Source organism: Stenella coeruleoalba, assembly GCF_951394435.1.
Source record: "Stenella coeruleoalba genome assembly, chromosome: 4".
Lineage (NCBI taxonomy): Eukaryota > Metazoa > Chordata > Mammalia > Artiodactyla > Delphinidae > Stenella > Stenella coeruleoalba.
Genome location: NC_137149.1, coordinates 50,806,079 through 50,950,257, shown reverse-complemented (window position 1 = coordinate 50,950,257; position 144,179 = coordinate 50,806,079). Strand labels below are relative to the sequence as shown.

The 144,179-nt window shown below is 40.0% G+C and overlaps 1 protein-coding gene and 1 long non-coding RNA gene across 2 annotated transcripts; one reads left to right on the top strand and one right to left on the bottom strand.

Annotated features, from left to right (window-relative positions):
- Window positions 1-28,977: 28,977 nt before the first annotated feature.
- On the bottom strand, window positions 28,978-83,994 carry LOC307185201. The gene is made up of 4 exons (XR_013827906.1): window positions 83,559-83,994; window positions 70,524-70,677; window positions 40,030-40,148; window positions 28,978-29,386 (listed from the first exon to the last, which is right to left on the bottom strand). It is a non-coding gene; the product is annotated as an uncharacterized lncRNA (long non-coding RNA).
- A 32-nt stretch (window positions 83,995-84,026) lies between these two features.
- DHX15 (DEAH-box helicase 15) lies at window positions 84,027-142,822 on the top strand. The gene is made up of 14 exons (XM_079919080.1): window positions 84,027-84,240; window positions 90,079-90,514; window positions 93,686-93,879; window positions 109,280-109,439; window positions 111,000-111,218; window positions 115,327-115,494; window positions 123,463-123,549; window positions 124,562-124,711; window positions 125,118-125,226; window positions 125,739-125,930; window positions 128,819-128,941; window positions 133,192-133,382; window positions 134,920-135,089; window positions 136,298-142,822. The coding sequence occupies exons 1-14, from the start codon at window positions 84,170-84,172 to the stop codon at window positions 136,413-136,415; spliced, it is 2,388 nt and encodes a 795-aa protein (XP_079775206.1). The 5' UTR covers window positions 84,027-84,169; the 3' UTR covers window positions 136,416-142,822.
- Window positions 142,823-144,179: the final 1,357 nt, after the last annotated feature.

Sequence of the window (144,179 nt, the reverse complement as noted above, 5' to 3'; positions counted from 1 at the left end):
AAATTGAGTTATATTTTACATTTAGTTCTGTACTGTTTCTTTTACTTAATATGATATTATGGGTATTTTCCATGCCATTAAAAATATTTTTTAAACAATGTAGTTTGTAACTGTTATTATATAGCAGCTACAAATTATATTGTATAGTACTATACATATACGAACATCCCATACGATATATACATATATAAAATCATAGTTAGGATGCCATTAGTTAAGCACTCATAGTGATCAGGTACTACATAAGGGCTTTACTCATGTTGTCTCATTTCATCCTTCCAAAAGACCCATGGGGTAATGTATCATCCCCGTTTTATAGATGAGGAAGCAGAAGCTCAGCTGGGTTACAGCTAGAACTGACCCACGGTGCCAAAGCTAGTGAGTGGCTAAGCCAGGTCTCAAACTCACATCTATTGTCTTAACTACTATGTTAAACAGCATCTACCACAATTTTTTAACCAATTTCCTATTGCTGGACATAGGATTGCTTTAAAATTTTTACTGTGTTGTATAATCTAGTGATGAATATCCTTGTGCATGCTGCTTTGGCCACATCTCAGAAGTCCTTGCTTAGGCTAAATGCTTCAAAGTGGAATTACCAGGCCACAACGAGAACATCTTTCAGCTTCTTTCAACATATTCCCAGACCCTTTCACATGCTTACTTTGGAGCTGTAGGCAAACCCTTCCAAAAGAAAAGGGTAACTCTGCAGGAACTAAGACCTGCAGCAATCACGGCCCTCCTGGGTTGAGGGCTGAGCTGGAGCCCGCTGACATTGTCTTCTAAATGATGGCACTCAAGTCACACCTGGTGCCTGGAGAGGTGTATTGAATTTCCCTGCAATGCCATTATGCTCCATAAACAGCGAGTCAGGCCCCTATTACAGCAGGTAAGCGCACATCTTGCTACACGCCTCCTCACAAGTTTCTATTATTTCAAATGTCAAATGCACTTTGCCTCAAGCTTTTTCAGCCTTTGATTTTTGAAATCCACGTGCATTTAATTTATTTGTTGGATTTCTATAAGACTTGAGGGGAAATTTAATTCATATACTTCTGGTTCATCTTAACTCATTTGATGGCTTGAAATCTTTGTTGGCTCTATTAAATAAGAACTTGTGTGTGTGTGTGTGTGCAGCTTCTTTCCAGAGACAGGATGCTGAGGAGGGGGGATTCTCATTGAAAAGATCGGTACAAAGCTAGGAAGGTGATCGACTTGGGGAAGGGCAGGTCCCCGGCCATTCTTTTTGTTTGTTTGTTTTTTGCGGTACGCGGGCCTCTCACTGTTGTGGTCCCTCCCGTCGTGGAGCACAGGCTCCGGACGCGCAGGCCCAGCGGCCATGGCTCACGGGCCCAGCCGCTCCGCGGCATGTGGGATCTTCCCGGACCGGGGCACGAACCCATGTCTCCTGAATCGGCAGGCGGACTCTCAACCACTGCGCTACCAGGGAAGCCCTGGAGACATTTTTGATTGTCACAACTGGGGCAAAGATGCCTCTACCTACTGGTACCTAAAGGGCAGAGGCCAGGAAAATTGCTGAGCATCCTATATTCATAAGATACACCCCACAACAAATGGCTCAAAATGTCAATACAATAACAGATCATAGAGAACAACAGATGAGGGGATTTTTCCCCAAGGAGTTTAATTCTGGTCTAATCAAGAAAGCTGGCAGGATTGTATAATCTATGGACTACGGACCAATGACTCCCATTCCGTGCTTTTCTGAATGGGACTGCTTGTTTCCTTGTCCCATCCCTGTTCCATCATAGCACATGGGGTACATGGAGGGTGGCGATAGATAACTTGTCTTTTTAGTTTAAAGATCAGTGGGCATGAAATATTGCATCTGGACTTTGTGGAGATGTTATATATCATCTGGAGACTCAGAACACTGAGCCGGACACAGTAACTGGACTGGACTTTCAATTGTCTCCTTTATGGAGGGAGTCAGTGTATTTTCTGCATGGGAAAAAGTGTATGAAGGCTATTTGGTGATCAGAAGAGCAGATTGCAGCAGAGGTCCTCAAATCCTAGGCAAGATGACATTCCTCAGTCTCCCTTGTGGTTTGGTGTGGCTGTGGACTAACCACTAACCCATAGAGTGGGAGCACATGTCATGCTCAGTACTTCCAGATCTGGCCCCTAAAACCCTCCTGCCAAGCCCTCTCGCCACTCCCACCCCCACCAGGTTGATGCAGAGGAACGTAGGGAACTTGGAAAACAAATGTTGAAGATGGCAGAGCCACAATGTGGGAGGAACCTGGGTCCCTGAAACGCTGTTTGGCAGAGAGTTGTCTACTAATCTGAAATACCTGTTCAGGGATTTATGTGAGCAAGAAATAAACTTCTCTCGTGTTAATCACTGATCTGTTTATCTGTTACAGTCGTTAGCATTACCTTAACTAATACACCTACAGAAGGGAATCTGGTTTAAATGAAGCCTGGAACACAGTCCAATTTTCCTAGTACAGCCAATCCCATCCTATCACACAGACACTGTGTGATCAGAGCTCAGAGTAACCCTCAGCACACTTATACTTGCTTGTTCAATGTCTATCTCCCCTAGTAGACTATAAACTTCATTGCAAATGTGTCTGCTGTATCCCTCAAGCCTGACAGAGCGCCTGGCACACTAGCCAGTCAATAACTATATCTTGACTGAATGAATAAAGTATTTCCGTATTCTCTTAAACGCCATCTGAGGAAGATTCTAAACCACTCATAATAACAATAGCTAGCATTAATGATGTGCATATGCAGTCAATGTGCTAAGCACTTTGAGTGGATTGTTTCATTTTATTCAATATCCAACCAATGTTTGCTGAGTGCCTAATATATGCCCTTTACTGTTCCAGGCTCTGGGGATTTACCACGTGTACAAAAGGATAAAAATTCCTGTCCTCAAGTTGTTTATATTCTGAAGGATTTAAACACTCACAGCTTTTCCCTTTTATACATGAAAAGCTACATACCTTGTCTGAGGACTAACAGTGGGGAGGGGGGAAGGGCGTGGGACTCCAGAGCCCAGGTATTAACAGGAAGAATGACTAATAGGCAACATCGATGCCTCTCCTGGGGAGATTTGTAAAAGAGAACAAGGTGCTGTCTGTCTGTGTTACTTTGTTACAATGAATCCTATGGCCTCACTTGGGTTCCTATGGTATTAGGAGGTGGTATGTTTGGGAGGTGATTAAGTCAAGAGGGAGAAGTCCTCATGAATGGGATTAGTGCCCTTATAAAAGAGACAGAACCAGGAAGTGGGCCCTCACCAGGCACTGGATTTGCTGGTGCCTTGATTTTGGACTTCCCTGCTTCTAGAACTGTGAGAAATAAATTTCTGTTGTTTATGAGCCACTTAGTCCATGGTCATTTGTTACAGCAGCCTGAAAAGACTAAGACGGAGAGGCAGCTCTGCACTGGCTCAGTTGCACATGTCTTCAAGTAAACCTGGGGAGCCTGGGCAATCGATAGAGCCTCAGTGGTCAGAGGGCAACTCCAAAGTATGGGCTCTTTAAGAAAAATATGGGGCTGCCTTAAAAAGAGGGGAGCCTGGGCTTCCCTGGTGGCTCAGTGGTTGAGAGTCCGCCTGCCAATGCAGGGGACACGGGTTTGTGCCCCAGTCCAGGAAGATCCCACATGCCACGGAGCAGCTGGGCCCGTGAGCCCTGGCCACTGAGCCTGCGCGTCCGGAGCCTGTGCTCCGCAACAGGAGAGGCCACAACAGTGAGAGGCCCGCATACCGCAAAAAAAAAAAAAAAGAGGGGGGCCTGCTGTTCAAAACCAGTCCCATGGGCCTCTACAAGCCCCTCTGATGGTGCCAGCCTGCTCCCCGGCACTTGACTGTCCCTCCACCAGCTCAGACCCACATCCACATCCCCTGGCTGCCCAGGCTCTGCACTCCTGCTGTGCACTGGAACGGCTGGGCATTTCACCACCACATACACCATAGTCAGGTTACCTCTGAACCAGACGTCCCAGGAGATCAGTTCTGCTTAGAACAGGGAGTGGGGTTGGGTCTGAGAGGTTAAGAGCCTCCGTTGGGAAAGGACTGGAAATCCTCTTCAGGTGAGGATGCCCAACAGGGTCTGGAGAGTGTGGCCAAATCACTGAGACCTCTGGCCAAATCACTGAGACCTCCACTCCCCAGGAGCCCTCCAGCCCAGAGGTGACCAGCCACGGTCAGACCTGGCTGAAGCACAGCCCCACTCACTCTAAGTGGGAGTCCTGCTGGGTTGGGGCTGGCAGCTTGACCATGGCTCAGGCTGGGGAAGGCTGGGGAAAGGAGGTGGCTGGCCCAGTGAGGGGGATTACATCATCTTCCAGGGCACCAGAGCTCCCAGAACCCCTTTCTGGCAAAGCATCCGTTATCCTCACAGAATATTCGATTTGGAAGGAACCACAGAGACTAAGCCAACCCCACTGCAACAGCCTCCCCTACAGACTCAATGTCTAATTCACCCTTGGCCATGAGGGGCCTTGGGCTGCAAGACACCATAAGACTTAGGTGGTGCACATTTGAAGAAAAAGAGTACTAACTCAAACACTTTGCATCTTGAAAAGCTTATATCAGTAAAATAACTCCGTGCTTTTCCAAGACTCTGAGCTCTTTGAGTACAGGGAGTGTATTTTACCCTCCTCTGCATCTTCTGGGGAACAGACACCTGCCCTGTACGCAGTGAGTGCTCAATATGCTTGTTGAATTGAATCTAATTGTCCTAAGTAGAGGAAGATGGAGGTTTGGGAGGTGGAAAGATTTTTCATTGTAAGGATTTCTCCCTCCCCAAAATGTGTTTTCCAAATATTATAATATGCTTTTTTTCTCACTACACTTTTTTATTTTTTTACTACTTTTTTCTGGATATTGCTGGGGCTTTGGACTTTGAAGACCTCCACACTGCTCTTACTACCTTAGGCCGGATAACATGTACGGTCCCTGGTCTGCAATTTCAACCTCCATAAAAGGAAGCCATAAACAGGTGCCAGTTGTGACCTTACTGATATGTTGTCAGATGAAACGGGCCGCTATTTGTGAAAGCATCTTGTATACACTGTAAAGCCCTCTATAAAAAGTCTTCTTCTCCTACTTCTATTTCTCTTCTCCCTAACATTAATTGGACATTATTTTGTGACAGAAACTGTGCTTGGCACCTTACAACCATCTTCTCATTTAATTTCATGAAAATCCCACGTTACCTCCATTTTACAAGTCAGGAAACCCAAGCTTAGACAGGCCCAGGGTCATGCCAGGAACACACAGCTAGGAAATGACAAAGCTGGGATTGAAACCAAAGTCTAGCTGCTCCTCTCCCTTATCCTCCTCCCTGCTTTTCTCTTTCCTCCTCTTTTTTTCTACTCTTCCTTCCCTCCTCTTTCCCAACCCCAAGGTAGGGGTGGGAGGGTGGTTAGGAAAGAGATGCTATTGGTAGTCCAACAGTCATGTCCCCATCCCTCTTCTTTGAATTCAGACCCTGATTTTTTTTCAGGTATGGGGTTTCTGCACCTCAGGGGAGGCAGGGTCTCTCCCCAGCTCCAGGGTAAATCTGGATTGTTGGGTTCTAAGCCAATGACAATAATTTTATTTCCTTGCTAATGATTGGTTTTAAGCATGGGCATGTGATTCATTTCTGGCCAATGTGACTTTAAAGGAAGTATTTGAGGAGGTGTCCTTATTGGAAAATAAAAGGTATGCACAAGAGGAACATTGATGTGTAAAGACATGATACCTGAAGCCATGGCAGCCATTTTGTTACAATGAGGAGAATTGCCTTGATACAAAGTGGGAAAAATGAAAGAGATGTGGGTCTTTAATGACATCAGTGAGTTGATGATTTATCCATTCCTGAAGCTGCTGGTATTACACTGGGATTCTCTTCACATTTGTTAAATCATCCTCTTATTGTTTAGGTTGGTTTGATTTGCTTTTCTCTTATTTGTGACCAAAAGTCTAACTCACATATGATTTCCCCTCTTCTTTTCCTCTTTCATGCCTGCCTTCTTGTGTTCTTAAGTGTTAAGAAGTATTGATCGGGGAACTTGATCACATGAGTTTGACACTTTCTCCACTGTTGAAACTGTGCCAGAAATGACAGAGAAAAAGGCAAGGGGGCCTCTGTTCCAAGCTTGCATGGGATCCATAGATGCCTCAAGGTCCACCTTACACTCGGACCAGGCTTCCCACCCACCTGCTTAAGGTGGCTCTACGGAAGAACCAAGGTTATTCCCACACCTAGACATGAGGCCAAGAGGTTGCCGCCCATTGTCTGAAGCAAAAACAACGTTAAAGGAGAAAACGGGAGAGATTCCCCTTTCCTGCCTCATGGGGGATCAAAGATAATGAATATTGTTAATGCCGCAGGAGACCTAAGACATCCAAATTCATTCCCATTATCTTACAGATAAGGACATGAGGCGTGAAGAGAGGAAATGATTGTCCAAGCTCGCACAGTTGGTTAATGTCAGAGGCAGGCCTGCTTTAGGAACTCAGGTTCCTAACTGAGGGCTTCTTCATGACTCCAAGTGCCACTATCCACTGAGATACCTGGTCCCAGATTGCTAAGCATTTCCCACATTGTCCCTGAGTGTGTAAAGGAAATCTTTTTCATTTGGATAAGGTTCAAATTAAGAAGAAGGAAATGAAATCAGGGGTGGGGGAGGGGAGAGAAGGAGCGCGCGCGCGCGCATGTGCGTGCGTGTGTGTGTGTGTGTGTGTGTGTGTGTGTGTGTGTGTGTGCGCGTGTGTGTGTGTTGCAAAGAGGAAGAGGTGTGAGTGCTCAGGAGAGCTGCAACCACACGACTTGCCTTCGGCGCTCCCACTACTGGGCTTGCTGGTCACACCAGCTGCGTTTCCCAAAGCCCATCCCTTCCCGGCCTGCCACCGACAAATTGCATTGATTTACGAAACAGACAACTCTGCAATTGCCTGAGTACATTTAATCTTTTCAAATTAAGCCAGCTTCACATTCAGCATACCATATGGAATTCTTTAGGGTGTTTATAAACACGGTTACACTTAAGCCCTCGTCCACTCTGCTTAAACTAGAGCAGAAATAGACCAGAGAGCAAAAAACATACAGATTGAAGGGACAATCTGTCACCAGGCCAACTCCTCTCAGAGTGGAAAAGACTTCAGACATCTGGTCCAGAGGCTGCACCCTGGAGGTCCATGGGCTGATTTCGGCACACAGATGTGTTGAGTTTGGCTCGCTTTCTGTTTCTGAACATTTTTGTGCCAACATTTAAGAGTTGGAAACTTTCACATAAAAATCCAGACTTTCTACATCTTTTGGAAAAAACTGGAAATGTGGCCACACTGAGCCCTCATCCCCACACAACGATCAGCTGAAGACGAATCGTAGTTTCTTCCTGTGCCTGGGGGACCCTTTCTTGTTGGTCATCATTGTCACCACTGCCGATTGTCTTACACCAAATACCTGCATCATTCGCTCTCCATACTTGCCTGACCCTCGTAGGCGTTTGTCTGCCCTCCTTCTCTAAATGAAAACACTCACTTACAGGAGAGGAAACCGAACCTCAGAATCCAGATGTGACTTGCCTAAAATTTCCGGACACTCCAGAGAGAGGTTTGGACTTCCTCAGCCCATAAAGTCGGATGTGGGGAGGTTGGAGGAAGGCAAGCCAATGTTACCTATATTTTGAGAGCATCAGAGCCCACAGATGACTCAGGATTAGATGAGAAGGTGAGATATTGGAGATATTTGATTCATAGCCTGTGGCCGATTGCAGATGTTCATTTATTCATTGCAACAAACATTCATTGCTTTCACAATCTACTTTAGGCTCTGGGGAGACAAAGATACTAAATCTTGATTCCAGTTCTCAAGGAGCTTTCAGACAAGCGGAGAAAAATAGACATGTTAGCACAGGATTCCAACAGTCCTCCTCCCAGCCTCTTTTAGGCAGATCTGCAGGTGGAAGGCAGTACAGCACAGTTGTTAAGTGTGAGATATTAGAAAATGTGTATTGGTCTCTGCCCCTGGTTGCTGGCACAGAGCTCCTGAAACCCTTGTACTTTCCTAAGTGAGAAGAGCATTAGGAGCACCTTTTGTTCTAACATTTGTCTTTGACCGAAGTTCCTGCAACAGTGCTCTTTAAACCCTTGTGATCTGCTGGGTGATAAGAGTGTCTTTTGTTGGAATGAGGTGACTCTGAGTCAGCTCCTGGATGAAGGTTGGGCACCAGTAACAACAAGGCATGATTAGAAGCTTGGAATTTTCAGCCCCTTCCTCCATTCTCTTGAGAAGAGAAAAGGGCTGAAAATGGAGTCAATGATCAGTCATGTGTATGCGATGAATCCTCCATAAAATTCCAGTTGTATGGGGTTCTGAGAGCTTCTATGTTGTTGAACAGGTGGAGATGCGGGGAGAGTGGTGCACCGGAGAGGTCATGGAAGCCGCTCTGCCGCCCCTCCCAACATGCCTTGCCCTACGCATCTCTTCCACCTGGCTGTTCATCTGTATCCTTTATCATATCCTTTTGGAATAAACTGGTAAGCCTAAGTAAATGTTTCCCTGAGTCCTGTAAGCCACTCGAGCAAATTAATCACATCCAAGGGGAAAGAAGTCGTGGGAACATCTGATTTGTAGCCAACCAGGACGGAAGTTGTAAGTAACCTAGGGACCTGCTACTTGCAGTTGGCATCTGAAGTGGGGGTCAGTCTCATGGGGCTGAGCCCTGAGCCTGTGGGATCTGACACTGTCTCCAGATAGACAGTGTCAGCATTGAATTAAATTATAGGACACCCAGCTGGTGTCAGAGAATTGCTTGGTGGGGGAAAAACTCACACACGTGTGGTGACCAGAAGTGTCAGAAGTGAAGCGTTTTGGGTGAGTGGTAAAGGAGAAAGACACACAAGAGGTGGACAAGACTGGGTTGTTTTGTTTTGTGGGAGGTTTTGGGTTTTGTTTGGTTTTTTAAACATATTATGGTAACAGGCTGACTTGCAAACTTGGATTCCAATACTGGTCCTGTTCCTTCTTAACTTGGACTAGAAGGTTCCCATCTAAGCCTCAGTTTTCACATCCATGTAAAGTAATTAAATGCCTATGACATGGAGTTCTTGTGCGAAACATTTGGAAATCTCCTCGCGCAGAGTAAGCATTTAGTAATTGGCGAATTCAAGAACTCTTCTTCTAGAATGCTTTTATTCCCCTCCTCTGCTACTCATTCTTCTTTTCTTTTTTTTCCCCTTTCATCTCTCCCTTTCACTCTAGTTTGTTCTGGACATTGCTTTAAATTTTAAGATTTCCAAATGTTTTCTGGCATCACAAGTCACTATGTGATGGGCAGGACTTCTAATGAGAAGTACCAGTACTTATTAAAATGAACCCATGTGGCCTTGATGTTCAGAAGCAGTGCATTGTTTGTGTTACTTCTTTGAAGGACAGAGAATTACTAAGGAGTGAATCCTTAACTATCTGGTCTCTTATTTGCATGGAGTGTCTCGGTTGATGGTCCTGCTCTGGGGTTCTCACACACAAAACATTTTTCTGGGCCTTGAGCATCCCAGGTTCAAAAGAGAAACAAAGGACCAAGAGCTAGAAAATCTTACATTTTAATCCCAGGACAGATGCTGTTTCACTTGTTGGCCATGGGCAGATTGCCTCCCCCCATCACTTTCCCCATCAGCAGCGCAGAAATCAATTATTTCCTTGCCTCACTTGAGGGCTGAGAGACTTAATTAAGCTTTTGGAAGATGGTTGTTAGTTAACCTAATTCTCTCTGTAAACTGACAACCTTTTGCTTTCCTAATCATACCTCCCAAACTTTCCATAAATTAGTCCCCTTTTCCTAAAGTCAGAATGTAGGATGACTGTTCTTTTTACTGATTCGCTTCTATAAACGGTTTTTAGTGATGTTATTATCCCTTTCCCATAAGCAGGCCCAGGGTAGGAAAATGCTCATGAAGAGAGATCATCTCAGGGGTGACCAAGACCAGAGGTGCTGGGGAGAAAACTGTCTTCTCCAGAAGGGAAGTGTTCCCTTTGCCCTTGAAAATAAAAGTCTTGGGCCCTCTGGTCCTTGTGGGCCATACAGAGAATTGCGGACTAGATTAAACTTGCTTCTTGTGCACTGGCTTGGATAAAGAGTCCTTCCTGGCATAAGCAAGAGTCCCTGAGGGTTTGGGAGGTACGATTAGGAAAGCAAAGGTTCAGACACAGGTTCACATCTTCGCTCCACTACCTCCTAGCTGAGAGCGCCTGAGCATTTATTTTCTTAATTCATAATCTCTCTGTTTGTAAATGACAAGGATAAAGTCTCCTTCACAGGCTTGTCAAGGGGAAGAAGTGAAGCCACGTGAATTTCCCTTGTAGAGATATGTACATCTGTCCAATTTTTACAGCTAGATTATAAAAAAACCCTTGAGGACAGAGATTGCTCAAGTGTATCTAGCCTTTCTCAACAGGGGTTCCACAAGAGAAACAGAAAATTGTGTGGGTGACTATTTTCTCAATTCTCCTAAGAATAGTACATCACTAGTACCATTTTAGATGCACAGGAGAGAAGTTAATTCATTCCCTACAATGGATGCCTTAGGCCATTAGGTCTTAATTCTTTCCTACAACCTGGTTAAGAAGCACTAGTAATACTAATCATTGTAAAAGATAAACTCCAAACTTTCAGTGGTTTAATGTCATAGAAGTGTATGTCTAATGGGTGTTCCAAATTGGCAGAAATAAAATAATTCAGAGCTTCCAAGCTCGCCGTGCTCATCTACATTAAAGGAAAAGAGCAGGGAGGAGAGAGGTTTTCTAGTCACATTCAATTAGCTAGACCGCAGGTGCAGGGCACAATGGAGGCTGGGAAACGTAGTCTACCTGTGGAGCCAGGGAAAAGAAGAGAATGCTAGCAGGTCTCTGCCGTCTACAAGTATTATCCCCCTGTGTTTAGGCTTTCATATAGTATCATACAGTAGGTGACAGTGTTCAGTAAAAGGCTGTGAAATTTATGCTTGAATGAGTGAATCAGTCATTCATTCATTCAGTTAGTCAATCCTCACACACTTTCTCTATTTATCCTATGTCCTGCTTTCCCTGAACCCTTTCTCCCAGCCAGCTGCCGCAGCAAGACCCAAATAAATTGATCTGTAGCATTAAACAGTATTTGGAAGGAGCACTTGGACTCAACTTCCAAAGCCTTGGATTTCTGTCTCAGTTGGATCAATTACCAGCAGGGTAACCTGGGGTCAGTGGCTGTTTACCTATCATTACAGATAAATATTACATGCTGCTTTGTCTATAGTGGAAACAATGGTTTGTGGCCCAACTCATGGTTTGGGGGAAGACCACGGGCTTAATATAAGCTAAGGTACAGTACTTTGGGAAATGCCATATAAATGTAAACGCTAACGATATTCATCCATGCTAAGTTATTAGCTGGAAACACTCAAGGCGTTTCTCCTAAAAGGGCATCTGTATTGTAGGAGAAAGCTCTGAACAGATTTCTAGTGGTGAAATATCAGATGCTTCCTTGCAAAACCGTGCTTTCCGCTCAATGTTCCTGTGTCCTACTAGAGGCCTCATAATTTCCATAAATGCCATCCCAGGGGGACCAGAGTACAGGGCTATTGTTTGGATCTGTACTGATGGTGGACTCCAGGATAAGGAAAGATGCGCAAACCTGAGATAGTTAAATTCAAACCAATATGGGACAGGGGAGGAAGGAGAAGAGAGGAAGGGAGGAGACAGGGTGCCACGCCAACCAGTGTTGTGTGTCTCTAGCAACGCAAGTGAACATCAGTTGGCTCAACTGGATTATTTCTTCCACAGGAAAGGGTTATAGAGAATCAGGGAGAAATTCAAGGTTTGTAGAATCTTGCAAATGGGGCAAAAGAAAAAGCCTTTGTCGTTTGCATGGAAACTAATCTAGGTAAATTCTAAATTAAACTATTCACCACCTGTGGAACAAGAGTTTGAGGGCAACCTGCTGTCTGTCACAAACCTCCTACTTCTAAGGAAGGGAGGGGATACGGTGTTTGAGTAAAGACACTGATTATAGAGCCTAGTAGAGCTGGGTTCCGATTTTTGCTCTACCACTATTTCTAGTATGATTTGGGGAAAACCTCTCTGAATTTTGGAGATAGTCACTCCTATGTCAAAGGTTTGTCATAAAGACTAGCTACAACGAAAGACCTGTTAGCCTGCCTAGCATGTAGTAGGTTTTCAATAAGTGAAGGTTGTTATTATTATTAAAATAGACCAAAGCATCCACTCCCCAGTGATGTAATGATTGACATACTCATTTCTGGATAACAAAGAAGCTGCAAGGGGCTTAAACAGCACTGCCTCTTGGGGGAGAGGGGTCTTTCCTGACCATCCTACCCGGAGTAAACTCTCCCAGTGACTTCGTATTTGGACGTATATTTGTGTACTTGGGTTTTGTCTCTCTTTTCATCCAAAAGTGAGCTCCAAGAGGGCAGAGAGCTTGTCTATCTTGTCCATGGCGGTTCAATGTGGGACACAGCCTAGAATGCCATGTGCTCAAAAAAAGGCTTCCGGAAGGAAGGAGAGAGAAGGAAGCAAGGCTGCCTGAATGATTAGTAAACATTTTAATACTGACAACCCTTGCATCCCACAGAGAGAGCTACATCCTGAAATGCAGATACCCCTGGGAAAGGCAGCCGTTGACTGAAATGTGTTCTGACGTTTAAAGGACTCCTAGGAGATCCCTGCCTGGGAAAGAGTCTCCAGAGAAGGTGGGATGGGAGATGGGGGCAGGGAAAGAGCTTGTCTGGCTGTCACCTGGGCACCTGAATCCAGGTGTGCATGTGGATTAGGAAGAAGCCCTCCCCACCCCAGCCTGCCCATGCAGAACCCAATTTGCATGCATCACCCACGCCCTCAGTGTAGCATCCATCTTCCTTTTCATCAGTGCTTGTGGGGCAGGGGAGGAAAATACCTTTCAAGACCAGACATGAATCTTGCAGTAAACAAGCTTTACTCTGCCCTGTTGTGTGGGTTTTAACCTTTCATAATACCCAAAGGGTGGACTGAAATTCTAAAGTAACGCACTGTAAAGCTTCCATGCTAGGCTGGGGAAACTCTAGCCATGAAAACAAACAAAAAAGCATGAAAGATACCATGAGACTTTTCTCCTATAGCCCCCTTCCCTGTTCTCTTAATCCCTCCTTCCCTCCTGTCTCCCCTCTCTCCCTCTCTCCCTCTCTCCCTCTCTCCTTCCTCCTTCCCTCCTTCTTCCTCCTTCTTCTCTTCTTTCTCCTTCTTCTTCCTCTCTCTCTCTCTGTGAATGATAATTTCATATTAGGTGGGGATGAGGAAGGAAAGGACTTGACATTTACAAAGCACCTGCTATGTGCCGGGCACTCCGCTGGCAACACCTACATGTGTTATTCCGTTGAACCATCCTCACAGCCACAGGGTGGTCATTCTCTCCGCTGTGTGACTCTCAGTAGCTAACTTGTCTGAGATCACACAGCTACTCAGACATCTGTCAGACCTCATCAGCTTTACTTCTTAAATATTTTGAATTTCATTCAAACTGAGGACTCTTTTCTCATACATGTATATGCTATGCTCTTTCATCCATTAATATCATTTCCTGTGGAAATAATCGAAGATGTACAGAGAGATGCAAGGAGACCATTGATTACAACATTGTTTTTGGTGGAAAAAAATAACCTAAATGTCCAATAGTAGGGATTGGCCAACTAAATTACGGGATACCCATGCAGTGGAAGACCTCATAGATATTGTGATTATTTATTGCCACAGAAACGTGTTGCTGATTTATTATTTTGTTTTTGTTTTGTTTTTGTTTTTTGGGGGGGTGGTTTTTTTGCGGTACGCGGGCCTCTCACTGTTGTGGCCTCTCCCGTTGCGGAGCACAGGCTCCAGACGCGCAGGCTCAGCGGCCATGGCTCACGGGCCCAGCCGCTCCGCGGCACGTGGGATATTCCCGGACCGGGGCACGAACCCGCGTCCCCTGCATCGGCAGGCGGACTCTCAACCACTGTGCCACCAGGGAAGCTGATTTATTATTAAGAGGAGGGGGGAAAACAGGTTTCAAACAATATGTAAAATACAGTTGGGCAAATAAATACACAAGTAAATATATGCATATAAAAATACAAAAAGAATGTAAAAAAGTAGCACTTTATCTCTGAATAGTAAGATTATAGGTAATTTTTATTTTCTTTTGCTTCTGTGTAGTTTTAAATGCTTTTCTATGATGAGCCGGCATCTCCTGAGCAGTTAATTTGTTTTCGTTTTTTCTTCTTAAGAGTAGTTTTTAGAATGATTAGAAAGCTGCTTTCTAAAACATTTTGCTGGAGGACCCAGAATCTGGGAACGACTATTCTTTTGTACCTACTACTAAAAGGAGAAATAAAAATCTTAGCCAAATACTGGCATTTGGCCAGCATTGTTTCTTTTTTAAATTACATTGTCAGCCGCTGATTAAAATGTAAGCTCCTGAAAACAGAAAACATGTTCTTTTCTCCTCTTTAATCCATGTCCCTTTGCGGTGTTCAGTGACTATTCATGGTTATTTGATTTCTTCCCTTTACTCCTTTTGTTTTAGGTTTGGGTTTTGTTTGTTTGTTTGTTTCCTATTTTACACCAGAAGCTTATTCATTTGGACGCTTTTTAATTCTAGTTTGTAAAAAATTGGAAAAGAGAAAAGACTGAAACTTACTTTTTTTCTTTGAATAAAATTTGGGTTCCTTGAGTGAAATGCCCCTGTAAGCAAACGAGGTGGGAGGGGTATATTTAACTTCCTTGGGAAAACACTTCTGAACTCTTTACGACCTCCTTTCGTGCCCTGTTAACTGAAGGACTGATTACAAATGATTATAATCCCCTGGGTCGATTTTGCAGACCTTCTCCTGGCTGCACAGCGTCTCCTCATGGTTTGTGTTACTGGTCAGTATTGAAAGTGACACATCTACTTTGCCTTACAGATAGCGTGGATATTCACTAATTCAGAACCTGTTCAATAATCTGAGTGGGTCTTTCGTATTCTTCTAATTTTCAGATTTTACTGTGTTTTGGAACTGAGTTGATCCCTCTTTAAAATAAAACTGTGCTTTTAAAAATAGAAAAGTTTTTCTTTCACTAAAAAATATAGCTGTACAATTCAGGGTATACATGGAAGTTTTTTTTTACTTTTTTAAAATTTTTATTTATTTATTTTTAATTTTATTTATTTTTTTGGTTGTGTTGGGTCTTCGTTGCTGCGCATGGGCTTTCTCTAGTTGCGGCGAGTGGGGCTACTCTTCGTTGTGGAGCACAGGCTCTAAGCGTGCAGGCTTCAGTAGTTGTGGCGCACGGACTTCAGTAGTTGTGGCTCACGGGCTCTAGAGCGTGGGCTTCAGTAGTTGTGGCGCATGGGCTTAGTTGCTCCACGGCATGTGGGATCTTCCCGGACCAGGGCTCGAACCCGTGTCGCCTGTATTGGTAGGCAGATTCTTAACCACTGCGCTACCAGGGAAATCCTGAGGTGCTTCTTTTTTAAGCGCCTGATGAAGGTTCTGAAACCGAAGATTCGGCCTGCTTTGGGAGGAGATTCTCCCTTGCTCAGAATGAAGAGAGCTTACAACAGAAACCAAGGTCAGGGTGGGAGCAACCTCAGGCCAATTTAGAGAAAGCATAGGGATTCAGATGCAGAGCAATTTGAGGTTCTGTTTTGCAGTTTTCCTGAGCAAGAATCTACCCTGGAGATCTCATTCTCATTTCAAGTCACTCCTGAGAAACAGGTCTTACATTGGGTACAATCCAGTAGGAGATTGAGCTCCATGGAGACTCCTGTGGCAGCAGGACCCCAGGCAGGGAGGCTGTGTCGGAGGCATTTCAGCCCCTCACTCCCAATTTCCCAGTACTAGGGTCTGGCTGGAGGACCACCCCAGCCTGGACATGCTGCTTCCTAAGCACCTTTGGAGTGCATCCGCTTCTTTTGCTGCTGTCACCATGTGAGTTCAGGTGACAATAATCTCTTGCCCAGGTTATTGATCCGTTAAAAAAAATCCAATTGTGTCATTGTACTGCTTCAGACCCTTCAAAATGGTTCCCCATGGACCCCAGAATAAAGCCTAGAATCCCTCCCCTGCACCTGCCTAATTCCACAGTTCACCTGCCTCCATCCCTCCCCTTCTCTCACACTTGGGGATCCAGCCAACTGGACTTCGTTTACTCCACAAATACCTCATTCTCGAGAGAGACTTTCTCCTGGCTTTCATACACACCGTTCCTCTGCCTAGAACATTCTCCCCAACTCCATTCCTCTTAGACATTATTTTCTCTGATATATTCCCTGCTGCTCCTTTGGGCTCCTATATTACCCCACATGTCCTCCATCCTAATACTTTTCACACTCCATTGTATTTTCTTGTTTAGTTCTTCACCGATCTCACTATGTGCCTGAGGCATAGTAAAGTTTCAGTAAATACTGTTTGAATGAATAGATGAAATGAACAAATAAAAGATGAAAGTAAAGATCCATGTTCCAGAGGATTGAAAGGTCTTTAAACTATGTAGCCAGTTATGGACTTGAGAGAACTTTAGCTCTGCTCTGAGAAAGATATACAGTGTCTGAGTCCAATGGCACGTATATATCTGTGTGGATCGAAAACCCCATGGAAGCCTCACCACCCATATGTCAGGGGTGGATTCCCAAAAGCCCAGCCTATAGCAGTGTAAGTTAGAATTCACTCTTCATCCTACAATTTTAATACCATTCAACTGCAGCAGGTCTAAGTCCCATCAAAAACTCCGTACAGGGTTTCCCTGGTGGCGCAGTGGTTGAGAGTCCGCCTGCCGATGCAGGGGACATGGGTTTGTGCCCCGGTCCGGGAAGATCCCACATGCCGTGGAGCCACTGGGCCCGTGAGCCATGGCTGCTGAGCCTGCACGTCCGGAGCCTGTGCTCCGCAACGGGAGAGGCCACAGCGGTGAGAGGCCCGCGTACTGCAAAAAAAGAAACCAAAAAAAAAAAAAAAGCTGTACAACTTCTTTTTTATTTTATTTTTTAAAAATAAATGTATTTATTTTAGGCTGCATTTGGTCTTCATTGCTGCACGTGGGCTTTCTCTAGTTGTGGCAAGTGGGGGCTTCTCATTGCAATGGCTTCTCTTGTTGCAGAGCACGGGCTCCAGGCACATGGGCTTCAGTAGTTGTGGCACATGGGCTCAGTAGATGTGGCTCATGGGCTCTGGAGTACAGGCTCAGTAGTTGTGGCGCACAGGCTTAGTCACTCCGCGGCATGTGGGACCTTCCCAGACCAGGGCTGGGACCTGTGTCCCCTGCATTGGCAGGCAGATTCTTAACAACTGAGCCACCAGGGAAGCCCCCAACTTCTTTTTTGGATTCCACATATAAGCGGTGTCATATGATATGTGTCTTTCTCTGTCTGCCTTACTTCACTGAGTATGACAATCTCTAGGTCCATCCATGTTGCTGCAAATGGCAACATGGATGCAAATTATTTCAGTCTTTTTTATGGCTGAGTAATATTCTATCATATAAATATACCACATCTTCTTATTCATTCATCTGTCAATGGACATTTAGGTTGCTTCCATGCTTCCATAAAAAAAAAAAGAAATGATAAAAATGAACTTATATACAAAACAGAAGTAAAAAAACCCACAGACATAGGAAACAAACTTATGGTTATCAAAGGCAAAAGGGAAGGAAGGGCTAAATTAGGAATTTGGGGTTAACATAAACACACTACTGTATATAAATTAGATAACCAACAAGGACCTGCTGTATAGTACAGGGAAATATACTCAATATTTTGTAAGAACCTATAAAGGAAAAGAATCTGAAAAAATATATATATGTATAACTGAATCACTTTGCTGTACACCTGAAACTAACACAACTTTATAAATCAACTATACCTCTATTTAAAAAAATAATTAAAAAAACAAAGTACCACCAAAACAAAGTCATACAACTTCTTGATTTGTTTTTATTACTCACCTCAAACATGATGAAAGCAAGTTTTTCCCAGACTTAAATAGACAAGAGACCTCAATTTCTTGGCTGCCTGAATTAACACTGGATGGGGGAGCAGGCTTTTCAAGGACAGTTTTGCCTTAACAATATCACTGCTGCTGTCTCCTCAAGGACAGAGGCCAGGGTCACCTGTAAACCCTACAGAGACCAGTGCTGCCACCCTGCAGAGACGAGGCGACAAGAAGCATTTGTTGCCCACACTGAAGGATCTGGATGTTGGCATTTTTAAAGCAAGACTGCTAAACTATGGTTGAAAATATTTATTTATGCCTTAGAGATGACAACAGTGCTTTTAAAACCTATATTTAATATATAAACTAAATCCAGGAAATAAAGTTGCATTATATAAAAGTTCACAAAAGTAGGGTTTATGAGGAAAGCTTCTTACCGCCTAAAGATACGATGACTATCGTTTTGTTGAGCCAAAAGAGAGCATTTCAACATGAAGACATCCCGTTAAAGATCCCAGAATAATCCTGCTGATCTCATCCGTTAGCCTTGATGTCATAGAATGTGAGTCAATGTGAGTGAGACTGGGTCCCAACTACTAACTGTCGAGAGAAGATAATAAACTTACAGCATGCATATGTTCATATTTGGCCTGTTCCACGGAGCTTACAGAGGCTATCAGAAATACATCAATTAAAATAGTAAGACATAAATAAATGCTAAAACATAAGAATCAGGGAAACTATACGTTAGAATGGGATATCAAGTTTGGGGGTAGGGGGATGAAGAAAATAGTTTTGCAGCTCCAAATTTCCATGCATTATTATAGATGAGGTGCAAATTTAGCTTTGCGTTTTCTAGTGCTCAAAATGAAGAAGGAAATTAATGAGCAACGTTCAACATAGTACTGCGAGTTGTCTTGCAACTGCACGTCGTAGGGGTAGACCTTGCTCAGGAGTGCCTCCATTGCCCAGGAATCTAGAGAGATTCCAGATACTAGAGAAACAGGTAGAGTGGAGTTTTATTTTACCTTAGGTGAACTGATCTCTTCTTGTACCTCTACATCACACTGTAAAGGTGACAGCCCATTCTGTCCCTTGTAGGTCTGTCCTGAGGCTCTAGGTGGGTTCATCCATTCAACAGACATTTCCTGATGGCTCAGCCTGTGCCAGGCACTGTCCTGGTGTGATGGGGACTGTGATGTGATGCCCACGACTCCTTTAGGCATGAAGGGCTCTCCTTCGGTTCTGAGAGTGCTATTGGCATCCAGCCCTCAGCTGTCAGCTCATTTCAGGAACCACCTGAGCAGAAGGGAGCCCCCTCACCTGCAGTGACCCACATCTAATGACTGGCCAATGTGGGGATATAAAGGCTTGGTTCCCTTATCTCAGTCTGGGACAATCTGAAGGCACACCCTGGTTTCAGAATGTCCCATAGAGTTGTCTGGGGGCTCTGTGGAGGCATCACAGCTCAACTTCCCCCTCTGCCTTTCCCGTTTACAGGTTCCAATCCCAAGACTCCTTCTTAATAAACCACAGGTACACTATCTCCATCTCAGAGGAGCTTCCATCTCAGGAAGCAGAGGAGCTACACCTGGTTAGCAGTTACACTGCTGCTTCCTCTCCAGGAAGTCACCACAGAGGAGAGGAGGAAGGAAGGATGCTTCAGGAGCCAGAGTGGTCCAGCTTCCACTCACCTTCACCTTTCTCCCCCATTTTCCTCCCTGCTGGGATCCCAGGGTGCTTGGCTCACACCCTATTCTCTCTCTCTCATTATCAAAACCTAATCTTGGCAACCAAAAAGTTTTTATATTAAGAGTTGGCTTAACAGTGTCTGGCAGAGAGAAATAAAGACAAAATATAACAACAAAACAAAACAAAACAAAAAAACTAATCTTGGGCTAAGTTTTCTTACACTTAAAATGAGGGAAATGAACGAAAGGATTCGTAAGCTCTATAATTATGATTCTTTGAACATTTAAAGATATATCATGTTCTTTTAAATCTCAACCACTTATTTCAGAGAGTGCCAATTTATGCAAACGCAAACTAAAGGACATCACAATATACTATTTATTTTTTCAATACACTATATTTTAGTAAATACATTTGCGTCACCATCGTTGAAGAGCATTCAACGAGCGCCTGCCAGATGCATCGTATAGCACTTGAAAAATCAGCAATTGTTGAGATGTTGACATATTTAAATTTGGCTCATATTACATGAGAGTGCGTAACTCAGATTGGGAATTACATTCATGCTCCATGGCTGCTGTTTCTTCTTTCTCTTCTGCTCTTTCTTCTTCTTTCAAGCTGCCAGATGGTGTGGATCAAATTATTCTAGAAGGCAGAGAGCCTGGATTTCTGCAGATAAGCATAGCAGTCAGTGCTGACTTCTGCCTCCATCACGGCCACTCACTGTGGTGGGATCTGTTCCTAGTCATCCAGGCTGCTCAGGTATGACGGTGGTTCCAGCCACACTTTTAAGAGCAGTTTGAGAATTTCTGGAATAAAACTTCTGCTTTATCTCTTTCACTTATTTTCTTAAAATCTTGGACATATACATTTTATTTTTATTTAAAAGAAAATGAACTGGACTACTAGGATACAGTCAAATGCAGTGATGAAAATTCCATCTTGAAGAGTCAGATTGACAAAGGTGATATCCAAACTTTATTGAGCATTTTCTATCTGTTAACTGATCTACTCCTCACAACAATGTCTGCATTTCACAGAGGAAGAAACTGAGACACGGAGAGGAAGGGCAACTTGCCTACGGTTACCCGCCTAAAAAGAGGGAGAGTCAGGATTTTAATCCGGGCAGTCTGGATTACAGAGACCATGCTTTGAACTGCTTCCCTCCACTGATATGTGGTCAATCAGTATCTCTGTGACTCAGTCTCCCCATTAAAAAAAAAAAAACAAGGATAAGAACATCATCATCAACACAGGTTGTGAAGTGGTAAGAGGACACAGGAAGACATTTGGCTCTCTGCCAGGCACATAGTAAGTGCTCCAAACGCATTGTCTTCATTACATTTCAAGGGGGTGCTGTCACATGAAATGCATATATCCTCTCAGTATCTCATCATTGAATCTGTCTTGGAAACCTCACTTTTGTGGAGTTCAGAACCTTCTTCCTCAACGACACTTAACCAACAAGGATTCTAACTAACTGGATGGGCATGGGAGTTATGCTGTGTGTGTGTGTGTGTGTGTGTGTGTGTGTGTGTGTGTGCACGTGCGCGCACAGCTTCAAGTGCACTGTCTGTGTGCCTCCGGGCTGCATTCATTCATCTGTAATTCCACAGCCTGGGGGTTCCATGGTCATGTCCACCTCCAACATACAGAAGAGAGAAAAATGCTTTGAGCAGTGACCAAAGCATGGACAAGGGGAGCAGAAATATTTGGTTCCATCTTTTCAGCACTGAGTTCCTACTCTTACACTTTGCTGATGAGAAGATATATATTGGTATAGGTTTTATGGGAAAAAATTTGCCAATGTCTATCAAAATTTTTAAATGCACATGCCACATGGCCCAGCAGTTCCACTGTAAGAAATTATATCAAATATATGATAGTCACTTCAGTAACATTTATAAACACAGAAGATTGAAAACTATCCAGATGTCCATACATTATGGAATATCTGTACAATGAAATACAAATGCTGCCAATAAAATAATAATAAATAAAAGAAAAAGATAACTCTCTATGCTGATAAGGAACAATTAACAAGATGTATAATTAAGTGAAAAAGCAAGATGAAGAATATTATCATCCATGTAAAAAATAGATATATACACATATTCATATGTGTGTATATATATGTATACGTGTATGTATACATATGTACATACATACATACAGTCTTGGTCTATTCAGACTGCTATAATAAACATTACTATAGACTGTGTGGCTTACAAACAACAGAAATTTATTTCTCACAGCTCTAGAGCCTGCAAGTCCGAGATCAGGGTGCCAGCAGGATCGGGTTCTGGTGAGGGCCTTCTTCTCGATTGCTGACTTCTTGTATCCTCGTGTGGTAGAAAGAGGCTGAGAGAACTCTCTAGGGTCTCTTTTATAAGGGCACTAATACCATTCATGTGGGCTCCACCCTCATGACCTAATCACCTCCCAAAGACCACACCTCCTAATACTATCACATTGGGGACTGGGTTTCAACATATGAGTTTTAGGGGGACACAAACATTCAATATGTATAATGTAATATATACATGTCATATATATGTCTATACACACATATAGCACATGTATGTAATAAATGTAATATATAATATATGTGTATACAATATGTAATGTAATACACATGTGTGGTATATTATATACATATATGTAATGCACACCAAAGGTAATAAATAATACATGTATTACATATATGTATATATTACATTGCACACATACATATTACATTATATGTGTATATTACATATATGTTTATATATTTATAGCTGTCTGAATTTGTATTCCTCCAGAATCAAACTTTAAGAGAAGAATATAAGTGTATGTCATTTTTTGTGACCACAGGAAACTCCAATAGGAAGTGGAGAAGTAAGGCAAGGGATGTCTAGGTAGGCAGGGAAGGAAAGAGAGTCAGTTAAGGGCATTATCAAGAGTTACCACTGAAGGCAGGAGTGCAAATCTGCTGGGGGAGTCTGGAAAAGGGCGTGAACTTCACCTCACTACTACCTCACCTGCGGGGTCAGGGGACTGTGCTGTTTATCCGTCATCTTTCCATCTGTCTTTGGTTGTGAGCTACTTCCAAGACATTCACTCTCTCGAGTCATTCCTGCTTGCCAAAGCTGCTCCCAGGACCAGAGCAAATAGCCCCAGGAGGGAAATCTCAGGGTTCACAGAGAGCAGCCTTTGGGGTGTTGAAGGGAGGGGAGGGAGGACATTAGTGGAGCACTGACAGGGTCTGTTCAAACATGCCCAGAGGCTGTCTGGAGGGAACAGCATAAGGAACCAGGGTTAGTGGTGGGGAGGAGAGGGGGCGCCGGGAGGCTGGAGAGGCACACACTCTCCCTATGGACCCTACTGCACTTTCTGAATTTTGTGATGTGCATACACCACCCCTTCTCAAGGTAAACAAAATGATACCTAGAAATTAAATCAAGCCTTTGCAGAGATGACTGGGAGGCCAACAAGCACGTCTCTAGAGTACCTGGCACTAGTGACATTCCAGGCTGGATAATTCTGTCCTATGCATTGCAGGGTGTTTCGCTGCATCCCTGGCCTGTACAAGTTAGAAGCCAGTAGCACCCCCTCCCTAAGCTGTGACCATCAAAAATGCCTCCAGATGTTGCCAAGTGCCCCCTGGAGGCACAATCACCCCTGTCCCCTTTGAGAACCTCTGCTTTAAAGAACTGGCAAGGGTGGATTCTCTCAGGTAGCACATCCATCTCTCTGCATGAAGCCCGTGTTTGGGGAGGGACGTCAAAACTGGAATGGGATAAAAGCTCTTCCCTCAGAAAGGAGCTGGGATACCTTCCCACCGACTCCTCCCCAACTTCTGCCAGTTGCCTCCTGGAAGCTAGAGCTGGATCACAATTTGCAGGGTGTAACATCATCAAAGGGTGATGACAGCTCTAAAACGAAATGATTTTAGATGAGTTCGGATGGCTTCATGCCCCATTTTCCAGGTCTGTGTACCATGTGCCAGCGTTGCAAACAGGCAACGGGAACAAAAGGAGTCCTTGTTTCATGACAACGAAGGCAGCTTCTCCTGAGGCTGTGTAGTAAAATCGCCATTGTTTGAATTGTCGCTGAGCAATACTTACTCCCCCTCCCACCGTGGGCCCAGTCTGTGTCCCTGCTCTGTCAATGTTATGCTTGGCTTCAAAACTGTTTTTGGCCAATGGAACGCTAGCCACAACAAGGCTAGAGGCTTTACATGCGCCAGCCCGTTTGGCTTAGTTCTTAACTCTGGTGTCCCCCCTGTGTGGCCATTGCCCTTAACCTGGCCCCCGGGATGAATATACATAGAGTCAACCCGAACCTGAGTCCCAGCCTGGAGCCAGTCCCACAGAACCCACAGCCTGAAGCAGAGTTAGTCACTGAGGCCCAAACCACAGTCAACCCACAGACCTGGAAGCATGAGAATAAATGCTGATTGTAAGCCATCGAGTGTGGGGCTGTTTGTTAAGCAGCGTTACTGTGGTAAGAGATGATTGATTCCATAATAATTAGCCATGCCTGCTCCAAAGACAGGCACTTTCCCTACCAGCCCTATGGCCTTGGGCAAGTTAACCTCTGAGCCTCAGTTTCCTCACTTATAAAACAGAAGAAATAATAGCATTCCTTTCAACATTGTTGTAAGGATTAAATGAAATAATCTATTGATACATAGAGTGTTTGGCATCATACCTGGCCCAGAGTAAACATTCTATAAATCAGAGGTCACAAAAATTGGAAGTGTGTTTTCAAATAATTCAATTAATTATCTCTATTGGGCTCAATTCCCAACTGCCAACTGGGAAATTACATGTAAAAAAGTAATCTAGACTTACATCTTCTCTTGAAAAATCAGATCTGGCAACACTGGGCCATCATTTCTACATGGCAACAATGGATAGAGCTAGGGGGCAGTATATCACTGTGTAAATAATAGAAAATCTGACCACCAGGGTTTAAACAAGGGATTAGTTTTTCTCATGCAGCAAGATGAGATGTCCAGGATTCAGAAGTCTGAGGCTGGCACTGAGGCTGAGCAATGCCATCAGGAACCTAGGCTCCTCTGGCTGGCTGCTCTGCCATCTTTAGCATGTGGTGTTTTGTCCTCATGATCTCAAGATGGCTGCTGCACATCCAGCTAGAGCATATGTGTTTCAGACAAGAAAAGAGGGTGGAGGACGGAGAGGGGCAAAGGACAAAATCTCTTCAGGCAAAGCTGTCCTTGCATATGAGAAAGGAAGACGCTCCAGGGACTTCCACTAACATCTTAAAGGTTGGAAGTGAGTCGTATCAGCCACACCTTGCTGCAAGTGTGGCTGGGAAATGGAACATGCATTACTGCCTCTACTATCAAGAAGGAAGGCAGTTGAAAATGTGTTGTAGAACTCAAGCTAGAGTATCTCAGCTCAGAATACACCCTTCCCAGTCTGGTTTATCATTTACCTGCCCTCCATGGCCCCCGTATCTGTATTTGCGTCTGCAACGCCTGCCATATATGTTATTCTCAGCCGAGTCAGGGCATAGGTTTTGGAGTATGTTCTGGCCTTAGCCTTTCTAGGCTCACGGCAGAACTGAACATCCAAGGCCCCACCCTCCTCAGATACTTTGCCCCATGCTTCATCTTCAGTTTCTCCTCTGGGGCAGGGTGATATACAATATGCTCAAAGAAGCAAGGGAAAGTTTTTGGCTGACCTCTTCAAAGTAGCTCTGACCGTACTGACCATATTCTTGCTGTGGCCTTGGCTGCAACTGAGAAAATATTATTTCCCCTCTACTCCATTTGTCCTATTTTTCCTTTTGATGGACTTTGATAGTTTCATACCATTTTTCAAGGCAGGCTATTGAAGTTCCAGGAGGTGACCTCTATTTACTACAATAAAATTAATGATTTATAGAAAGTCAAAATTCCACAATCCCCCAAACTCTCCTTTTATCCCTAACTACTATGTCAACAAACCACCCAGCATCCAGCATGGTTCAAAGGTCTGAATTGTGTAGCAAAATAAATCATTTTTTAAATCCCAATAGTAATGTATGGTGGGAGCATTCTTAACTTGAATTGAGTAAGGGGGAACAGAGCAGATGCAGCCAACCTTGGCTGTAGTATATTACTCAAGTTGATGTGGGCCTGAGGAGATTGGATATTTAATGTCAATGATACCATGGTGGGGGGGGGGTGAAAAAATTCGAAGTTCCACTAGAAAATAAGAAGGTAAAATTTAGGTCCCATAAGCTCTGGCCTATTTTTTCTTTCCTTCCCCTCCCCTGCTGTCATTCCCCCTGGTTTATCTTTTTTTTTTTTTTTTTTTTTTTTTTTTGCGGTACGCGGGCCTCTCACTGCTGTGGTCTCTCCCGTTGCGGAGCACAGGCTCCGCGGCCATGGCTCTCGGGCCCAGTCGCTCCGCGGCATGTGGGATCTTCCCGGACCGGGGAACGAACCCGTGTCCCCTGCATCGGCAGGCAGACTCTCAACCACTGGGCCACCAGGGAAGCCCCGCCCTGGTTTCTTACCATCCTCCTCCTCACTCTCTCTCCCTTCCTGCCCGCTGGTCTATTTCTATGTCCTCTCTTAAATGTCTAGCGAGTTTTTCACTAGGGCCCTAATTTGGGTCCAGTGTTGACATTCCAATATATGCGGGACTCTGGTCCCAACCTTGCTTATTCCGAGGTACTTGATGCCGTGCTTTACATCACAATGTTCCAACCTAGATCTCTGGAGTGTGCAGAGCTGCCCAGAGCCCGTGCAGAGTTTGCTTCGTTTGGGCAAATCCGCACACTCAAGGTGGCGTCCACTCCAGGAGGCTCAGGAATCGTGGAGAGAAAAGGTGTGTCTGTAGGTAGTGGAGTAGCCTGAGGCGTCTGGCTGCCCAGTAACATCCACTCACTACAGTTCAACAGGTTTGTTTTGAGCTCCTACTATATTCAAACACAGCGCGAAGTGCTGGGGATACAAAAATCCAAAAGACGTGATCCTGCTCTCAAGAAGCCCACCGTCTAGAGGAGGTAGCTGACCCCAAGAGAAATAACTTACTACACTAGAAAAGCTCTGAATTCCCCTAGTGCATTGCTTTTCACACTTTAACGTGCACGCGGATCCCCTGTGGTTCTTGTGAAAATGTCGATATGAATTCAGTGGACTTGGGAGGGACCTGGGATTCTGCCTGTCTAACAGGCTGAGGCCCACCCTGTTGTTGCTAGCAAGGTCCTAGGGCTGGGTGTTAGCCGTGAAGAGGAAGCCTAGAGGGGCCCTGGCTGCGAAAGGCCCCAGGGAGCAACTAGAGGCTGCTTCTTCCACACTTCAGGAGCGTGTGGCTTCCGCTCAGGAAGTATAAACAGCAGCATAAACAGAGCTTTTCCAGGCTTAGCCCATCCAACTAAGGCCATGTATCACTAGGTTGCCACAAACCAACGGGACATTTTTCGACCACGGGCTGAGTGATGGGGTAGTTTCAGGAGGTAAATATTTGAAAGGGAAGCAGCAAACAATTGTTTAGCACTCGTGTTCTTTTTTTTTTTTTTTTTGCAGTACTTGGGCCTCTCACTGCCGCGGCCTCTCCCGCTGCGGAGCACAGGCTCCGGACGTGCAGACTCAGCGGCCATGGCTCACGCCTGTGGGATCCTGCCGGACCGGGGCACGAACCCACGTCCCCTGCCTCGGCAGGCGGACTCTCAACCACTGCGCCACCAGGGAAGCCCACTCATGTTCTTCTTGCGACAGCCTTCATTTCTCTTTTCTGTCTTCACTGGGAAAAGGAGTTTCTCAGTGCACTGCAAATGCTGCAGCTCCCATAGCCCCTCCCCACATACAGGTGACTGTACTTGTCAGAATTCCTATGACACGCCACACACAGTACCTGTGCTCCGTACCTGCTTTAACAATCTTGAGCTGAAAACAATGGAAGTTGTATTCTGGTTTTGCTTTTTAAAGCCTGAAGCCAGATGCTAGGATCTATTCTGTACTTCCGAATCTCTACTTAGAAAACTTTTCCTTCTCCTTTCTTATAAAGGATTGCGTCAAGAATACACTATGTGGAAAACAAGCACTATTACAATAGCCAGGACCATAGAAGCATCGACAGATGAATGGATAAAGAAGATGTGGCACATGTATACAATGGAATATTACTCAGCCATAAAAGGAGACGAAATTGAGTTATTTGTAGTGAGGTGGATGGACCTAGAGTCTGTCATACAGAGTGAAGTAAGTCAGAAAGAGAAAAACAAATACCGTATGCTAACGCATATATATGGAATCTAAAAAAAAATAGTACTGATGAACCTAGTGGCAGGGCAAGAATAAATACGCAGACATAGAGAATGGACTTGAGGACATGGGGAGCGGGAGGGGGAAGCTGGGGCGAAGTGAGAGAGTGGCATGGACATATATATACTACCATATGTAAAATAGCTAGTGGGAAGCAGCCGCATAGCACAGGGAGATCAGCTCCGTGATTTGTGACCACCTAGAGGGGTGGGATAGGGAGGGTGGGAGGGAAGTGCAAGAGGGAGGAGATATGGGGATATATGTATGTATATGGCTGATTCACTTTGTTGTACAACAGAAACTAACACAGTACTGTGAAGCAATTATACTCCAATAAAGATCTATTAAAAAATAATAATAGGGCTTCCCTGGTGGCGCAGTGGTTGAGAGTCTGCCTGCCAATGCAGGGGACACGGGTTCGTGCCCCAGTCTGGGAAGATCCCACGTGCTGCAGAGCGGCTGGGCCTGTGAGCCATGGCCGCTGAGCCTGCGCGTCCGGAGCCTGTGCTCCGCAACGAAGAGGTCACAGCAGTGAGAGGCCTGCGTACCGAAAAAGAAAAATAATAATAATAATAGTATCTGCCCCTCATTTAAAAAAAAAAGAAAAAAGAAAAAAGAAATCAGTGCATTTCCAGGCCATGAGACTCCAGATGTGTGCTACTGTATCAGCTTTCTATTACCATGGCTACTGCTGTGTAACAAAAAACCACAAGCCCTCATACGCAATATACTTATTGTTCATGCATCTGGAGGTCAGCTAGTTGTCCTGACTGGGCAGCTAGGGTGACTGGGCTCTGCTCTGTGTGTCCTATCTCCCAACAGGCTCTCCCAGGCCTGTTTTCACCACAGTGGTGGAAGGTGCAAGAATGCAAGCAGAGAGATACAGTGACTTTTTTCAAGCCAATGTCTGCATTATGTCTGCTAAAATCCCTCTGTCAAAGAAAGTCACATGGCTGGGCCAGAATCAGAGTGGAAGGGGGCTCTGCAGGGTTACATGGGGAGGGCATGGTTACAGGGAAGGGAGAAAAACAGGGGCTATGAATGCAATCCATCTAGCACAGTCTTCACATGTAACAGTAACTTTCCAGTTCATAGTTACGCTGATCCAACCATCTACTCTTCTCTGCTCTAGGAAAGACAGAACAGCTGCAGAAAGTCCAGGGAAAACAAAGGCATCTGAGAGGAGGGAGAGCAACCAAGTATTTACTGACAATGCTCTATTCATAATCCACATTTAATTCACATTCAAAAGGATGTATTGACAATCTGCCAGGTTTTAATAGCTCCACCTTTAAGTGGCATCTCTGCAGCAGTAGAAATATCAGGCTTCCTGCCTCCTTGAGAAGCAAGGGCCTGGGCTCGCAAGGTAAACAAAGGGTAATGAAACAGCAAATGGCAGGGTGTCAAGTTGTTGGAAGGTGTCTAGCAGGATGCCACGGAAACACGGTTTCATTCTGGTCTCACTTAACGTCTTCATTAATGATCTGGAAGAGGGAGTAAACAGCACATTAATTATAATCACAAGTGATACTAAATTGGGATTTGTTGCCTCCACCAAAGGAAGGGACTCTGAAAGACCAGGCAGGAGATGGATCCAGCTTGGAAAAGGTGAACAGCATCTAGGAAAACATCACTGCACGTGGCAGGGGACGGAACAAGTCATTTGGAAGCAATGAGGTTAAAAGCCAAGGAAGCTGCCTGAAATCTTTTCTGGGACAACCTAGGGTAGTCACACATAAACCAAAGACGTGGCGTCAAGAAATTAGAGACAAGCAAGCTGGAGCAGGAGAGGGGAGAAAGACAACACAATTTGAATGATGAACTAGGGAGCTTGAAAATTTCCCCTTCACAGCTTCCTTCTCCTACTGGCATAGTAGCTCCCAAGGGCAGGGATTTGTGTTGATTTGTTTTCTGCTATATCTCCAGCACCTGGAATTATGCCTGGGACATACAAGCCACTTAATAAACATATGTTGAATGAATGAATGAGGAATGGAGTGTAACTCCTGAAGAAAGAATCAAAAGAGGCTTTCTCTCCATAAGGCACAAACCAGTCAAAGATGGGTTTAAAAGAAAAACAAACAAACAGAACAAACACCGGGGATTGGGAGGAAATGAACAAAGTGGAAATAAATAAAGGTCCCCAGAGAACTGAGACCCTCTTGGCTTTATCATACAGTGCTAATAGTAGTCGCAGTAGTAATAGCTGTAATAGTGGTGATAAGTATCTTCACTGTTCTAAGCGCTTTGCATGAATTATCTTGTTGAATCATCACAAAACACGGAGGCATGTTCTCATTGCCCCCATTTTATACATGAGGTATAGAAAGACTAAGTAACTTTTCCAAGGTCCACAGTGAGAGTGGTGGGATTTAAGTTGATGCAACCATATCCCGTGTTTTTTACTACTATATTACATTGCCTACCACACTGGCTTAAGGGAAAGGGGAGAGGTGGGAGGGAGAGAGGGAGGGCTAAAGGGAAGGGGAAGGAGAGGAAGAAAACCAAAAGGAAAAGTAAACAGAGTCAAAATAGGGCAGATGATTCTTCCCCACCTCCCATCAGGGAACCAAGCTCAGTGTGAGCATGAGACTGAAAACTTAATGCAGCTCTTCTCCCTGTAAGTGTTTCATGGTCTCTGCCCTAAATATCATCTAGTATTTAAAGACACATTTTTTTTTTGGTACAAAATACCCCTTAATTCTAAACTGAGTACTTGATCTGGTGCTCAATTGAAGAAACCATCTGTAGTTTTCCTTTATTTTCTTCTTTATTCTTCCATTTCTCAGCTCTCTTCAAGAAAGTAAAAAGTCTGGAAGTTTATGTTTTACACATGTACTCATTATTTTTCTGTACATTATTCCTTATTTTCTTCACATTACTGCATGCCTCTGTCATTTGTACATATCAAGAGTTGAGGATGTAAAACCATATATACTGTACTTTATAGGTGATTTAAGGGACTTTCAAGGGTCATTATTTACAGGAATTGGTTTTTGTCCTACACTTTGACCTTAAAACAAAACCCCTTTGTCCTGTCCTCCTTTGAAACCACTCTACATTGCTTAATGTTTTTGCTCATGGCTCTAATTTTTAAATGATTGTCTTTGTTTTGTCTGATGTTTATTATGTGAATACTTGCAGGTCATAAATTTGTCTTCTGTAATCACCAGCATCTATAGAGGCAACATGGTCTGAGGTGGGACAGGTTGACGCTAAGGCAGAGACAAACCGTGATTGGAGATGGAATCCTGAAACAGCAAGAAACTGGGTCCAGCCCTCAAGGGACTCAAAGGTGTTCTAGTTCCTGAATTTTGTCCTCTGCTTCTAGAATTTTATTCCCTAAATTTCTTCCTTCCTTCCTTCCTCTCTTCCTTCCTTCCTTCCTTCCCTTTTTTGGTTGTTCAATTTGAGTTTCTGTCTCTTACAAACAATTCCTTAATAATGCAATGACCTGGGCTTCCCTGGTGGCACAGTGGTTAAGAATCCACCTGCCAATGCAGGAGACATGGGTTCAAGCCCTGGTCCGCGAAAATCCCACATGCTGCGGAGCAACTAAGCCTGTGTGCCACAACTACTAAGCCTGCACCCTAAAGCCCGCGAGCCACAACTACTGAAGCCCGAACGCCTAGAGCCCACACTCCGCAACAAGAGAAGCCACTGCAATGAGAAGCCTGCACACCGCAGCGAAGAGTAGCCCCCCTTCACCACAACTAGAGAAAAGCCCACTCGAAGACCCAATGCAGCCATAAATAAATAAATAAATAAAAATAATGCAATGACCTTAGGGTCTGTCTAATTTTAAAAGCCTGTACTTTGATTTTGGGATTCTAATATTAACATTGATTGGAGGGGTCAATTTAGTGCTCTAAATTGTGCTCTGGGGGACAATGGGAAACCGTTGTTCCAGATAATTCTCATGCTGTGTTCATCTAGAGAGAACTAAGAATTCACTCTAAGTTTGATGCCCAAGTAGTGATAAATATTCCAGCAAGAAGAATTCCTAAGGCTGATCAAAGGTGGTATAAAATGTTGCTCTCTCAAAATAAAGATGACAATAGAAAAGCATTTTCCAAAGTGTGTTTCTGTTAGAATAGGGTGACCATATAATTTACTCTCCAAACTGGTACACTTTGGGGAATTAAAGTAGATGCCTTTAGCAATTATGCAAGGACAGCAGGTGTAAAATATGACTGGTCACCCTATGTAAAATATGTCTCAACAAAGGGGGTTCCTTGACCTTAAAATTTTGGGAAGTCTGCATACTATATAGTTTCTTCTTGAGAATCACAACACCCATACTATTAAAAGCTCTGAGTCCTATAGTAAAGAAACCCACTAAATGTCATCTAAACCAGCATTTCCCAACTGACTTGATTATGAAATCTTTATTTTCAATAATACCTTCTACCATCCTAGGGACTCAGTGTTCCATAGAGCATACTTCAGAATATGTTGACCTTGAACATGTCTTATTCAATTATAGTGTAACCTGCTATCTCCTGAATCTAGAGGACACCAAAACAAAAATACCTTCCCACCAAGCTCCTATTTGCCTGAAATTTCTACCATTATTTCCTCCTTTAAGGACCTTTTAAAGGATATGCACATTGTAATGGGGTTAGGCATTATGTCATCTGGAGAGAATAACTCATTAGCTAGCTAAACATTAGTGATAATTAGGTTATCTGAATAGCCACTTACCACCCATAGATTCTGAGCGAACGGGTCCCCCAGGAATTGTCTTCAAGGGAGGAATGGGAAAAAAAGGGTCTGGATCGGAGGACACTGGCCTGTGCAGTATTTTAGTGGAGGGTTTGGTATTAATATGGTTCCCAACCTTTACTCCACCAAAGCTCACTTCTCTTTACTGGCTCCCCCATATCCCTAGTTTTAAAAGATGTTGCCTCCCAAATAAACTGAACTTACTCAACTGTAGAATTTGTAACTTTATTGTCATGTTTCCCCTGCCCTTTACTTTCTTACTTCTGAGAAAGCTCCTTCCCAACTTCAACCATGAAGTTCTAGAAAGGGCTTCTCTGGTCTTTTAAAATCCCACCTCTCTGGAACTACTGACTAGTCTAGGGTGAGCCTCCTGGCCAAGCTGGGCCAATCAGGGAGCTTTCCTGGGATTGTTGACATTTGGATCAGAAGGGACAAGTCTCAGTCCCCCTTGGGCTATCAAAGCTGTTGGATGTAGGTGTGGGAGAAGCCAGTTTCCAACCATACGGAGGAAGCCGGTCTTAGACCAGGGTTTCCCAACAACTATTGACAGTTTGAGTCAGATAATCCTTGGTTTTAGGGGGGCTATTCTGTGCATTGTAGAATGTATAGCAGCATCTTGGCCTCTACCCACTAGATGCCAGTAGCATCTCCCCCCAGATATTGCCAAATGTCCCCTGGAGGGTAAAGTCACCCTCCACCATTGGTCGAACCGATCTAGAGAATGAAGCCCGTATTCAGAGAAGAGCACAGGTGAGAGCTAGGAAAATTTGAGAATGTCCTGGTGACATTTAAGGCACTGGTCCCAGTGGTTCCTGAGGCTCAGCACACCCCAGTTCTTCCTGTGGATTGATTTCATGAGCTAATTAATTCCACTTTTTTTCCCCCTAAGCTGGCTCAAGTTGAATTTCTCTAGTTGCACACAAGGGTGCTGTGTTCATCTATAATTTCCATTTGGATTTTTGACAAACTGAAAATAGCTCACTTCCTTGCTCTCTTCCTCCTGTCTCCCCCCACACCAGGTTCACGATTACATTCAAAGACCCCAAGAGTCAGGGTTCCCCTAACCCTGTCTTAGACTGAGAGCTTTGATGCATGAATGAGGACAGAGGTAGTAAAAGTGAACCCTAAGCTGGATCTAATATGCATCAAAAGAAACTAAAACAGTTTCTTTTCCTTTCTTTCAGCAGCGAGCAGCAGAACTGGGTTTGCCTAAAGATAATTTTTTTAGGGGGATGAGGGCTGTGGGGGAAGGGAAGTTTTGTGTTTTTTTTTCTTCAATAGTGGGAATATGCAAGGCAAAAAATAGAATAGAAAGCTGATGTCTTAGTGTCATAGCAAGCCTTTCTCTGGAGCTGTTATAAGCCGCAGGGAATTTGGCACCAGAGCCAGTGACCATATGCCTGCTGGGTCTGAGGAAAAGATGTGCCCTGTCCTGCCAGCTCAGAGCTACACAGACATTGCCTTTTGAACCACCAGGCCCTGGGCCTCTTCAGAACGACCCCAACCCCTGCTCTAGGACTGAGCCCCCTGACAGCTCCCCCCAACCAAAGTGCACAGGCCAGTGCAAGGTAGAGCTTTCATAGGCCCAGCTTCACCCCAGGTTTGCAGCTGGGAGCAGAGTACCTAGAAAGGGGCAGGGGCTGGTACTCAGGCAGGACACATCAGGATAGCCATAAGGTTGTTAAACTATTGGAATGTTTCCACATTGGTGGGTAAATTGATGCTCTCCTGAGCCAACTGGGCAAACCTTTCCCAAACTTGATGCTCCGGGAACTAAAGGGTTAATCCCACACAGCATGTGGCCCAGGACTCAGCTTCTGAGCAAGCTTGCTTCTCTTCTGATTGGTTGATGCTGGTGCCCTCCTGGTTGTTATATATTTTAATATTAACACTGAAAGGGAAAACCGAATCCTGGGGGAAAGGGATGGGAGGGTGGCAAAGATTTCATTTATTTCCACATTCTGCTTTGGAATGATCCCGCATTGTTGCTTATTCTTTATGGATGCATTTATTCTGAAAGCATTTTGGACTTGCACTTGAAGATGAAGCAGGCTTGGCTCCTGCTGAAGACATTCACGGTCCAGCAGGGGAGAGAAGACATGCACAGTAGGTAGAGAGCGCACAGGTGATGCAGAAGGTGCTCTAGCTGGAAGGCTGCTGGGACTCAGCTGACAATACCTTCATTTCTTCTGGAGGTTGTGAGCTTTCTGTGGTTTCCTGGGAGTTGGGATGATTGGCAGTGTGCACCTGCACTCTCTTTTGGTCCTTCCTGATGGGTGCTGGTAGGAATTTGGCTTACCTCCTACCACGGAAGAAGCACACCATCATCCAGGCCATATCCAGGCTTTGCTGCTACCCACTGAGCCACCAAAGCCACATGTTTGCCACAGGACTGATGCCGTTAAACAGAGCTAAATTTAAACTGGAGGGGGCTTCTGTTGTAGCTATTTCCTTGGATTACTTTTACTCTTTCTAATTTAGGCATGACAAAGGAGAGAAGCTCCAGCATCCCTCCTTAATTCAACTTAGTCTCAGGTCAAGGGGAAAGAAACCAACCATTTAAAAATGTCTCCTCTTGAGAAGGCAAAGGAAAAGGCTATGGAAAATGGTGACCTGAGTTCATTCTGGTCAAAATATAAGAAAGACCCCAAAATGACCCCTTCAATAAATATTCTCTCCCCTTCTTCCTATATCTATTTGTCCTTCCACAATATCACCCCATCCCTCTGCCATCCTGGCCCCATTAAAGCAGGATCCTATGCTCATGCAACAGTCAACTATTAACTGATAAGGCTTAACAACTCCCAGTAGGTATTTGCATTTTAATAGAGAATTATTGAAGACCAAAAAACTTTCAGAGTCCGAAAGAACAAAGCACCGAGTTAGAGACTGTGAGGTAGATATTTGGGAGAGCAGAAAATTGTCCAGATTACTCTCAAGCTTAACATGTTTATTTTGTCCCCTTCACAAGGGACATTTGTCAAACCCCCTTCATGTGTCCTCCCCTCTGATCCCCACTCCCATCCCATCTCTACAAACACATCAGCTATGGGGTACCTGAGAGAGAGAGCCGTCTTTTATTTAGTGAAAATTCTGATAAACCATTCTGGTTATGGAAGGCTAGCACTCAGGGTGGGGGGGGTGAATTGGTTGGCTTAGGAAGATATAAAGAGAGGGTGGCTGGGTTGGAGGCTATCCTCTAAAATGGAGGAAATAAGAAAAAAGAGATGTAAAAAAGAAACGAATGGAGAATATGGGGATAGATCATGTCTTCATATGGAAGACTGGCCAGTAAGAAGTTCATGGTACAAGAAAGACCAATGGACTTAATAGGGATATTTAACGTTTAATTTTAAGTTGGGGTGTGTATGTATGCATATGCACTTGCATGTGCTACACTGAGTTAAAAGCAGCCCCCATACCCTCAAAATTTCAGTAAAAGTTTGCTATGCCTGTGTCAACATGCAATTTTAGGGAAGTGCATGTGCTTGAGTAAGCAGTACTGGCTGCAATCCCAGATAAACACCGAAACAAATGAACCTGAACACAACACGTCTTCATTTCTCACCCTGGCCACAATGAGGACACGGCATTTGAAACACATGGCCTCCAAGGTCAAGGACCTGCATGATGTTAAGAATGACACCGATCGCGCAATGTGGAAAAGGAACAGCATAGAGGACGTAGAATGGAGATTGAGAATCAAACGGAAGCAGGAAACTGAAGCCAGAGGTGACTGGGAGGAACTTAAAAGTCACAGAGAATAGTATGGTTTGTTGGGAGGGATGCTGATTTCTGGCAAAAGTGAGATAGGAATTTGAGTTGATCTTTAAATCTTTAAAGACAAGGTGATTGCAGGCTGAGAGAATTGGGGACATCTAGATCGCTGACATTTAGTCACTCTGAGATAGGGGTACCTGCCCTTCCCCCAGTGGTATTTCCAATATGTGCCTGTTTCAATCTTCTGGCCATCTTTAGCATGGACATGGAAAGAATAAATTAATTTTCCAGGAAAAATGGGAAGTCAACTGTTTCCACTCTTAGACAAAAGACCATGAAAAGGCACAGGCTAACAAGCCGTTGGGCCTGAAATGACAAAAGCAGCAGCATCCTTGAGTAGGGTTGTTCTCAGTAATGGGACACAGGATGGGCCACAGCACCACCCAATGGGGAACTCTGTTTTCAGGCCAGGTCCCAAGTAAAAAGAGACTCTTCCCACCAAAGGGGTGCAAAATCCTGCTCACACGTTTACAGATAGTGTTTGGGAAACAGCAACTAGACCACAGAGAGGGAGAGAAGTGCATGGTTAGCACCCTCAAAGGTGCAGCCACAATATAAATGCTAATGTGAAAACTATGCAGGACTTCAAAGGGATCTGCCTGGCTGCAGAAACCACGGCTGACACAGGTCAGCTTGAGAGAACTCATGGCCAACAGAGAGAGGGCTCAGAATAGAGACAGAGTCACAGGCCCAAGAACCTAGACCAAAAATGTACAAAAAGGACAGGAGAGAGGCCAAGCCTCCCTAGACAATATACATAGAGGGGATTTTGAACATTGTGGATGCCAATGCCAAGAACTTTCTGCAAATAGCAATGAGGGCACAGGAGTGGCTGCCCTAAGATCTATTCTTCATTCTCCTCCTGCTCTGCTCTATATCCCACAAGGTGTCTGTGTTAAGAGGGTGAGAGATGGGCTGACCCTGCAGCTGCATTTCCCAGGCTGCCCTGGGCTCAGCCACGGGGAGGCAGTCGTGGGAGACTGGAGCTGGAGGAGGGAGAAGCAGGGACTTCCTCTAGCAAGGGCTGTGTCTGAGCTGCCAGCTCCTGCCAGCTAGGCCTGTGGCGGTTCCTGTGTCTCCAGGTGACCCCGGCCCCTGGGCTCCAGCAATGCTGCCTTCCCCCTTTGTCCCTCCAGCTCAGAGGCGGCAGTGGCCTTCTGCTGTTGCAAATCTCTGGGCCGCCTCGATCTCCCATTTGTCTTCTTAACATTTCCATCACCCATGTAACCAATTCCCCACATTAAGCTCCCTCTGTTTTAAATATCCAGAAGGTTTCCGCCGTCCTGGTTAGAACCTGGCCAATACAGCCCTGAAATAGGAAATATCATCATGCAGAACAATAGGGGGATGAGACGTTGTGGGCATAACCATGAAGAAGTGGAACACAGGCCGAGGACCTACACCCCATTGGTTAAGGACCCCACCCCAACCTAGAGAGAGGGTACTGGAAGATAACACTGGAAGAAGGCTGGTTATGCTTAAGCAAACACTTAGTGAAGTGTTTGAACACAGTTTTCATTCCAGTGTGTGGATTCAGTGATTCTCCCCCAATCTTTTTGTAATGTTAATGAATGTGGGCTCTATGAGATCAAAATTTTTGATATGGAAATAATTTTACTCACAGAAAAGTGGCAAACATAAGAATAGGACAAAGGACACCCATGAGCCCTATCCCCAGATTGACATACTGCTGGCATTTTATTCATGTGCATAATAATGTACTCCCTCTCATATATAAAACTTACGTGATTATTTTAATTGCACAACCATACTATATAATTACATAATACTTTTCTGAACATTTGAGAGTAGGTTGCCTACATCATGGCCTGTTACCCCTAATTACTTCAGTGTGTATTTCCTAAGAATTGGGATATTCTAAATCACCATAACACAGTTATCAACTTCAGTGAATTTAACTCTTATCTAACGTGTTTAGGGTATTCCAACTGATAATTGACCCAATGATGTCAATTGACCTAATACTGTTTATAGCACTTTTTTCCCAGCTCAGCCTTTCTTTGTATTTTATGACACTGACACTTTTGAAGACTATAATGCTTCTCTCTCTCCCTCTCTCTCTTTCAATAGAACTTTCCTCATTTGGGATTGGTCTGATATTTCCTCATAGTTATATTCAGGTTAGGCATTCCCGACCAGAATACATCATTGATGTGTCCTTCTCAATGAATGACATTTGAAAGCACACACCATCCCTCTGCCCCTCATGGGTGATATCAATCTTTATCATCTGGTCGAGATGTTGTGCGATTTCTGCACTGAATAGTTACTGTTCTTTCCTTTGCAAATGGTGACCAGTCTCTAGAGAGACACTTAAGGCCATGCAGATCTCCTGCTCCTTGTGAAAATTACCTCCTACATTTACTCTATTGGTGATTCTTGCCTAAGCCAATCTTTATTATGATAGTAATAAAATGGTAATTTCCCACTTCAGCACTCCCTGTCCATTGACTGGTGAGAATTTGGCATTTTACTATAAGCAAGAGCCTTCCCTTCTCCCTTGTGTGTTTGTTTATCTACCTATTATTACAATGGATTCATCAATTTCTAATTTTTCAATAGTTTATAATTCACTGTTTTCCTTAGTTATTTGATATTCACATTATCCCAGATTTTGCTGGTGGGAACCCTTTCAAGCAGGCTCTTGGGTCCTCCCTACATGCACTCATCATTTTTTTAAGCACTTCCTTACGCTCTAGTATTTATTAGAAGATGTCTGAGGCTCATCTTGTACTTCCCAGGGGAGGGATTTTTGTATGTTTTGTTCATTGGTATCTCTAGTACTGAGAACCACGCCTGATCATAATAGGTGCTCAATAAATATACGTTGATTGATCGAATAAGGTTCTGAATTAAAACCCTCTTCAGGTACTAAGACAGATAACTGGGCTGGACAAAACCTAAATGTTAAAGTTAAGATTTTGGTGGCCAAAAGCCTTTGAAAATGTTTAAACCCTGTAACCTACTAATTCTATTTCTAGGAATCATTCCTAAAAGGAATAATCTGAAATTAATATAAAATGCGATTGCACAATGATATGAATATAGTATTATTTGCACAAGGAAAATTTAGACACAACGTCCAGAACTGGGGGAATGGTTAGGTAAATCTATGCCACATTCTCATGCTGTCATATAAAGCAGCCATTAGAAGTTAGATTTCTGGAAATTTATTAATAATGTTATAAAATGCTTTTGCTCTGATATCAAGTGGAAAAGAAGCGTCCAAAACTGAATAAATAGTATACCTGAAACATATTAAAATACACATACAAGAAAAATCAGAAGAAAATATAGAAAAATTTTAGGAGGAATTGCCTCTGTGTGGTAGGATTATGTGTTTTTCTTCTTTTTACTTTCTTTTGCATTTCCAATTTTTCTACAATGTGCCTGCATTTCTTTTATAACTAGAAAAGTTAAGTTTTTGAGAAGCAAAAAAACATGAATGTGCCTAATGAGAATAAGCTAAGCGGTATCCCTCATGTTTGTTTTGTGCGCTACATGTTTCAAAACCAGTCCCATGTTCTGAAAAGCACTTCTGACCAAACAAAATAGACGAGTGTAGAACACTTTCAAGACATTATCAAATAAGATCCTTTACCTGGAACACTGCACCAGGCTTCTTCTATCTGTCAACATCTTTTCCGTCCTTCAAGGTGTCTTCCTTTGATTTCTTGCAAAAGCAGACCCTAAGACAAGGGTTTGGGTGCAGGTGTCTTCCTTGAAAGAGGAGAGTGATAAGGTGTGTGTTAATGAGCAGTTTACTACTGAGAGTAACCTGGGGCTCAGTTCCCAAGGGGGTCATCTGAGGAATTTCGAAAATGTGCCACAGAATTATTCCACCCAGGATGGGGAAGCTGGGGTATGGATTCCTCAGCTCCTATGTCTTGCTGGCTGAGGGTTGCCTCTGGGGGCATTAACTCTGACACTTGCAGGCTCCCCTGCAAGGAGACAGAGCAAACTTTGATGACCCTGGAAAAAGCCTCAAGCAGAGAAGCAGAGAGTCCCTTGAGGTGAGAAGCTGGCAGGCTGTCCCCCACAGCTGCTGTGAGCTCAAGGTCCTGGTATGAACTGGGGTGAGGCATCAACCGCACCTGCTACAGTGTCCCAGTTCTGATTTATCCCCACACCAAAGAAGATTTCAAGTCTGTCATAAAAACATCAATCTCTTCCTTCATCTGTACTTCCATAGCCCTTTTCTTTATGATGCCAGTACTTTCTGCGTGAGCTTAGGTACCTCTTTATGCATCAGTTTCTTCATCTGTAAAATGGGGATGATACTAGTTCCTGTGGTAGATTACAAAAATGTCTACTACGATTCTTTACTGCTCTGGCATCCATGCCCTTCACAGAATAACTCTGCAGCTCCTCTCTTTAAGAGGTGGAGCCTCTACCCCATTCCCTGAATCTAGGTTACCCTTGTAAATTTGCTTTGGCCAAGTGCAGATGAAGCAGAATTGACTGTGTGCCAGTTTCGAGATTCGTCCTCTAGAGGTTTGTGTGCTTCCACGTGCTTCTTGGAATCCTGCCTCTGCCATGAGAATAAGCAAGAGCTAGCCTGCTGGAGGAGGAAAGACAGAGTAAAATGGAAGCAAAGTGTCTCATCTGAGACCTTCTCAGACCAGCCAGTCCCCAGCCACCCAGATGCATGGGAGAACTCAGCCAAGGTGCCTCGGCCAACAGCCCGCTGCCCCAGAAGCAGAAGCTGCCAGCCAATGCTCAGACTTGTGAGCAAAAATAAATGTTGTTGCGTGCCACTGAGGTTTTATGGTTGCTACACAGCCTTATTATGGTAACAGATAACTGATACAGCACTGATTTCCCTAAGGATTAAAGATATATGTAAACACTGCAGGATTTTGCACAGGGCCAGGACCATGATACCCTTTCCTCAAATGTTAATTATTATTGTTATAAAACTATCGCACCATCACAGTGTGCCGTGTTTTCAGATTATTTATATATATGTCGGTTTCTCTTACTAAACTAGGGGCTCCTGGATGATAGGAAACCAGATCCAATTCATCCCTGATGACATAGTTCTCTACACTCAGGAACCCATAATTTAGTAGGGGGACAGATGTGTGCAGAAAGTCAGCTGTGGGGACTAGAGGTAGCAAAAGTCCAAAAGTGCTGAACGCAGAGCTGAGCACGGAGAAGATGCCCAATGATGATGAAATAAATAATGCAAACCAAGCATCCCCAACGTCAGGGCATTTTTACGCAAGGTGAGATCTGTAAGGACTGGGCCAGCCCTCACCTCCACCTCACAGAAGCACAGCCAAGGCAATGATGAGCTTATTTGGTGGTTTTACAGCTAAATATGGCTGCGGCTCATGCTTTCAAGCTCTGTCTTCCTCCAGAGACCAACCATCACATGATGAAAAAACTAATTAGAGCGAGCATGATGCCCAGAATAAGCAGCCTATTAAGGAAAGTTGAGTCGAATGCAAAAAGACATCTATTATAAATATATTCTCAATAAGTATTTACTTGTGTGTGTGTGTGTTTCCCCCAACCTTTCTAAGGGAGTTTATTGTTTGAGAAAAGTCCTGGGAAAAAATAAGAATATTTTTACGATTTGACTCCTGGTCCCCAGAGAGCTCCTCTCTGAGGCTAGCAGGCCGCATGGAGCCAAGTCCCAGCAGGAACACGCAGAGAGCACACGCTGAGCCTGGAGAGCAGTTTAACACAGCCTCAGACAGATTCATCTTCATTGCATGTCCTCGACAGCCTCTCAACTTAGGTCAAGTCCATGGCGAACCAAAGGATTTTATTAGAGGCAGGGAGAAGTGGTGGAGAGCACGTGGACTAACTCGGATTCCATTCCCAATTCCATGACCCACAAGCCCGGGGACCTTGACCTAGTTACTTAATTTCTCTGAGTCTCAATTCCCTCATCTGTAAAATAGGGATAATAAGAGTCACCTTGCTGGGTAGGTATGAAGAACAGAGAAGGCGCACGAAGTGTCTGGCTCTTTGTGGCAGGAGCTTAGGGGCAGGATAGCCTCATGGTTAAGCAATTGGGCTGGAGAGCCAGATGGCCTGTGTTTATTCCAGCACTGCCACTTGCTAAGGGTCCTCAACCTCTCTGTGCATCAGATTATATAAAATTTGTAAAGTGGGGGAAATTACCGCTAGCTCTTAAGGTTGTCATGAGGATTAATTGAGTTTGAATATGTAAAGTCCTTAGAACAGTATCTGGTACATGGCAAGTACTCAGTGTTAGCTACTATTGTTCTTCAAATCGAGTTATTAATAGAAATCTCTGATGACCAAAGACCTCCTAATCATTTCACTTTAGTCCAGATATCAGCTGCAATAAATACATTAGCTCCTACGCACAAATGGCAAGAGTGGATTTAAGCAAATCATAACTTAGTGAGTCACAATTCCTGTTTATAAGCAGAGAAACACAATTCAATTTTATAGGCAGCTGGGCTGCTAATTAAGAAGAAGCCCTTAATTACAGCACCTGATGTAGGAGATCTGTCTTGTGCTCACTCGCCTTATTTTGCCCACCTCTTCTCCCTCTATCTATCGTTCATCTATTTCTCTGCATTTTATTTATTTCCCTGTCTCCTCAGAGGAGAGGGTAGGTCAGTTGTCTAGAGACCTAAATTCTAAAACTGCTCCCTGGCTCTGGAACTCACACATCTCTGCTTGAAGTAAGAACGGTGCTCAACTCACCAAGCTGGGGCTCTGAGGATAATGCAGGCAGATGTGAAGCAGCCACAGGAGTTTGGGGGAGCTGAGAAAATGGCCCATAGGGTTGACCCAAGGGAAATGAAGACCTATGTCCATATGAAAATCTGTATGCAGATATTTATAGTGCCTTGATTCATAATCACCCAAACCTGGAAACAACCCAAATGTCCTTTAACTGTGAATGGATAAACAAACCGTGGTACATGCACACAATTGAATACTGTTCAGCTATAACAAAGAATAAGCCACCAGTACAGGCACATCATGGGTGCATCTCAAATGCATTAGCTGAGTAAAAGGAGGCAGACTCAACAGGCTACATAGTGTAATGTTTCATTAATACAACTTTCTGAAAAAGGCAAAACTATAGAGCCCGAAAACAGATCAGTGATTGCCGGGGCCTGGGGATGGGGGAGGGGAGTCAGCATCAAAGGGCCTTAGGGAATTTGGAGAAGGATTGGGAATGTTCTATACCTTGATTGTGGTGATTACACAGCACATGTGTTTGTCAAAACTCATAGAACTCTTCTTTGGAGAAATGTCTATTTAGGTCTTCTGCCCATTTTTGGATTGGGTTGTTTGCTTTTTTGTTATTGAGCTGCTTGTAAATTTTGGAGATTAATCCTTTGTCAGTTGATTCATTTGCAAATATTTTCTCCCATTCTGAGGGTTGTCTTTTGGTCTTGTTTATGGTTTCCTTTGCTGTGCAAAAGCTTTGAAGTTTCATTAGGTCCCATTTGTTTATTTTTGTTTTTATTTCCATTTCTCTAAGAGGTGGGTCAAAAAGGATCTTGCTGTGATTTATGTCACAGAGTGTTCTGCCTATGTTTTCCTCTAAGAGTTTGATAGTTTCTGGCCTTACATTTAGGTCTTTAATCCATTCTGAGCTTATTTTTGTGTATGGTGTTAGGGAGTGTTCTAATCTCATACTTTTACATGTACCTGTCCAGTTTTCCCAGCACCACTTATTGAAGAGGCTGTCCTTTCTCCACTGTATATTCCTGCCTCCTTTATCAAAGATAAGGTGACCATATGTGTGTGGGTTTATCTCTGGGCTTTCTATCCTGTTCCATTGATCTATATTTCTGTTTTTGTGTCAGTACCATACTGTCTTGATTACTATAGCTTTGTAGTATAGTCTGAAGTCCAGGAGCCTGATTCCTCCAGCTCCGTTTTTCATTCTCAAGATTGCTTTGGCTATTCGGGGTCTTTTGTGTTTCCAAGATATACAGATTGCCAACAAGCACATGAAAGAATGCTCAACATCATTAATCATTAGAGAAATGGAACTCAAAACTACAATGAGATATCATCTCACACCAGTCAGAATGGCCATCATCAAAAAATCTAGAAACAATAAATGCTGGAGAGGGTGTGGAGAAAAGGGAACACTCTTGCACTGCTGGTGGGAATGTGAATTGGTTCAGCCACTATGGAGAACAGTATGGAGGTTCCTTAAAAAACTACAAATAGAGCTACCATACGACCCAGCAATCCCACTACTGGGCATATACCCTGAGAAAACCATAATTCCAAGAGTCATGTACCAAAATGTTCATTGCAGCTCTATTTACAATAGCCAGGAGATGGAAGCAACCTAAGTGCCCATCAACGGATGAATGGATAAAGAAGATGTGGCACATATATACAATGGACTATTACTCAGCCATAAGAAGAAACGAAATTGAGTTATTTGTAGTGAGGTGGATGGACCTAGAGTCTGTCATACAGAGTGAAGTAAGTCAGAAAGAGAAAGACAAATACCGTATGCTAACACATATATATGGAATCTAAGAAAAAAAAAATGTCATGAAGAACCTAGGGGTAAGATGGGAATAAATACACAGACCTACTAGAGAATGGACTTGAGGATATGGGGAGGGGGAAGGGTAAGCTGAGACATAGCGAGAGAGTGGCATGGACATATCTACACTACCAAATGTAAAATAGATAGCTAGTGGGAAGCAGCCGCATGGCACAGGGAGATCAGCTGTGTGCTTTGTGACCACCTAGCAGGGTGGGATAGGGAGGGTGGGAGGGAGGGAGACGCAAGAGGGAAGAGATATGGGAACATATGTATATGTATAACTGATTCACTTTGTTAGAAAGCAGAAACTAACACACCATTGTAAAGCAATTATACTCCAATAAAGATGTAAAAAAAAAAAAACCCCAAAAACTCATAGAACTCTATATCAGAATAGGTACATTTTCCTGCATGTAAATTACACCTCAGTAAACCTAACTTTACATTTAAATGGTCCATTGGGACCATGAAGCAGCAGATTAAAGGACCTTGGCACTTTCCAACGTCAAACAAATAACTGCTATTTTTTCCTGCCTTATATTTTTATTTTATGCATTTCTTGACATCCCTGTTAGCCGTTGAAATATGCATTTTTGAAAGCAGGGGGCAATTAATCTCATCAAATATAATAACTTTAGGATAAAAAAAGTCTTTTCCAAATTAAATTAGCCTTGCAGGAAGAATCAGATATGAATTCCATTGGGCAAAACATGTTAACAGCCGCTACCCACGTCAGATGATGCATAGGATGGGATGTGTGTGTTTCAGACTCCGGAGAAGAGGGGACAGCTTGTTTTGCCCAAATGATTCTTATCTGACCTCAATGCACAATGAACTCAGGGAAGCTGTTCCTACAAAATTAGGGCACAGTTGAATATAGACACGTGCCAGATGGGTATTCCCAGAAGAACAGCTTTGTCCAAGTGAAAGAATGACAACGTAGATAATGATCCAAGAATTCACAGTTTGAGATCCCTCAAACTGCCCAGGATCTAGCGTTGCAGAACGAGACCTAAGTTTCACAGTTCATCACAGAAGTGTAAACGAGGGTGGATTGATTGTCGTGAGCTTTTTCCACCATTGAAGTGATTTTTGTCAGCTTAAAACACACCGCACTAATGAATCATTAGTGCCAGCTTTTCGTAGAACATGAGAGTGCCAGAAAAACTATCAGTGGATAAAGGAGTAACCTGAGTCTGGGTGGGGCGGGGACCGGCACAGTGACAAGAGCCAATGAGTAGTGAGTATTTGCTGAGCCCGGACCTACATGACCTGGTCTCGTCCCATCACGACCTCCAAGGAAGACGTTGCTATCACCACTTTACAGACAGGAGATGAGAGCTTAAAGAAGGTGAAGTCATTTGCTCTTAACCATTTTATATTTTCAAATGCAAATGTTCCGTGACTCCACAGTGAGTGGAAATGGTGATTTCTGAAGTAAATTCAGACAGAGGTGGGTTGAAGCAAGAGACAGAAAATAAAATCATAAAGAAGTGGGCAATAACGTCCTGGTAAGTGTTTAACAACTGGCTCTGGGGTAGGGAGGGCTGGGTTATAGCTACTCTACCATGGCCAAGTTGAAACTATCCATGTGAAATTAACCTGACAATTCAACAGTTAACCATCCTGACAGTTGCTAGTGGGGAAATCTGGGGTGAAAAGTATCAGCTCGGAGAAAGCCTCAAGAAGACCCTGAGTGAACTGGAACATGGGGATGGGAACAGCAGAATAGGAAAGAGACAGAAGGATGTGGAGGAAATAATAAAGGAAGACAGAATTCAGGGCACAGATCTGAGACCTGCTGAGGAAGATGGAGTTCCACTGGGTGTTTAAAGAAGCCAGAGAAGCCCCAAATCTGTCCATGGCCCTCTGCCCCATGGCCCCTGAGGTTAAGCTAGGGGGGCACCGGGGAACTGAGCAGAAGCCTCTGTTTGAGGAAAGGCCAGGAACACAGTGACCCCTGGTCAGGGTTTACAGAAGGGATCTGTGGAACAGAAAATGGGCTGAGTTGCTGAGAAGAAGAAATGCTGATTTCTGGTGACCACATTATCAAACTTGCTCAGATGTCCAAGCATAAAGTAGCAACGATCATGAGTTCCTCTGATGGGCAATACCACGCATATCACACACTAGGCACTGCGCCACTTCTAAAGGAAAACTCCATCATTTCTTGCTGCTCATAGATCTTTCTTCTGAATACATGATGCCAACAATTCCTCCTATCATGTAGTTTCTGACTCCTGCTGATAGATTCTGACCTTACTTTTCATCCTCCCACTTGCAGCCTCACCATGCCCTTCAGGCTTGATGGGCACATAGTCTTCCCCCCTATACACAGGGCTTCCTGTTGGAGTCTCCCCACATCCACACTCACGGCAGTTTTAAAACAATGCTGCAAAACAACAACAACAACAACAAAAAAAAAAAAACAATGCTGCAAAATCTTTGACACTCCTTCCTTCCAGAGGTGGGATCTGTGTCCCTGCCTCTTGAATCTGGGTAGGCTTGGACCAATAGAACAGGGTGGAAGGGCCGCTATATGGTTCTGAGACTGGGTCATAAACAGCCATGCAGCCCTGGGCTGCCTAGTAAGAAAACCAATTATCCTGAGGCCACCTTGAGAGAAAAACCACACATAGGCACTCCAGCGGACAGTCCCAGCTGAGCTGAGCCTTTCATCCGACTCACCAAGCCACCAGACATGTGAGTAAAGCCGACTCGTACCCTCCTGGCCAGCCCAGCCTCCAGCTGAGTGTTGCCGAGTGATCTTACATGATGCCACATGGAGCACTGTTGCTGACCCCTGCCTAAATTCCTCACACACAAAATCATGAGATATAATAAAATGATTGCCATGTGTTCAGGATAGTTCGTTATAAGCAATGGATAACTAGAACACCACACTCACTCCCAGGCTTTTCATGCTTCCCTCTTTGAAGAGCCTCTGGGCAAACAGTGCATCTAGTCCTAACCCCTGCACAGTTGAGAAGGTTCTTTGAATAGCACCATGAAATATTGCTTTACTTAATTCCATCATATGAACCAAGAACAATTTTAGTAGCCTAGATATGACATGAGTACGTGTGTGTAATAAAAAAGCACAGCTTTCAGCACACTCTTCCTTGAAAAATCAATCTCTGGACTTACGGACTATCAGATATTTCTAAAATGTCCTGATAATATTTGTTTGCTACTTGTTTATTCACTTGTTTGTGAACTGGCGCTTATCAGAGAAGTAGAAGCAGCTTCCAAAGATACATGGGCAATCTAAGCAAGAAAATTCTATCCATTTATGTGACTTTTCTCCTCTTGAACTGGAGAAAAACATTCTTCAAATTGAGGAACAAAACATGTCTAACACAATTCACAAAAAAAAGGAAGAATAAATTGAGAATCACCCCCTTCAAACCTATGTCAGTCCAACTAAATAACTGATACATGAACACGTATCAAATTAGTTACCCAATTAGTGTATAGTTTGCATTTTCTCATTCATTCCACAGTATTTATTGAGCACATAATACATACCAAGCACCATACTGGACTCTAGGAACACAGAGATGAAGTTGAAAAAATAGCAGAACTAAGGAGCTTATAGTCTTGTGAAGGACACAAACACATAAACAATACCTTAATTTTGTGATGATAAATGCAAATGTTTGTTAAATTTTGATATTTCTGGAATTGAAATGTGCCTTTACAATCAATGCCAATCTTTACTTTCCTACAAGCTGCCGGGCAGAAGAGTGAATTGTCACCAGCTGGGGTAACACAAGTGAGAAGGCTGGAGCACAGGAGTATTTAGTGATGCACAGTGAGTATGTTACCCTTTTCTCACCTTTATTGGCATCGGTGATAAAATTTTAACTAACTTTGGATTCCTAATTGTTGCTTAAGTGTCTTCCAAAAAATTATTTTATGATGAAGAATTAAAACAAACAAAATTGAACAAATTCCTCTCTTCAACAAGCAATGCGATTAAAGACAGTAGAAACGACCAAGTCTCTCAGTAATAGCTGATAGAACTTACAAACCTGGGAGAGGCAGGTGTAACCAATTCACACACCATGAAGGATTATCACTCAGGCTTTAGAAGTCTCTCTGTTCAAAGCTTCCTCTCACTTAAAGAGAAACCATTTAACTTCCAGCAATACATCATTTAATTAAATGGCAACCAAGACTGAGTTTAACCAAATAAGAAACAATGACAAACTTTGATAATCTTTAATATACTCCATACTTAATGATCTTAACTAAGGATGCTAAAGGGGTCACTATCACCAGAACAGATTACAAAATGATCATGATATAAACCGTGATGCCAAGCAAACTGCAGGTGATGAGATGTGATTCAGAAGGACCCTTAGATTCTCATTATGTTGAAGACTTAAACTCTGTAATACTAAACAAAAAAAGTAAAATGTAATTATCTGGATAAATTTGGCAGTTTAAAATATGTAGATTGATGTAGATTAATAGTCTTTTAAAAAATGTATTACTAAATAAATATGCCATCTTAAAATCAATAGTGTCTTAAAATCAAGATATTATACCATCAAATGTGTTTATGATTATAATATATTGTCAAATGTGCTATGTAGTCTTAATTTAAAGTATTTTATCTGATTGTCCTCATTAGTATAATTATATTTATCAGAAAATGTGTCACACTTGTTGATTAGGAAGATAAGGTCACAGGTAAAAGGGTAAAGGACTATGGGACATGACAAAGGGAGTGGTAAATTTTATTTGAAACAGGAGATGAAGGAAAGTAATTGGCTTTCTGAAATGTTGATTTTTTTTAAGTTTGTCTTTAAAGATAGGTACATTTTTGTCAAAGGAGTAATGAGAGTTTAAATTAGAGGAAAATTATATTAATGAACAAAAATATTTGGCTTATTCAGGAAATTCTGAGTAGTTTAATGGCTAGAGTTTAGGCTTTATGAGGATGGAGACAGAAGAAGTACACTGGCTGGAGTGGCTGGGCCTTATGAAGGGTCTCGTGTTTTATTCTATCCTGTACACACGAGGGGATCACAAAAAGATTTAAATAGGAAAGTCTCATGAGCAAATGTATTTGTTTAAAAAAAAACCGCAGGGCTTCCCTGGTGGCGCAGTGGTTGAGGGTCCGCCTGCCGATGCAGGGGACACGGGTTCGTGCCCCGGTCTGGGAAGATCCCACATGCCGCGGAGCACCTGGGCCTGTGAGCCATGGCCGCTAAGCCTGCGCGTCTGGAGCCTGTGCTCCGCAACGGGAGAGGCCACAACAGTGAGAGGCCCGCGTACAGCAAAAAAACAAAAAACAAAAAAACTGCAATAGCTGTACAGAAAATGAATGGGAAGAGAATGAGGCTGGAGGAGGCAGGGGGGCCAATTGGAGGCTGTTACAATATTCCCCCAGGAGAGATGATAAGGGCCTCAACCAGGTAAGTGGCTCTACGTACAAATGGCTGAGGGAAGTGACTCCCCTGAGTCTCATCCTGTTGTATTCCCATATTCCTCACCATAATCTCGAGTTCTGTGTGCGGGGCCAGAGCAGACAGGAAGGGGAAATGTACCACTGGAGATAAAGAAGATAAAATGGAAAAAGTATATGAATCTAGAAATTTAGTCTTTGGAGAGAAAATTCCCCTTTTAATTCATTTTGATTTCTTGTATGGGCAAAAGTTACCGGAAGTTGATAAGAATTTAGCTACTGAAGCCATTTCCTCAGGGATGGTATGGATGGTGAAGTGTCTTTTTTATTACACGATTGAGTTAAGCTGCCAAGGTCCAGTCATCCTCCTGCTATATTTTGCAATGGCAAAATAATTACTAAAGTTGTAAAAAAACTAAATGCGTTTACTATTGAAACATTACTATAAATGTATTAAAAATATATTTTGGGGGACTTCCCTGGTGGCGCAGTGGTTAAGAATCTGCCTGCCAGTGCAGGGGACACAGGTTCAATTCCTGGTCCGGGAGGATCCCACATGCCACGGAGCAACTAAGCCTGTGTGCCACAACTACTGAACCCACATGCCACAACTACTGAAGCCCACAAACCTAGAGCCCGTGCTCCACAGCAAGAGAAGCCACCGCAATGAGAAGGCTGTGCACCGCAATGAAGAGTAGTCCCCGCTCGCTGCACCTAGAGAAAGCCCGTGCGCAGCAACGAAGACCCAGTGCGGCCAAAAATAAATAAATAAAATAAATTTATAAAAAATAAAATAAATTGTATACTAGTAGAGATGCCAGTAATTGTGTACATACCAACAATGAATATGTAGAAATCAAAATTAAGAATACAACATCACTTACAATTACTCCTCAAAAGTGAAATATTTAGGTGTAATTTAGCAAAACATGTACAAGACTTGTATACTGAAAACTACAAAATTCTGATGAAAGAAATCAAAGACAATCTAAGTAAATATACAGACTTTCCATATACATGGATTGGAAAACTCAGCATACTAAAGATGTGAATTCTCTTCAAACTGATATACAGCTTTTATGCAATTCCTAGCAATATTTTTTGTAGATAGGCGAGATAATTCTAAAATTTATATAGAAAGGTAAAGAAAGTAGAACAGCTAAAACCATTCTGAAAAAGAAAAAAATGGAAGGAATCACTCTACCTGATTTCAAGACTTATTGTAGAGCTACAGTAATCAAGGTTGTGTGATTTCAGCAGAGGGATCAACATATACATCAGTGGAACAATATAGAGAACCCAGAAATATCCCCACACAAGTACAGTCAAGTAATTTTTGATAAAGGGCAAGTGCAATCCAATAGAGGAAGGACTGTCTTTTTAGTAAATGGTGCTGGAGCAACTGGCTATCCATAGGCAATACAAAACAAAACAAAAGAAAACAAAACAAAAAAACTCCTCAAAAACAAAAAATAAAACTTGACCTGAACCTCACACCTTATAAAAAAAATTAACTCAAAATGGATCATAGAGTTAAATGTAAAATGTAAAGCTATAGGGTTTCCCTGGCGGCGCAGTGGTTGAGAGTCCGCCTGCCGATGCAGGGGACATGGGTTTGTGCCCCGGTCCGGGAAGATCCCACGTGCCGTGGAGCGGCTGGGCCCGTGAGCCATGGCCGCGGAGCCTGTGCTCCGCAACGGGAGAGGCCACTGCAGTGAGAGGCCCGCGTACCACAAAAAAAAAAAAAAAAAAAAAGTAAAGCTATAAAATTTTTAAAAGATAATATAGGAGAAAGTCTTCAGGACCTAGGACTTAGTGAAGAGTTCTTAGTCATAACACCAAAAGCACAATCCATAAAAGAAAAAAATGGATAAATTGGACTTCATCAAAATTAAAATTTTGCTCTGTGAAAGACCCTGTTAAGAGGATGAAAAGGCAAGCTATAGATGGGGAGAAAATATTTGCAAATCACATATTAGACAAAGGTCTCATTTCTAGAATATCCAAAGAACATTTAAAAGTCAACATTATGAAAACAAGCAATCCAATTAGAAAGCAGGCAAAAGACATGAAGAGACATTTTACCAAAAATGATATACAAGTGGCAAATAAGCACATGAGCAGATGTTCAGCATCATTAGGCATTAGGAAAATGCAAATTAATAGTACAATGAGATGTCACTACACACCTGTCAGACAGTTAAAATAAAAAATTATGACAATACTGCATTTGTTTACTAAAACTGCTGTAACAAATACCACAGACTGGGTGGCTGAAGACAACAGCAATTTATTTCTCACAATTCTGGAGGCCAGAAGTTTAAGAGCAAACTGTTGGCAGGGTTGATTTCATTCTGAGGCCTTGTTCCTTGACTTGTAGATGGCCATATTCTCCCTGTGTTTTCACATGGTCTTTTCTCTGTATATGTTTAGTCCTAATCTCTTCTTATAAGGACACCAGTTGTATTGGATTAGGGTCTACACCAACGACCTTATTCAACCTTAATCACCTCTTTAAAGACCCTATCTCCAAATATATTCTGATGTACTGGGGGTTATGGCTACAACATATGAATTTAGGAAAGACATAATCCAGCCCATAACAAACACCAAATGCTAGAGAGGATGCAGAGAAACTGGACCACTCTTATATTGCTGGTGGGGATGTAAAATGGTACAGCCAATGTAACACAGCAATTGCACTCTGGGGCTTTTTTGTTTTTTTAACATCTTTATTGGAGTATAATTGCTTTACAATCGTGTGTTAGTTTCTGCTTTATAACAAAGTGTAACACTTTATAACAAAGTGTACCATATCTCTTCCCTCTTGCGTCTCCCTCCCTCCCACCCTCCCTATCTGACCCCTCTAGGTGGTCACAAAGCACAGAGCTGATCTCCCTGTGCCATGCAGCTGCTTCCCACTAGCTATCTATTTTACATTTGGTAGTGTAGATATGTCCATGCCACTCTCTCACTTTGTCACAGCTTACCCTTCCCCCTCCGCATATCCTCAAGTCCATTCTCTAGTAGGTCTGTGTCTTTATTCCCGTCTTACCCCTAGGTTCTTCACGACCTTTTTTTTTTTTCTTAGATTCCATATATATGTGTTAGCATACAGTATTTGTTTTTCTCTTTCTGACTTACTTCACTCTGTATGACAGACTCTAGGTCCATCCACCTCACTACAAATAACTCAATTTCGTTTCTTTTTATGGCTGAGTAATAGTCCATTGTATACATGTGCCACATCTTCTTTATCCATTCATCTGATGATAGGCACTCAGGTTGCTTCCATCTCCTGGCTATTGTAAATAGAGCTGCAATGAACATTTTGGTACATGACTCTTTCGGAATTATGGTTTTCTCAGGGTATATGCCCAGTAGTGGGATTGCTGGGTCGTATGGTAGCTCTATTTGTAGTTTTTTAAGGAACCTCCATACTGTTCTCCATAGTGGCTGAACCAATTCACATTCCCACCAGCAGTGCAAGAGTGTTCCCTTTTCTCCACACCCTCTCCAGCATTTATTGTTTGTGGACTTTTTGATGATGGCCATTCTTACCAGTATGATGTGATGCCTCATTGTAGTTTTGATTTGCATTTCTCTAATAATTAACAATAATGAGCATCTTTTCATGTGCCTGTTGACCATCTGTATGTCTTCTTTGGAGAAATGTCTATTTAGGTCTTCTGCCCATTTTTGGATTGGGTTGTTTGTTTTTTTGTTATTGAGCTGCATGAGCTGCTTGTAAATTTTGGAGATTAGTCCTTTGTCAGTTGTTTCATTTGCAAATATTTTCTCCTATTCTGAGGGTTGTCTTTTGGTCTTGTTTATGGTTTCCTTTGCTGTGCAAAAGCTTTTAAGTTTCATTAGGTCCCATTTGTTTATTTTTGTTTTTATTTCCATTTCTCTAGGAGGTGGGTCAAAAAGGATCTTGCTGTGATTTATGTCATAGAGTGTTCTGCCTATGTTTTCCTCTAAGAGTTTGATAGTTGGGGCTTTTATTTTAAAGAAATGAACAAAAGCTGACACATGATTTCTCATAGCATCAGTATTTGAAACAGCCCAAAACTGGAACTACAATTTCCCTCAATAGGTGAATGGTTGAAAATGACATGGTAACATCCATACCATGGAATGCTACTCCACAACGAAAACAAACCACTGATGCACGCAACAGTACGGATGAATTTTAAAAGGTTGTTATGCTGAATAAAAAAAGCTAATCTCAAAAGGTCACATATTGTACGATTCCGTTTATATACCATTCCTTTTTTTTTTTCCAATTTATTTATTTTTGGCTGAGTTGGGTCTTCGCTGCTGGCACAGGCTTTTCTCTAGTTGCGGCGAGCGGGGGCTACTCTTTGCTGCGGTGCGCGGGCTTCTCACTGCAGTGGCTTCTCTTGTTGCAGAGCACGGGCTCTAGGCGCACAGGCTTCAGTAGTTGCGGTGTGTGGGCTCATAGCTGTGGCTCGCGGGCCCTAGAGCACAGGGCCCTAGAGTGCAGGCTCAGTAGTTGTGGCACACGGGCTTAGTTGCTCCACAGCATGTAGGATCTTCCCGGACCAGGGCTCAAACCCGGGTTCCCTGCAGTGGCAGGCAGATTCTTAACCACTGTGCCACCAGGGAAGCCTTATATACCATTCTTAAAATGACAAAATTAAAAAACTAAAAATAGAGTTACCATATGATCCAGCAATCCCACTCCTGGGCATATATCTGGAAAAGACAAAAACTCTATTTGAAAAGGTTCATACACCCCAGTGTTCATAGCAGTGCTATTTACAATAGCCAAGACATGGAAACAACCTAAGTGTCCATCAACAGATGAATGGATAAAGAAGATGTGGTATATACATATATTTCATTATATATACATAAATGTATATATAAATATATATATAGTGGAATATTACTTGGCCATAAAAAAGAATGAAACATTGCCATTTGCAGCAACATGGATGGACCTAGAGATTATCATACCAAATGAAGTAAACTAGACAGAGAAAGACAAATATTATATGATACCACTTATGTATGAAATCTAAAACATAATGCAAATGAACTCATTTTCAAAACAGAAACAGACTCAAAGACATAAAAAACAAATTTACAGTTACCAAAGGGGAAAGAGGTGGGGGAGGGATAAATTAGGAGTATGGGACCAACAGATACACACCATGACGTACAAAATAGATAAAAACCAAGGATTTACTGTATAGTACAGGGAACTATATTCAATATCTTGTAATAATCTATAACGGAAAAGAATTGGAAAAAATATATATATGTATAACTGAATCACTTTGCTATACACCAGAAACTAACACAATATTGTAAATCAACTATACTTCAATAAAAAAAGTTTTTAAATAGTGTATTAAAATATCACTCATCTTGATTTCTGGGTTTTCTGATGTCCTCTTAAATTTTGTGCCCAAAGCAAGTGCCTCTCTCGCCCCACCCTAGCCCCAGCCCTGTGGGTCATCACCTGTTGCCAGATTGTTTGTCAAAGGGTTTTGCTTCTAATGTTTGCTATGTAAAATGTGAGTTTTATTTTACGTTTTAAACTTTAATGACAAAAGTACCTCATACTCATAAAAAAGTAAAAGAAAGTGTAAAGTAAAAAGTAAAATTCTATCATAACTTTCTCCTCTCAGCCCCGTTTCCAGAAGTTGCCACTGTTAATAAATTGTATGTCCTTTCAGATAGTTTTTATATAAATACATGCAAAGCATAAATGCTGTTAATACTCATTAAAAAAACAAATGGGGGGGGACTTCCCTGGTGGTGCAGTGGTTAAGAGTCCACCTGCCAACGCAGGGGACATGGGTTCAAGCCCTGGTCCGGGAAGATCCTACATGCCGCAGAGCAACTAAGTCCATGTGCCACAGCTACTGAAGCCCACATGCTCTACAGCCCGTGTGCCACAACTACTGAGCCCGCATGCTGCAACTACTGGAGCCTGCGCGCCAAGAGCCCATGCTCCTCAACAAGAGAAGCCAATGCAATGAGAAGCCTGCGTACTGCAACTAGAGAAAGCCCACGCACAGCAACAAAGACCCAACACAGTCAAAAAAAACAAAAATGACAACATAAAAATAATGGGATCCTATTCTACCACTGTTCTGAACTTGCTTTTCTTTTTGATTAATGATATAACAGACACCTTTTCATATTCTTCTATTCTAGTACATTCTCTGTGAGCTGCATAGAGATCCATTGTATGGCTCTGTAATAATTTAACTCCCTGTTGATAGACATTCAGGTTGTATCTAGCATTTATTATTTCAAACAATGCTACAATAAACACCCTTAAACACATTTTTGCTTGTTTGTTTTAATGTAAATGTTTTATTACTATTGCCAAAAACCCCTCTAGAATATTTTATGCACCTTCTCACCCCTCCACCAATTTTGGGGGGAGTATTAATTTCCTCTCTCTGTGGCCAATACTGTATGTCATCAATTTTTTTTAAATTTACTAATCTGCTAAGTAAAAAATGGAATTTCATTGTTTTACTTTGATACTCTTTTATTATCTTTTTATAGATTTATTAGCCATTTACTACTCTCCTATGAATTTTGTGTTCATATCCTTTGCTCATCTTTTTATTGGAACATTAATCTTTTCTATATGGATTGGTGTGAACTCTGCATATTAAAGAGATTAGTGCTTCATGTATTACAAACATTATTATTTCTGTTTCTTATTTATCTTTTGATTTTGTCTATGGAGAGTTTTTTGTTTGTTTTGTAGGGTTCTTTTTTGCTGCATGGAAATTTCAGGATTTTTAAAAATTTAAATAGTCAATCTAATCATTCATGGTTTGTTAATATCATGTCATGCTTAGTATGGTCTTCCTCATTCAAACTTATTTTTTTTTTAATTTATTGACATGTTCTTCTAGGGGTTTTGTTGTTGTTGTCATTGTATTACTTTAAGAGTTTAAGCCATTGAATTTCTTTTGGTGAAAGAAGTGATGTAGAGATTCAGATGACCTTTGTCAAATGCCTTTCCATTTCTCATAATATAATTTATTGGACAGGCCAACCTTTCATCACTTCTTCTGAGAGGCTAACTTTATTGTAAAATAATGTTTATACATGCTTCTGATCATTTCTGAATTTCTCATTCTCTTTATTAATAGAATCTTTCTGTTTCCACAGCAGTCCACAGCATGTTAATTACTGCAATTTAGTGAAACATTTAAATATTTAATAGGGCTATTTCTCTTCGTTATTTTTTTCTATCTGGCTCTTCTCTTATGTTTGTTTCTCTAGATGGACTTTGGAATGAGTGTGCTAAGTTTTAAGAACCCTGTAAACTGTCATTAAACTGAATTTATAAATTAATTTCAGGAAAACTCTTATCTTTTCATATCTTTAATAATATTCATATTTTTAAAATTCCTAGGCAAAATGAACACATGTCCTTCAACACATTAAAGTCTTTTTGAACAAAATAATATTGCATTATATTGCAGACTTTTGATTAAGAGCTTGAGAAGGGGGGTCTTTTCTATAATTCTCTAATTACTATTTACACTTATTTTAATGTGAACTAATTCATTCTATAAGCAATTATGAAGCACCTACTGCATATGGCATACACCATGTTGGACAATGAAAAGATAATGAAGCAAAGACATCGTCCCTGCTCTGACATCTTATCATGCGGTTGGTTATTTCTAGTAGGAAGACAGTCATATAAATAATTGCAGAATACTGTTGTGACTATTAAACAAGGGCAGTACAGTGTGTTATGGAATACAAAATCACAGGTTTAAAGAAGAGCTTACTTTCCCTAGGAGTTTCTTGAGGATTTCCAAGACATGACACGTCAACTAGATTTTGAGGAAAAGTGAATGTTGGCCAATAAGAATATTGTCTATTCAGGATTCATGTATCTACTGGCATCTTGATGTTACTCAAAAAGATGGTTTTAAATGAAAATAACCAAAGCATTAAAAAATGAACATAATTATTCATTAAAAATTTGATCTTATATATAAGCAGATTTTCATACAAGTAAATTCTTTAGATTGTATAGATATGAATTTTTTACTATTTTAATGTTTCCTAGCCAGCTTTATTAATTTTCATGGTATATACATTCAAAAATTTTAGACAGTTAAATCTATCGTTTCCTGTTTAATTTCTCCTATTGTTTCAATCTTTCAAAAGCTACCATCTCTACAAAGATCTAGTAAATGGGGTCCCATTTTGGCCACATTTCAATAATCACATGGAATTGCTGAACAGCATCCAAAATGATGAGAAATGAAAAGTAGGTTTCCATTTTTTCACAAGCAAAAATTAGAATAGGCCAAAGAGAGATCTTGTGCATTGTCTCCAAGGATAATACAGAGGATGATGAGTGATGGTTTTCTATGTCCAATAATTTTAATTAAGAGAAAATGAGTTTACAGCAAAGGACAACATTTTGGATGAGCACAGGGAAGAACTTATTTACTATCACGGTGCTAGAACAATAGAATAAACTCCAAAATAAGATGAAAGCCTCCATTCGCATAGGTTTTCCCAAGATAATAGAAACCATTTATACCAATTGTTTACAAACTGGAGTTCTTATTTGGTGCATCTTAGAGAAGGTAGAGGAAAAGGATAAGACTGTTAGCAGGAGGCCAAGGACGTGGGTCTATTGATTCAACAGAAAGATCTGGAAAGACTGGTTTATCCAGTTGACAGTTGGGTGTTGACGGGGGTGGGGGGGGGTGGGGGGGGGTGGGGGTGCTGACTCAGCTGATAGCTCAAGGTCTCTTCTCTATATTGACTGAGATTAGTAGTCAAAGGCCAAGTCATACTTTTTTAAAAATAATAAATTCAGTCACAGTTTTGTGATTTTGTGCTCTATGTTTATTCACATTTGGTCTTGGATAAATGGGTTCACAGTGAACACTTTTCCTCCAAATCCAACATAGCCATGAAATTACATAAAAGTACAAAACCAAAAGCATTGAGAATATAAATATTTTTTTAATGAGGGAATAAAAAGCAAGTTTTTCTGCAGTTTATAAATGCTATGCTAGTAGGAAAGTCAGATAAAAATAGTTTAGCACACTCCCAAACTCCCAAATTAACCAAATTTCTTTTCATAGGGTAGGCATATTCAGCATATAAATCAATGGTCAAAATCTGGTCTTCAGTGACTTTGAGACTAGACATAAAAATGCATATTTTACATTTTGAAAAGTCTTTAATTGACTAGTAGAGCTATGGTAAAAGGAGATTAGAAATTTTTTCAGCTGCATAAGATTTTCAATGAGTTCCCTAAGGATGCGGGTGGATATCTTTGATTTTAAGATTTGAGTTGATTAGTAAGAAGGAAATGTGGTGTCAGGCATTAGAACCTCATTTTTATTATCTAGCTTTTATGCAATTCATTTCCTCTCTGAATTGAAAAAAAATACTTTATAATATCTTGGTTAATGAGGACAGTGTTAAATTTGAAAGGCTAGAGCTAGAGGTTTTAGAGGAAGGCCAGCTGTTGGCCAAGCCAGGCTTCATAAGGCTACATTGTATTGATGGGGTCACTAGGGCCCACAGCCCAGTAACTTAAGTTCATCAGATTCACTCAGACTCAGAGAGACGGATGCACACTAACAAACTCCCAGTTCTCTGAGGTCAAGGGTGGGAGGAGGGAGCACACACATCTGCCTTTCCTTACTCACCAAATCCTATGAAATCATCATAGAGGTACTTTAAAAGAAAATAAATCTATAATAGTGTGGGGGAAACAATGAAAAGCTTCAATAATGAGCCAGAAATTTGGAATGATTCCTAAAAGAGGAAAAGCAGTAAGAGTCATACTTAAGAGAAATTTTAAAATCCTGTAGAACATTACAGCTCAAAACACATCCAAGAGAGGAATCATAGCATTGAGAGGACTGGTTTTGGAGGAGCTAATGCAATTCACTAATTCATTCTTTTATTCAACAAATATTTGTTAAGCATCTATTATGTGTCAGGCACTGTTCTAGACATTTGGGTCACATCAGTGAACAAAACAAGGTTCTTGTCCTCTTGGAGAGTGTGTTCTAGTGGCATGAGACAGACAATAAAAGATAAACATTTCAGTCTGGAGAAGAGGATGAATGCCATGGAAGATGAAAAAGTAGATGGGGGCGAGAGACAGTTGTCCTGTGGGAGTAGGAGGCTGGATATTGAATAAAGTGGTTAGGGTAGGGTGCGCTGAGGAGAGGAGTTAGCCAAGCAGCTATCTGGTGGAAGGGCATTCAAAGCAGAGGGAACAGTGAGTATGAAGACTCCAGGGCGGGAGTGGTATGCCTGTCATGTTCTAGGAACTTTGAGGAAACTGGAAGTGGAAGGGGATGAGGTCGAGAGGTCACAGGGAGCTGGACTGTGTAGCCCTTGTACAGACCTTGGGTTTTAATCTAAATGAATTGGGAGCAGTGGCAGGGGGACGTGTGTAGGCGGGGAGAGGAGAGAACAGGGTTTTGAGCAAAGGAGTGATGTGATTTCATGGACATTTAAAGGGCTTGACTCTGGGTGTCCTGTTGAGAATAGACTGTAGACAGTCAAGAACAGACACAGGACCACCAGTAATGCAGGTGAGAGAGGATTGTGGCTCTTACCAGGTTGGAAGCAGTGGTGGTAATGAAAGTGGTCAATTCTAATGCATTTTGAAGATAGAATGAACGGGATTTCCTGATGCATTGAGTGTAAAAGTGTGAAAGAGAAACGTCACAGATGACACATATTTTCTGGCCTGAGAATTGGCTAGATGAAGTTGTCCTTACCTGATATAAAGACAGCTGCATGTAGAATAAGTTTGGTGGAATTTGGGAGAGTTGTGTCGAGTTTGAGATGTCATTAGACATTCAAGGGGAGATGTCAACAGGCAGTTCTCCAGGATCTGGAGTTTGGAATAGAAGTCTGGGCTGGAGATATGTATTTGGGGCTTGTTGGCACATGTATGATGTTTGAGAATGAATACGATCGCCACATGGGAGAGTATAGATATTGAAGAGAAAATAGAGGAGAAAAACCAAATGATCATCTCAATAGGTGCCCCCAAAATATTTGATAAACACTTATTCCCGAATAAGAAAACAACAAATACCAAGAAACTTTAAGGGGAAAAAAAGACTTCAATATATCATGAAAGATAATATGTTCTCTAAGTGAAAGACTATAGTTTTTTCTTATTTTCTCTGCTTTATGTTTCTCCAATTATAAAGCAATACAGCTTTATTGCAACAAGGAAACTACTACAGTGATGTGTAAAGAAAAGTTAATCATCATCTCATCCCCATCTCAACCCCCTTTGAGGTGACAAATGTTAACAACTGGCATTTATCCCTTCACATCTTTTTCATGGTTCATTCAGTATTACAAGCATTTATGCAGCCCACAGTTAGAGTGGTTTGTTTTTATGTTCTTTGTTTTGACAAAATAGAATCATACCATACACATTACTAGCTTTTAAAAATTTAACAACATATCATGAATATCCCTGCAAATATGTCGATATAGATTCAACTCTAGCTTTTTCTCTTAATATATATATACACACACATTATACATGTATATGTGTATATATAATGTATATACATACTAATGTGTGTGTTATATATATATATATATATATATATATATAGTGTCATTACGCTAGTTTAAAAAATTTCTATTAGATTTTTTTTCCTTCTACCCTCTTCCAGCATCTACCCAAAACTAATCCCCCTACCCCCAACCTGGCATAGCCCTTGTTAACAACGCCCTGTAGAGCATTCCATGCTTTTTCCCCAAGGTCATGTAATCATGAGCAAACAAGTTTGCACACAAATATATACATTTACATATATACACACATACATACATACACTCATATACTAGTTTATAGCTGGAAACCATAATATACACAATTCTCAGCATCTTGTCTTTATCACTCAACATTGTGAAGAAATCCTTCTAATTCATGGGGAGTAGTTCTAATTCCTTCTTCTTAGTAGCTGCATAGTATTTTATGACGCAGATAAATGCACAATTTATTCAACCATTTCCTTATGGATGCATATTCACTTTGTTTTTAGTTTTTTGCTACTATAATTCTGCAATAAACAAGTTACATATAGCTTTCTGTACTGGTTCTTTTATTTCTACTGGCTACATTCCCAGCAGTGCAATCATTGGGTATGTGGATTCTTTATTTTAATAGATGCTGTTAGATTATTTTTTTCCAAAAGGCAATAACAATTCACACTTTTCACAAGCAATGCATGAGACTGCAATAGATAATATTATTCTTTTTAATTTTTTAAAATTTATTTATTTATTTATTTTATTTATTTATATTTTGGCTGCGTCGGGTCTTTGTTGCTGTGCACGGGCTTTCTCTAGTTGCGGTGAGCGGGGGCTACTCTTCATTGTGGTGCGCGGGCCTCTCATTGCGGTGGCTTCTCTTGTTGCAGAGCACAGGCTCTAGGTGCGTGGGCCTCAGTAGTTGTGGCTCGTGGGCTCTAGAGCACAGGCTCAGTAGTTGTGGCGCACGGGCTTAGTTGCTCCGTGGCATGTGGGATCTTCCCGGACCAGGGCTCGAACCCATATCCCTTGCATTGGCAGGCAGATTCTTAACCACTGTGCCACCAGGGAAGTCCTATTCTTTTTAATTTTTGCCAGTCGGATGGGTGTAATGTCTCATTATTTTTTATTATTTATTTATTTATTTTTTGCGGCACGCGGGCCTCTCACTGTTGTGGCCTCTCCCGTTGCGGAGCACAGGCTCTGGACGCGCAGGCCCAGCGGCCATGGCTCACGCGCCCAGCCGCTCCGCGGCATGTGGGATCTCCCCGGACCGGGGCACGAACCCATGTCCCCTGCATCGGCAGGCGGACTCTCAACCACTGCGCCACCAGGGGAGCCCTATGTCTCATTATTTTAATTTGCAGTTTCCTGACTGCTGGTGAGTTTGCGTACCTTTTAATATGCTTATTAGCCATTTGGATTTGGTATTCTGTAAATTGCCTGTTTATACACTTGCCCTTTTTAAAAAATGGAAGTGTTTATCTTTTTCTTACCACTTCGTAAGAATTTGTTGCATGTAAGAATTATTAACCCTTTATCTGTTATCTGCGTTACACATACTTTTCTAAATGCATATTTTGACTCGACTTTGTTTATGGTATCTTTTGCCATATAAAAGTTTTCCATTTTTAGATAATGAAATATGTCTATCTTTTATACTTCCAGATTTCTGGTTTTAGTTAAAGAGGTGTTCTCTGTCCCCTAGATTTCCACGTAGTCGCCTAAATGTTCTTCTAAGATTTACTGTTTACATTTAAGTTTTTAATCCACTTGGAATTTATTTTTGTATTGTTGTGAAACTGGGATACAAGTTCATTTTGTTGTAGATGAATAGCCAGTTATGCCAGCACTATTTATTAAATAAACCATTCTTTCCCACAGAATTGAAATACTACCTTTGTCACATATTAAATTATGATATATACTGAGATCTATATTTGGATCCATTCTTCTGTTCCACTGATTTGTCTACTCTTATGCCAATACCATTCTGGTTGTATTACAGTGATTTTTATTACAATGGCTTTCAGTTGAAGGCAAGTCTCTCATTATTTATCTTCTTTATAGTTTTCTTTGCTTTTCAGGCTTTTATATTTCCATATGTATTCCATATAGATTTTAAAACAATTTTATCAACTCCTTCCACTCCCCCCAGAAAACCTGTTAGGATAATAAATGGAATGTGTTATATTTATTTAGGGAGACTATTGTTATTTTTTGTCTATAAGAATTTCAGTATTTATCTCTTTAAAAGAGAAATATTATCACATCTTAAAAATGAACAATTTCTGGATAATTAAATGTCTAGTCACTGTTTAAATTTCTCCAATTATCGCACGATTATTTAGTCTATTTGTTAGACTCAGAATCAAAATAAGGCCATAAATTGCAGTTGGTTGTGACAGGTCTTTAAATCTTTTTTGAATCTATAGACTCCTCCCCTGTCACACTTTTTTCTTGCAATTACTGAAGAGAATGGGTTGTTTTTTCCAGTAGCATTTCCTAGCCTGCATTTTGATAACTGCACCTCTGTGGTGTCATGTAATGTATTCCTCTGTCCCTTTAGTTTCTGCCTATTAGTGGTTAGATCAGACTCAGGTTCAATTTTCTGGCAAATACTCTTCACAGAGGACGGCACAGGATGTCTGATTCTCTTTGTTATTCAGCACTCCTCTATCCATGGATTTGTTAGAACTTGCACAGTGGTGACGTTATGACTCCATCACTCCTTCTGTATTGTTAACGGAAGCAGCTTTAGATGTTTCTTCTACAAAAGTACTACAACTACTTGGGTACCTGGAGGTACATGTTATGCAAAAAAACAAGATAAGAGATTGATTTCAGATGAGCTGACTTCCTAGAATCTTCTGAAAGTGACCACTAACTTTTGTTTTGTTTTGTTTGTTTGTTTTGTTATGAACTAGCGGGCATAATCATATTGGATATATTTCAATCTATTAAAGTTATTATTCATGTTTCAGTGGCCTGTGGGAGCCTCTTCAGGTTGGCTTGTGAGGCCTTTGGACACAGCCCTGGGAATCTTTAAGGTCACACCAGAGAGCAGGAAGCTCAGTTACTCAGGGCAGGTGGTGTGTTTCCTGCCCTAGATCTGTCATGGCTGTAATCCAAGGGGCCCTTTGGCCTTCTAGGTGAAACTGAATTTGGGACCACCATCTGGGCACTTGATGTTACTGGTTTAGTCACTGTTTCTGGAATTTTTTTTCAGTGGACAGAGTAGAAAATGGTGTTTGCTGGTAAGAGTACATGTCATGAGTTTATACTAATAGTTTCAACTCAAATTAAAGACTACAGGGTTAGTACTTAACTCATTGACCTCCTTCCTACCACACTGAAAAATTTCAGTTGTTGACAATCTCAGCAGAATTACTTGCTTCCTTTAGGGCACTCTACATACACTATAGTCTGAGAATAACGGTCCTAATACTGCCTCAAAAAATGTGGGATTTCTCAGGGCAGCTTAAGATATTTTTTGCAATTCTTTTTTTGTCCGTAGGGCATAGCCCACTAGGGATGGGCTATCAAATTACTGTGCTTTAAAAGTCACTTTAAATTGCTTCTCTCTGGGTAGCTGTGCCACCAAAACATGATTCTGGTTGAGTTGGGTTCATTTGTTTTATTTTACTTTCAGTGTTTAGGGATTGCTTTTTAAAAATTTAAGTTTGATGTATAATTGTGTAAAACGTATATGGTTTTAAAGTCAAATCTAAAAGCAGGGAATATTCAGAAAAGCTCAGCTTCTGTCTCTGCTTGTTCACTACTTCCCCACAGGAAGTCATTGAAAACTGGTTTTATAGTTAATTAACTTTACAGTTTTTAATTTAAGTAGTTATAGATTTATGCACATGTATACATACACAGTATCTATATATGTGTATATGTATCTCCCCTTTCTTAAATATATATACCATATATACTTCTCTCCATCTTGTTTTCTCATAATAAACTGTCTCAGAGATCACTCTTACCTCCTTAACCTTTAGAATTTTAAGGTTTTAATCCAATAGAATTCCCACCCCCTTCCAGCTTATCAACCTTGAAATGGCCAGCCTGTCCTCCACTGGTTCCTCAAATGCCCAATTCAATTGTATCATGCATCCTCCCCTTCCAGGCCATCGAAAGCATCAGCAGCTGAGAAGTAGTATTTTATGATATTAACTTTCCCCATCCAAGGGCAAGATATATGCAAATGTAAGGATATCAGTTATATCTCATATTATTATATAAATTTAATTCATCCCAATCCAAAACCCAACAGGACTTTCTAAGGGAATTTAATAAGCTGGCTATACAATTCATATGAAGGAGAAAGGGACCCAAATGGCCAAGAAAGTTTTGAAGTAAAAAGAAAAATGAGGGAAGACCTTCCCTACTAGATACTGGAGCATTGAGTCTATAGTATAGACTGAGTTTACCTGACCATGATGAAATAACAGGGTCCAGATTTAGCCTCATTCCTATACAATGAAATTACTAGAAAAAAATATGTAAAACAATAGTTTTCAGGCATTGGACAACAGGCAGCACGGAGAAGGAAAACAAACAAGGTGAACCCTAAGACTGTCCAAGCATACCCCCTGGAGAGAATTTCTCAGCTGCAGCACAGGAAGGAGCACCTAAACAGAGTGGTCTCTGACCCCTGAGGTGGTCAAGGGAGCTGGAATTTGTGGGTCAGGCCAGAAGATAGTAAAGAGCCACATGAAGAGAGCTCAGAGATCCACAGAGAGTTCCCCTTGAGAGTTCAGCTCAGTACTCATCAGTACCTAGGTGTCTTAGTCAGCTCAGCCACTGCAACAAAATGCCATAGACCAGGTGGCTTAAACAACAGATATTTATTTCCATAGCCATTATTTTGTAATAACTTTAAGTGGAGTATAATCTAAAAAAAAAATTGATATGTTTTACACCTGAAACTAATATTGTAAATTAACTGTATTTCCATTAAAATTTTTTAAAAACACATTTATTCCTCACAGTTCTGGAGGCTGGAAGTTTGAGATCAGGGTGTCTGGTTGGGTCTTGGTGAGAGCTCTCTTCCTGTTTATACCCTCATGTGGCCTTCCTTGGTGTCTCAGAGAGACTGAGATGCCTGGTCTCCTCCTCTTTTTATAAGGGCATTAATCCCATCATCAGGGCCCCACCCTTATGATCTCATCTAAACCTAATTACCTCCTGAAGACCCCACCTCTAAATACCATCACATTGGGGGTTAGGGTTTCAACATGTGAATTTGGGGGGGACACAAGCATTCAGTCCATAGCAATGTGTGTGAGAACTCTACATGAGGTTAGGGGAAGACCACCAGAAAAGATCAGGCAGAACAATCCCCAGAACTAGCCCTAGACTAAAGGCTGCTCTAAACCCAACTAACGAAGTATAAAGACAAGTTTTGAAAGGACTGAATTCCTTCCAAGTAACTTAACTGTGTCCTAAAACAGAGCCCAAAACCATTCAAAGGAACAAAAGATATCCAGTATTGAACAAGACAAAATTCAAACTATTTGCATCCAATAAAAATTTACTAGGCATGCAGAGAAGCAGAATAATATAACTCATAAAGATGAGAAAAATCAATCAATAAAACAGATCCAGAAATAACACAGATGATAAAATTAGTAGACTATGGCATTAAAGGAGTAATAACAAATATGTTCAAGAAGGTGGAGGAAAACATGAGCATGTTAAGGAGAGATATGGAAGATACAGAAAAGACCCACATCAGACTCCCTCCTGGTGATTGGGCTTTGGAGACTGGGCCATTCAGTAAATCAGCCTTCGGGTGAGCTGGCTTTTAGAAAACTGGCTTTTGGAGAACTGACCAAGAACCATCTTAAACGTGAGATTGATAGTGGGGCTAATATTTCTTTCCTCTTTGAACAGAAGTAGCACCCCTGGGGAACTTCAGGCCTCCCTCCTCTTGTTGGGGGAACGGGTTGGTGGGGAGGGGGTGTGTGAGAGCAGTGTGGGTGCTTTATCTCTGCAAGCTTCCTCTGAGGAGTGGGAGTGCAGAAAGACAATGGACTCCCTTTGTGGGCATGCAGATCCAAGAGAACAAGAACCAAAAGGCTGGTTGCACAGTGACATTTATTTCACCCAACTGAGAAACATGGACCAATGGAGGTCAGGCTCTACTGAGTTGGCGAAAATGGTGAAATCTTCCTTGCTGGTACTTTCCCCAAGAGGAAGATGTGCCTTAAAAGAGTGTAAAGCTGGGGTTGGAAAGATAAGCTGTCCCCATGCTCCTAGTAAGTTCCAGGCATTGTGCTGAGGATCCAAGCTTGGCTATGATGTGGCCACTGTTCTCAAGTCTCTCACAGTCTGGTGGGCTTGCCTTCCTCACTTTCTGTTCCTTTTTGTTTTCTTTACAGGCTCCCATTTTTCTTACTTGCCTCTTAAATAATTCAGCACCTGTATGGGGCTTGATAACTAGGTGCCCTGAGCTTCCTACTGCTCTATTTATACAGTTATCATGATGAGGGGAGAAACTGGCACACATTACTAGAGCCTAGAGCAAGATCTCCCTTAGACCCAGGGAGCCAGGGCTCCTGCCCTGAGCCCTGGGCTACAGAGGGCACCCCTGGGGCTCTTCTCAGGCAATACTCACCCACTTGGCCAAGTGTCTACAGGGCCAAGGCAATGTGGCTGTTTGGAGTCTGTGCCCCCTGGGAACCTGGACCAGAGCCATCACAGTTGGGCTGGAGTGTCCACACAGGGAGGAGAGAGAAGGTGTGTATGCCACGGGCGAGGGGCATTCACTGATATCCTTGCCCCAGATCGCTTAAATGTTCACAGTAAACTGTCTGGAAATCCAGAGGTGGCCTGACTTCTTGCTGGGGGAAACCAGTATTAATTTTTACCCACCTGAAGCCTTTCTCTGGGGCCCGGAACTCATGACTTTACCTATCATTCGGTGTCATGTCTCTTAGCATCACCAAATTAGAACTCTTGATTCATTCCCTCCAACCCACCCACCACAATCCTCCCCATCTTAATAAACAGTTCCACCATCCATCCAGTTGATCAAACATTCTATATTCTTCTCCTTTCTGTTATCCTGAACTTCCACTGAGACAATCCATTAGCATGTCCTGTTGGCTATGCCTCTAAAATAGATCCCAAATCCAACTACCTCTTACCTGCTTATTGCCACCATTCCAGGTTTAGTCACCATCATTTCTTACCTGGGCTACTTCAACAACAATTTCCCTGTTCTCACTTTTTGCCTTTCTCCCCCTTAGTTGATTCTCCAACAGCAACTAAATTGACTTATGAAAAAATAAAACGGATGATACTACTCCCTTGTTTAAAATCCTCTAATGGATTTCCACTGAGATTAGAATTAATCCAAACTCCTTTCAATTTCCCATGGGTCCTATACAATGTGGCCCCTGCCTACCTCAATGGCCTCCTCTTAGCCCACTCCCTCTTGGTCACCACCTCCTTCCACTCTGCTCTTTGTCCTAGTTTTTACATGCTCACACTCATTTCCTTCCTTACACATGCTCTTTTTTCTGCCTGGAATATTCTTACCAAGTTCTTAAAAGGCTGGGTTCCTCTTATCTGGGCTCAAATGCCATCTTCTAAGAGAAGCTTTACTTAACCACCTTCTTGATGGAACCCATCATACCTCTAGCATCTCGAGTTACTTCCTATCATACTCTCATGTGTTATTTTCTTCATAGCACTCATCAAAATTATCTTATTTGTTTCATGCTCATTGTTGGTTACCCTCCACTAGAATACAAGTGCCACAAGGAGAGGAATCTTTTTATGTTTTTGTCACTATAGCCTTAGCCTCTAGAATGGTTCTTGATATATAGGTGGTACTAAATAAATATTTGTTGAATGAATGAATTAATCAATGTACATATGAGGCTTTCAAGCTTTCTGATAATTAATCTAGAATTTGTTTGGAGGTTTTTCATATTGAAAATAAAGAAACCAACCTAGTGTCTTAAATTGGGTTTCCTGGGAAGCAGACTCTGACCCTGAGATTAGCATGTAGGAAGTTTACTAGGGATTGCTTCAGGGATCAACACCAGTGGAAAGAAAAGAAAAGAAAGTAGAATTTGGCAGAGAGAAAAGTTTGGCTGTGTTAGTACCCTAAAAGGTCTAAGTTGATCCTAATAGGAATTCCGAAGCTAGGGTAGCCCTCCCAATTTGGTCCAGATCATGACAGCTGGGACCAGGATTTATACTTCCATGATGTTCAGTCGTTAGACATAGGCTACCCTGGGGAGGAAGTACACTATTGGGATCAACTACAGACACTACCACTATAGTAGGTCTCAGTGCTGCAATTAATACTCATCATTTCCCTCCTCTACTGGCTGTCTATTTTACCCTCACCCTCAGCTAGCACCTCTGGTGCTCCTGGTGGCTTACCTGGTAGTATGACCCAGACCCTCAACTCTTAAGAGTCTGAGTCCCTGGTCACAATGCTGTTCTCAGTCCGTAGCTGCTACACTGGTCTATTTATTACCAAAACTGAACAAGAGAGTACCAAGAGATGCTCAAATGGATCATCCAGGTGGAAAACATATTCTTTTTTGCCCCTATTGTCTAACAGCAGTCTTACCTCTTCCTGGTGACTAGGGCCAATTATTCCTGCCAGGATGGTGATTCCTCTTCTTGTCCTCCGACACCTTGGCAGGAGGAGCTTAAAGAGCCCAGCTGGCAGCCATGGTGGAAGTACTGCCTTCTAGCAACCAAGACTCTTGACTGTTCAGAACCTAGAGTTTCAGGAAAGGGAAGCACAAATTCCCCAAATGGATCAGTAGGAGTGAAGGAAAATGGGAGTACCCCCACTTGCACCTCTTGATTCCTAGGCCTATGTATTCTACCTCCTGGGGAAACAGCACCCTATAAGGGTCATTTATTTAGAATGTCCCCTGCATTGCACAGGACGGCATGCCATCTTCATAAGGTATTGGCTCTGAGCTGGCTCTTCTATCAGGCTAGTGGCTTCTGGGTATGGCAGTATGTGATGTGAACAGTGGATCTCACGGTATCATGCCTGTTCCAGCACTTCCTTTAATGTTAAGTGAGTTCCTTTGTGTGGCACAGTAGTATGTGGAATCTTATGCTGGAGGATTAAACACTCTATATGTGCTTGGATAATGGTACTGGATGAGGGCTGGCAGGCAGGAAAGGCAAATCCACACCTAGAATATACATTTATCCTTGGGAAAGGGTAGATGGTATCCAAAGTAGTTAACTTGTCATCAGGTGGTTGCTTGGTCTCTTGGAGGGACTGTGCTGTTGGTTTCTGTTGCAAGAAGGTCAGACATTCAGTGGTGAGAGTAGGTCGATCACCCTTAAGAGGGACCTGTGCCATTGCATCCATGTATAGCTTCCATCCCTGCTACCACGGGAACTCCATTCATGTGCCCAAGATGCAAGCACTGGAGTGGCTGATGACAGAGGCTGGCTTGTATCAACTGGATATGTGTTTTTGTAGTACGTCTCCTATGATGGATGTTCTCTGATGGTCATTAACATGTGAAATAAGGATCTTCACACTCTATGCTCACTTCCATATGTTCAACCACATGGCTTTTCCCTTGTCTTTGCTGTTCCCCAGTCTTCCAAGCTTTCCGCTTCTAAACCCCTGATCAGAGGGCCAAGCTATCCAGCACTGTCCATGAGCCCCTGTGTATTCTAATTTCAGGCCACTTCTCTTTCCACATAAAGTAGCTGACCAGGTGGGAGGCATTCTCCTCACCGTCATCTTTCAAGACCATGTTGGGTGGGGCAGCAGTGCAGCCATCACCCCTTTCTAGCTTTCAGCAACAAACTAAGGTGAGCCATTTGTGAATCAAGCTCAGGCTTTTTTTCCTGCATCAACTGATCATCAAAAATTCCCCCATGCAGTAAGAGATGTGAGCTGAGCAGTGGTATACTGGTAAATATTTAACAACTGGCTTTCTGAAAAGGAGAAAAAAATATCTGATTTATAACATTAGCTAATTTTCATAGTGTAAATACTTCCACTATGGTCAATTTCAAACCACCAATATGATGTCGACAAGATGGCAACCCTTCCTGAAAACAACAATGAGCTCTCATGAGCTGGTGCAGACTGGCTCCAGCACACCACTAAGTGCTGCATAACAGCACCTGCATGATGCTATGAGCTACCTGCGTGCTATCTTCTCTTGCATCTTGCTTGTGCCCTCAGGTCTTGTTCACATTCAATGCTAGATGTACCTCTTCTACCTGGGTCTGCCCCAGCTAATGCCTTGCAAAGTGTGATAGAAATATCTCATGAGGGGTAGTTCTGGTGTCATGGTCACTTGGTGTTCCATGGTGAGGCATTCATCTCTATCAGGGCCTAGTAGTATTCCAGGAGCTGTGTTTTCAAAGGTGTATAATTCCCTGTTGCAGTTGGCATGGCTTTGATCCAGAATTCTATGGATTTACATTGTGATTCTCCTATTGGGGCTTGTTATAAAATCTACATGTCATATTTTCCCACCACTGATACCCCTAATAGGCTCTGCTGGGCTGTGTGGTCCAAAAGGCCAATAGCTGCTTGCCCTGCAGCCTAGACCTGTTGCAGAGTCCTTTCCTGCTATGGACCCGACTGAAAAATGGCATCCTACTGTGTCACCAGGTATGTGAGTTGGAGCAGTACTTCTGGAAATATATTGCTTCTAGAACCTGAAGAGGTCTACCTGGCAGGCATTGTGCTGTCTTCCTCATGATGGGAGCTACAAAATGCAGTGATTTCTCTTTTACTTTAGAAGGGACGCCCCAGCATACTCAAGATCACTGGACTCTGAAAAAATACTAACGTGGCAGGCTCCTGAGTCTTTTCGAGTTCATCTCCCTTGAGGATGCATGTAAATTACAAAGGCCTCCAATATCCTAGCAATCGCTTGTTTTTTGATCCAACTAGCATGATGTCATCAATTTACTGGATCAGTGTGATACTCTGCAGGATGTCCAGCTGGTCCATGTCTCCTCAGACTATGTTATGACAGAGGACAAAGAGTTAACATAGCTTAAGGGCGAGGCCATAAATGGATATTGTCGCACATTCCAAAGGAATGTCAGTTATTTCTGATTCTTTTTTTGATGGGGATAGAAAAAGAGTCGATTTGCCAGATCACTGGCCACATATCATGTACCTGAGTCCCTACTAATCTGCTCTAGCAAAGATAGCATACTTGGCACAGCAGCTGCAATTGGGGATACTATTTGGTTAGATTTGTGATAGTCCATCGCCATTCTCCAGGATTTGTCTGGATTTTGTAGAGGCCAGACTGGTAAATTAAACAGAGGTATGATGGGAACCACCACCCATCCATCTCTTAGGTCTTTAAGGGAGGCAACCATATTTACCTTTTTTCTCTCAGTTTTTTTAAAATGTGGGTTGTAAAATACATACAGTTGGCCCCCCATATCCATAGGTTCTGCATCCACAAATTCAACCAATGGTGGATGGAAAATATTTGAAAAAAATTTCAAAAAGCAAAACTTGAATTTGCCACATTCTGGCAACTATTTGTATAGCATTTACATTGTATTTACAACAATTTACATAGCATTTACACTGTATTAGGTATTATAAGTAATCTAGAGATGATTTAAAATATACAGGAGGGGGCTTCCCTGGTGGCACAGTGGTTAGGAATCCACCTGCCAATGCAGGGGACATGGGTTCAAGCCCTGGTCCGGGAAGATCCCACATGCCAAGGAGCAACTAAGTCCGTGAGCCACAACTACTGAGCCTGTGCTCTAGAGCCCGCGAGACACAACTACTGAGCCCGCGTGCCCCAACTAGTGACAACCCGTGCGCCTAGAGCCTGTGTTCCACAACAGGAGAAGCCACTGCAATGAGAAGCCCGTGCACCACAATGAAGAGTAGCCCCTGCTCGCCGCAACTAGAGAAAGCCCACGCGCAGCGACCAGAGACCCAACGTAGCCAAAAACAAAATAAATAAATAAATTTTTAAAAATTAGCATTGGTTTAAACTAATTAATTAAATAAAATATTCCGGAGGATGTGCGTAGGTTATATGCAAATATTACACCACTTTATATAAGGGATTTGAGCATCTGTGGATTTTGGTAGCCACAGAGATCCTGGAACTACTCCCCCTCGAATACCAAGGGATGACTGTATAACACGGAATTCACTGTTGCAGCCATTCATGAGTGTCCAGTTCGGAGGCATTTAGTACATTCAAATTGCTGTGCAACCTCCACCGCCATTAATCGCCACATCTCATTTCACTCAGCATAATGTCTTCAAGATTCATCTATATTGTAGACGGTCTGATTTTCATGCCTTATTAAGGTTAAATAAAATTCCATTGTATGTATAAACCAAATTTTCTCTGTCCATTCATCTATCAATGAACATTTGGGTTATTTCCACCTTGTGGCTATTGTGAAATAATGCTGCTATGAACATGGATGTACAAATGTCTGTTCAAGTCCCTGCTTTCAGTTGTTTTGGGTATATACCCAGAAGAGGAACTGCTGAATCATATGGTAATTCTATGTTTAATTTTTGGAGTACTTGTCATACTGTTTCCCATGGTGGCTGCACCATTTTACATTCCCAACAGCAATGCACAAGTGTTCCAATTTCTTGCCAACACTTGTTATATTCTTTTTTTTTTTTTTAAAGAGCCACCTGGACACCATGTGCTTCTTTCTTTTTTTTAGAAAATATTTATTTATTTGGTTGCACCAGGTCTTAGTTGCAGCAGGGGGGCTCCTTAGATGCAGTATGTGGGCTCCTTAGTTGTGGCAAGTGGGCTCTTTAGTTGTGGCATGTGAACTCCTAGTCGTGGCATGCATGTGGGATCTTCCCTGACCAGGGATCGAACCCAGGCCCCCTGCATTGGGAGCACCGAGTCTTATCCACTGGGCCACCAGGGAAGTCCCACACTTGTTATATTCTGTTTTTTTCTTTTTATAATCGGCATCCTAACAGGTGTAGAAGTGATTTCTTATTGTGATTTTGATTTGCATTTCCCTAATGATTAGTGATGTTGAGCATCTTTTTATGTGTTTATTGGGCATCTGTATATCTTGTTTTTGAGAAATGTCTATTCAAGTTCTTTACCCATTTTTTTAAGTGGGTTGTTTGTTTCTTGTTGTTTCCCTGAGTTGATTTTGTAACTGTTTTCTATTCATTGCAATTGTTCTTTGTTTCTTTTTCACCTCCTCTTTTTCTGCCTTCTCAGGTTTTAATTGAACATTTTATATGATTTCATCTTATCTCCTCTCTTAGCATATCAATTATACTTCCAAAAAAACTTAGTGGTAGCCTAAGTGGTAGCCTTTTCAATATACATTTAAACTTATCTAAGTCCATCTTCAAATCACATTACACTGCTTCATGCATACTAAGTTATTGCAGGTAACTCAGAATATCCCCAATTCCTCCCTCACATCCCTTATAACACTGCTGTCATTCATTTAACTTATCCATTTGCTATAACAAAATATAAATAAAATAAAATAAAATAAAAGATTTTATTTTACTTTTATTCCTTCTCTAATACTCTTCCATTCTTTATGTAGATCTGAGTTTCTGACCTATATATCATTTCCTTTTCCCTGAAGAACTTCTGTTAATAATTTTTGCAAGGCATTCTTCATTTCTGTTACAATGTTTTTTACTTTTAGCATTTCCTTCTCATTCTTTTGTTAGAGTTTCCACTTCTCTACTTGTATTACCCTGCTTATGTTAATCTGCTTGTGCATGTTATCCATTTTTTCCATTAGAGCCCTTAGCATACTAATCAGAGTTATTTTAAATTCCCTGTCTGATAATTCCAAAATCTGTGTCATATCTGATTCTGGTTCCAGTACTTGCTTTGTCTCTTCAGACTATGTTTTCTCTTGTTTTTTAAGCAAGCCTTGTAATTTTTTTCTTGAAAGCCAGCATGATGTATTGGGTAACAGGGACTGAAGTAAACAGTAGGTCTTTAGTGTGAGGTTTTATGTTAGTCCGGGAGAAGTTGGGCTGTGTTTAATGTTTACTGTACCTGTAGGTGCTAGAGGTTTCAAATTCCTCTGTTGTCCTTATTTAGTCTTCCAGGTTGACTGTGGTTTCCCTATGGAATCATCCTCAGTTTGAGTCCTCATCCTGCAGCTCTTTCAGTGCTAATCGTGTTATACTGTTACACTGCAACCCTGCTGGGGTGGTGGTAAGGAGTGGGCAGGCGATGTGTTCTCTAATCTTATCACTGAATCTATCTTCTAATGGGCCTGTGTTCCTGAGCTGTGACCTTCACAAGCCTTAGCTTTTTTTTTTACACCCTTAGATAAAACAGGAAGGCTAGAAGGGGTTGGAGTGGGAGAAATGCCCTCCACCCAGGTGGGAAGCCTCTGGTAAGAGCCTTTTTCTCTCCTGGAAAGTAAGCTCTTGCTATGGAGAATGTTCTGGGCGTATTTCACAATGGTTTCTCTTCCTCATCTCTTCCGGCGCCACAAGAGTATCTTTCTTGGCTCTTTATTGTGAAAACTTGGTGGGATTCCTGGAGGTAAAACCCACTGGAGTGGGAAAGCCCACCTAAGACTGAGGCCCACAAGAGTTTTTCACTGTCTAGATAGTCCCCACTCAGCCATTAGCAATTTGTCAAAATGACCATTGAGGTGAGCGTTCCAACCAGGTATGGCTCCAGTGGCTTCTGCTCCAGGTAATCACATCTTTGCTATGACTCTTTGAACTTGCCTGTCTCTCCAGAGTTCAGGGTGGCAGTTTACCCTGCAACCTCAGTTTTCTAATGGTTTCAAGAAAAGCCATTGGCTTTCAGTTTGTTCAGCTTTTTCTTCTAAGAACGGGAGTGATAACTTCTAAGCTCTTTACATGCTGGTGGTGTAAGTGGAAATTCCTCCCCAGGTTGTTCTTTATTTAGTATCTTGGCTGAGATGGGGGGGATGGTTTCATAAGCCTCTACTCGGCATTTGCCACTATGATAGCTCTTATTCCTTACAGGCCAAAAATTCAATATGGGGGGTTGTGCAAACTACCAAGGATGTCTATTCTTAAGTGTATTGATACATTTATGGACTGGGGACATGACAAGTGGGTGTGTTTGAGGATCCAGGAAAACTGTTACAAGCTGGACCTGGGCCAGACCTCCATTCCAGGCTCCCATCTGCCCCCACTCTAACGGAGTCCATACAGGCACTTGGAGTCTCTTAGCGTCAATGTCAGTTCAGGTTGTATATCCAATTGTCCTTGAAACGTTTTGGGTACTCTCTTTTCCCCAGTATATGGCTACATAAGCAAATGGCTACAGACCCCTTAAGGAAAGGACTCGGGGAATGACTACTGAATACACTGTTACGGTGTTGTAGAGTTCTTTCTCCTAGGAACATATTTCTCCCTTAATTAACGTGTTCCAGGTCCAAAAACCGGTTGTAAACCCAAAACTAAAATGGAGTCACTTATGTTAGGGACAAAATGGAGTTGGCTAATTTGGGTTCATTAAAGAAAAATGAAACTTAACGTTACCTAACATAAGTTGCAGGAATTTACAGCTCTTCTCAGAAATCAGCAGAGGATGCGGGTCAGTCCCCAAATGCCAAGTCTATTCATGCCATCTTTGGATTTCCTTGTTCCTCTGACTCATTACCCTGACCAAAATAAGGAAGAAGACCACCAGGCAACCAATCAGCTGAAAAGTCCAAATAACTTCTGCATTTACCCTCCCAAAAACCCTTTAGTCTGTGAGCAACTCAGAATTCATTGCTCTGGTAGCCCTGAGTGTCCCACCTTGCAGGTCAAAAGCCTTTCAATAAACTCATCTTTCTGCTTTGTTTTACTCAGTGTGAAGAATTTGGTTTTTGACATAGTTCAGGTCCAGAAACTGGGCAAATTTTCACTGGGGCAACTTTCTTTAACCTCTTGATCTTGCATCCTTGATTTATTTTGTTTGTTCAGATTGAGGGCTTCCTTTGATGATTGTCCATCCATTTTGCCCTAGATGCCTTGTTCTATTTACCATCTCCATAATTCTGTGGGTCAGGCCCCCTTGACTGCACTCCTACCTTATAGCATCCACTTGGTTTCGGATGTTTAAATGCCACCATAAGACCTCTGTGTTACAGGGTGCTATCATCTCTACCTCTCTCAGGAAGCCCAGCTCTGAAATGTCATCTTCTATCTTCAGCCCTGGACTACGATGACAGCCACCACTGAAGTTATGAGTGATGATGATGCCTCTTACCAGAAATTCCTTTTCGATTTGCTAAGTGGTGTGTCCTCTGAACTTTTCTGTGGAATATATTCATCTGCTGAGTTTTCCAGCTTTATGTAAGTATTTTCGCTCTAGCATGTTCACTTACCTGAACTGTTTAATCACCCCTTACACTGTCAACCACAGCAGTTCCGGCATTTCTACCTTACTTGATGTAGTTTGGGCCATTGTTTTTGCCATGCTTCTAGATGACATCTTGAGTGTGTTCACGCCATCACCTGGGGTTCTTGCGCGAACCCGTATCCTGGGAGAGTACACCCAAATTGATAAATTCTCCCTCATTGGACTTTATGTTCTGCCTCCCTCTTCTCTTTTTATCCAGAACCTTCAGAATTCAATCACATGCATACTTCCCTGGCTTCTGTTGGTACTTGTTGCGTAGGTTCTACAGCTTCTTTGGGGTTGCTTTCCAATATTATCAGCCTTAGAATGTCTGTGGAATATCATATATTGTGACTTAATTCTAATCATTGCCTAGTGATCAGCAGGTAATGTGGGGGGTGCATCCTGAGGGAGGTGCATGTTATCCTGCACAGAAGGCCTCTCATTATCTCACAAGGAAGGAGCACTAGCTTTTAATAGGAAGTAGTGGGGCATTTTGGCAGGCTCAGTAGGTTGTAGAGAATTTAGGGTTCGAGATTTTTCATGTATATCGACCTAAATGTCTTCATCCCATGTGTCAGGGTCCCACTCTTTCCCAACCAGGGATCTACCCTTGAAATATCATGCCTGCCTAAATGGAGAGTTTAATCTTCTTTGGAAGTTTCCACTTGGCTTTCTGTTACTGTTACAGTTAAGTCCTGGGATCTGTCCTCAGTTTTCTCTGTCTTCCCACTGCAGGAGATGAGAACCTCTTTACATGCCTCCAGAAGATCTTCTGGCTTCCATACTGAGCTTTGACTTGCAGATTAATCATACTCAGCCTTTCATTATCTCTCTTCAAAGTATCAAGTCTACTTAGCAATAGCCAATCAAATCCCAATGGTCTTATAGTATAGATACTATTTCCCCTATACTTTGGCAACAGTGCCTGATCTTTCCCCGTACACCACAGTTGAAAGCTTTAACAATTGCCGTGTTTTCTTGTGGTAGCTATGTTCCACCTGCCACTGATTCATTGCCAGCCAATGAAATTGGTGGCCAACTCCAAAATTCAATCATAGTGTCTTCTTTCTTGGACCATTCCTGGCACCAAATCTTTTAGGTCAGGTTCCATGAAAAGTAGACTCTGAAGCAAAGATTAGTGTTCTGGGAGTTTATTAAGGAGTACACTAGCGGAAGGAAAGGCATAAAAGTAGAATCAGACAGAGGGAAAAATTAGGCTGTGATGCTGTCGTATAATAAAGAATGTGACTGGTTTTGTCCCTGGTTCCTGGGAGGCAACTTCTAAACCATTGGAATTTCCCACGGGATAGGAGTGAGTTTGTTATTTATGGTGGGTCCTCGGACCACACCTGAGTTTACGCTAATGAGGTGATTTAGGATGAGGGTTGGTCATGCCAGAAAGACCAGCCATGTGATAAAAGAGTTGAGGCTTTCAGCCATGTGACATCAGCCTAGGTTCTGGACCTCTAGGGAGGGGAAGGGGACTGGAGATTGAGTTCCATCATGGGGCCAGTGATTCAATCAATTATGGCTGTGTCATGAAACCACAATAAAAACTCAGGACACTGAAGCTCAGTGGAACTTCCTGGTTTGTGAACAACACCTTGATGTGTCAGGAGGGTGATGTGTCCTAATTCCACAGAGAGAGGGCACAGAAGCTCTGTGTTTAGGACCCTCCCAGGCTTTACCCTATGTATCTCTTCATTTGGCTGATTCTGATTTGTATACTTTATAATAAAATTGTAATCATAAGTATAGCACTTTCTTGAGTTCTGTGAATCATTATTCCAGCAAATTACTGAACCTGAGTAGGTTGTGGGAAACCCCAAATTTGTAGCCAGTTGGTCAGAAGTACAGGTGGCCTGTTGGTCCCTGAGCTTGTGGATGGCATCTGGAGTAAGGGCAGTCTTACTGGAGACTGTGCCCTTAAATCATGGCATCTGAGTTAGCTCTGGGTGGTTAGTGGCCAAAATGCATGGTGGTACAAGAGACACCATCATAAATAATAACAGCCTCAGCTGATCCCATAGGGAGCTCTGATGCGCCAAAGCTCACGGTTATTCCTAGTTACGTAAAGGGATCAGGTGTTTATACCTCCACAACGTCTTCAGGCTGCCCTTGGGCAGCTCTCTTTATTTATTTATTTATTTATTTAGCTGTGTTGCTTCTTAGTTGCAGCATGCAGGACCTTTGTTGCAGTGTTTGGGCTCTTTGGCACATGGGCTTCTCTCTAGTTGCGGTGCATGGGCTCCAGAGGGTGCAGGCTCAGTAGTTGTGGTGTGTGGGCTTCTCTAGCTGTGGTGTGTGGGCTCCAGAGTGTGCGGGCTCAGTACTTGCAGCGCATGGGCTTAGTTGCCCCGCGGCATGTGGGATCTTAGTTCCGTGATCAGGGATTGAACCTGCATCCCCCGTACTGGAAGGTAGATTCTTAACCACTGGACCACCAGGGAAGTCCCAGGCAGCTCTCTTTAACCAAGGAAATTCCTGAAGGGAGCAGACAGTTGAGTACCGTCTACAAGTAGCACTCCTAGAAACTGAGGGATGTCTTTCATTCTTGAAGCAGAATTTCCATGGCAAGTCATAGTGCCCAGTACACTTTGTTACAGTTTCCATTAAATGGTAGAGAGAGGACAGGGTGATTAAAAGCACTACTGAAGATTGTTTTGAATTTGTAAGCATTTTGCAACTAAAGAGAATTCAAAAAGAGAGATTGGCCGGTTGATCCTGGCAAATCCTCACAAGTGATCATATTTTCCCAATTAAGTCTTTTTGATGTCTTCCTATTACTCTTGGGAAGGATAGTCTTAATATCCTTAGCAGACAACTCACGCTCTGCGTGAAACGGCCCCTTCTTGCATCTGCAGGATCACGTCTTCCTCATCTCATTGCACTTATGTTCTCTCTGTCTGTGGATTGCACCTGACTTTTGAAAGTTTCAGGGCCTTTGCACAGGCTGCTTCCTCTGCTTGGAAATGCTTTCTTACCTCTTTGACTGACCAATTTGTACTGCTTATTCTTGTCTTTGTTTAAATGTCCCTTTCTCAGAGAGGTCTTCCCTAACCTTCACTCTAGATAAGGGCCACTTGTTATATGCTCTCACAGTGTCTGTTCCCTTTGCATGGCCTAAAAACACTTACCAGATATAGTTACCTGTGTATTTATCTGTTTAATGCCTGCCTCTCTCCCTCTGATAAGTGTCATAAAGGCAGGAACTATGGCTATTTTGTTCTTCTCTTTTTCCCAGCACTTAACTCAATGCCTGACATGGGAGTTTAATAAATATTTGTTGAGTGAATAAGTAAATGAAGTAATTAAGGCATAGATAATAGTGACAAAGTGCAGTGGTTAACCATGTGGCTCTGGAGACGGAGTGGGTTCAAGTCTTTTAAATCCTGACCCGTTCATTGAGAGCTCTGTAAACGCGTCCTCCCCTTTGACAATGTAGAAACTTATCATTTCACATTGAGTCTGTCTGACTGGGGAAACTTATCCTCAATAACCAAACCCTAGGAGAATAATGTGGAATAAGAATACCTATTTATCAGCAGCACTACCGTGTACCCCTTAAGCACACAGACTGTTCTGGGATGAATCCAAAACTGTCATCTTGGCCACAATACTCAGCTTTTTGGTGCACCAGTTTCCTCACCTGTAAACAAGTCTAACTCATAGCACCCAGCTTAAAGTTCTGTAAGGATCTGATAGGTTAATATATATAAGAAACAGTTTGTGGGACCCAGTATATGTGTGTGTTATATGTGTTAGCTAATATTATTTATTAAGTTAGGTTGGGAGACACCTCTGGCTTGACACCTGGAGCTGGTTAGCTGCGTAAGACATTCCCTCTAGGTGAGTAAAGTCATGCCATAGACCAAATAATAGACTGGAGAGTTGTCTGGTAGAGTAAGAGTAAAGGAAATCTCCTCTGGCAACATTTCTGGCAAGCTGTAGGGGAGCTGGTGGATAGCTCTTCTCTATTCTAGGGACCATTCTGCCTGAAAATCCAGGGTGAGTCATTCAGATCCAGAACTCTATCCCTCCTCACAGAGAGTGTAAACATCCTGGCAGATTCTGGCCCTTTGCTCCCCTGTTGTAGATTCCAGAAAGGCCACTATCCTTAGAGAAATACAGCCTCTCTTCAGTCATTCAGGTCACAACACAATTGATTAGGTTACAGTTTTCTTTAAATATACACTAGACCCAAGGAAGAAGTCTTATCACTTTGATTTCAGTTCCTCCTTTACCAAGTTTCCTTGCACATTTATGACAGGCTGATGCCTCTTAGGGTGGAGCATTTCTGCAGGTAGAATTCTAAGCTTTTCCTTCATTGTTTCTCCAAAATTTTAGAGCACTTTATAGTATCCCTCAAACTGGGAACCTGGAGACCTGAGCCTGGAAATGTGAGAGTGAAATCTGGATTTTAATTCTGACATTGACACTAACTGGTGAACCTGGTCATCACAGGGCTTAGATTTCCTCATTTGGAAAATGAAGCAGAAAGAGAAGATCAGCTGGAAACCCTTCCAGGTTTACAATTCAGTGATTATACATCATGATCTCCAACAAAAGTCAATATGCTGTTAATGTACTTTTAGGGTAGAAAGTTATACTGGGTATTTTGTAAGTGAAGATACTCACTTTTCTTTGGGCTGACTTTGGAATGTGGATTTTGTACAAAAAAAATAAAAGAATTCTCTTTATAAGCTGCAATTGTAGAGTTGTATTTAACCTTAGAGACTGCAATTCTGAGGACTGGATAAGAACCCTAATATGGTCTTCCAGGGCATCCAAATGACCACTGCGCAAACTACATAGATCACCCGGCTTGGGCTGGTTCACAGATCTTTTTCTTGTGTGCTTTTCTGGGAATGAATGCAACTGAGCAAGCAGATAGGTTCTGGGGGGAGAGAGTCACAAAAGTCATAAAGTCATTCTATCCCAACAATTTGCTATGGCTTTAGGGACAACCCTAATGGCTGTGTGACATAACCTCTCTCAGTCTTGGTGTTCACATCTATTAAATAACACCTACTTTGCAGGGTTACTGTAAGAATGAGAATAGAAGTAGGGTTAACAGCGTGGAAGCACATAATATGCACACAGGAAAAAGTTATGCCCTTACTGCCAATTTTCCCTATTCCAGTAAAAACATCAATAGGTTGAGTGCAATCTGTCCGTGCTTGGTAAAAGGAGGCAAAATGTTAAATCAACTATAGTATAAAATAAACATTAAAAAAAAAAGGCAAAATGCATTTTGGTAAGTCTTGACATTTTCTCACCTCAGTCTTCCCACTGCAGTTGAGAATGTCTGGTCAGTGGCTTCAAGTGCTAGATCAGGAGTTATAGCTGGGTACCAATCCTGGCTCTGTCCCTTATCAGCTGTATAATCTCGATTAGTTTTTCAACCTCTGTCGGTCTCAGATTCCCCTAATGCCAGGGTAATACAGATGGATAGGATTTCCTAACTAGGATTAGACTTCCTCTTCTCTCAATTTCCTAAATCGGAGGGCCGTGAAGGGGCCAAGGGCCCAACCCGCCTAGCACCCGCCCGGAGGGCGGGAAGTGCCTGCCAGGCGGAGGGCGGAATAAGGGCGGGTCAACGAGGCGGTGGGCGGGGCTTGAGTTCCCGCCTCCTATGCGTGCGCGCGCACCACGTACGCACGCACGCACGTACGCACGCACGCACAGCATACCGCGGAAGCGCGCGCGCAGGCCCAGCCCTCATCGCCGCCGCCATTTTAGCTCCTGGTTCCGGCCGCACGGTGTAGGCTGTTGTAGCGGGAGGGGTGGGGGTCCTCCAGAGTTTTGTAGCTGCCTTCGACTGCACCGATAGAGCCGCTAGGTTCTCTTTTTTTCTTCCTTCGTAACCACCCGCTCGAAGAGTCCGAAGATGTCTAAGCGACACCGGTTGGACCTGGGGGAGGATTACCCCTCCGGCAAGAAGCGTGCGGGGACCGATGGGTAAGCCAGGCCGGGGGCGCGAGGCAGGGGCTCAGGCTTTGTTGGGGTCCCGGCCGGGAGCGGGCCAGGGAGGGCTAGGCCGAGCGGGCCACGGGCCCTGACTCTTTTGTTTTCTTCTGGGGTCGGGTCACTGGCGGCGGGGCGCGGGAGAGCGGACCCCCAGGCGTTCGGCCCAGCAAGGGCGCGGGGAGCTGAGTGGCGCGGTGGCCGCCCGGCCCAGTCGGGAGAGCGGAGAGGCCTGTCGTGGCCAGTAGGGTGCCTCCTCCCCGGGCGGAGTCGAGCAAGAGTCACTTCGAGGGGAGCGGACGGGAGGGAACCGCGGACCTCGTGGCTTGGGCTCCTGGTAAGGCCTGGAGCCTGGAGAGAGGGTGGGGGAGGGCGCGGCGGGAGTAATCGTTTCCAAGGGCACCAGGTACTTCTCAGCCAGCGGGTTCGGGGAGAGGACCTTGGGGGGCGGCTGGGCGCCCAGCAAGGGGAGAAGCGGAGGCCGGAAAGTGAGCGAAGCGCGTGGATTCTTGTGTAGGCTGGGGTGGAGGTGCTGGGAGTAGAGTGAGGCGTGCGGACGAGGAGTTCTCGGGGGAGGGGAGAGTAGAGGGCCAGCCGGGAGAAAGGAAAATGTGGAGTATACCTGATGGGCTGGAGGGCTGGTGGTTTGGAGACGCGGAGTTTATACTTTGGCGGGAGAGTGCGTGCCTCGGTCCATTCAAACACTTCAAAGTAGATACTAGGCAAACTTCCGCTCTCTGCCCACGCTCCCGCCATCTCCTTTATTTCCTGCTTTGGCCAAAACAGTAGTTATTGGGCATCCCCGGGATAGCAATTAGAAGGCATTCTTTTTTTCCAATAAATTCTTGTTTTCTGTGTCCCTCCCCGGCCCTCGTTCCTAGGTAGCTTTTGAAACGAGAAGACCCTTTTCAAAAGTTTTTAGTGTTTACGGCAAAGTATCGCCTGTCGGGAGGTTGCTTGGGAGTTGAAGTAGACCACGCCCGTGGTGTTTCAGATTCCTTTCTACTTACCTTTTCTTAAAGGTGCAGAGGAATTTAACAGTTAACCTTAGCAATTGCATCAAAATCATTTCTTGTCCAGTGTGTACTTTTCGTTCCTGAAGTACAGAGGTTTATTTGGATAATTCAGGCAGAGACATGAAAGTCTGAATATCTTCAATACTTTGCATAATTTTGCATTTTAGTGTGTGTGTACGTGTGCAGAATCACTGTGTCAAGTCTGTATAACTTTTGTTCACTCAGAGTCCTTCCTTTCGGTTGATTGAGGTGTCTGTGTCTGAGGAGTATAAGCCAGGATAGGGTATACTTTTTGGTGGCTTTCCGTATATTGAATATGGAAAGCATAAATATATAACAGTTTAATCGTGTACATTTTTTAGTTTACAGTGTTCTGTGTCAGCTTTCTCTCCCTGACCCCAACACACACAGCAGAACTTGAGCACATTTGAGCTACAAGTCACAGGCTCCTTAGAGCTGGAAGTGACTTTAAAGAGCGTATACTCGGCTCCACTCGAGGGATGAGAAATGGAGACCCAGAGTTGTTAAGGTGGCTTGTGCAACCTTACAGTTTACAGGTGGATCTAGAACCTTGATCTTTTAATTTTCAATCTTAGCCTCTTGCTTTTTCCAGTACAGCACACAGACTGTGACTGTAGTTAAGAGTCATTACAGCCTATTTTAATGACATTTAACAATGGGTTGGTAAAGTAGGGAACACTTGGTTCTTTGTTCCTGTGAAGCAAAAATAAATTGCTTGTCATCTGGCTAAGATGCAACTAATGCCTCTCACAGAATTCAGATTGGAAAAAAATATACGGGGAAGGAATGAATTCACTTACTAATATTTGTGTGTATGTGCACCATTTAAATGCTTTTTGGGGGATTAGTGGGCCCATGATATGTACATGGGTTTGTTCCCCTTTCCTTGCAAATCCGACATCCTTAGTAAAAATGTGGACTTTTTAAGTCTTTGGTGGTGACCTTTTGATTCTCTTGGATATTATATATGACATGTACCTGTAAATGAACGAGAGTTCATCTTTGGAATAAAGCTCAAGTTCTGAGATATTTTGGAGGGACATTTGTATACTCATTTCTGTGTCACCTGAATGTCATTTCTGGTAGAACTTTCTTTAGCAGTGGGCTTGGAGTGTTTATTAGTGCTTAGGGTTTTTTTTTTCCATATTTAATAATTTAAAAAGTCAACAAAATAATTTGTTGACTGTCATGCAATCTTGCAGATTTTTCTTTTCTTTTTTTAAAGCCCTGCTAAGTAGCAGGTGGTTTTACATGAGAGGGTAGGCCTGTCAGTCTTGTGAACTCCACTGCCAAACATGGATGTCCCATTTTCCCCGCTACTCAGAAGGGAAGGTAATTAAGTGAGAGATTTTACTCAAATTCATGCTCCCAAACTATATATGGCTTTATCTACTCTTGCTATATTTTAAGTTTGGAAACAGGTAGAGAAGTTGAAGGTTTCTGTTACATATTGACCTTATTCCTTTTTCCATTTTTCCCACAACATTTTCTGTGTAAAATTATTAACCAAAAGACAACTTAATGTTGAAGTATGGAAAAAAATTTTGAAAACAGGGACATTTTTCACTTTGATGTTAGTTTCTGATATTACTGCCTGATAAAAATTTTTTCGGTTAAAAATGTGAAACATAGATAAGATAACGTACGTACAGTGTTCCCAAAACTTTCAGGTGCTTTATAAACAGGTTTTCACTGCAGTTCTGTGATGAGGTTAAGTAACTTGCCCCAGGGAACACAAGAAATGTCCATTCGTAAAGATATAAAGAAAAGGGAAAAAAATTATGAGAAATCTTCATCCTCATCTTTATTTAATCCCTTGATGAAAATTTTTTTAGATCTCTGCATATTTATTCACAGGTATCCTATTTGATACCAGTAGGATCTTTTAATATGTATTATTTGTGCTTTGATTTCTTTAAATTCACCCAGAAATACTTTATAAACTGTGGAATGGATATCCATTATTCTTTTCATTGGCTGCATAGTATTCCACTTGTAAAGGGGTATCATAACTTATTTAACCAATTTCCTGTTCACTGACGTTTTGGTAGTTTCCTAGTCTTACAAGTGAAAAGTGTGATGAACATCCTTATGTGTACTTATATCCCTAGAAGTCTCTGAAAGTGAGATTACCAGATTAAAATCAATGCTTGTTTAAAATACTCTGATTTTGATAACCAGTTTACATCTTCATTAGCATTTCTTTAGTTTCTGTTACTCCATGTAGAATTTTAACGTGGTGTTTTAAATTTAAAAAATAAATGATAACCAATGTTTATTGGGCATTTATTATGTTCCAGGCACTACTTTAAGCACATTACATATATTAACTCATTTAACCCTTGCAATACCCCACAAGAGCTTTTTAAAGATGAGGAAAGAAATAAATGTGGTCATATAGCTTAAGTGTTGAGCCAGGATTAAGCTGAGATAAAATACTGAACCACGTGCTAAACAAATGTGTCCTGTTGTGTCTCTCCCTGCCATTATTGTGGCTAAGTGATCACTGCTTTGATAATTAGTTTTTTAAGCATTATACCTCGATTAGTAAATCTTCTAAGTAACAAACTCCTTTATAATAAAGGTGCCTGTTTAAAAAAGAAAACATGCATATACACAATATTCTGCATATATTTATGAAGCAGTGGGTTTGAGCCCCCCCCCCCCACTGACCCTAATTTTTATCTTCCCTTTCCTGTTGAAGGTGGGTAGTTGGAATCACAGGCAACATTTCTAGGTGATTGAATTTGCTTTCTAATTTTAATCTAAGAGACTATTTTATTAATACTTCTCGCTTTGCAGATTAGTAAATTGAGGCTTATACCTTTCCAGTGGTTATGCAACTGTGATCTAGGTGCTCGTGCTCCTTTTACTCTTATATTAGAGTTAAACCCCAATTCATGGTCAGCAGTTAATCTTTGTGTCTTCAGAATGTATTTTATGCTTCCTCTGTTGCAGTTATTTTTGGTAATAAAGTTTCTGGTGAAGTAGGCCCTTGAAAAACATGTATTATTTAGACCAGATGTTCTTTAAGGATTCTTTATGTTCTATGAACTATAAAATGTCTAGTCTTTGAATCCATTCCTGACTACAGTGCTGCTCACTTTGCTGGACACGTATCTATCTATCCTGTTGTAAACTTTTTCTCATTTACATTTTGGAGCTGTGCAAATACTTATTTAATTACAAGCACGTTAAACTGGAGCAGAATGAGAGAAGCAAAGAAAGGATGGTTGATGGTATATTGCGAAGATAGGCCAGGAAGCTTAAGTTCTGAGTTGTGGGACTTCAGTTTGTATGCTGAGTAGGTTATCCTTTAGGTTCCTTTGATTTCTTTCTCTTTATGCCACATGGGATGAGAAGCTCCGATCCTAGCTTGTATGTCCTGTAATTCTGTAGAAGGTGAACATTGGGTTGGGGGAAGGGAGAATCGCTTTTTATATATACATACATGAAAAGATTATATATATATAAAAAATATATGTGTGTATGAATATTTGTGAACATATAATAAGGCTTTTCTCTATTTAGGCAAGTTCCTGTGGAATAGAATTATTTATTTTAGAAGGGACAATATCAAATATAATTGGTCAGCTTACCATTTTTGTAATTGGGGAACCATCCTAACTCATGCTGGGCTCAGCATTTTAGCTGTATTCTACGAAGGGGAGTAACTGTTGCCCAGCTGATTTGCCATTACATCAGAATGAATGGTCTTCCCTAGTCTGCTACTGATAATTGGGGCATGGGAAATTTGTATGTCTTGTGTGTGTTATGGATAAGGAACAATGACATGTTTAGCAGCTTGTGTCATGGTTCCAAGTTGCCTCACTATTTCAAATGAGTCCAAACACCTTGTGGCACATTTGTCTGCTATAGGATTTAGTCTGAAATAAACTAGATTAGTAAAATGAATAACTATAGATAATTTTAAAATTCTTACTGGTTAGGGATCATCTCTAGTATCTAGAAGTAGATGCTGGAATTGGCTAAATGACCTAAGGTTAATATGGTGGTCATCTGCATAAGTTAAACATTTTAAACAACTTAATAGTGTTCAGTGAAGCTTGTTTTTAAATGAGCTACTTTTCCTTTATGGATGATCAAAGTATACATAGGTTTTACAAAGTACTTCCAGTGTTTTTTACTATTGCTGTTAAGGATACATGCAAGAGTAAACAATGAAAACAAGAATAAAAAGTTTTAGTTTTCCTTATAGAGCAATATATGCATTTTGAACAAAATTTGGAAAGCGTTAACTTAGGAAAATAAACTTGCTAATTCTTTAACTCGGAATTTTGTGCTGAATTTTGTTTGTATTACTGTAATGTGAGGTGGAATTGTCTTTGAGGCCAGAAGCAATAAAAGACTTAGTTCTTGCTAAATTTTGAACATACTTTCAGTGTGAAAATACCTTTTCATGTAACCTGAAGGAAAATCTGGGAAAGACTCTGATGCCATTCTCTTTTTGCCTAATTTGTCCCTACCTTTTTCCCACACTGCCCTCAGTTTTTAATTTCTAAGAAGGAAAGGATTTTACATGCAGAATGGCTAAAGGTGGAAAGAGACTGTTCCTTAATAGAATTTGAAGCATCATTAAGGAAGGGAAAGATGTTTATGGATAAGGCATGGAGGATCCTTGATTACAAGTTCATTGTTTCATTGTTTCTGATACTTCGAGTTTTATATCAGTTTATTTGGTTGTTGGACATTTTACTTTCTTGTGACTATAACGCCGCTATGAACATTTTGCATAAAATTTGGAATCTGAGTTATAAATTTTTTTTTTTTTTAGGAAGGATCGAGATCGTGACCGTGATCGTGAAGATCGGTCTAAAGATCGGGAACGAGAACGAGATAGAGGAGATAGAGAGCGGGAGAGGGAGAAAGAAAAGGAGAAAGAATTGCGAGCTTCCACGAATGCTATGCTTATCAGTGCTGGATTACCACCTTTAAAAGCTTCCCATTCAGCTCACTCAACCCACTCGGCACATTCAGCACATTCAACACATTCTGCTCATTCTACACACACCGGACATGCAGGACACACATCACTTCCACAGTGCATTAATCCATTTACCAACTTACCCCATACGCCTCGATACTATGATATTCTGAAGAAACGGCTTCAGCTCCCTGTTTGGGAGTACAAGGATAGGTTTACAGATATTCTGGTTAGACATCAATCCTTTGTACTTGTTGGTGAGACTGGGTCTGGTAAAACAACACAGGTGAGTTATTGAATACCACAGTACGTACTTCATTAATGTTTATGTTTACTAAATGTTGCGTATTTGGTTCTGGTGGTTATTCTCATTGGCTGTCTGTCAGAACTTTTTGAAGCATAGCTGCTTTTATGTTTAGCAACTTTTAGTGACTTATGGAGTTGGAATCCTGTAGGGAGTACCTGTTTTCCTGAGTCTCTTTGGAAAAACAGCGGTGCTGTTTTTTTCCAGTTTTATTATGTAAATTATGGCAGTGATACTCTCCCACCCACTTTGAATCTGGGGTGGTACATATTTGGAGGCACAAGGTTTGTTTTCCAGTGCTTGGGTGGAGAGAGCTGAACCATTGGAGTGGTTTTGTTTTTGTCATTTTCATTTCTTTGTTTTTATAATTGTTTTGAACTATGTGAATATTATCTATTCTTTAAAAAAAAAAATAGAAGAGCTAAGTAAAGTCTTTTTACTTGTGACCTCCATCCAATAGTGTCCCCGTCCTCCCCACCCCTGAACTAAACACACATGTTAGTGTTGTATTAGAAATATATTTAGGATATTTTTCAAACATGGATGAACCATTTACTAGGCCCATGTTATAGACATTTAGGCTGCTTCTCATGCTTGTTTTTCATGGGCAAGTATATCTTTAGGATAAATTCTCAGAAGTAGAAATTATTGGGTCAGAAGATGGATTATAGTTGTGGAACGTACAGCCAAATAGCCTTCTATAGGGAACGTATCAGTTTACCATTCCGTGAGTATGTATGAGAGCATATGTGGGAAACGACTAGAGTGTACTACTGAACTTGAACTTTTGCAAATCTGACAGGAGAAAAATGGTATTTCAGTGTAATTTTTAATTTGCATTTTCTTGCTATGAGCGAGGTAACCATATTTTCATTTTCAGATGCTTGAGCCTGATCCATCAGAAAATTTCTTAGATTTTACAAAAATAGCAGCCCCTGGCTATTGTAGAAAATTTGGAAAATTCAGGAAAGTGTTGAAATGAATTTAATAATTACTTATCACGCAGAAATAATTGCTGTGTTTCCTACGGGCCTGATTTTCCATGTTTATGTACCTGTGAACATGTTTAGATTTGAGCATACTACATGTACAGGTTATCCTGTATGTGTATAATTTAAGTTACACAATGCCACAAGTCTGTCAATTTGAGTATTTCATGGAGACATTTTGAAGGCTACAATAGCAACCCAGATTGGAGGCTTTTGTTATATAATATAAGACTGAGCCTAAGTATGGTTTTTCTTTTTAAACGGAGGAAATGTAATGCTGATGTTAGAAGCTAAAACTGTTGGTTTATTTTTATCACCTTATGGAAATTTAAAGAATACATGAAAAGATATAACTCTAAGCTTATTAATATTATATTTTTAATAATTATTTCAACTGGTTTATCTAGTTTGTGTAGTATTAATAGCACCCATTTAGTCAGCAATTGGGTAAAGCCAGGCACTATGTAGTTTGTATTATCTCATTTAAGTTTTTCAACAGCCATGCAAGGAAGTTGTTAATCACCATTTTACAGATGAGCAAAATGAGGCTTTGATTTATGAGAGGTTTAGTGGGTTGCCCTAGGTTACACTGTAGATATAGGTGGGTTCAGTATTTAAAACTCTGTCCCTTTGTCTCATAGCCAAAGTTATATTTATTTCATACTGCTCTTCTGTGGTCTTATATGATTAACCTTATTTCAGAGATGAGTTTATTTAGTAGCAGTTAGTGGAGAAGAAGGGCAGGTGAACGCAAAACAAGATTTGTGATTTTTTGGATTAGTATTTTTTTTTTTTTTTTAATACTTAAGGTACATGGATACCTAGGATTGCAGGGATTTGGGGTATTCAAAGGGAAACAACTGTAAATAGTGAATTTCATGCAAATGCTTTTTCCACATACTCCTATTAAACTTTGATTCAAAACCATTAAGAATAGTTAGCCATTTTTGGTTATCTTTTTGTGCCTATAAGAAAGTGAAATTCTCCAAACAAAATTGCAGAAGGAACCTAACTAAAATGTAGTAATAGGGCTTTCCTGGTGGCGCAGTGGTTGAGAGTCCGCCTGCCAACGCGGGGGACACGGGTTCGTGCCCCGGTCTGGGAAGATCCCACATGCCGCGGAGCAGCTGGGCCCGTGAGCCATGGCTGCTGAGCCTGCGCGTCCGGAGCCTGTGCTTCTCAACGGGAGAGGCCACAACAGTGAGAGGCCCGTGTACCACAAAAAAAAAAAAAAAAAAAAGTAGTAATAGTACAACTAGTATTCTTCAAATATCACTGTACAAATCCTATACCAAAAAAATGCCACGTTTCCTGTAGCATTAAAATCTGTTAGGCTTTTGGAGGCTTTGATGGAGATCCATCATGTCCTTCTTGTAGGAGTGGATTCCAATTTAATGTAGTAAGCACTTAGATTTTTCCCATGGTTCTTTCACAGGTAAGTGAGTAGAGAAGAACCATTAAATTATCAAATATCTTAGTTTCTATTGATAATGGTTGGTTTAGGAACAAACCAGCTAGGAAATGCAGTGTCATCATGGCAACAACCAACTACTTATGCTTGTTGGTCTTTTTTTTTTTTTTTTTTCCTTGTTTACCCTTCATTTCCCTCCTTCAGGGAAGTGCTGTTGCTGCTTCTATAGGTCCTATTGAATTTGAGTTTGATAGTTAACTAAAATTAACTTTTAAGATGTACCTAAGGTGTTTCCATTGTGCATACTTCTGAGGGGAGAAGGATAGGAGTTAGATTCTGCTGGCTTACCAAGTATGAGCTGAATTTGTAACTTAAATTGTATAGGAATTTAAGTTACAGTTTCTTAGAATATTTTTGGGAACTAACATTTGTTATGAAGTAGAATTTTCATAAGTTGGAATTTTTCCAGTGCAGAGAGAAATGCTTGGTGGTGGAACACTGACACCATAGAGCATGTTCAGCAAAGCCTCAGTGGACCTAGCTCACTGAGGAGTACAGTTATGACATATCAGTGTTATACATGACCCTTCCTTGGCTTGGAGAGCTCATGCTATTATGTCATAAGTAATAATTTGTGGTGTGCCTAAATTGAATTTTGTTTTAAATTATTAGAATGAGATAAAACACTTCATGTTAAATATACCTGATGCACAGGCAGAGTAGAATTAATTTAAATGTGAAATTATTTGATAGATTCCACAGTGGTGTGTGGAGTACATGCGATCATTACCAGGACCCAAAAGAGGAGTTGCCTGTACCCAACCCAGGAGAGTGGCTGCAATGAGTGTGGCCCAGAGAGTTGCTGATGAAATGGATGTGATGTTGGGCCAGGAAGTTGGTTACTCCATTCGATTTGAAGACTGCAGTAGTGCAAAAACCATTCTTAAGTAAGTATTATCTTTAAAAATGAACACTTTTTTCCCCTCTGTTTTTATTTTCTGCCACTAGATAGGGGACTTTGCTAGTGGAGTCTCAAGCCATCTGACTTTAGAATAATCCAGATTAGACCTTCTTATGCTTACTAGATGACTTTTTAATATGGATTCTTTTTCTTGGTAGTAATATATGTATAGCTATTCAGTGGTCATTGAAGTTCAAAGGTCAGATTTTTTAGTTACTTGGTGCAATATCTTAGGTGAAATGTTGTATCATTTAAATATGATAGAAAAGTAAAATGATATATTTAGTAAAGGACAGTTACTTTTAGAACAAATGATGTGTGGGAAGGGGTATGATTTATTTGGGTGAGAGAGCTTTTAATGTTAACTGTACAGCTATTACCATGCATATGTTATGAGCTAAAAGGAGGAATCTTTTGTCTTGTGATACACTCTTGGAGTCTCCTCAAAGACCTCGTTCCTCTTCATTATACCATGGTGCACATGATTGACAATCATACTGATCTTTTTTCTAACATTTTCTTTAATTTCCCTAGTTTTTTATCTTCATCTTAACACTTCCATTCTGCGTAAGTAGTGATGTTTGTTGCCTGATGGTAATGCTTTTGAAAATCTTCCCCTTTTTAAAATTTGTTTATTCTGTGTATGTATGACATTTCAATCATTTGTTAAAAACAATTTCCTTGTCATGATACAATCTTCTCCCTCAGGTTGTTTTTAAAAGACAATTGGGAATAAAATGTTACATGGACAGTGACATGAGTCTTTGATGGCAGAGGTACATACTGTGTTATGGGGGAAACTATATATTTTACAGAAAACTTCAAATGTATGTAAAAGTAGAATAATACTGTAATGAACTCATGTTTATTTGTCTTGCATCTTCAAACTTGGCCAATCATTTCATCCATATCTCAACCTTTTATGTGTCCCATATAATTTGAAGTAAATCCTAGGCATCATACACTTTCATCTAAATATTTCAATGCATCTCTCGAAGATAAGATTTCTTGAAATGTAACTGTGATATCACAACTTAAAATTTTTCCATAATCAGAACATTGTTACCCTCAAATTTCATTTCAATTTCTTAGTTTCTTTGATATACTGTTTTATTAGAACTTCAGATTGTTTCATTTTTAATAGCAATTGAACTTAGGTGTTTACTTCAGCTTGTCTTTATGACTTTATGAGACATGTTTTTGGCTTAAACCTTAATCTTCATTGAATAAGTCTTTTTAGTTTAGTGTAATCACATTATTGGTTGGTTGTAATTACAATATAATTGACAAAAACACTACATAAGCAAAATCTTATGTTTTTTTATTTAAGATTAGATAATGTCAAGCAATTGAGGATAATAAAAGGCAGATTTTACTCACCTTTAGGAGGAATAATATTCTAAAATTTGATTCAGTATGCATTGAATTTTTTTTTTTGAAAGCCACAGTTGAGCAGGGGAACAGAATTTGGAAATTCGGAGATGAGAAAGTTACATGCAGTGTTGGGACAGAAGGTGTGTTGTGTATGTTTGTAGTAGGAAGTGGTAGGCTTTTAAAAGGTGTATGCTTGTGAAAGATTTTGGTTCAGTTAATAGGGAGTGACAGGTAACATATGATAGCTCAAAATGAAAGTATCTTTGGCATTGTGATTTTTTTTAATGGAATGGTTTCTGGAGGCTATAATAAAATTTAAAAAACTTTAATTCTTGACAGGGTAAGCTTATTGGAATTTCTTCTAGAATCTTCTGAAGAGCTAGAAGCTGACTTGGTATTATCTTTAAGTGATATCAAATCCTAGTAGTACAGGGTTAGTGGTAGTTTTAACTAATGGAAGTGCTTCATTAAGTGCAGTGTCTTACGAATCCCTGTATGTATTTTGTATAGTCATCTATCAACTCATTTCTTGAGAACCCAGTGTTCAAAACATTTAAAGCTTCAACTTAACGAGGATCGGTTACATAGTTAATTGGGTAGGAAGAGTGAATACATCAGACAACTATCAGTACCCTCCATAAACTATTTTCATATATAGATATAAAATGCTTATGTATCTACTGTGTAGCCAGAAGAAGCCTTTAATTTTCACCCATAGAAGGATGGTAAAGAGGACTAACTTACAAAGATTCTGTCTCAGGAGCTGAGAATTTAACCATGCCCTTCCTCATTCGTTGTGTATACTGAACAAATACGTGTTTACTAATTAAATAAGTTTGAGAGTACTTTAGCCTAATTATATCTTTAAATCATCTTTATACAGATTAATGGTCCAAAGATAGTTTCTTCAGTGTTTGGGACACATATATGTCTAGGTTCTAGGTCTAATATTATGCTATTTTAGAGGATTGGATCTAGTGTAAATTAGTGCACAGTATGTTAGACTAGCCTTAAATAGCTATCCAGTCCCAGTAGACAAGTTACTTTTCAAAACCACCACTGCTAAATGTTTTTATATTTTGTTTGTTGTGTGTTTGCCTGCTCCCATCTTTTTTTTTTTTTCCTCCCTAAAGTATTTCTTTTGCAGTATATTTATGTTCCTTTGGCCATCTTGGAATGCACATTAGTGGGAGAGGTACCTCATGAGGTAGCAATAAGAAGACCAGAATAGTCAGAAAGATTAAGTTGCCAAATTTGTGATGAGTCAGTGAAAAATATCTTAATTCATTTTAATATTAGGAAGAGGTTGATAACAGTTTTGCACAGGATTTTAAACACTTCGTAGTTGGACTTGTAACAAATTTTAAGAAATCCATTCTTCATTCTTTGTGAAGGAGCTGTTAACTTTTAAGGGAATAGAGCAGTTTAGTAGTCTTGAACTTTCAGGAAAACATCATAATATTTAAGTTATTAATTTAGTAGCTAATTTCGCTGTTATTTTAGGTGGTATGCTTCCTTTCTGTTTTTTTTCCTCAAACTGCCAAATTACTGAGAGATTGTGATATTGAGGGAATCCAGTAATGCTTATTAATTCAGTCAGTTAATAATTGAGTACCTTCTGTGTGTTGGGCAGTGCTAGGTATAGTAGTAAATCTGGTTCCTGTCTACGTAAAGCAAATAAAAAAGTAAATATAAAATCTAAAATTATGATTAGGCTCTGAAAGAGAATTTTGGAGTGTATAGGAAAGCATCATTTGAGAATTCAGTTGAGACTAGAAAAGAGAAGGCAGAATTTTAAGTCAAGGACTGAACTAAAAGTAATGGTTTGCCAGGAGTAGGGATTGGGGTACAGAGAAGCAGATCTTTCTAGGCACATGGAACATCATTTTTGAAAACTTATTTTCTGAAGGGGGAAAAAATCATACTTTTTGCTTGAAGGCACTGTAGTCTGCATATTATTTAAAGTATCCAACTCATTTGTGTGAATCAGCATTTCCATGGCAGATGGCTTTTGAGATATTTCAGGACTGGTTTGTAGACAGTATGGATGATCAGAGATTGGGGTTTTTTTGTTTTTTTCCTTACCTAATTGGAACATAAACCCTTTGGGAAGAGAGTTTGTGTCTGTATCTGTAGACATGTCTTGTGCATGAATCCTTTAAAAAAAAAAAATTCTGAGGACACGGAAGGGGCAGCAGAGGAGTGTGAAAATTTGTCACTACAATGTAGACTAAGGGTGAATCTTAAATATAATCATGGAGAGGGTAGAATTTTCATGGAAAGACATTTTCCCTGATTTGTTTAAACTTGTCTTGGTGGAGAAGGTATAGTGATTTTATGTACATAATTTGCCTTTTATTCTGAATCTTTTGCTTTTGGGTATCCGATTCATTTCAATTTTGGGATGTCACAAGACTAAGAACTCAACCCAGGATAATGTTGATGAAGCAGAAAGTGTTGCAGCTCTTTATTGGAGGACACATGCTTTTAGCTCTGTATGACTGTGCACTATCCTGAGATGTTTATCTTTTATATAACTTCAGGACAAGATGCTAGAAAATCAAGGAAAGTTAAAAGACAGGACATAGCTGAAATTTAATTAAGTGACAGGGAGAAATAAAGCCTTGGGTTTTAAGGTGTGGTAAGCCCTTTGTAAAACTTGAGGGAGAAAAGTTTTGAGCAAACCAGCCAAGGAAGTGCTTTTCCATGGAACATGGATTGGAAACTTGCAGAATTTTTTAATCTCCAAGACAGTCTAGGCAAGAAGATGAAAGAGAATCCAAAAATATTTAACAAATATAAGAACCCAGTAAAATAGAGTATCTAAGGTTGACCCTTGGGGAGGATTTATCAGACATTGCCATAGCAAATTCTTTGGGACCCCTGGAAACAACAGTTCGAAGCACCAGCTTTATAAGGACTACTTAGAGATTCCAGAATGGGTTTCCAACAAGACAGTCTTGTTCTGAAAAGTTGACTTGAGAAGAGAGTCAAAAGGAAAGAGATTGTAGAGCACAGACTCTAGGATTGCAGTGCCTGAGTTGTGTCCTAGCTCTGCCACTTATTAGGTGTGATTTTGGCCACGTAATTAATCTCCCCTGAGCATACTGCTTTTTTCAGAAGATGGAGCTGATAATAACAACTACATCTTAGGGTTGTTCTCAGATCACATGTGTAATTTGTGTGTAGCCCATGGAGTAATTCCTGTTACCCAGCAAGTGCTAAGTCAACATTTCTACTCTTGCTGCTGCTGATAGTGGTGGAAGATTTCCAGTTTGAGAAATTATTGGATCTTATTAACCAGTTAACCTGGTTAATTTAAAATGGACTTATAAAACCAATTTAATAAAGTTCCTTTTAATACAACAATTGAATTACAATTTGGGAGTTTTAGCTTGAATTAAACGTTACTTGTCAATATGAAATTAATCAATGAATCCAAATATTCTTTTAGGACTGAAGGTAAGATGTGGAAACAGATATCTGGTCATTAGAGGTCATTAATTATATAAACATCAATTATAAACTACTTTATTGAACATCTGTTATATGGTAGGCTTTGTTCTAATTCAAGTGTAGCACTGAAGTTAGGGAAAGGCGGTTTTAGTGGATCTTTAGAAAGGGGTGGGAATAAAGAGTAAATGTGGCTATTTACCACTTAAGCAGTTCCTGTCATAGAGACTAAAAAAATCACTGTTGTCACCTTAGAATTGAAATTCTGTTGGCTTTTGTTAATTCATAGAAAGCTAACTTGATTTCCTAAAGGTCTGCATATAGTATTACATTTGATGCTTGTGTTTATACTTAGGCACTCACAAGGGATTATAGAAGTCTCTTTTGTTTACAGTGCCAACATATTTAAAAACACCAAGTAGGGGGTTTCCCTGGTGGCCCAGTGGTTAAGACTTCGTACTCCCAGTGTAGGGGGCACGGGTTCAATCCCTGGTCAGGGAACTAGATCCGCATGTTGCAACTGAAGATCCTGCATACTGCAACTAAGACCTGGCGCAGCCAAATAAATTAAAAAAAAAACACTAAGTAGAACCTACACATTGATCCTAGCTTTGTAAATTCTGTTGTGAAGATGGGAGAACATTTCCTTCAAACATTATGAAAATTTGCATGCAGTATATTTTGAAAAAAATGATTTAGTTTCCTTATTTTTCTATTAATTTCTTTTGCTTGATGAGATCCTTAACTCTGAAACACATACCAAATGTATTTTGGCTGTTTGCCAAAATAAAGCTGGATTCTTTGGCTGCTGATCTTCAGCATTTCAGTTAATAACTATGAGGCTATATATACTTCATAAGTGTGATTTGATGTTTTCTGTTTGGCTTTTTTGGTCCATTTTTAAAATAAGTAATTAATTAATTTGGCTGCGTCGGGTCTTAGTTTGGGGCACGTGGGATCTTTTGTTGCATCGCGCAAGCTTCTCTCTGATTGCCGTGCGAGGGCTCAGTTTTGGCACGTGGGCTCTCTCGTGTGTGGGCTCTAGTGCGAGAGGGCTCAGAAGTTGTGGCGGGCGGGCTTAGTTGCCCTGCGGCGGCATGTGGGATCTTAGTTCCCCGACCAGGGATTGAACCCATGTCTCCTGCATTGGAAGGTGGATTCTTAACCACTGGACCACCAGGGGAGTCCCTGTCCATTTTTTTGATATTAGAATTGCATTAAAACATTGTAGATTGCAAATTATTCCAAGTACTGTATAGTACCTTTCCATGTGACTGTTTACATTTAATAGTGATTTGTTCTCATTGTAACTGATATCATGCTAAATATAGTGTTGTGGTTATAGTAAGATTAGTGTTGCTCATACTGGGTAATGCTTTTGCTAAGAATATGTCAGACTGAACGTGAGCCTATATAAATCTTTATCCCTTTACCAGTGAAAGGATCATTATGTATATAAAGGAACCGAGCTAGTGTTGCTGGCTCTTTTCTGACTTGGTTGGGGAGGTAAGCTATGAAGCAATTAAGAAGGTAGTTTGAATGTCACATGAATTGTGTAGATGATTTCACAGAAGAGGTGGTATTTCATCTGAGCTGAGAAGGATGGAGAGACTTAAATGGGCAAATTAACTAGGTAGATTAGCTAGATTTTAAGTAGAGTAGAAGTTCCCATGCTGCTTTGATTTGCAGCATGCTTAATGTCAGGAGTTTTTTCATGACACCCTAGGCCTAAAGAAATAACTCAGAATTCTTGTTTATTTAGTAGTTTGGTTCTAAGAACCTAATAAGTATTTATGTTCTAACAACTTAATAGATTATTAAACAAATATTGGACATTGAAAGAAAAAACTCAGTCATTATTTCATTCTTAACCACCATTATTTGCTAATGTGATGTCTGCGGAATCAGATTGGATGCTCCCACCTTTATTTTTCTACACAGTAAAATTAGATTGTGCTTTAGTGGATTGTATGTGAGCTGTCCTTTAGGAGATCGTAATATTGAACAACAAAATGTCTTGCTTTTTTAAATGGCTGTGTTCTTGTGGATCAGGTTTGTGAAGTTGTCTAAAATAAATTCATAGAACTGAGGCATACAGTGCTAGCTATTTTGGACATGCACAAGAAGACTTTCTTAAGTTAGTGATGAGTCCAGAAATAGCCAGGTCACTTAAAAGAGGTAAAAAACTTCATTTTTTAAACTGACTTCTATATACTTAAAATGTATGATCAACTTTTTTTGTGCACATGGCATACAGAAGTACTAACTGATATTGGAAAAAAATTGTTTTGATGGATGAAGGTATTTGATAACTATCAGTAGCTCTTTAATAAGTATAATAGCATTCACTGTAAGCATGTTTAAAAATCGTTTGCTTTTTTTTTGGTAATCAACCATTTCATAGTGTTGGCATTGTGAAGGAAGGGTAGGGTGTTTAGACTCACCATATTTGCTGGTGAAAAGAACAATATTTTATAAAATCACTGTACTCTATGTAGTTCTATCTTCTGAATATTATTCCTGATAAATGCAAACTATTTTAGCTTTGTTATTTTTCTGTTCCTTACTATTGTCATTAAAAAATTATTCTACGGATAGGGGCGTTAAACAAAAATAGGTTTTGTGGTAGGAAAGTGTGTAAGGACTTCTTTTAGTCATTGTCTCTTTCAGAAGTCTTGATCCATTATAACTTTGAAGAAATTACCAGACACAAACCTGTTTGTGTAGGCATTTTAATATGGGTAGCTTTTCTTTAATAGAGACACATATGTCACTTGACTGGATTGTAGTGGGTTAATCTAAAAACAGTGGTAGGGCTTCCCTGGTGGTGCAGTGCTTAGGAATCCGCCTGCCAATGCAGGGAACACGGGTTCAAGCCCTAGTCCAGAAAGATACCACATGCTGTGGAGCAACTAAGCCTGTGCGCCACAACTACTGAACCTGCGCTCTAGAGCCCGTGAGCCACAACTGCTGAAGCCCGCGTGCCTAGAGCCCATGCTCTGCAACAAGAGAAGCCACTGCAATGAGAAGCCTGTGCACCGCAACGAAGAGTAGCCCCTGCTCGCCGCAACTAGAGAAAGCCCATGTGCACCAACAAAGACCCAACGCAGTCAAAATTTAAAATAAAATAAAAACAGTGGTAAATAGAAAATTTATGAAAATGTTAAACATTTTATTTTAGCTTAAAACCCATACATTCATTCGTCAATCTGTTAATGTAGGACCAACCCATTTCCTTGAATAAGGGCCCTTTGGAGTTCCATTACTTAGTAAAATGTCTAGTTCTAAAGGTGGGATCTAAACCTCAAAGACTTGCAAAGTACACAGGTGTTGTTTTCTGGAATTTAAGAGAGTTCAGTCTTTTGGAATTCTGGAATTCCAGACACTTTTCACTCTTCTGTAGTTATCTCACACATTTGATAGTTTTTGTGTGTGTGATTTATCTTTTTCAAGCTTTTCTGGAGCATACAACTTAGGATACATACGTACAACTCTCTTTTCTGTTCTAAAAGTTGATCATCATGTCACATATGATTATGTTGTCCCAACTGGCAGGGACAAAAGTGTAGTTATACTACAGTATGTTTGTAGAGTAAGGGTGGTTTTCCCAAGGATTCATTCATTAGGTGGAGGTTAGTTAAGAGTGGAGTGTAGAGTTCTACTGTATTGAATACTTACCAAGTGCCAGGCAGTTGGTGCAGTTAGGTGTTTTATATACATTGTTTTATTTAATTTAAACAATAGCTACCATATTCTCATTTTTCAAATGGAGTATTAGAGAAGTTGAACTTGTTCAAGATTGAACACCAGTAAGAAAGCAGGGACTTGATCAAGGTTTGTCTTGCAACAAGGATGTGTTCTTAACTACTGTATGTGTTGTTATTCCTCTCCATCCTCATTCTTCATCTCTCCATATAGTTATGTGTAAGTATTTGTGAAGCAGTAAGTCTAATTACTCAGAATGAACAGTGCCTGTCATTTATACTAAATACTCTTTGAAGCAGATACCAAGAATTTCTTTGGGTCATACTGAGACAAATTTTGCATCCTCTAAGAACATAGTTTTGATTTACATGCATATTTAATCATGCCAGGATAAAGCCTATACTTCGAAAGGTAACCAAAACCCTAACAGTATTGGAAAAGCACCGTGTAACTAGGATTTTCAGAACAGATTAATTCAGAGTTTATAGTAGGGCTGGTTCAAGACGTATGGCTGCTGATTTCATTTATATTTATCTTGGAGGTTGTTGTAGATCAATAAACAAAGTTGCCTCTTTTTTTTTTTTTTTTTTTTTTTTTTTTTTGCGATACATGGGCCTCTCACTGTTCTGGCCTCTCCCATCGCGGAGCACAGGCTCCAGACACGCAGGCTCAGCAGCCATGGCTTACGGGCCCAGCCACTCCGCGGCATGTGGGATCTTCCCGGACCAGGGCATGAACCCGTGTCCCCTGCATCGGCAGGCAGACTCTGAACCACTGCGCCACCAGGGAAGCCCGCCTCATTCTTTTTAATGGCTGCATAGTTTAATTCTTCTGATGGACACTCAAATTTACAGTTTTTGTTATTAAAATCAGTTGCTGCCCTAGGTACTCCCTTACAATCTTGTACACACATTTTTTCACACGTGTACAGGTGAGTATATCTGTGAAATGAGTTTCTTAAAAATGAAACTGGTTGGATCAAAGGGTGTGTTTGAATTTATTAGCTGTGGCCAGATTTCCCTTCACAGAGATTTTATCTACTCAGACCAGTAAGGGATGAGAAAATGAGCGTCAGTTTCCATGCTCTTGCCAACACTTTGTTGTGGAACTTTTTTTTTTTATCTTTGTCAGTATTGTAAGTGAAAAATAGAATCTCATTATGGTTTTAATTTGCATTTCTTTTGTATGAAATTGAGCATCTTTACATGTATTTATGGGCCATTTGTATTTTTTTTTGGAATCTGAGATGCTTTTTTCATCTTTCCAGGAGTATTGCTACCTGGTTGACAGGTGCTATTTCAAAATGTATGCTTTAAACAACAAGGTCCTACTGTATAACACAGAGAACTATATTCAGTGTTCTATGATAAACCATAATGGAAAAGAATATATATTTAAAAAGTATGTATATGTATAACTGAATCACCTTGCTGTACAGCAGAAACTAACACAACATTGTAAATTAACTATACTTCAATTTAAAAAATCATGAGTGGAAAAAATAAAAATAAAATGCATGCCAATCACAGAGAAGGAAAATTTTAAAAATATACAGTATTATAGGATTGATGAAATTTGGTAACTTTCTATTCTTTGTCCTATGGTTGTTCTATGGTTGGTCGGCCTTTTTCTTACTGATTTGTATGAACTTTTAGCAGTTTGGCATTCTGGATATGAGCTGCAGTTTTTGCCTAGTTTGCCATTTGTTTCCTTGCCTTGTTTATGACATTTCATGCCTTGCAGAAACACGAATTTTATACAAGCGTTTAACCACTTTTTTTTTTTTTTTTTTTTTTTTTTTGCGGTACGCGGGCCTCTCACTGTTGTGGCCTCTCCCGTTGCGGAGCACAGGCTCCGGACGCGCGGGCTCAGTGGCCATGGCTCACGGGCCCAGCCGCTCTGCGGCATGTGGGATCTTCCCGGACTCGGGGCACGAACCCGTGTCCCCTGCATCGGCAGGCGGACTCTCAACCAATGCACCAGGGAAGCCCTAACCACTTTTTTTTTTTTTTTTTTTTTTTTGCGGTACCGGGCCTCTCACCGCTGCGGCCGCTCCCGCCTCAGAGCACAGGCTCTGGACGCGCAGGCTCAGCGGCCATGGCTCACGGGCCCAGCCGCTCCGCGGCATGTGGGATCTTCCTGGACCAGGGCACGAACCCGTGTCCCCTGCATTGGCAGGCAGACTCTCAACCACTGCGCCACCAGGGAAGCCCCCTAACCACTTTTTAATGTGGATTTTACATCACACCCTGGCCAAGGTTGTTTTAAATAAGCCTCCATGTATTCTGTACTCTAGTATGTTTTTGTCTTAAACATCTTTGATCAGTCTGGAATTGGGGGGGTGGCGCTGAGGCAGGGAGTCTTTTATTATTGCCCCCCCCCACCCCGAGAACACTGTTACTGAGGATTGCTTACCCATACAGTCAGGTTTTTTTCTTCATTCCTGCATGCGGGCTTTCTCTGGTTGCGGCGAGTTGGGGCTACTCTTTGTTGTGGCGCGTGGGCTTCTCATTGCGGTGGCTTGTTGTGGAGCCGGGCTCTAGGGCATGTGGGCTTCAGTAGTTGTGTTGCACGGGCTTAGTTGCTCCACGGCATGTGGGATCCTCCCGGACTGGGGCTTGAACCCGTGTCCCCTCATTGGCAGGCAGACTCTCAACCACTGTGCCACCAGGGAAGCCCTAGTCAGTTTTTCATCACTCATAACTTGAGCATTACTTGTTGACATTCATTAAAGTTATAAATAATACATAGTTTATTATTAAAAACTTTTTAGGGCTTCCTTGGTGGCACAGTGGTTGAGAGTCTGCCTGCAGATGCAGGGGACATGGGTTCATACCCTGGTCCGGGAGGATCCCACATGCCGCGGAGCGGCTGGGCCCGTGAGCCATGGCTGCTGAGCCTGCGCGTCTGGAGCCTCTGCTCCGCAGCGGGAGAGGCCACAATGGTGAGAGGCCCGCGTACCACAAAAAAAAAAAAATTTTTTTTTAATTTCTGGTGTTCATTTTGCAAAGCATTTGTCACCTTTCTGTGGATCTTTTTTCCCTTTATGACTTTTCTTTGAATCTGACTACTTGAGATGTTTCAAAAATTATAAATATATGTAAAGAAAACTATAAACAAATAACACGTTTGCAGTACATAATGTTTTAAAGTGCTTTGTTTATACCAGAATTTGTGACATTGGTTGGGATCAGAGTTTGCGGTTGGCTTGTACCATGCCGTCTGCCTGTGCGCATTGACTGCAAAAAATACTTAAGCTAAATTGATAGTACTTAGCACACCGGGTTTTTTTGCTTTGTTTTATTATATAGACAGTCCTGTTTGGAAATAGGGACTGTTTCTGACTTGCTCCAAGGATGTTTTTGCCACCTTAACCATCTACTTTGCTTAATCTGCCTCTTTTTTTTTTTTTTTAAGTTTTATTTTAATAGCGCCAAAGACTTTTTTCTTTTTGGCCATGCCACACGGCTTGCGGTATCTTAGTTCCCAACCGGGGATTGAACCTGGCCCCCCTGCATTGGAAGCTTGGAGTCCTAACCACTGGACCGCCAGGGAATACCCTGCCTCTTGTTTAACTTGATTAATTTAGACTAGTGCTTTCCACAAGTTAGCAAGCATCAGAATCATAGGAAAGCTTGTTAGAACACAGATTGCTATGCCTCACCTTCAGAATTTTTGATTAAGTAGGTCTGAGGTGAGGCCAGTTCTGTATTTCTAACCAGTTCCCAGGTGATGCTGATGACTTTTTAAGCTAGTCTTTGTCCTAAGACAGTTAAAAAAACACTGGAGAATAGGGTATCCAGTAAAATGTAGAGTTCGGCCGTCCTGTGCAATTTTTGTTTACTAGTCCATTACTGAAACTTCAGAATAATGTAATTACAATTTATTATTGTGACCCCCTATTTTTATGGCTCACCCCTTAGTCTGGGTTAAGTATTTTATCACTACTATGAAAGGTAGTAAAACTTGACCTAACTAAAAGAAAATGGTTAGGGTTTTAATAGGACCACCAGTACCTACCTGGTTCTCCCTTTTTTGTGCTCTGTTTCAGGTTACTTTGTTTTTTTTAGCAAAGGGTTTCATACATCTAGCAGTACAGCAAATCACCAGGTATCTTTTTCATTTATTTACCTGGGACTTTTAGAAGAGTGTGTTAGTGTAGGAGGGGCCTGGGATTGGGAATCAGTACACTGATACCTAGTCTTAGTAAGCTGTTTAACTGGTTTTGAGACCCTGGAAAAGTTAACTGCTAGTACTCAGTTTTCTTCACTGGGAAAGCAGCAAATTTGATTGTATCTTTGAGAGATTTTCCAACTTCACAAATGTCTTTTTTCCTGAAGCTCTCTGTTGTACAAACAGCAAGCTTCCCATATTAGCTGGTGATGCAGGAGATAATTAACTGTAACATGTCATAGAATTGGATCACTGGGTGATGATCTAATCAATATTGAACTATTAGGAGTCCGTAGAATCTGGAAGTCAGAGGGTTCAGGTTTAGTTGACCATTCAACTTGGTAATAGGTAATACAATTTGTTAATAAAAGAAGGCAAATAATAGTTCCATTAATTTAATATATAAACTGCCATTTGTAACCTTTCCCCTCTTCTCAGAAAAATATGAAAGAATGAGCATTTGGGTTAGCTCTCCTTTTGGATGCCTCCATAGTGTTTTGGTGGTCTGAAGTTTGAGGAATATGAGAAAAGATCAAAATAAAAGGGTGTTTTGTTTTTTTTTTAAGGACTTTTCAAGTGAAAGTTTGATACTTTAGTGGCTTTTTAATCACAATTTTAATATGTGAAATTAGAATGCATTTTACAGTCTATGTGGGTCTTCTAAGCAGGTAGAAGTTAGGTGGTTGTCAGTGCTTGAACTTGATCTAGCTGTACAAGTTGTCACTTCAAATAAGTAATATGTATTGCCGTAACTACATATGTTGAGTTCATTTGTTAATTAAAGTATCTTCAAAATAATACACTAAGATTCCATGTTGAAATGAGTTGGCTTGCAAACTGAGCAGTAGAGTGTAAATTTGATAGTATTTAAGCAGATATTTGCTGTTCAAAGAGTGACCAGTTCGGGTTTTTTGCCTTGCAAAGCAACAGACAAGAGCTTTGTTGAATCTAAGGAAATTATCCACAAGTAGATGAAACTGTATTAATGTTTTGCTACTGAGATAATGTGCAAAAGGACTGCCCAGCTCATGTCAGTAATAACATCTGAAGGCAGGAGAAAGCACCACATGTCCTCAAAGAGATAAAAGATATTTCAGAGCATCTAGAGGATAGTGTAGCTGATTCATGCACCGTGGTGCACTGTGGTTAAGGCATTGAGTCATAGTTTAATTGGCTCTGTTTTTGCTTCATGGTCTTAATATAAAATAATCTTGCAGGTAATGCTGTGTCGATGCCAGGAATGTGGTAGCTTCCTTTTTAAAATAGGACCAAAGAAGAAGGAAACATAACATATAAAGAGTAAAGATGGATTTCTTTGCCAAAAGTCTTAATTTACAATTAAGTTCAGGTAAAATAAAGAGAGGGCTTCCTGTGGGTTGTATACTGTCATTTTGCTGAACTTGGTGCTCCAGCAGATGGCCTTAGCTAAAAATATCAAGTTGGTCCGTGAAAGATTAGATTAGACTAATTTGTCAAAAATAGAGCCAGGGGGCTTCCCTGGTGGCGCAGTGGTTGGGAGTCCTCCTGCCGATGCAGGGGACATGGTTTCGCGCCCCGGTCCGGGAGGATCCCACGTGCCGCGGAGTGCCTGGGCCCGTGGGCCATGGCCGCTGGGCCTGTGCGTCCGGAGCCTGTGCTCCGCAACGGGAGAGACCACACAGTGAGAGGCCCGCGTACCGCAAAACAAAACAAAACAAAACAAAACAAAAAATAGAGCCAGAATAGTGAAGTCATAAATAATGACATCAGATTTTTATACTGCTTTTAATTCTGTAAATAAAACCATGGATTTGTATTTTAACTGAATGACCTGTGACTTCAGCATTTGCAATTTGTCCAGGTGCCAAATGTAGGATAGCGTTTCGTGTTAGTGACAGTAGCAGCCAGAATGGAATGGACAGGAGATGGCTGACCCATACAGCCATTCTGCAAACCACCCTTCTTCTGAGTGCCTGTATCACACATTAGCTGTCTTCTCTTGAGCCATCCCTAAGCCTAGTTTTCCTCTTTGCTTCATTGATACAGCTAATGCCATTTGCCTTTTCTCTTCCATATGTATTTATCAGCATTTCCATAGTGCTAATGCTGCTACTCATTCCATGAATATATTCCTTTTTATGATTCTTTACCATCATTTTATTGAATTGGATGGAGCTGGGGAAAGAAAGATGGTAGACTTGTGCTCTCTTAGTCCTTTTGAACCAGGAGTCTGTTAGCTTAAGTGAGGAATTATTAGGATTTTAAAGAAGTACAACATTTTAGTGCTGTAATGTGATAAAGCAACTTAAAATGGTTTCTTAGTTTTATTCGCAGGTTGAATATTTGTTTAAAATTTTATTTTGTTTTTAAGAAATTTTTTAAGTGACTAATTTTGCTTTGGCATTTGTGTGAAACCATGTGTTTGTTATATTCCATCATCAGATTTACCTTGTTTTCTCAATGCATTGCAGTATTACAGGCTCACTTGACAGGATTTGATAATGTATAACTTTGATATATTCACTGAAAAGTTTTTCTGGAAGCTTAATTTTGCAATTGATTATGAAACAATAGCACACTTGGTTTGAATAAGAGTTTAATTTTGACTTATCTGATGTCTTTGCATTTCATATTTATGTCATGAAGGTTAGTTTTAAAATGCCCTAAATGAACCTTAACTAACATGTTCTTTGTCAATATAGGTATATGACTGATGGGATGTTACTTCGTGAAGCTATGAATGATCCTCTCTTGGAGCGTTATGGTGTAATAATTCTTGATGAGGCTCATGAAAGGACATTGGCTACAGATATTCTCATGGGTGTTCTGAAGGAGGTTGTTAGACAGAGATCAGATTTAAAGGTGAATTAATTTATTTGTTGTTAAAAAATACCTATATATGTATGTATATATAAAAAACAGGGAGCACATGATGCTCACTCTAATCGACTACAAAAAATAATCACCTGTAAAAGAAGCAACCAATAAGAGTACCTATAGTGGTTATCCTTTCTTTCTAATTTACCTTGCTGTGTCTTCTAGACTTTAAGTATGTATTTTTGGTAATGCCTTTTTAAGCCAAATTTTTTTGGTAATGTATTTTTTAGTAATGTATTTTTAGTAATATATTTTAGTAATGTATTTTTAAGCCAAATCTTTTCAGTTTCTAACCCACCCAGTTTTTTGTTTCTTGTTTTGTTTTGTTTTAAATGATCTAATGGTGTTTTTAAGCCTTCTGTTCACCCTGACTTTATTAAGTACAGGGAACGCCTTCATTAAGGATCAAATCTTTGTCCTTGTCCCAACACAAACATGCTCATTATAACTCGTAATGCTGGAGAGTGGAATATCTACACCCAGAATAAACCACTCCTTAGAAATGCCTTCCCTTAACCTAGGGTCTTGTGTTTGTTTGTTTTTCTGTCCATTACACCACTTAGACCCTGGCCAGTGTTACTGTGTTGATAAGGGCTTAAAACTGACTGAATATGCTGACGTTTTTGTCTCCCAAAGTTTATGAAGTTCCCCTTTTGCATTGTGTCTGTGTGTATGTGTGTACCATTCATTGGAACTTAGTATCGTGTGTTAGTGTATGTGTTACAGAGGGTTTGTATACTAGGCAGAAAGATTCTTGGTCTTAAGAAAAATTGATATTGAGTATGATTTGGCTTATAAATATTAAATTTATGCTTTTAAAGAATATATTTGAATAACTATATGAGTACTGTCATTATTGATTAAACCTTATGAGCTACTGAAATTTTTAGTTAGGAACTCAAAGTAGAAATTAAGAACTCTGTAGTGGAATGTTTAAGGGGGGAGCCTTCTATTTAAGTACGTTTTTAATGGGTCATATAACGTCATAATTTAAATAAAAGGAGGGTGACTACACGGTCATGCAACCCTGCACCTGAACAACCTTTTTTCACTGTGGCTTTTACAGCAGTATAGAAAGCCTCTGTTTTAGAAAATTTTCTGAAGAACATATGCTTAATAAAGATGGTTTGGAAGAATAGAGAAATATTTTGTTTTGTTTTGTTTTTGCGCTTTCTTCCTGTTTTCCCCTATGTGCAAGGTTGTCATGTTTTGTTTTAATAACATAGCTGCAATCATACTACATATTTGTTGTCTTTTACCAAGCCCTTTTACATATCATGTAATTATATAAACTTTGGTTTTTAAGGTGTTGCTTCATGAACATGTATTCTAGTTTATTTATTGGATGCCAGGTTTATTCCTACTTTTTAAAAATGTAAATAGCTTACTATAGCACAGCTTTTCTGTATTTGAATTTTTTAATCACAGTTTATTTAGGCATATTGACATATTTGGAGCAGTAAACATTACTCTTCTGTTTTTTACTTTAAAACCACATAAGTATCTTTGAAGACAGCTTCACTTAATTTACTGTTTTCTTTTCAGGTTATAGTTATGAGCGCTACTCTAGATGCAGGAAAATTCCAGATTTACTTTGATAACTGTCCTCTCTTAACTATTCCTGGGCGTACACATCCTGTTGAGATCTTTTATACTCCCGAACCAGAGAGAGATTATCTTGAAGCAGCAATTCGAACCGTGATCCAGATTCATATGTGTGAAGAAGAGGAAGGAGATCTTCTACTTTTCTTAACTGGTCAAGAGGTATTGTCATTATTTGCTTCATTATTTATAGTTTCTATTAGGCAACAACTTTAAGAACTTGGCATATATTAACCATATATTTCTTATCCCAGTATTTAAAGTTTTTCTTCAACCTGATTGTATATATATATGAAATATTTAACTCCTTTTATCTGTGTACTCTAGGAATACCCTTTTATACTATTAGTCTTTGTGTTCTAGTTAATTACCCTAAGAATATTAAATGCTTTTAGAATTTCAAGATTTAGCAATTGTAGTCTCAACTTTGGGGAGACCTGGGTGGTGAGTAGTGTTGTGTTAATTTGCAGTTTTGCTGAGGTATGAATTTGAATCACAGGTGATGTGAAATCTGGTTATTATAGTCAGTAATTTAGTTTGTAAGTGAACTCAGGTAATTCAGGTGCCCATCTACCATCAAAACAAATGTGTGTGTTTTGTTTTTGTCTTCTTGCATGTGTTTACTGAGGATTGGAAGGAATCACTGAAATTCCTTAGTTAGAATTTACATCAATTTTAAGATAGGAATTTTATTCTCAGATGCAGCATTTTCTAAACTCATATCCAACAGGATGTTTACAGGTGTGCTGAAAAATTCTTGATGGCTAAATAAGCTCAATGAAAGCTATCTGGATAAAATAGTTTTAGAAAGCCTTTTCTAGAGGTTTTCTTAAAGCTTGTCATTTGCTGTAGTAGGCTTTGTGAATTTTCTAGAACTTGCTTCTCAAACTAATATATGTGCTGATCACTTAGAAAGCTTGAAGATTCTGATTCAATAGGTCAGGTAGGGCCTGAGATTCTATTCCTAGCAAGGTTCTAGAGGAGTGCTTTTCCATTACAACTTTCTTCATAGCTGGAAATGTTCTGTATCTGTGCTGTTCATTCACCTCCACTAGAATGTGAACTCTCTTATTTGCGTTCAGTCTGCAGGGATGCTTGATATATAATATTTGATCAAATGCTGTTGCATTAAGAGCTATAAATGTTGAGTGACTTTTTTACCCTTGCATTTTTTCAGTATTGTCCATATGATTTATTATTTCTGTCCCATTGACCATAGTTTCTTTTCTGTAGAGCAGGGTTTTTCGACCATAGCACTATTTATGTTGTAGGCTGATTAATTCTTTGCTGTGGGTACCCCATGCATTGTAGGATGTTTCTTAGTGTCTCTGGCCTTTACGCATTAGATGCAGTTACACTCCCCCAGTCTGTAGACGTTGCCAAATGTCCCCTGGGGGTGCAAAATCATTCACAGTAGAGAATCATATTTGTTCTTTTGGGAAAAAAGGTGGGTTGCAAATTCAGTTTTACAGATAGATCTCTGTATGTATTAATCTCCCTTTGTATGCATTTTGAATGGAAGAATTTATATATGTATTTTGTAAGCAAGAGTACCAAATGCTTTTTAGATGCATGTAAACAGTGTTTATCCTATAATGCAATGTTGAGGCTGTTGTATTCATTTTGTTCTTTTGTGTATGGTCTCTATAGTTTCTCACTTCCTCCAAAGTGCATAGCATGTTTTTTTAACGGCTATTCAAAATAGTCATTATGTTCAGATAGACAAGCATATTAGAATTCTATCAAAAATATCAGATGGCCTTATGGAGACGACCTGAGATGCTTTTCTATGAGTTAAATTTCTGTGGTTGATACTTTGGCAGCTACCCCACAGCTGGGGAAAGGAAGGGAATAAGCCCCAAGGTTTTCAAATGTGTGTATCTTTCAGTAAAGTATTACTGTAATTGAACTAGGTTTACATGTGTCCTGTTGCATTTTTAAGTTTCCTTTAGAAGACTAATAAAGTCTTGAAGAATGTAAAGACCTTTAAGGATAAGGTAGCAATACTACTATTCCTCATGTCTGTGAACCTGTTATTTTTACTTGGTCAGTTAAATGGTAGATTCTGGGAATTCAGTACTCCTGTCTCCATAAATTTGAATAGCATCCATAAAATTTAGCTATCTTGACATTTAAAAATGATGACCATGTTACCATTTTGACCACGTAAACAGTTGTGTTTTCTGTAGTCCCTTGAGTTAATTTGGGAGGGGAGAGACCAGTTTTTAATTGGTGAAAGGTTGGAAAACATGTGAATTCTAGAATGTGTATTATTTTTTTTTAATCCATTAAATCAAGTGTTCCTAGAAGAACTCCTTAGAGGAGCTGTGCTACTGAATTAGATAAGAATGATTATAATTGAAATATCAATTGTAGATGCTTAAAGATGTTGAAACCTTCATTCTTTAAGCAGTATATTCTTTTATCTTTAATTTCACTGAATCTTTTCCACATGCAGGAGTTGAAATTCTTTAAATTAGTAGGGTCTGAATTAATTTACTAACATACATATTGATGCTTTTGGAGCTGAAAGTCTTTCCTGAATTCAGAAACTCTTAAACTTTTGTCTCAGTTCTCAATTCATGACTAAGCAGAAGGTTGCATTGTGCTGATGAATGTTAATAAGCTTTGTGGTCTTCAGAACTGACAGTGTTGACTCTGGAAGTTTGGTTAAATTTAGGGAAAATTTTGTTGCTGAGTTTAAAAGCATAGTGTTTAGAACTTTGTATAAAAACATAAATGGTGTGGCATTTTTTTCCCCTCTGCTCTTTAGAGTAGTCTTTATATCCCGTGCAATAGTGGTTTTGTTTTAGCTCCATACATGCTTAGCAAATACTTCTAGTACTTCCAAGTACAATAATCTTGTTAAAATTTCTGGAGTCTGCAAATGCATGATTTGGGGCACTTTTAATTTTCTATATAAAATCTGGGATTTGGTGGCTTCTGACCATTTATTTTCCAGTCGAATATATTATAGAATTAACAAAATTGAAAATACTGGTGTCAGTTTTCCTATAGGATATGTAATATATAAAATTTAGTTTTGGATTTATATTCAGTTTTTTTTGCGGGGGTGGGGAAGAGGTCTAATTTTGTATTTGTATACCAGCAGGGGGCATTCTAATCTAGGTTCAGCATTTGAAAGCAGTTTTTTTGGTAAAAATATTTGTTTCATTTGTTATATTTTTTTCAGTGAATAGCAAACTTTCATTTTCGTTTGGAAACTTTAGATCTCAAAGGAAACTATTACATCAAATACTTAGTAGTAATTTTCTGTGTCACAATTTTCAAGACTTTATCTGTTATTCAAGAAAACTGGTATGTTTGAAATTGATGGAAAAAACCTTTTTTTTGTTGTTCTTAAGTATCCAAAATCTTTGTATTCTTTAACATGGAAACACAGTTGCACTTTGATTTACAATCATTTCAAGGAAAATTATTCTAGCTTGATTATAATATACAATAAATTAACCTGATAAATGTTTAAAAATCATTCTGTCTTTTGAATAAAAGATAATTTGTCAATAAGGGTAACTTCTGGTAGAGATTATTGGACAGACTGCCAAATCATTTAGCATACTTCTGAGTTTAACTAAATCAAAGCTTCTGTAAAATTTAAAATTGGCTCCCTTCCCATTTTCAAGTCCCTTTGCCATCCCCTAGAGCCTCCCATCCACCTGTCGCTCATACACTCTCAGTATTCATTGTGTGTCCTCTCTTTAAAACTGGGTTTGAATGCAAATGTATTGGAATCGTTTTCTGTAGTAGGGAAACTTTTGAAGAGGCTCTAAGATATTTGGGTTAACCTAGTTCTTAAATATCTATGTTGATACTGTAGAGGTGTGTGTTCTCATTAAGCACAATGAAGCAAATCTTCCATATAATTGCATTAGTGATACGTGACATTAAAGCCTAATTGGCTTGTTTAAAATATCTAGCACATCAATTTCTTTTAGATTGTGAAAATTGAAAAGGTTATGAGTGCAGTTAAATATTCCTGGGTGAGAAATTTCAATTTTAGTACAGTTTGTTGAGAATTAATTAGGATATCGAGTCTAAGAAAAAGGGTGTGGAATGCCAATAAGGCAATTTTGTGTTTATTTGACTACAGAAGTCAGTTTCTTGGATTATTTTTGGAAATCCCAGTGAAATTTGCTAAATTAATTTTGATTACTAAAATGAAAATAAGGTGCATAGAACTAGGATTATGATAAATACTTAAAATGTTTCAGTGTGTATTCATTTTATTTTCAAACTCAAACTTTTGTAGGAAATTGATGAAGCCTGTAAGAGAATAAAGCGTGAGGTTGATGATTTGGGCCCTGAAGTTGGTGACATTAAAATCATTCCACTGTACTCTACACTCCCACCTCAGCAGCAGCAACGCATTTTTGAGCCTCCGCCTCCAAAAAAGCAGAACGGAGCAATTGGAAGAAAGGTAGCATTGAAATGTTCTCTATAAACATTGCATTAATGCCGAAAGATTTGTCTGTGAGATATCAAACTATATTGAATTAATTATAAAGGAGTAAGTTATGGGTGATTGTCATCTGAATTGTGTGCTACAGCGTTACCTGTATTTACAAAGTAAATAGAAAGAAATGTATTTGAGTAGAGTTTTGCATATCTTTTGACCTTAGAGTAAGAGCAGATACTGCTTCCCTCTCTCCCCAGAAGTTCCTCCTTAGCAAATGGAAGGTTGATTGGGGTGAGGAAGACAGCCAGATGTCTTCCTCCCCATTAAATCACTTGGCAAAAACTAAGTACTTTTTTCTTTAGTGCCTTGGCTTCTGCCTAGAATTTTTGTCAAGACCTAACCAAATGTCATGTCTGTAGGTATGAAATGGTGACTGCACAGATCTCTAATAACAGCAACACTAATCACACTGCGTAAATATTTGGATTTCTTGTGGGCAGGAACTGTGGATCCTTTTGGTGTGGATATCTGCCTGGCACAGGAAGGGAGCCAGGGGAATTCCAGCCTTGTTTCTGGGTGCTTTGTGTGTGGGGGGGGCGTGTATAGGAAGGAGATCTGAGTTTGATACAGGTAGCTATGCCTTTATTTTTTAAGAGATGGAGATTCTCTTAGATCCTTTGAAAATAAGATTGCATTGTTTGAAAAGGTTGGAAAGCCACTAGAGTCAATTTGGCTTCTAAAAAGCCCAGCCACTTATTAGGCTATATAATAAGCTGCATGTGAATTTTGGTACGATTCTTGATCTGGTTTTAAAGTTTGCATATTTTAAACTGGGTATAGTTGATTACCTTCATCACCTTGGGGAGATGATTGTCGGGGATTAAGCTTATTGTATACAGGGTACTAACATATCTAGAACAGTCTAGGCCCTCGTGGCAACTGTTACACATTTCTTGAGTTTATTCATGTAGAAAAGTCTTAGGAAATATTACTCACTTATGACTTGCTTGTCAGTCAGATTTGGAATTTATTGCTTTCTTATGTCTGTATTCTAGCTTAACAGATTCACAATTTTTTTTGCTGTATTTTTTCGATCTTTTTTCCCAACATTTTTGATGATTGTTGGAAAATTACAAATTATAAAGATATTTAAATGTATCATGGTTAATTATCTCTTTACATGGCTGTGTAAAAGTTAAATGAACCAGATACATTTTTCAAATGGAAAGAACTTACTGAAAAGTTAGGCACCCCCAGCGTAGTGGTATATAAATTAACAGGAGGTTGATAAGGAAAAATATTAGGTTTTGAGTTTTTCATAGATCAACAAGAGTAGTGAATATGACTTTTAAAAAAATAATCTGATCATAGCTTCATTATGTTCAACATTGCAATTATTAAAAAAAATAGTCTGATCATAGCTTCATTATGTTCAATTATTGCAATTATTTTTGTCAGTGCTGTCTCTAGAATATGTTTTAAAATATTTTCTGTTTATGTGCATTCAGAACTTTGGGGGACAGTTTTAAGTGATAACTTTAGTATATAATTTTGAAGTTGATTTGTTGACTGAAAAGTACTCATTCTCTGTGGAGTTTTTAACTTCACTCTTTGTCAATGGATGTATATAAAAATAGCTGTTTCGTAAACATTTTCTGTAGTAAAGAGGAGTTAGAGTTAGTACATCCTCCAGGCAGGTGATTTAATTTTCTCTTGAAATCATGTACACTTTGTGTTATCTGCATTCGTTTTAATTTTAAAATGGTGTTTTTATTTATCTTTGAGTAAAATTGGCTTACAGCAAGATTTGCCATGTTTGTCTTTTCATGTAGTTCTCTTCATTCCATTTTGAGTTACTTTGAGAACTATTGGGCCCACACATTAAAACTTACTTCATATCTGAGCTCTTCGCTCTGTTAATACTAGTATATTGGAAATTTAGGTTCAGTCTGGTGTCAGTCCAGTACATGGTACATTTTGTAGACTCTACAGCCAAAGCCCATGGAATAGAATGAGTTGTTTGGTTTTTAAAACTATTGCTTTTCATGTTCTTGTAAATCCTAGGATATTTAGGAGAATTTTGTCTTTCTGAAAAGAGTGATTCAGCAGCAGTTGGATATATGTGTGATGGCCACAGATGTTGAGGGGAGGCCATTGGAGTTCCCAGGGCTTGGACTCACCTTGGGATCCCATCTCAGGCTTTTAATTCAGAATCAAAACTAAGGGCCACAGTGCTATTTCATCATCCACTAATGATGTTTCATTCAGCTAAAGCTATAGGATCTCTTGTTGGGAAATCATGTTATCTCCTGGCGTGAGTCAGCTTCATCTTAGAGGTTGAGAAGAGGGCTGTCATGGCCTCCCTGGATGATCCCAGGGGAGGGAGGACTTCCCTTGGCAATTGGTGCATTATTCTTTATGAGGAAAGACACATTGGACCCCAGCATGTTTAAGGGAAAGTGAACAATTTTTATAGAAGTTTATAGAGGAGGATTCACCCAGCAAATCATGTATTTTGAAGCTGGTCAGGGAAGGTAGGAGTGCCAGCTGAAACCCTGAGACTGTTGAAATGCACTAAGGCCAAGCAGTGACTGGCAGGCGAGATGAGCAAGTGACCATCAGACCCAGGGCTTGGCAGGTTCAGTTAGAATAGAAGAAAGGATTGGTGGGATTGTGGGAAAAGAAGAAGGGTAAGAATTAAGATGCACACAGGTTACATGAGGGAATGTGGGTGGATACCAGAACAGTAAGAACTGGTATTCAGTTGCTATTTTCCTGTTCTCTTTTTTAAATGCTACAACTTTGGTAATATCCTATTTATATTATAAAACAAAGAACTAGAGGCCAAGGCTTGATTCTTTTGTCATGAATTCATTAATTAAACATAACTGCCAGTTACTAGAATGGGACTTTCATTCAAGAGTGCTGTCACTGACTGATACAATTCATTTAAAATTACAGGGAGGGATAAATTGGGCATTGGGATTGACATATACACACTATTATATATAAAATAGATAACTAATAAGGACCTACTGTATAGCACAGGGAGCTCAATACTCTGTAATGACCTATATGGGAAAAGAATCTAAAAGAGAGTGGATATATATATATATATGTAAACTGTACAGCAGAAAGTAACTCAGTGTTGTAAATCAACCATACTCCAATTTAAAAAAATATAAAGAGTGTGACAAAGCACAAAAATAAGTAAGTAGATAAATAAAATTACATAGGAACATTTAGGGGTTTACAGTCTGCTTCCAGTGTGAAACAAAATACTATTTGATTCATGTTTTTGTTAAATTACTTTATATTCGAGCACGTTTTGTAAGGTAGTACCTTATTATCTTACTCATTGTATTAATTTATGCAAAATAGGGTTCCTAATAGGATTGTGGTAAAACTAATAACAAAACAGCTTTTTAGTACTCAAGTTTTTAAATGTAGGCTATATTAAACGTAATCTTTTATGGGCACTGGGTACTTAACCAGTATTCCTTTTACAAATAGTTACTGAGTTCTTTTTATGTGGACTTGCAACATAGCACCAATGGTAAACTTTCAAGTTTTTAATCAGGAAAGGTTGACGGCTTCCCTGGTGGCGCAGTGGTTAAGAATCCGCCTGCCAATGCAGGGGACACAGGTTCGAGCCCTGTTCCGGGAAGATCCCACATGCTGCAGAGCAACTAAGCCCGTGCGCCACAATTACTGAGTCTGCGCTCTAGAGCCCGCGAGCCACAACTACTGAGCCTGCGCTCTAGAGCCCCAGAGCCACAACTACTGAAGCCCGCGTGCCTAGAGCCCATGCTCCGCAACAAGAGAAGCCACCACAATGAGAAGCCTGCGCAACGCAATGAGAGTAGCCCCCGTTTGCTGCAACTAGAGAAAGCCCACGTGCAGCAATGAAGACCCAACACAGCCAAAAATAAATAAATAAATAAATTGTTTTAAAAGAAAGGTTGAGAATGCAATTCATAAATTTATGTGAGGATGGAGACTGTTACCTGTTTTGATCATGCTTGACATTTGTTCAAATATTTGACTTTAAGCTAAAGCTACAGTAGTTTTGTACATGCATGAAAGTTTACTCATCAGTAAGTCACTTGTATGCATTTTTTGACTAAGACTTATAGCTGCTGTTTTATGTAGATTTGGTGTTATTAAAATCCAACAACTATTTTTGTTTTTATTTAGTTTTCATTAATTTTGTCCATACAAATAGCTGATTTTTCTGTAGCTTATCTTAGAGTTTACTAATTAACAGTGTATGCTCAGAGCATACATTGCTCAATATAAAAGAGAAATGGCCCTTATGGTGATGGCTCTGTAGTTTTAAAGAGAGGCTTAATAATACACTCTCTGAAGATAACTTAGTGTGGTGCTGCTGGGACATTTACAAACAAGCTAATGTCCTCACTGAATTGGAGACTCCCACCGAGTTCCCTAGGGACTAAAAATCCAAATTTGTTTAACCTAACTGCATTACTGAGTCCAAATAGAATTCAAGTAGAGCAACTCAAGTACTTTGAAATGGAATTACTGAAATAAATCAACGTGGATTCCATTAGAAGGCAGATTATTGAGGAGGAAAGGGATAAATCTAGCTGAGAGTTTATTCTTAACACATACAATATAAAAAGATTAGAATTGGCATCGCCAGACTTTTTGTCATAATGTTTATTCTATATATGGGGTTATTTACCTGAAATAATTCCTTTGCAAGTGAGGTTTGAACACTCTTTAAGACACTTTGAACACTTATTTGCAAGCTACAGTCTAGAAAGCTTATAACGTATATATTCCTGTCAGTAATATGTAAGTCCCTTGACAAATTCAGTATCACTGTGTTATGACCACTTCCTAATTAGATCATGTGCCACTTAACACATTTAGAACATACTTAGGGCTTGCCTCACTCACCCCACTGCTAAGGTTCCAAGACAGCTAGATAACTTTTATCATCTCATTTATTTCTCTATTCTTTTGTAATCTGTGGGTGTGTATGTTTTATTTAGCCTTAGTTAGTATTGTTTATCCAGCTCTAGTGGTAGAGTCAGTAGAAATACCTCCCTCAGAGTTGTACAATTTGTTATATGATTGTTCCCCTTTTTTGTCCCAAAACCCACCTCTCATAGGGTAGGTAGGTCCTACTCAAAAAAAAGTTTTTATCACCTTAAAGCTTTTCTTTGGAAAAAGTCTAAAGACCATGCTTCTCTAGGTGTTTTTATGCTTGTATTTCAGAGTGTGACTTTGGGATGGCAGTTGACTTTATCATCAGTAATGACACGGAGCTTGTCAAAGTTGGTGTAATCACCTGATTCTTAAACACTTGTGAAATCACACATCCACACCACTTTATAAGGTGTTGTATGATTTGTCACACACACACCCAGAGAAGACACATGAACACCAAGTGAAATTATTTGGTGGACAAAAATTGTTTTTAAATAACTCAAAGGGTTAATCACATCAATACATTTTTATTACATTGAGTATATTTTGTTCTATTAGAAATATGTGAAATTTTTTTTCCCCTAAAATGTGTTTTAAACATCTATCTAGAAGTACAACATATATCCATAATGGCAACCATTTTCACCCCAGAATAACAGAAAATTACAAGACCTCTTATGTAATCACAGGCATGTAGTTTGTGATTCTGTATAGTTTTAAGGGCTTTCCACATTATCTAAGTTTATATCTTAAAACTCTGTCTCAGCTAGACTAGTATACAAGAGTTATAAAAGGAAATTAAAGCTTGGGGGTGTTAAAACCTCTCCACTCTTACTTAGCTATTTAGGTTTGATTCCTGGCTTTGCCACCTACCCCTGCTCCTTCCACTACAACACACTGACTTTGTAGAAGAATATTAAATAAACTCTGGTTGTATTTATTTAAGTTCACCTGTTAACCTTGTTTATGCTTGCTTCAGCTCTAATTATTGAATGTGCGTGTCTTCAAAATGTTCTGGAAAATATATTTCATTAAGCATCAAACCACTTATGGTTTATTGTCCATTTGCTAGTTAGTAGTCTTTTCAACTGACCAATGCACAAAGGGAGTGTTTTTGTCTTAGACATGCAAGTGATTCTAAAATATTATCCTGTTAGTGATGTTCTAGTAATCTTTTTTTAATATATAAAAATTTATTTTATTTATTTATTTTTGGCTGCGTTGGGTCTTCGTTGCTGTGCGTGGGCTTTCTCTGGTTGCGGCGAGCGGGGGCTACTCTTAGTTATGGTGCTTGGGCTTCTCATTGCGGTGGCTTCTCTTGTTGAAGAGCACGGGCTCTAGGCACATGGGCTTCAGTAGTTTTGGCTCGCAGGCTCTAGAGTGCAGGCTCAGTAGCTGTGGCACACAGGCTTAGTTGCTCCGCGGCATTCTAGTAATCTTTTAAACCTCCAAGATTTCCTGGCAGTGTGAGTCCTTTCTTACATGTGCCTATGGGCATTCTTGTCCACATGCTCTCTCGTTTAAGCCGAACCTTCTATTTCTAGTGCTCTTCCCTTCCCTCTTGTGGGTAGATCCCACCTTACCTTCAACAACTCTCCTAAACGCCATTTTCTCGGTAAGTTTTCATTGTCTTCACTTTGGAAATAAACACTTTAAAAATCTTAGAGCGCTTTTTTTTTTTTTTTTTTTTTGTGCTGTACGCGGGCCTCTCACTGTTGTGGCCTCTCCCGTTGCGGAGCACAGGCTCCAGACGCGCAGGCTCAGTGGACATGGCTCACGGACCTAGCCTAGCGGCATGTGGGATCTTCCCGGACCAGGGCACGAACCCGTGTCCCCTGCATTGGCAGGCAGACTCTCAACCACTGCACCACCAGGGAAACCTTACAGCCCATTTTTGATGTCATTACACTTCCTCTCCACCTCTAATGTTTCTTTACAAACTGTAAAAGCTTTAAGAGCAGACTCTGATCTATCTTCTGTGTAAACTGCTTGTATATACACGTATCTCCTACTTAATGGCAGCAATCTGTTCCCAAAATGAGATGTTTTGGGGAAAATAATAATGAGGATCCCATTTTCCCATTGTTTAAAAAGAAAAATTATGTAACATGTCATTCTCAAGCCCCTAATCTTCTAAAACCTGTTTAAAATACAGTAAAACACCCACATGAAAAAGCAAGCTATCATGTTAGTATGTAAATGCTTTAAACATTATTCCCTGTCAATAAAAAGTTAAAATGATTAACAGTTTCCTTGTATGCAGTGACACCCCCTTTGAGACTATACACTTTACAAAACATCCACGTTCTGTTCTGATGATCTGCAAATTCTTGGATTCTAACTTGAGGTTTTCATCCCTATGTGCCATTTTGTTTAAAATACTGAGTTGAGTTTTGGTGATACAAAGTTTTCCTTTGTCAATGTTGCCTGAAAATATTGAAAGATTTACATGTTGTGTGGAGTTTGGATATTAACAAAGGAGTGTTCTCTCAGGGAGACATTCTGTGAGGTAAGCTTATATTGATTTATTGATAATTTTCTTTTGATGTTCTTCTGCTATTTGAATAATCAAAACATGATGTGATTGAGTAATAACCTGAAGATTTTTTGTTGAAAAAGGAAGGTACTATGATGAGCTTAATGAAACTTTGAATTCTTTTTTTTTTTTTTGCGGTATGCGGGCCTCTCACTGTTGTGGCCTCTCCCGTTGCGGAGCACAGGCTCTGGACGCACAGGCTCAGCGGCCATGGCTCACGGGCCCAGCCGCTCCGCGGCATGTGGGATCTTCCCAGACCGGGGCACGAACCCGTGTCCCTTGCATCGGCAGGCGGACTCTCAACCACTGCACCACCAGGGAAGCCCTGAATTCTTAAATATTCGTCTTTATATAGCATTGGTCATTAAAGATCAAACCTTATTTCTGGTTTATTTAGTGGGTTGTAACTGATTGTTTAGTGAAAGTTAATGCTAATCTTACTATTTGAATTGTACTTGGCCGGTAGTATAAGTTAAGTACTCTTTATTTCTTAACAGGTTGTTGTGTCAACTAACATTGCAGAGACATCTTTGACAATAGATGGTGTGGTATTTGTGATTGATCCTGGATTTGCGAAACAAAAGGTACGTATTTTGTACTACTTTAGTACTTTATAAATTAGTATTAGTTTAACAGTACTTACTGCTTACTCATTTAATGGCTTAAATTTACTTTTTAGAATTATTTTCCAGTTTGTGTTTCATTTTCAGACTTCTGAGATATGAACTCTTTGTGTTCTAGCTGGCTTTCACATACTAAGCCCATGTTTAATGTTTAACCCTAGGCTTCTTTTCGGTTGCATCGTTTTCTTTGTTTCTTTGTAGTGATGGTGAGTGTTCTGTATGTGAGTGTATGTTCATGTAAGGAGTATGGTGGTAGTAATAAATACAGGATTGATTATCATAACCTGCATATCAGTCACTCCCCAACTAAATTAGAGTTTCTATGTGCCAGGCACAGTACTTGAATAAAAAGTACTATGTTAACCCCTAGTTTAACAGTACTGAATACCAAGCACTTTTACCAAATGAAGTGACTGCTCAGTAAATAAATAAACTATGTTTTATAATTTAAAGATCTTTGATTGCATTTGATTACATTTTATAAGTATAATTGGGAGAATTCATTGTACATAGTATTCATGTTTTTGATAGAAAACTGTCCTTTAAACTGGCAGCATATAACTGACTTCTTCTGGACTAAGTTCAAAATAGTTTTCTTAATGTCCAAGGTGTTGAAATTGACAGGTTCTTTTCAGGCAAAAACCTTCAGCACAATCCACTATATAAGAGTAAGGTAAAGCTGAAATTATTTTAAATTAGGAAGAGTAAAGATGATATAAGCTATCTGTGTGTTAGATAAGAGACTTTTCACGTTAGTTTGGGTCTCTCAAAATGTTGGAGACAGAATACCTGAAAGAAAGTTAAAGAGTAAAGACGATGCATTTTGTTTCTGTCCCAGCATGGTTTATCGTGGTCATCAGTACTACTTTGTTTATTTTGGGGTTAGCTGTGGGCTTTGGATACTTCTGTTAGATCACAGTTTTGTGTTTAACTGAAGGAAGAATCATTCTTAATGTTATTTCCATTCCAATAGGTATATAATCCTCGAATCAGAGTCGAGTCCCTTTTAGTGACAGCCATTAGTAAAGCTTCAGCTCAGCAAAGGGCTGGTCGAGCTGGACGAACCAGACCTGGGAAGTGCTTCAGACTTTATACAGAGAAAGCTTACAAAACAGAAATGCAGGTAAGGGTTTTACTGTGTCCTTCCTAGTGTGTTTGGAAGGTTAAGTTGAATTTGTTACCAGGAGAAAATTACTTCATTTACTTTATCTTGCCTTTTGGCACTATAATCTCTTTAGTTTTTCTGAGATTTATGGTGTAGTCTACCAATACAAATCTTTGTTACAGTTCTAAGTCTAGGTGGGCAGCAGCAGTAACGCTTCGAACCCTATAAAGATAGTTCATAGAAAGTGTCTGATTCCCTTTTAGTCTTTTTAGTCCATAAGTGTTTTTCTCCTCTCTTTAGTCAGCGGTTTAGAAGAAATGCCAAAAGTTAATAGCTGAGGGGGCAGAGAACAGATACGTTTTGCTTTTTGGAGCAAGAGGATTAAGGAATGTTTAACAGAACAAATGTTTTTGTATTTTTCTAGGATAACACCTATCCTGAGATTTTGCGTTCTAATTTAGGATCAGTTGTGTTACAATTGAAGAAACTTGGTATTGATGATTTGGTGCATTTTGATTTTATGGATCCACCAGGTATGAATTCTCAAAGCATATTTTATCAAACCTTTTAACCAAAATTGACTCTTTCTCTTCATCCTATTCAGTGTGTATATTAAATACATTTTACCTGTTTCTTACACTGTGTCAAGATAAATTTTGTGTGTTAGCATTAAAACTAAAAGAGTGACAAAAGAGCAAATTCTTTTTTTTTTTTTCCCTTCAGAATAGCTAAATTATTCTGGGAGTTATTGACAGGGCATGAAAATGAAAATTTTCCCAATTTTTTTTTGGAAGAAAAATAGTTTGATAAACACATTGTTGAGTTAACAGTTATTTAATGTACTTAGGAAGATGACAGTTTTACTATTATACAGGAAAGTTTTGCAATTTTATATGATTCATAGTTTGCTAGATCGCTGTAATTGAATTTGATGACAGTTTGAGTTTCGAGCTTTGTCCACTGTAGAATGAAAAATGAGAATGCTTATAATAATTTGTACTTTGTCACGTTTTTGCTTGTCTGTTATATTGCCTTTTCCTCCTAGCTCCTGAAACTCTGATGAGAGCCCTAGAACTTTTGAATTATCTGGCTGCTTTAAATGATGATGGAGATCTGACTGAATTGGGATCCATGATGGCTGAGTTTCCTCTAGATCCACAGCTCGCTAAAATGGTTATTGCAAGTTGTGACTACAACTGTTCTAATGAGGTCCTATCTATTACTGCTATGTTGTCAGGTAATAGAGGGAAAGGAACTAAAAAAAGCCCAGCTCTTCAAAGTTTGGGTGGACTTCACTTTTGGTTTTGTTTTCTAATATTTACTATGATAGTGGATTTTATAGGTGGTTTTAAGGGACTCATTTTGCTTCCTAAATATCTTGTAAAGTAGCTTCATAATGACATAGTATTTACAAAAGTAAATTAAGTCATTGTGCACACAGTATAGTAAAAACATGGGCTCTCTTGAGTGCAGATAAAAATCTCAATAAGAGAGTAAGTCTGAAGACATCATAACTGAGTTCTTTGGTAGGTCCATTAGTTTTGCAGTTTATTGCTAAAAGTACCAGAAGAACTTTGTTCTAGTAGCTGGCACTATTAAGTGAGCCTGAGACAAAGCAAACTGTCATTTAAAGAGTGAGCTTTTTTTACATGTATAAATCGTACTGCAGTGGCAATCAAACATTTACTTCAAACTTAGTATCAAATAAATAGAAGTAGTAATATATAATTCTGGGTTTAAAATCTAACCTGATGGTAATTCTTTTACAATGACAGGAAAACACTTGATAAAATAAATATGTCTAATAGATAAAATGGCTTATTTTAAAAATTAGAACATTAAGCTGAACAAATACTATTGTTTTTAATAGTAACACTTAATTCATAAATAAATAGTAACTTGGAAATTAGATTTTCCAAAAAAAAAGAAATACTGTTAATATAAAAATATACACTGGTTCTTGCAGCGGAAAATAGAAAACGTATTAAGTTTTTACTATCAAAGTACTCTATAATACTAGTTTCAGTACTGGGGAAAGTTGACTTCCAGTCATAGAGTGGTTTATTGGTACTATTTATAATTAAATGCCTCAAATAATTCAAAATCTTACATGTAGTTAAACGAGGAAATTTTTAAAATTTCTAAATATAAAAATTTTGGCTTAGTTTAGATGTATATTTTAATGGTGTGAATTTTTAATTTAAGAACTAGCTAAAATGTTTTTTTTGCAGAGTTATGATTGATCAGACTCAGAGCAGATGGGCAGGGCAGTATCGAATCATTTTAATGAAATTGTAGTCTCTTGCGGAGGTGGTGGTAGGTTGTTGTCTGCCTTTTCTTATATGTTGTTTTTGCTAGATTCTCCCAGTTGTAGTTAACCCAACATTTTAGTTTTTAGAGAAAGTGTGGGGCAAGAGTTTTAACAGATTGTGTATTTGTTATCTGCCCAGTTTTTATTTTTCTAGGTTCTCTTATCAGGCATACTATACAATTACCATTGTCTGAGTTCAGAAAATTAGCTCTTAAAAAAAATTGGTCATTATGATGCAGTTGAGATCTTCCAACTACATCTCTTATTTGTACTAGTTCTACAAAACGTAGGGTTTACTGGTCATCTTTAGCACATCAAGAGAGTGAACACTTATGTGCAGCAGTTATTAAGCATGGCATTTGTGGGGGAAAACGTTATTAAAGTGTGAGGAAGAAGTCACGGAACTGAAACAGTTTGCTGAGCTTGTAATGCTTTGTTTTCCATTTAAATAGTTTCTGAAGTTTTCGGGTCCTGATATAAATAGTACAAATCAGGGGCCTTATGGAGTGCTTCTTACACCCAATATTTAACTCTGGTAGCTAGTTCACATTAACTTTCACAGCTATGAGAGGTTTCTGTACTTTTATTTATTACCTTGCTTCAGTTACATTAAGCAAGACTTAGTATTTACTGTGATTATGTGTCATTGTCTCTATTTGGCTTCTTTGGAATCATTTTAAAGGGGAAACTGTATGGCAAAGAGTAATTGATACTGTATTTGATCTCACTGTCGATTATTCCCATTATCTTCTATCTGAACTGATAATTTATAATTTTTTTTTATTGACAAAGTTTTAAGAGCTTTAAAAATGTGTTCACAAAGTCCCAAGTTGTTAAATCTTTTTATTTTCATACTGCTATTACGACTATGGAATTGCTAAAGTGAATTAAGGAAAGTTGTATTTCAAAAAATATAGTGCACGCTTTGTATGTAACAACTTAAAGTTTTATGTGAATTAATATTGAGGCTCTAAACAAATACTGTAGTTATATATTTTGATGACCCTTGAAATAATGACCGTTTCAGACTAATTGTCAACTTTTAAAATATTGGATTCTGCTTTTATATTGAAGTCTTCAAATACAGTTTAAAAAAAGAACTTGGGACTTTATTTTCTAATCTTTCTTAAAATGCTGGAAAACCAGGCCGAATATTCCCAGCCTTTTTGAATTTTCTTAATTCAGAGGCGGTTTAACCTTCCACCACTACTGCTATCATCAAAACCCAAGATTTCATGATATTTTTTATGTTTACATATGCTTCTGCTCACCAGTGCTAATAGTGATACCCACCAGTTGGTAATAGCCACAGCACTAGGGAAGAATTACAATAGAAATGTGGCAGTACACTGGTTGGAAAGTTGTTTTTAGCCCTGCAGTGGGCAAGTATAGCTTCATCACTTTCATAACCATTCAGTGGATTCAATGGATGGCCTTTTAAAAAATTATATTTAGCTAAAAGGCTATTAACACCGTAATTCTGGCTATTGGTAGAGCTATCGGCACTGGTTTTTGAAATGAGTTGAGCTTCCTAGTATCTTGATGGCCTTCAGAATAGCTGTTTTGATGCCTACTTTTAGATCTAGTTAAAAATAATCAGGTACTCTGTAGCTTTGAAACCCTCTTGTCTTACAGATGTGGTTAGGTGTTGATGTACCAAATCAAGGTAGTAAACAGTCCAAGATGCAGTTGGAGGCCATCCTGCCCTGCCCTATGCTCTGTGAACTGACCTAGCTAGGCCTTGTTCCTCTATCTGTGAATGCGTGACTCATCGATATGGGCGTTTGTGTTGGGCCCATACCAACCTTGTTTAGTCCCACAGTGTTTTGTTCGCCCCACGGAGGCCAAGAAAGCCGCAGATGAGGCCAAGATGAGATTTGCCCACATAGATGGAGATCATCTGACACTGCTGAATGTCTACCACGCTTTTAAACAAAGTAAGTGTAAATTAGATTGAAGGCACTCTTTTGTCTAAATGTCACTTGCAGCATATAAGATGTTTCTTCATCGCACTTTCATTTATTATCCGTGACAACTTTACATTAGAAACCCAGAGATCCTTTAGAAAAAAACTCATGACTATCATTTAAAATAGAAATTGCCCATCTTTTCCAGAGTTGTTTACTTTTATAATCAGGGAAAAAGCACTGGAAACCTGGAAAATACAGAGAAATAAAGATAAAATACTTGTATAAAATTTACCATGAACATACAGATTTTGATATACTTTTGTTTTAATTTTGCATTTTTTGTGAATGGTTTTGTATTATAGAATTATTACTGTCTAATATTTTTACTAATAAATAGCTCTTACAAAAGAGTAAACTAACAAAATAGAAATACAAGCTATAAATGTGGATGACCATTCTCAGGCTATAAGTGGTCCATAAACATGAGGAGGAAATTCACCTCTACTTGTAGTTCAATAAATGCATTGTTATTGAGAGGTGCCATTTTCTCACCTATAAAATTGGCAAAGGTTAAAGAAAAATAGTCTTTAGTTGTGTGGGAGTGGGTTTAGTGGAGCAGTCTTACACCAGAGCTGGGAATGTAAATTTATGTTATGTTTATGAAAAGCAGTAGATTTTATGTTACCAAGAACCTTAACAAACTCAAACCCTTTGACCCAGAGATAATCTGTGAGATTTTCTTTTAGTATTCTGTGGACAGAGATATGTTTCAAGTTTTTTATCCCACAGTTACCTATCATAGTAAGGGAAAATGGAAACTACCTAAATGCCCACCAGTAGAAAGATGGTTCAGTGATTTATGCTATAGCAACGTGATGAAATATTGTTCTAGCTTTATATTGTTTTCAGAGAATATTTAGCAACATGAAAAACATTTTCCAGTTATTTGAAAACAAGGAAACATAGTGGTAATAATACAGTTATTGCTAGATGCTTTTGTTGGAATGCACTATTTGTAAAAATTAAATGAGAGGAAAATGTAAAGGGGAAAAAATGTGGAAATAATTGCAATAGATTCTGAAAGTATTTGATTTCTACATATCGGTAGGTTAACCTGTTGGGTGATACGTTCAGAGACTGATAGCCCTACATCACCCTTTTCCAGGAATGTGGTGTCTTCAATCACTCTGAAAGTTTGTGGTTTCTGCTGATAAGAATTTAGTTTCCTAATTTATTATATAGACATTCAAATTTTGCACTCCTTGTTTTATTTGAATCTCATTTTTATTTCTCAAAAAATCCTATTTACACTCTTAAAATAGTCTGTTGACTTTGGCACATCTCTTTGGGGATAGGGGTGAATTTATTCATTCAGGGTCCAGAAGTGCTAGAGGGCCAGTATGAGGAACAAGGACCTTAGCAGCCAAATTGCACATCTGTGTCTTACACACGAACTCTGATATGAGTTGATAGAATTGATGAATATCAGATAAGGAAAAGGTAGAGAGTCCTTCTCTTCCTGGATCTGAGAAATTTGGGGCAGATGAGGTAAATGAAAAGTAATTGAGAAACAGATGAAGGCCAATACATAGTTTACGTCAGAAAATTTATTTTATCCTTCTTGTGTCCAAAGTATTGGTAATGCATAATGTTAAAGCCTTTATTCCTGATGGGATAGATCAATTCAAGAAATACACTATATTCCTGTTGTGGTGCGAACTGTATTGCATGCTAGTTGATAACTGTGTGACCACCAGACACGTAACTTGTTAACAGATTGTGATAACTGCCTTGAGAAGGAGCAGATTCACATCCATCTTGGTTCTCAGAATCCCTTGACGTTATTAAGGTACTGTTTTAAGTGGAAATGAAAAGATTTCTGTAGGAGCAGCATGGTTTTTTAACCCTATTTCTCTCACAGGACATTTTAATTCTTTTAAAATTAGGTTGTATTATTTTGTCATTTAAGCTTTTGATGATAACTAGCACAGCATTGTATTTCATAGTTTGGTTTGAAAATGAAATTTAAGATTTATAGTGGAACTGTGTGTTTTCATTTTTACATATAAATGTAACATTACAGTATCTTAGAGGAGTTTTAAGATTTAAATGATAAAATTGCTAAAGAATGCTTGTGCTTTATACACATATTTGGTAGTTGGGAACTTTCTAGGAAAATATTGAACAGTAGGTACCTATACAAGCTTTCTCCTACCCATTCTGAGCAGAGGGAGTGTCATGAAGTAGAATGGGAACATCTGCTCACTAGATAGATGATCCTTTTCTACTAAATGCTTTTCACTGCCATAGGGATGGTAAGCTGTTGGTTAGTTTTAGACCTTTTCCTCGATACGCTTTTCTTAATAAGGTCAAAGGAAACAGAATGACTGGACATTTAGCCTTTAATCACTGCCACCTTTTCAAATAAGGAGAGCTAGTCTAAAAATAACATCAAACTTTGATCTCCACATAATATTTGGACATTTCAGATCCATTTATTGAATTTGGGGTGTTTTAACTATTTTTTAAGTGATGCTGTGTTGTATTTGAAACATTGTGTATTTGCAAACTAGCAGATATTAGCAAATATTTCAGATATTAGTCAAGACGATCTATTTCATTAAAAACAATGATTGATTACATAGTAAAGATAAATTAGTCTTTATACGATTTGTTTTAACACTTGGGAAACAGAACTAGATTTAAGTTATTTTGCAGTGCCTTAATTTCTCTGTGTGTTTGTGTGTGTCTGTGCTAATGGTTTGGCTTTAGATCTTAAGAGTAGTTTCACTGTGAGAAATATATAGCTAGAATTATTTTAATAAAATGTTCCCGTGTTTAGATTTTATTCCTCCCATTTATCAAACTATTTCTCAAAAATTTAGAGACATAGTAAAACCATCAGATACTATTTGTTTATCTTGACAACTTAAAATTCCTGTTCTGTTACTCTTTAGTGTATGAATTCTGTGAAAAGTTTAGCATGTCAGAAACACTACACTCCAGATCAGAGTCTGCAAATGAACAACCCTTTTAAGAAGTCCCCCTTTTTATTGTCTGTTTCGACGTTACCTTTCATTAAGCACATACTTTCTTTGTTTCATCTCTGAAGATACTCAGTGCTTTGCTTTAAATGTCAGTATGTTCAGTTGGATACCTTTTATTTCTCATTCCAGATGGGTTAATTAATGGACATTTTAACATGTCAGGTCTTCAATTTAAAGGTCATTTACTACACCATCTATCCACCTACCCTGTTTCTGAAATGTGGCTGCATTTTGTAATGGATAAACATTTATTAATATACCTGTTGTTCCTCTGACAAACTATTAAGAATATGTGTATTATAATTCGTAGAATCCTAGAACCAAGGAGAAAGGACTATGCCAAAGATTACTGTATATCACATAGCTGGAAAAGTATCATCATAGTTGTAATATTTTAAGGACCCCCCCCCATTTCACAAATAACCCTCTTAGATTTATTTATCGAAGGGCCTCTGAAGTAAATAATGCAGTTTTCCATTGTGACTTTGAGACATAAAGATGGCACTGTGTAATGTTTTACATGATGCTACAGTTTGAGCTCTTATATGAGCATCTCTAGGTTAGTTGGAAGGATTCATCAATGGAGAAAGATCCCTTTGATAATAAAATATATGTAGTGAAATTACTTGAAGTGCTTTGATATAAGCTTTGTTTATTAAACATAAGAGTGAGTGTTCCAGACATCCTTGTAACCTATGTCACTTGTATTTTAAACCACTAAGAGGTACATGGGTCACAGTAAAACTTCTAAACACTAAGTTTGGGGTGCTCTAGCTCAGGAGTAAAGCAAAGCACACAATAGTCACTTGAAGTTCATTTTTATAACTTTTAAATTGTATTTGATAGTCTTAATCTAAGCTTGTTTTTTCTTTGAAAATGAGAAAGACATGGCATTTTTCCAAATTCTCTCAACCCACCCCTGTCAGACTATCTAAAACAACCAGGTGTATGTTTATGGGTAAATAACTCAGAACAATTAAAATAGTTTATCCAAAAACCATTGTTTTGTCATTCAATAGCCAGAAACCTTAGTGCTATTTCTAATTTTGAACTTCACTCCAGATTTTTAGGAAAGTTGATAACATTGTGATTAATTTATAAAAATGATGTGGGTTATTCCCTTTTGGATTACTTAGCTTACTGTTTATAGTGATTTCCTTTTTTAATTAGATAATATACCTGTTTGGATGATTCATGTCCCTCTTATTTTCCCTCCCTCCAACTTTGTAGATCATGAATCGGTTCAGTGGTGTTATGACAACTTCATTAACTACAGGTCCCTGATGTCAGCAGACAATGTACGCCAGCAGCTATCGAGAATTATGGACAGATTTAATTTGCCTCGTCGAAGTACTGACTTTACAAGCAGGGACTATTATATTAATATAAGAAAAGCTTTGGTTACTGGGTATTTTATGCAGGTATGTGGATAATACAGAAGTGCATAATTAAATGTTTACATAATGTTTGTTTTCTATAGCAGCCCTTGGAATCCACATAAACACAAAAATTCAGTTAAAGAATGCCTATAAATATTGATCTTAAATTTTATGTCCAAATTCTTGAATGAACTGATACACTAAGAAGTTTTTACGTGTCTAAATTAATTCACTAAATGGCATGGTTAGTGATCCAGTTATATAGACATCAATTTTAGAATTACTTTTTTATTAATGGAGTCTTTAAGACACTTGGTGCTGGGAAAGCCAGGCGTGTCTTTTGATTTAAGTAATAAAGAAAAATAATTTAAAACATTTCATTTAGCTTTGTGTTTTATATTGGAGGCTGAAGTAAAACTTGTCAGGTAAATCTAGTGAGTATTTATTTTAAGGGACTTACAACAGATTATGTTTTTAAAAATGCAAAGTTTTTCTGATGAAAACAAGTCAGTCCCTTACTTGGGATGGGATTGGTTTTAGTTATCTCTTATATATCCCACTTGTTTTTTTCGTTGTCTCCTTTGGCTCTGTCTTTTAAGCAAGATGTGGCCTGCCTTAAGGCCAGATGAGCTCAATAAATAGAATGGACTTAAATGCACTCAGTCAGAATGAAAGTAGATTGGCGCATTGTCGGTATTTGAAATCAAAGCAACAGAATGTTTATTGTGGCATCTTATAAGATCTTACTAGAGTTAGGATTTTCATGCCTTGCTCTGTTATTCAAGCATTATGGATTTCTAATTCTCTTAAGATTAAAATTTATTAGAAATAGGGCATGCAGTGTAGTACCTGGCACCTAGTAGGTGCTTAGTAAATATTTATTGAATAAAATTGAGTTTATTTTCTATTATGTATTATTCATTTCTATTATTCACACATATTCTTTATGTTACTAGAGTTCTAGAATTGGAAAGGGCTATCTTCATCTGCTTTGGTATTTGTTAAATATTAGATGAGTGCCACCAATTGATGTGTTTGATTGTAGATAATTAATCTTTTAGTAGTTGTTCAGCTACCACAAAATTGTCACCTGGCATTAAGAACCTACTCTAGATGGTCTAAGGCAGGAAGGCCAAATAGTATATAGTAGGCTTTGTGGGCCCATTAGGTCCCTATTAAAACTATTCAACTCTGCCTGCCCTTGTAGCACAAAAGCAGCCTTGGACAAATGGGAATGCCTGTGTTCCAGTAAAACTTCACTGAAATGTAAATTTCACGTGATTTCCACTCCAGTGTCACCAAATGTTTCTCTTTCGAATTTTTTCCCCTAATCATTTAAAAATGTATAAAGTATTCTTAGCTGACAGGCCTTACAAACATAGGCAGTGAGTTGGATTTGGCCTGCTGTAGTTGGCTGATGCCTGCTTTTATTAGGCAGTGGTAGATAAATATAGCCATCAGATAAAAAGCAAAAGGTGAGGCTTGCTTGTCCCTAATGATATAGGTAGCTTTACACCACTTTTGTTTTGTAACTAGCACATCAGAAGTATCGTATTAATTTACTGGGTTTTGGTTTCAGGTGGCACATTTAGAACGAACAGGGCATTACTTAACTGTGAAAGATAACCAGGTGGTTCAGTTGCATCCCTCTACTGTTCTTGACCACAAGCCTGAATGGGTGCTTTATAATGAGTTTGTTCTTACAACAAAGAATTACATCCGGACGTGTACAGATATCAAGCCCGAATGGTAAGCTCAGCGCCTTTCGTTCTAAAAGTTTTCGTTACCATTTGCTCAGAATGGAATCTGAAAGGAGACTTGTTTTTCGTTTGACTCTGGGGAATTTGGTGTTTTCATCACTAAGGTATATAGTCCAGTGTATAGTTATGGGGCTTTGACCTGATGGTATGGTTACCTCTTAGAATCTTTGGTTTGATAAGAGGACAGTGAGATCATTGGTACGGACATGGGCAGGATTTGGAGCCAAATATAAAGCTACAGTTAACTGATATCAAGAGTGTCTTTAGAGCCCTTCTCTTGCTGTTGTGATTAACTCAAGTCTTCTGGTTCCAGAAGTCAGTCAGTCTTTATATTTTAGCTGTCCCACTATAATTAGCTCTCAACTGTTATTTATATGTTGGTGCTTTAGGAGCTAAGCAAGCATTAAAAACTATACCTCTTTTTGTATCATTGCATATTTGATTCACAAAATGTAATCAGAACTGACTTATTTTAAGCAAAATTACCCACCCACTTCACTAGCTCACTACCTCACTCCCTCTTGTGTCCTTTTTTTTTTTCCTTTTTTGCCAGAATCTATTCTATAACTTAAGATAGGAAACGTCAGCCAAGAATGGTGGGACTGAAGCGCTTATTTTAGTTGATGTCACTTGCAATATTTCCTACACTGATTTATGACTTTTGACACTGAAATTGTGTAGGACATTATCATTTTATCTTAAATGCTTTGTTGAGAAAAAATTGTATGGCTAAACGTTAAAAAAGATTCAGTCAAGTGTATTGTTTGGGGTATAGAGTTATATTTATGGTTATTAGAACTTTGAAAATGAGAAGATCCAGTCATTTGAATACCAGGATGTTTCTTGTATAGAACCTTCAGTACTCTAACCTTAGAGAGGTTGGTCAAAATAGTGTTCTAGAGTGAAGAAATGAATGACCTTATGTTAATATCTTTGTATTAATGTAAAGAAAGGATTTTTTGTAAGAATTTATCTTTTTTTTAAGTTTATGGGAAGTCCACCATCAGAAAATTTACAGCTTATTAGAAGCATACATATCAAAAGTGGTGTTTATAAGGATTAGGCATTTGTAATTTTAACATTGATTTGGATTTGTAGGTTTGCCTTTCTTTATCAGTATATTAATGAGTAATGCCTATCCCGTTAGCAATTCCAGTACTTTGTTAATTTGGTAATTTTTCCCCCCCTTCTGGACAGGTTGGTGAAAATTGCCCCTCAATATTATGACATGAGCAATTTCCCACAGTGTGAAGCAAAGAGACAGTTGGACCGCATCATTGCCAAACTGCAATCCAAGGAATATTCACAGTACTGAATTCAATGCTTAGAACTGAAGTTATTCAGAGGACAGCTTTAAAAGATGAATGAACTCAAAAGTTCAAGTTGTGCTCTTCACGTTGGTTCAATAATGGCCTTTATTTGAAAGCTTTTTAATTTTTCTTTACAGTAAATATTCCATTCTGATTTCATAAATTAAACATTTATGCCTCCCTTTTGTGTTGACACTGTAGCTCATACTGGAAAAGTCGATCAATGTTTTGCAGTTTATTGAAAGTAGTTCTATATATAACAATGTTATAAGCATTTCTTTAGAAATGGTTGAAAATGCTTCTAAAATGTGATTATCGACCATGGTATGCATGATCGTTGTAATTGTTGACATTCCTTTTAGAAGTTGTGAAATGTTACAACTTGTGCTTATGTAGACACAATCTTCTGTCTCAGTACAGAGGCACTGACTTCAATAAAGTCTATTTATACTAATTTTGGCCACAGCACTTTGATATTTTTGTTCTAGTCTCTTTAAGTATGGCTTCTTCTCTTCCCAGTGTGGGACTTTTTTTTTCTCTCCTTGAATTGTAAGTGTACTATGATTACATATTCAGCATCTTTCCACAGGGTTGCTCTTTAAAGTAGTCGTTACAGCAGTGTTTTAAAGAACATAGCTTAGCACTTTGTTAGGTCAGGATGTGATCTAATGAGATAAAGTATGTAGTTTTTACTCAGAATTGGATCCCCAAAGACAGAATAATTAAAGGATAGTTTTCTCTTCATCTTAAAGTTCGTTCCATAAGACTGATTATTTATTATTTTGTTACCACATTTTTAGCAGATGTTTTTGTTTTACTTATACCATTCTAAGCACTCTAGTCACTGAAACAAATGTTTGTATTAAATAGACAATAGGAAATGATATATTGTAGATCTTGGTCAGTTTTACTGAATTCTCAGTGTTGGGTGTTTTATGCAATGTACAAAGTAATTAGTGTAGTGTGTTAAAATGTGAACTTTCCATTCCCTGTAACAGGCCACAGACAAGTTAAAAACCCTTTTTTTAACCACAAATGACCCATCAAAGGGTCTTTAGATGCGACCCGTCTTTAGGGTGTGACCCATCAAAGGGTTCTTAGTAAATCAGTTCCTTTTACTTGAAGAGTAAATACTGTACTCATTAATGTCTGGACTTGCCTCTTCTCCCTTTCCCCTCTTTAAAAATATTTAAATGTTAAATTTATAGGTGTACATAGTTGGGATTTCAATATACTTTGAGGCATATATCTAGTATGTGGTGTAAGGGAGTTAATTGGGCAAGTTAAGAGTATTTCAGGTTACTGAGATACTTCTCAGTGTAGGTAGCTGTTAATTGTTAAATGATGCCTAGTGGTTTGAAAGAGTTAATATGCTTCTATTAAGTGCTTAATTTTGGTCCCATGGAGTAATTTACATGCTGAAGTAATATTTTAGGTTTCATTTAAATTGTTTAAAAATTTGTCCTACGTTAACTATTGGCAATATTATATGCTAGCATTTTTTTTTTAGGTTAAGAAAGTCTAGGCACTTGATAAGACTGTTTACTAAAATGGTAGGTCTTGCCAAAGTAATATATTATCTGTTAAAATTATACCACAGTATACAGTTGGTAAATCAGTTGCATATCGTTATAATCTGACCATCTATCCAATTTTAAATAGGTCTCAGTGTGTTGTATGTGTTTTTTAACCTTGTGCTTTTTAAAATCTAGAGTTCGACCATTAGGTTTTCTTATAGAGAAACAAGTTATAGAGCGATATGTAGAACAATGTTAGGTAGTTATTTGGCAGAGTTTCTGGGAATGGCTGGTATTGTTTGTATCTTACAAGTGATGAGTGTGCATTGGGAGTGGCTGCCTGGAAACAGAGCAAACCGAGTTTTTATTCCCTATTATCATGCCTACCAAAATATTAAAATTCCCTCCATAGTAATTCAGAAAATCTTTTTTGAAGGTTTTCTGGAGAGGTCTCCTTATCTCTCAGTTTAAAATAAGTAGAACTGCTTTTTGTTGTGAATATAGTCATTCTCAGTATCTGTGGGGAACTGGTTCTAGGACCCCTTGTGGTTACCAAAATCCGTGCATGCTCAGGTCCCTTATATAAAATGGCATAGTACAATTGGCCCTCTGTAAACACAGGTCCCTGGATTCAACCAACCATGGATACAGAACCCCTAGATACAGAGTGCAGAATAGGTAGCATAAGGAAGGAAGACAATCAGCAAGTAGAACGCTTGTCTGTAAAGGCCGAGGAAATGAACACAACTTGGGGGTATAGGGCAGGATAAAATACATACCCTGTAATCAGTCCATTTAGCTAGAATTGCAAAAATAAAAGGATTCTATGCTGAATTTTTAATATAGTATATGACTTAGTTCTAGAATTTTAGGTTTGTAAGGTACCTGCAAATAGTTGGGATTCTTTTCTAAATAATTTTAATGGCCATCTCCTTTGCTCAGATACTTCAGAGCAAAACCATTACTTTAGAAGACATCTTAATAGTTCTCTTAGAAATGCTGGGCATACTCTTTCACTGTAACTAATTGTTTTTAATTCTTCTAGAGTAAAGTTAAATAAGCCTGGCTGTTCTTCTGCATGATGCCATTTAGTTATTTGAGTTAACTGTCATCTTCCTTTATTCTTATTTAGGCTGTACAGCCTGTTTTCCTCCTCAGCCTTCCTCTTTGATACGGTTTCTATAGATATCATGAATGTTCCTGCTTAACCTCTGCTGGGTGTTCTCTGGATTGTAGTCAATACTGTGGTCTAAGCTGGGCAAAGTGCCGTGGAACTTGTATTTCCCAGGGGACCAGACATGCCATTGCTTCTGTTAATGCAACTTAAGATTACATTACTCTATATTACTGAAAGTAGAGGAGGGGATTGTGGTCTGGTTCCAGGCATTTTTAGAGGTGCCCTCGTACCATACTTATGGATAAAATAGGTGGATGTTTTATCCGTAGGTAAAAGATAACCATCGTACAAGTGGTCAGATAGTTATCTTGCCATCATCAAGGCAAATGTGTTTATTGAGAACTTACTGCTGTAGTGACTTTTAAGTACTTCTGTTGATATACACCGGCTAGATTTTGGGAACTTTCCTGTTTGGCTTACTGTGAATTCTCTAGCTTGGACTGTTAATTGCTCATTTCTAAAGTGTTTGAACTTAGCCTAGCAAAAGCAGCCTCTGTTATCAGTCATACACTAAGTTTAACCCAAACCTGGGAGTTACTTGTATTTGGCAAGTTTCTTGCATTCTTTTAATATGTGGGCCTGTTTTATTCTGTTTGAAAAGATGCTATTTTTTGTAGAGTCTTCATTTATAATTAATAATAGACTGTAGTAAATGGAACCTGATTGAGAACTCATGGGAAAACTACATTTATAACTTGTTTTTAACATTTCTCCCTGATAGAAGTTTTATTGTTATTGGTATTCCTTCATACAATTTTTGTATACATCGCTTAGTAATACCGATCACTGTTCATTTTATTAAGTACCAACTCTGGAAGGCATTGTGTGAGTCTATAAAAATAGATTGATAATTCAGAGACCGTCTGGAATTATGGTCTGGTTGGGATTTTTCAAATGTGTTCAAAGATCCATAATATAAAGCAAGGTATGATGAATGTAGTAAAGAACTATAGGTATCAGAGAGGAAGGATAGGTTAAGGATTAGTTAGTCAAGTATTGAGTAAAGTGAGATAAATAAGCAGCCAAGTAAGTCAAATGGTTAAGTGTGAGTCCATTGGAAGTGGTTAAGGGCTGGGGTAAGCTCACATCCCTGGCTCTCATGTGACAATGCCTGATGGTATTTTTTTTTTTTTTTTTGCCTGATGGTATTTTAAACCAAGCTGGAAATTCGAATTTATATGTTAAGTCTCCCTATTATAAATTTTAGATTTTTTTTTTCTTAACTCTTAAAGCTGGATTCTAGGCAGCCATTTGCAAATTTGGGGTTAAGTAATCAGGAAATTTTGTGGTTTAGTTGCACATCAAACAATTATTAGGATTGCAATAGGCACTAAGTATTTCTTAGACAATTAACAGCATTATCAGGCCAAGAGTCATGGTCCAGAGACAGTTGTTCTGCTTTAATTGAGGTATAATTTACATACAGCAAACTACCATGTTGATTTAGGTCTACAGTTTGGTGAAGTTTGACAAATCTATACAGTTGTGTAATCATCACCACAAACGATACACAACATTTTGATCACCCCAAAAATGTTTCCCCCTGTCCCGTTGTTCACTAATCCCCTTGCTCGACTCCCAAGAGCTTTGCAAGTGCACAGACTTTCTGTCCTTTTAGTTTAGCCCTTTCCAGAAGGTCATAAATGGAATCAGACTGGTTGTAGTTTTTTTGTGTCTGGTTTCTTTCATTGGGCATAATGCTCTTAAGGGTCATCCATGTTGCATATATAGGTATATTCAGTAGTCCATTATGTATGTACCATATTTGTTTATGCATTCACCTGTTGCTGGAAGGTTGAGTTATTTCCAGCCTTTGCTATTATGAGTAAAGCTATTTGCATACAGGTGTTTGCGTGGACATCGGTTTTTATTTCTCGTGTAAATACCTAGGAACGCATGTTTAGTTTTATGAGAAGCTGCCCAACAGTTTTCAAAGTGCTGTACTATTTTGCTGTCCCACCGTCAGTGCATGTTTCATTGCTCTTCATTCTTGCCAGTGTTTTGTAATTACCACCCTCCTCCTTTATTATTTTTTTGCCACACTGAGCGGCATGTGGGGTCTTAGTTCCCCAACCAGGGATCAAGCCCTTGCCCCTTGCACTGGAAGCTCGGAGTCTTAACCACTGGAACACCAGGGGAGTCCCCCATTTTTATTTAAAATTTTAGCCATTTAAGTAGGTGTGTAGTCCCTCATTTTGGTTTCCATTTGCATTTCACTGTGATGAAATTTGCACAACCAATCTTTAGCGGTGTTGAACATCTTTTCACATGCCTATTTGTCATTCACATCTCTTGGTGAAGTGACTGGTCACATCTTTAGCCCTTTTTATTATTAGTTTTATTGTTGAGTTCTTCATGTATTCTGGATCCAAGTTCTTGATGAGATACATGTCTTGGAAATGTTTTTCCAGCCTGTTGACTTATTTTCTTAAGGGTGTCTTTCAAAAAGCAGAACTTTCAAATACCGATGAAGTCCCATTTATCCTTTTTTTTTTTTTCCCTTTAATGGTTTGTGCTCTTGGCATTCGGGGCCAGTTTTGATGGTGTGTTAAGGGGGCAGCAAGTATTCCATTTTGGCTGGAGTATACGCTATAGAGTGAGGTCAGATGAGGCTGTGAATTTAGGTAGGGATCGAGTTGTGGAGGGCTTTAAAGGCTAGATTAAAAGTGGATCCTAGGGTCTTCCCTGGTGGTGCAGTGTTTGAGAGTCCGCCTGCTGACGCAGGGGACACGGGTTCGTGCCCCGGTCCGGGAGGATCCCACATGCCGCGGCGTGGCTGGGCCCGTGAGCCATGGCCGCTGAGCCTGCGCGTCCGGAGCCTGTGCTCCACAACGGGAGAGGCCACAACAGTTGAGAGGCCCGCGTACCGAAAAAAAAAAAAAAGTGGATCTGAGTTCACTATAGAGGATAGATTGGAAGTAGTGAGGGACACTGAAGCCACTTAGAACATTATAATCCAGGTAAGAAGATTGAACCCAAACAGAAGAATAAGAGTGAAAGGGCAAGAGTAAGTAGTGACATAAAGCAAAGGAGTCATTAAGGATAGCTGGTTTAGGGTACAAGTGAATGAAATGGTTTGGTGTGCCAACTGCGAATCTAGGCTTCAGATCATTTTATTGTGATCCTAGTTGCCACGTAGAGAGAGAAATGGCAGAGGTTACAAGTATAGAAGCTACAATAAGGGAATTGGAGAGGTGAAAAACCAAGAAATAAAAGTTTAGATGGTGCACTTTTATGGGTAGATGAGAATTGTGAATCTACAAAATCATTGGATTAGCTAGTTTATGTTTAAGGCAGAGGCTGCAAATGGGTAGCCAAAAGAGCCAGATTTCAGCCAGCTCATCTGTTTTATGTGACCGTGGGGTGTTTCAAACCAAGTAGAGCCGTTGTTTAGAAAGGGAAAGATGATCACATAAGGTTTTTTCAAAATATTCATAGGTCAGGCAAGGACAGGCCTACCTGATGTTTAGCATGGCACTCAGTAATCCGCAGTGGGGTTTGTGGCTGGCCCCTGGAGGGGAGGCACATTTTCTTCAGTTTGCCTGAGTCCCTTGCATGGCCAACCTGCCCTCTGTTAGGCATTGTTGAATGAGAGAGAGAGGGTTTTGAACTAGGAAAAGCTTGCCAAGGCTACTTTTTACAAGAAGTTGCATGGTTAGGATTGAGATCAAGATGGGAGGAATATTTTTTTAAAGAAGGGGACCCAGCTGAACCTTTTTAGGGAAAACTTGGACCTGTGTCTTTAAGAGAGACGGGTTGAGGCCAAGCTTGGTGGTGGTAGCCTAGGAAATGAGAAAACTTCCTTAGAAAGACTAAGGTGAAGATAGAAGGGAGGGTTAAGGGACCCTAACTCAAGTGCTTCTGTTTTGTTTGTTTGTTTGTTTGTTTTGGCGGTACGTGGGCCTCTGACTGGTGTGGCCTCTCCCGTTGCGCTGTGCTCCGGACGCGCAGGCTCAGCGGCCATGGCTCACGGGCCCAGCCGCTCCTTGGCACGTGATCTTCCCGGACTGGGGCACGAACCTGGGTCCCCTACATCTGGGTCCCCTACATCGGCAGGCAGACTCTCAACCACTGCGCCACCAGGGAAGCCCTAAATGCCTCTGTTTTGATGGGGGTGGGGGAATGTATTGATCTTAGTGTGCACTGGAAATCAAGTTTAGGCTTGAGGGAAGGGAGTAATGCGTGACAGTTGGTTAAGTGGTTTGATTGTGAGTAAGCAAAGGATCATCAAAGGGATGCCTTCCTCATGGGCGGGTTTAGATCTTAGGAATCTGATAGTAAATTCACTCTGCTCAGGTTCCTCTTCTGTGGTTGTAGCCTGGGAACTGAAAACAGGGAGAAGGCTGCCCCAGGTTGAGGATGGTTATAGTAGGCATGGAGAAAAGTGGTAAAGTCTTTTAAGATCTTGCCATTAAAAAAAAAAAATTTAGGCAAAGCAGATGTTCTTTATACTTAAAGTTTAATGCATTCCATGTATTTAGATTTGGATGGCAACTATACCCGTAAACTCATCAAGTAGCAGTGAATTTTCCTTATGCCTTGTTTTCTTGCGATTTTTGGTTAATGGCATTGGTGAACACATTCTACACTCGGTAATAAATGTCATGCTTTTGCTGAGAGGTGTCTTAATTTCAGCTTAATTTGTTATTCATATGTAGAATTGTTGGCAGTTGAAAGAAATTTTGACTTAGCCAAATCTGATGCACAATCAGAGGCATGCTAGTGGAAATTTATTTTAATGCTTACAGAGGTGAGTGTTGTTTATTTTAGATCACATAAAGAAGTAGAATTGTTAAGGTCAGATGCTGGGGAATACTTCAGCTCTTTGGCACTAGTTCTATTATATATTATAGTACCTTGTCAAAGAACCTAGTATTTGACTCGCAGGGAGAATTTACCAGTGCTAACATTCTTCTTTACAAGGGAAACATTTTAATGTTTAAGGAATGATAGATAAATTTGTGCAGTAAATTGTAGAAAAAATGATTAGAATTTCATTTCTGAATTGCAGTAGTGAGCGTATGGTATTACTTTAGTATATTTGCTTTTTATTGTACAGCCTCAGTTCTCCTTAG

What these genes read in the sequence shown, in the direction of transcription:
- DHX15 (XM_079919080.1), top strand. Translation starts at nt 84,170, where the DNA reads ATGTCTAAGCGACACCGGTTGGACCTGGGGGAGGATTACCCCTCCGGC. An exon ending in GGTCTGGTAAAACAACACAG is followed by an intron (nt 90,515 to 93,685) that starts GTGAGTTATTGA and finishes ATTATTTGATAG; the next exon opens with ATTCCACAGTGGTGTGTGGA. An exon ending in GACAGAGATCAGATTTAAAG is followed by an intron (nt 109,440 to 110,999) that starts GTGAATTAATTT and finishes TTTTCTTTTCAG; the next exon opens with GTTATAGTTATGAGCGCTAC.